The 144179-nt window shown below is 45.0% G+C and overlaps 3 protein-coding genes and 1 gene segment (V, D, J or C); all 4 read left to right on the top strand.

Annotated features, from left to right (window-relative positions):
• The first annotated feature begins 4456 nt into the window (after nucleotides 1-4456).
• On the top strand, nucleotides 4457-7154 carry TP53RK (TP53 regulating kinase). Its single transcript, XM_044984635.1, has 2 exons — nucleotides 4457-4708; nucleotides 6528-7154. The coding sequence occupies exons 1-2, from the start codon at nucleotides 4471-4473 to the stop codon at nucleotides 7004-7006; spliced, it is 717 nt and encodes a 238-aa protein (XP_044840570.1). The 5' UTR covers nucleotides 4457-4470; the 3' UTR covers nucleotides 7007-7154.
• Nucleotides 7155-9312: 2158 nt separating this feature from the next.
• Nucleotides 9313-23519, top strand: LOC123347302. The segment is given in 8 exon segments: nucleotides 9313-9700; nucleotides 13803-14144; nucleotides 15106-15435; nucleotides 16734-16853; nucleotides 17722-18081; nucleotides 18196-18504; nucleotides 19818-20132; nucleotides 21071-23519. Coding segments are annotated over 8 exon segments (1821 nt in total).
• A 10124-nt stretch (nucleotides 23520-33643) lies between these two features.
• Nucleotides 33644-73433, top strand: SLC13A3 (solute carrier family 13 member 3). Its single transcript, XM_044985641.1, has 13 exons — nucleotides 33644-33798; nucleotides 45262-45527; nucleotides 45994-46157; nucleotides 51243-51309; nucleotides 52082-52267; nucleotides 55493-55618; nucleotides 59856-59951; nucleotides 62346-62450; nucleotides 63462-63559; nucleotides 64432-64544; nucleotides 64871-65032; nucleotides 67559-67696; nucleotides 72154-73433. Exons 1-13 carry the CDS (start codon nucleotides 33688-33690, stop codon nucleotides 72337-72339), a joined length of 1818 nt encoding a protein of 605 aa, XP_044841576.1. The 5' UTR covers nucleotides 33644-33687; the 3' UTR covers nucleotides 72340-73433.
• A 9942-nt stretch (nucleotides 73434-83375) lies between these two features.
• LOC123348297 (osteoclast stimulatory transmembrane protein) lies at nucleotides 83376-86700 on the top strand. Its single transcript, XM_044985812.1, has 2 exons — nucleotides 83376-84371; nucleotides 86341-86700. The coding sequence occupies exons 1-2, from the start codon at nucleotides 83376-83378 to the stop codon at nucleotides 86698-86700; spliced, it is 1356 nt and encodes a 451-aa protein (XP_044841747.1).
• The last annotated feature ends 57479 nt before the right edge of the window (nucleotides 86701-144179 follow it).

Raw genomic sequence — 144179 nt, forward strand, 5'->3', positions numbered from 1 at the left:
TTGAGACATTTCCAAATGTAACTATCTAAGAATTATTTATATGGACTGGACAAAATCACTTGTACAGCCTGTATCTCCTGAAGAACATTTGCAGTATGTGCAAATAGCCCAGGAGAGTAGTGGGTTGCATTGTGTGCCATTAAAATTCAGTTGTGATGTTGAGACCATGGGCTTTTACAAATTAAGCAGTTGGCTAGATGCCTTCAATGTATTTAAAACATCATCTGTGAAAGATTAATGAGTCTTGTTCATGCCTCTGTGACCCTCCGCCCCATATTCTTCATAGAGATATTGCTATGATATGAACATGGCATAACCAAGATGTGCTCTGTGCAAGATGGGTGATGTGAGGTATCATTGAAAAGGTTATGATTTACTGAATATGATTATCCTATTTGTATGCATGTATCATTTCTGTATCTGATGCTAGGAATATTGACTCTGTAACAATTACAGCAGTGTTTACACCTGGGGAACACCCACCAGACAGTAGGCAATCAGCCTGGATGGGCCATTAGGGAGAACAATAGGACTCTGAAGATGCTAATCTCCCACCTTCCTGAGAAGCTTCCTGGGATGCTGCTTTGACACTGCAGGGTCATGTGATCATGTCACCTGGTATTGGACCCATCTTGGCCTACTAGTATTTTTCCACTAATAGGGGGTGGGGACCAAACTGGGAAACAAAGGATTCCTGCCATACATAAATCCTATTTAAGGCAGGGAAGTTAGTTAATCAAGAGCATTCTTCACTGCTGAGAACATCTAAGAAACAAGGGGAGGGTGGGGGAGGAAAAGAGATGATCCTGGGCCGGAAAAGGTATCTGGCCTGTGAAAGAAATGCCTAAAACAACATTTGGGGTGAGAAATTACTACTTGTAACCAGTTTCTGTAACGTATTGAACTTAGTTTGTGTGTTTGTTTAATTTGCTCAGTAATCTGCTTTGGTCTGTTTGCTACCCCTTATAATCACTTAAAACCTACCTTTTTATAAACTTGTTTTGTTTATTCTAAAACCCAGTTTGTGGAATTCATAACGAGGGGGTGGAGGAGTTGGGGGCAAAAAGCTGTGCATATCTTCCTCCCCATTGAGGGAGGGAGCGAATTTCATGAGCTTATACTGCACAGTTTTCTGTGCAGCACAAACAATACAATTTTGGATTTGCACCCCAGAGGGGGTGTGCCCTTGAGTGCTGGGCAATCGCCAAGCTGATTCTTCCCATACAGAGCTGATTTCAATGTCTGTCTTTCTGCAGCTGGGCATGTCCCTACCTGGGTGTGCGCTGGAGGAGGCTTGAGGGCCTGGCTTAGCAGGACAGGGTGAGGGAGCCCAAGCTGGTGGAACGGGCAGGCTCAGTGGGACCCCTGAGTGTGTGTGGGGGTAACCTATCACAGCCTCCACACCAGTGGTTTTTGAACTGTGGGTTGGGACCCCAAAGTGGGTAACGACCCTGTTTTAAAGGGGTTGCCAAGGCTGGTGTTAGACTTGCTGGGGCCTGGGTCTGAAGCCGAGGACTTCAGCCCTGGGTGGTGGGGCTCAGGTTACAGCCCCTGGGCTTTGTTTTTGGCCTCCCTAATTAGGGTGGTGGGGCTCAGGCTTTGGCATTGCCCCCCCCTCCCTCCCAGCCTGGGGCAGTGGGCACTGGCAGGCTCAGCTCTCGGTCCCTCCTCCGGGGTCGTGTAGTAATATTTGTTGGAAGGGGTTCATGGTGCAATGAAGTTTGAGAACACGCGCTCTACACTCTCTCTCTCTCTCTCTTTCTTCTAACACAAATGGCCCTCCTCAGCCAGGAGCTATGTGGAGTGGCCAACTGAAGATGTCATGTGAGCACTGTTGAGCTGAATCAGCTCACAATGCCGGCAGGATTTTAGAAAATTGATGGCACTTCACTATTGATAATTAACTTTTCCATAAAGTAACCATTAACTATCAGCACCGTGAATGATTGACTCTCTTTCAGGCCAACTTTCTAAACCTTTACTTATTGGGGAGGGGGAGCAGGAACTAAGCTGATAGGGTGGAAAACAAGCACCTTACTTAACCTTAGCTGACATCTCTCCCCATCCACTTCCTCTGTCTCATACCTCCCAACACCAAGTTGTGGTCCTAGCTAACCGAGGCCCTGATCCAGCAAATGATAAGGCATGGGCAGACTGATGTGCCTGCTGAGAGCTCCATTGACTTCGGTGAAGCTCCATGTGTGCACAGCAGAATGCCCCTGCAATATGGATTGCAGGATCAGGACCTCAGACTGTAAGCTCTTTGTGACAGACACTGTGCCTTCATTCTCTGGGGATGCCTGTGGCACTATATGCAAATGTCACATTCAGGGGTGGTGAGTTATATGGGCCCCTTGGTGCCCAGGCTCCAGCAAATTCAGGACCCAGAGGGCCAGGCTCCACCAATGTTTGGGGCTGGGTCTCTCCTCTGGTGCCACCTGCCATCAGGGGCAGCTCCAGGCACCAGCACGCCAAGCCGCGAGGGGCGCTCTGCCTTTGGCGGCATGCCTGCGGAGGGTCTGCTGGTCCCGTGGCTTCGGTGGACCTCCCGCAGGCGCCTGGAGGGGAGTGGGGGCTTATCCTGGCTAGACGTCTTGAGCAGCAGCTGGGGGGGAGGGGCTTGGGTGAGTCTTGGGCCAGGGAGGGAGGGGCTCCCCTCCCCCAGAGCTCGCTGCTGCTGGTGGGGAAAGGGCTGGGAGGAGTCCTCCTCTCTGGCCCCGTGCCCCAGGGCAGCCTCCCTGCTGCACCCCAAACTCCTCATCCCTGGCCCAGCCCTACACCCTGCACCCCAACCCTCTGTCCCAGCCCAGAGCCTGCACCCAGCACCCAAACTCCTTCCCCAGAGCCAACACCCCTCCCCATCCAAACCTCCTCCCAGAGCCTGCACCCCAAACCCCCTCCTGCACTCAAACTCCCTCCCAGAGCCATAGGCAGGTGCGTGCGTGTGTGTGTGTGGGGGGGGGACTTGGACCCATTCTGGGTACCACCAAAAATTATACAAACCTGCCACCCCTGCTCACATTCCTTTAATTTAAGGCTAGATAGAGCATGGCCTTCATGCTGGCGAGCAGTTGGAAGGCTCAAGGTGAGCAGGAGCCTTCCTTCCCCCTTGTGTGGCCCATAGAAGAGCCTGGCACAGCTGTTTTCCCTGTGCTCTGGGGAGTGCAGGGACCACCGTGCTCCCCTGGGGGCACATAACAGCTCCAAGGGGGTGGGACGGAGCCAGGGCAATAACACCTCAGAAAGCAGTATAGCAGCAGGGCTACTTCCCCTACTACAGGTTGGAGAGCTCTGGGTGGCATTCTGCCTCCTGGAGCTCCCTGCTGGGGTAGTGCAGCAGGACTGCGCCTTGAAGGACTGTAAGCTCCAGGGGCAGGCACTGGATCCTTGTCTGTGCCTTGTGCAGCATGGAGCATGCTGCCAGCACTTGGAATGGCTAATCCTAGCCCTGCCCGTTTACCCTCTATTGCGGGTCCTAATCAGCAGCGTGTAGCAAGGCTCTCTGTTCTGTACAGAATAATTCATTCCTTTACACATGCACACTTCCTGGTGTGCTCTTCTGCATATCACATCCAAGAGCTCTCCTGCTCATGGTGACTTCACTGAGGTGCGGGAGGGGTTCGGAGTGCAGGGTCCCAGTGGTGCTTACCACGGTTCCCAGAAGTGACCGCCAGGTCCCTGCAGCCCCGAGATGCATGGGCAGCTAGGGAGGCTCCGCGCACTGCCCCCACGCTCACAGCTCCCATTGGTCGTGGTTTCCAGCCAATGGCAACTGCAGAGCCGGCACTGAGCTGGGGGCAGCACATGGTGCCTCTGTGGCCGCCCATGTGTCAGGGGCCGCAAGGACCTGGCATCTGCTTCCGGGAGCTGCACAGAACCAGGGCAAGCCCTGGGCTCCCAATGCGCCGCCGACTGGAGCCGCCAGGGCCCGTTTTGGACTGGGCGTTCCCACTGAAAACCGTACGCCTGGCAACCCTAGACCTGAGAGGGCAGGACCTGAGAGGGCAGGACCGGAGGGACCCCATAGAGGGGAGAGGGGTGGGGTGATTCATAGCAGGAGGGTGGTATGGTGGGGGTGGGGGAGTGATGGGATTGGAAAGCGCTGCCTGGAGGGACTATGGAGGGGCGGGGCGATACACGGGAAGAGCGGTATAAAGGGGCGGGGCGATACGGGGGGCGGGGCGAAGCGCTGAGCGGGACGCAGCGGCCGGTATGGGTTAGCGGGGAGCTCCGGAGGCCGGGGTAACGGGCACGAGCCGCAGGCTGGCGGAGCAGGGCGGGGTGACAGGCTCCTCCCTTTACCGCTCTCCTGGGCGGTTCGGCTATTTCCGGTAGCCGAAGCCGAGGCCTCCCGAGGGCCCCGGTAAGTCACGTGACACGAAGGGGACGGTGTCGTGCCCCTTCCCCCTCACGCGGGTTACGCCGGCCACGGAGCTGACGTACGCAGGTAGCGTAGGGGCCGCCTGTATCATGGCCGGTGGGGGAGGCGAGGCGGGAGCGTGCGCGGTGTCTCCCCCGCCGCTGCGGGGGCTGCAGCTGGTGCAGCAGGGGGCCGAGGCGCGGCTGTACCGGGGACAGTTCCTCGGCCGGGCGGCCGTGGTCAAGCTCCGCTTCCCCAAGCGCTACCGGCACCCGGCGCTGGAGGAGCGGCTGAGCCGGCGGCGGACGGCGCAGGAGGCCCGCTCCTTGCTGCGCTGCCGCCGGGCAGGTGGGGCTGAGAGATGGGGACTCTGCGGGGTGGTTCTGGGGGGGCTCAGCCTAGGGGCGGCGGGGGGCTCTCGGGGTGTGTCGGGGGGCCTTAGCTCGGGCAGAGGGGGCTCTGTGGGGGTGGGTTTGCTGGGGGGTGAGTTTATGGTGAGATGGGGGTTGCTTGTGGGGTGGGGGAGCCGAGGAAGAGATGGGGGCTCTGTGGTGTGGGGCTGAGCTGAGGGGGGGGGTAACAAGAATGAGTCTAGGGCAGGGGTTCTCAAACTGGGGGTTGGGACCCTTCAGGGCATCGCAAGGTTATTATATGGGGGGTTGTGAGCTATCAACCTCCACCCCAAATCCCGCTTTGCCTCCAGCGTTTATAATGGTGTTAAATATATTAAAAAACGATTTTAATTTATAAGGGGGGGTTGCACTCAGAGGCTTGTTATGTGGAAGGGGTCACCAGTAAAAAAGCTTGAGAGCCACTGGTCTAGGGAGAGATAGGAGCTGCTTGTATGGAAGGGTCTTGGCACTGGTTGGGTTGGGGTTTGTATTATGAATGGTGCCATTAGCACCTCTTTACACTTTTTCATAACCCCAGGTAACAGGGCTTTTAGTGAAATTGAAAGGACACAAAAACCTACACAAAAGAATTTGTTTAATATGCAGCACACAATTGTCCTAGGTGACTCGCTGCCACAGGATATTGTTTTCCTGTTGTAGGTATGTCTGTGGTCCTCATTATAGTATCTGACATTTCACAATATTAATGTACTCATGGAGTATATTGATAGTATTTAGAAAAAGGCTTGGGCTTTTCTATGTTGGGGAAGTAATGGAAATAGGTGTTCTCCAATAGGTCCCTGCATGATTATTCTGAGATCTGGTCTGCAATTAAAATGTAGAGTGACATATCTATGGGCTTGGATACACTTGCAAGTTAGAGCACATTAAAGCAGCCCCGGGCGCCCTAACTCTGGAGGTGTCCACACTGGCAAGGCACGTAGAGCATCTGGACTCTGTTCCTGGTAATCCACCTCCACAAGAAGCATAAAGCTTACTGTGCCCTAGCTGAAACGCCTGGGTGTTGCATTACAGCACCTGTGATTGGCCTCCGGAAATGTCCCATAATCCCCTGAAGTCAAGTGGCCACTCTTCTAATTGTTTTGAAATTGGCTGCAGGCATGCAGATTTCCTCTTTCAAAGCTCTGTTTCTGACAGCTGGCATGCTTATCTGCTCCGGGACAAAGCAACCATTAGTGTGGAATGCTGCTGTTGTGAGGTGGGGAGGGGAGGTCTGCTGCTATCTGAACTTAAAAGACAGCATGCTGACACTCTCTGCCCCCCAAAACACACCGTCTCTCCCCCCACATACACACAACACACTCCCCCCCATTTGAAAAGCATGTTCCAGTCACTTGCACACTGGGATAGCTACCATCATGCACTGCTCTTTGTGGCATTGCAAGAGCTGCTAATGTGGCCATGCCAGTACGCTTGCAGCTGACAGTGTAAACACACAGCAGCGTTTCCCCTGTTCCGGTCTCCGAAGGCTGGTTTTACTCCCAGTGCTCTACATCTGCAAGTGTAGCCAAGCCCTATGTTGCTCAGAAGTTGGGAAAAGTTCACAACTCTGAGCGTAGTAGCTATTCCAACCTGACCTCATGTGTAAATGTGGATAGGTTGACAGAAGAATGCTTCTGTCCCAATTCCAAGATAGTGTTGTAAACTTCTAAGAGTGCATTTGATTTATGTAATTATAAATTTTGAATATCTTAAAGCAAGCTAAAAATTCTTATAAGTTAAAGGCTAGCATTTCTTCAACTCTTTTTTAATAGGGATTTCTGCACCAGTGGTTTACTTTGTGGATTATGTCTCCAACTGTATATATCTTGAAGATATCGTAGAGTCAACTACAGTTCGGGATTATATAACTTCTATACAGCAAAGTGGAAAGGATACCAGCAACCTCTTTCTCTTAGCAGAAAAGATAGGTGAGGTTTTGGCACGAATGCATGATGAGGATCTTATCCATGGAGACCTTACAACTTCCAACATGCTTTTGCGACCCCCAGGAGAAGAGCTGGACCTGGTGCTAATAGATTTTGGACTGAGTTTTATGTCTGGTCTTCCTGAGGATAAAGGAGTTGATTTGTATGTTTTGGAGAAAGCTTTTCTGAGTACTCATCCAAACACAGACACACTGTTTGAAGCCCTGCTGAAGAAGTACTCTACTACATCTAAAAAATCAAGTCTAGTGATCAAAAAGCTGGATGAAGTACGATTAAGGGGAAGAAAGAGATCCATGGTTGGATAGAAGAAAGCAGAATTTGTGGGAGGGTAGGGGAAATGTAACTTCCTAGGATGTGCAAATGTGCTTGTTTATTGTTTGGTTTTATTTCATAATTCACCATTTTGGTAGCTTTCGTTGTCTTTCAAATGTACAATAAACCAGTTTAATCCAACATGGTGGTGATCCTTGTACAGCATCTGACAAGTGGCTCAGAGTAACGAAGTTAATGATAGGTGATGGGAGTGCAGGTGGGAAAGTAACAGCTGAGGTGGGAACAGTTGCTTTTCTTGTCTCCTAACTATCATATATCCCTTTTTAAAAAGAAAAATCCAATATTTGTAGTGTGTTTTGCTATGCAAACGTAGAGCTTGTTTTGTTAGAGCATTACAAATGTTTATTGCAGTAAATTTGGGAAAGTGTAAATTTTGGCTCTGTTTTCAAATCAACTTTGTTTTAAGCCAATCCTCTGCTGAGGATCTTTCAGTTAAACAAAAATGTTGCAACTTTCCATGCAGAGTTTCTGTAAGAAGAAGTGCTTCCACTCTGTTTAGGCCCTCTAAAATAAATCATTTTTTTTATCATCACAGTATAACAACAGCAGAATGCCATACTGGATCAGAGATGAGGTCCATCTACTCTGGTATCCTGTTTCCAACACTGGTCGATATCAGATACTTCTGAGGAAAATGTATTCCTGGGGGAATTGTGCACCAAAAAATTAAAATTCTGCATATTTTATGTGTCAAAACACAATATAATCATGCCATTTTCAATTATTTGGTTATTTATTTCAAAATGCCTGTCATCAAGTACGTCTGTAATGATACAGATGACAAAAAGGATCCCTCCTGAAGTAGGAAGTTAAAGAAACCCCTAGGAAAATCCAGTTCCTGTTTCTCTGTTATGCTTTTGTTGGGTGCCTCACTCTTGGTGTGTCACATATGCCCACATCCCCAGAGTTCAGCTGCAGGTTCTGCTCTGAGGTTTCATTACTGCATGCCAGGCAGAGACAACTCATACCTGCTGATTGTGGGGGGGGGTGGGGCACAATTTTAAGGTTTGGCTGCCCCTGGACCAGCTTGAGTCATGCTCCCTCCCCCCTCCCAGCAGGCCTCACCCCCTCCTCACTTAAGTCTCCCCTCCCTGCAGCTCCCTGCTATTGCTTCTGCCTCTTCTGGCAGCTACTGTACGGGGGGGGCTGGTGGCATCATGTGACTGAGCGGGACCAGCAAACCCAGGAACTGCAGCCTGCTCAAGCCTCCTGAGGAGCTGGGCTCTGCCGGACCTTATCACTGGGCAGCAGCTCTGCAGTGCCAATTCTGCAGGGGAGGGAATGAAATTCTGTGCAGAACATTAATTCTGAGCAAACTGTGTTGTGCAATGGTGCAGAATTCCCCCAGGAGCCAAAATAAGAATTCTGCAGTTGGCAAATGTGGGCTAATCAGCCCCCCACATCGTGATCACTCATACATCTAAGCCCTGAAGCAAGTTTGAACATTAATTGGAAGTATGTTCTTAGCATTAGCTATTATAACTCTGGATATTCTTGTCATCTGTATAAATGTCCAATTCCTTCTTGAATGTTGTTAAGTTCTGAGCCTCTGACTTTTGGTGGCAATCAGTTATATAGTCTAATTATGTATTATTTCCTTTCATCAGTTTAGAACTTGTCACCTTTGTTCCCTTGGTATGAAATAGGGAGAGCAGAAACTCCTCATCTACCATCTCTATACCATACCTTATTTTATACTTTTATTCCCTGTTGTTTATGTCCTTTCCAAAATACAGAATTTGCATCTTTTCAATCTCTCTTCCTATGAGCTTTTTCCATGGACAAGTAGTGTAGACAAACCATTCTTGTCACCCTTCTCTGAACCTCTTTTTATTTTGTAATAACCACTGCTGTAAGCTAATAACTACTGTAGTTTTATTTTTTCTGTGACATTTTTGTAACCATGTCTCATCTGCACACTTTGGGCAAGATGGGTGGTTATATTTTTTTTAATATCTCAGGGAGCCCTGAGATTGGGGGCAGAGACCCCTTGATCTCTGGCAGCCACCAGGGCTTGTGGGAGGGAGCATGGTGAGTTTCTTTGTCCTGGGGGAAGAGGACGGGTGCACAAGGGGTCCCCCCATCGCTCGGTGGTGGAAGCGGTGGAGCTCTGCTCTGGCAGCCTAGAAGCCGCTGCCATGCCGGCAAGCGGAGCAAGGCGCTACCAAGCAGCTCGGTGGCTCAGCTTTAGCGCCGCAGCCTGGGAGCGGGGAGGAGCCGAGTTCGCGGCTGCTATTCCCCTCCCCGTGCAAGCGTCCTAGCGCTTCGGGCTGCCCGTGCCCGGCGCGTATTCACTCCCTTGCCAGAGAAGTTTGCCCAGGTCAAGTGCCCGGTTTCCCCCCCGCCGTGGGAGCCGGGTTCCACCGGCCCGGGGACAATTTTACCGGGCGGCCGCCTCTGGGCCGAGCAGAGCGACTCCCTGCTCTGGCCGCCCGGTGCCCGAGGTGCAGGGAGCCTGAGCCAAGCCCCTGCCCGCCCCCGCTGTCTTAACTTTCCCGGCACGTCTGGGGGGGCGGGGCCCTTCTCGGGGCGAGGCTACTCCGGGCTGCGCTAACTTCTACAGCCGTTCAAAGGGCACCTGCTGCGGCGGCTCCTTCCCGGCGCCCTGCCCTGCCCGCGCCGGACTATGGAAGCGCTGCTCATGCTGCTGCACCTCGTGGCTGCAGGTATGGACGCTCCCCTCTTCCTCTGCCCTGCGGCTTGGGCCGTGCCTGGGGGGAGGCGGCGAGTGACACAGGAGGCTCCCTGTATTTCCAATCCATGACCGGTCGCTGCCAGCCAGACTCTGCCGCCTCTATTCGCGTTTGTGCAGGACCTTGCTCCTTGCGTGGCTCTGCTCAGCTGGGGCTATTCCCGAAGGAAGATACCGTTCAACAGCAGCAGCAAAGGTGGCCGTGTTGGGCCTTTGGGGGTTGGGTTTGTGTTCAACCTCAACTCCAACTGATTTAAAAAAAAATCCCCCCAAAGTGTCACCGCAATGAGAGGGAGGAAGGTGCCGAAGTTGGTGGTGGTCTTGTGGTTTATTTAAGTGGCAGGCTAAGTAGGCTGGGAAGCATTAGATTTTTATCAGTAAATGTCAGTTTCACGGTACACACAGGAACTGGCAAAACATTTCCATCAGTAACCATCCAAAGTTACAACTGGGCAAAGTAAGAAAAATGCTGCCCGATAACTTCTGAAGAGTCTAAATCCAGTGATTTAGACTTTGAATTCGACTTGTTACAAATGGGCTAGAGAACAGGTTGGATTGGTTGATTTGAGGGCATTTACTTTGGACGTTTTGACGTGTGCTATTGACAGTTTGTGTCAGGGTATAAAGCTTTAACTGATTGAATTTCAATGCCTATTGTCATTCAATAATTGTTTGACCCCCATATATTCCCACAACTGTAAAAATTTAAATAGATAAAAATCTTTAAAAATTCTTTAAAATAAAACTGGTGTGCGTGTGTGTGTAAACCAGGGGTAGGTAACCTATGGCATGGTTGCCGAAGGCAGCACGCAAGCTGATTTTCAGTGGCACTCAAACTGCCTGGGTCCTGGCCATCGGTCTGGGAGGCTCTGCATTTTAATTTAATTTTAAATGAAGCATCTTAAACATTTGAAAAACCTTATTTACTTTACATACAACAATAGTTTGTTTATATATTATAGACTTATAGAAAGAGACCTTCTAAAAATGTTAAAATGTATTACTGGCACGTTAAACTTGAAATCAGATTGAATAAATGAAGACTTGGCACACCAATTTCTGTCAAGCCTAACTCAGAGTTTCTGGTAACTGCACGTGTATTCCCCCTCCATGGTTCCTCTAGGACACCCACTTAAAGGTTTCTGGTTCCCAGCTATCACCTCTCTTGAGCAGAGACCTGCATCTCTCTCTCCCTCCTCACGGGATTTTAAGGCTGCACAGCTCCTTGGATTACACTGTGATATCCTCAGCAAGCCAGACTGCCTAAACAGGCAAACATCTGCACCTTGCTTTTTCCCTGAAGGCTATAGCCCATGTATTGCCCACAGTTATAGGTTACCACATAGCTCCTTTTAAGCAAGTACATTTATTCTTAAGGTAAAAACAGGACAGAGAAAACTATAAAAGAATCTACACGCATGCTAGAACGATTACCACAGGTCACTCCCAACACCAACCTAGCACACTGGTAGCTTTCAGTCTTTTAAAACCCACCACTGGATTTTCCCTGTGGTTGAAAGTTCATATCCATCTTAGCTCCAGAACCAGAACAAAGGCTGGGCAGAGCATTAGTTTCTTTCTACATCTTAAGCCTTTGATCTTCTACAATGGGTAATCAACAAAGACCCTCTCCTCTGGACGTAGCTTCAAAAGGCTGGGTGTTTGCATAACCAGAGTTGGATAACGTGCGTTAACTGCACCCTAGGTATCCCCAGGAACTGCAGTTAATGCTTATTGTCCCAAAAGTGCATACTTGTCTGGCATTTTCAATAGAGTCTTTTGAACTCCCCATTCCTACATTGGTCATATCTTGCCCCTAGAGAGATTACATGAACTTAATACAATAAGGTCTTTCAGGGATATTGTGACATTGCCATATCTATCACACATGGTGCTATATGCTAGATAAACTTATGCCAGACAAATAATAGGTCCCTCCTCAAAAGAGTTTACATTCCAGAGATACGAGTGGCTATGTTGCAACACAATACAGAGCAAACAGAGAATATCAGGGTAACTAATATTTGGAATGCTTCACAGAACAGGGCTAGAAAAGTAGTAGTATTTTACACTAATTGTTTGGAATGTGTAACAACTTGCATCTAAAATGAAGGCAAATTTGGCCCAAAGTGTCTTCAGCTTCCAAGTTTGAGGGTTTCAGTTTTAAGGGCCAAATTCTGCTCTTGGATGCACCTACAGGGCTCCTGTTAATTTCACTGGAGATTCCCGTTTTCAAGTGCATCGAGAGCAGAATGTGGCCCGAAGAGCTGTGTTGTAACAATAAATAAAATAAATAAGAATTCAAAGGAGATAACATGAAAACTATTCTGAACATTTGCCATTTGGGGGAGTTGAAGGGTGTATGTGGAGAAAAGGAAACATTATGTCCATTAAGAACTGTCCAGATTCCACAACTGCAGTCCAAGTGGAAAATATCATCTCCTGACTTGTTCAGTAATAAATAAGGCTAGTTTTATTAAAAGTATGTTTGACTACAGTGGCGTAGTTACAAAAAAAAGAAGTCTGATTAATTTCTGAAATCTCTGATACCAAAGAGTGCAGTTGGCTCCCTAACATGGCTAGGTTTATTTCAGACGGGAATCTGGAACGAACACGTGGAACAATTTCTATAGCAGACCTTTTACAAATTGGAAAGAGATGTTCCACAGACAGAAATGTATGACAATGACTTAGAAAAGCAAACGGTACTGTCAGCTTGAAATCTAGTCAATTAAAAAAAAATGAATGAAAAGTTGTTTCAGGTCTTATCTTGATCTCTTGAGTCTTAATTGTGGTTTTTACGATTACATTTTCTGAACTCACACAATCCAAAGAGGAAACTGACTAAGATCACGATCCACCATTTGTTCCAGTTGATGTGAATCCTACACCTATGCAATACCCCATTGACTTCAGTGGGGCTGCACATGGGTGCAGACATCCTTGCTAGCAGATCTAATTGCAGGTTTGTGACCTGTGCTTCGCACAATGTGCTATCAAAGGCATGGAATAAACAAAAAATGAACCCAACTCCCCTCTCTAATCCTTTTCACGTGTTACTTGTAACAAGGGTAAGGAAATACATTTGAGACCGATGTGTAATTTTTATGTTGACAGTGTCCCGTTGAGTAAACAATGACATGTTTGGTGCTCCAGAGCATCAATATATTGGCCACCCCATCTCAAAAAAAGAGATATTAGAATTGGAAAAGGTACAGAGAAGGGCAACAATACAACAAGAATGAATAGAGGTATGGAGCAGCTTCCATACTGGAAGAGATTAAAAAGACTGGGACAGTTCGGGTGGGGGTGGGGGTGGGGGTGAGGATGGGGGTGGGGGGGAGATAATAGCAGTCTGTAAAATCATGAATGGTGCAGAGAAAGTGAACAGGGAAGTGTTATTTACCCCTTCACATAACACAAGAACTGGGGGTCACCCAATAAAATTAATAGGCAGCAGGTTTAAAACAAAAAAAGGAAGTATTTCTTCACACAATGCACAGAAAACTTATGGAACTCGTTGCAGGGGATGTTGTGAAGGCCAAAATAATAACTGAAAGAAGAATTAGATAAATTCATGTTTATGAACTATGGTGATTAGCCAAGATGCTCTGGGATGCAACCCCATGCTCCGGGTGTACCTAAACCTCCAACTGCCAGATGCAGGAACTGGATGACAAGGGAGGGATCACTTGAAATTGCCCTGTTCTGTTCATTCCCTCTGAAGCATTTGGCTCTGGCCTCTGTCAAAAAAGAGTCTACTGGGCTAGATGAACCTTTGGTCTGACTCAGTCTGGCTGATCTTATGTTCTATGTTCTTACAGGGCTCAGTTCCTAAAAATATTAATCCCCTCGGATATGTGTCTGATGGCTTTGATTTATCCACAGGACAGGTACAACCATAGAGGCACAAATGTCCCCACCCCAGCACAGTGATGCGATTCCATCCTGATCCTGGGCAGGCCCCTAATTAGGGCTGAGAGGGAGAATTCAGTCTCTATAACCCTTTCGCTCCTTTTCCTGATGCTGAGACTGATAGTGAGTGCCAATTGCATGTTCATTTGTTTTATTTTTAGCTACATTGGAAATCAAGACCAGCCCTTCCCCGGTATTCTGTCTGGTGGACAAACGTATTGAGTTGCCTTGTAATTTTACAATCTGGAAGAGTGTTAAATTGGAGGATGTGGCAGTGAAATGGACCATAAACAATGAATTTGGAGAGAGGACAGTATACCAGTTTGATGGCAAGCATACATTATACCACCGGAATGGGGCCTTGGTGAATCCTGAATTACTAACCCAGGGCAGCGCATCACTGAACCTGCATAATGTGACATTAGATGACGAAGGGATCTACACATGCACTGTTTTAATAACCCCGCAATATGGAAGTGGGACAATCCAGCTCCAAGTCAGAGGTACTCAGTACTATTAGCTATAAAACAGAAACAACCAACCAGTGTGTAACTTTGAGGCCAGTCAAAGGGTGGAGTTAAGACAGGATGCTGTGATGTAATGAAACAGTAGCCTTATTTTAGCCTTGGAGATTTTCATCTTCACGAATTCCTAATTGCTTCATAAACTACCGAATTGGGGAATTGGGACAATAGGGTGCCAGATAAATGGGAGTATCCTGTATTAATAAACTCATTTTACAGATGGGGGAAATTGAGGTATAGAGAATAATTGACCTGACCAGAGTCACACAGTGAATTCATGATAGAACTGGGTCTAGAGCCAAGAGGCCTGATTCCCTATCCCCGGCCTGCAGTAAACACTAAACCGGATATGGGATAGGAAGTGACTTTTTTGGAACAGGAGCACTGAATATTAAGCAAACCCCTATAATTTCTCTTGCCACTGCCTACAGCCAGCTGTTCATTCTCCAGTGACTGTTCTGAATTATTTTTGGCACTTGTTTGAGGATAACTGCAGCAGATGTTTCTTAGGGGATCATCAGGTGCTTGCCAGGTCCTTGTGGTCAGTTTAAAGTTAGCTTCAGCCTCCTTTACTGTCTCTTTGATGCAATGATTTAGCCACGGTCTGGCTTGTTTACATGTTAACGTTATAAGAGTAAAACTTTTGTAGAAAAGAAACTTCAGAGGAATTCTTACTGTGCTTCACTGGTGTGTATCTATCACTCCTTTGTGCATTTACATTCTCCTTTTTATTTTGAACTAAAGTTTTGCTAGTGTCCATTAGCACTCAGTCAGTATTTTGGATCTAGTCCTATTCACTTAATGCCATGTAACTCTGTAGTCCCAATTTTAACTATCTACCCAGAAGCAAAATTAGTGTCTGGTGCTAATTAGGAATCTGTTATGGGGAATCATGAGCAACAGGATCTTGTTTGTGCATGACTGTGATCTGTCTTCCCAGCTCAGCCTACAGTGTTGCTGTCACCCCAAAACCCTGAAATTACAGCAGGGGGAGAGAAAACCTTTTCCTGTGATGTTCATCAATTTTACCCTCAAGAGATTGACATCTCCTGGCTGGTTAGGAAGTATGGCAGTAAACACGAGAGGCCTTTAACGCAGGACATCTGCACGGGAGTCCCATTGGCTCATGATAAAAAGGGCACGTTCACCATGTTGAGCCGGGTGACCCGAGAGGTGTCTGAAGAGGATGATGGATCCTTGTACATCTGTGAAGTCCGACATGAATCCCTGGAAAAGCCGCTGAGAGGAAATACAACCATATTTGTCACGAGTAAGTGGCCCAAGAACAGACTCTGAATAGATCTGGTTGAAAATTTTTTAATGGCACAATTTTCTGTCAGAAAATGTAATTTTGCTGAAATCAAACTGTTTCATGGAAACGTGTTGGTTTGATGACATTTTCAACAGGAAAAAGTTTAAATGAATCATTTTTTACTTTCTTTTTAATTTTGATAAGGTAAAAATGATTAATTTTGACTATATCATTTTGATTAATTTTTGTTTAAACTTTTATATTATACTAAAATATTAGTTTTAATATATTGTATGTAGAGATTTAACATGATAGAATATATGCTGTAGTTAATATTTTATATAACAATGTTTTGATGTTACTGAAATTAAATGTTTCAATTGTTCCACATCAAACTTTTTCCGAATTTTCATTTTGTAGAAAATTTCAAACTTTCAGCTTTTCAGTTTGATTTGGAACAAAAACAAATTAAAAAATGTTGGGATTTCCCAGCAAATGGAAATTCTACTCTCTAGGCATTGGGGAAATCCTAAGAAATGATTGATGGGAGAAATAATTTTAATAGGGGCAAAATCCTTCCTTAACTCCAGAAAGTCCTGAGTGCAGTAAAACCAGTGCCCAGGGGCTCAGGACTCTAGGCACCTGCACAGGGGTTCTGCACTCTCTTCAGGCTGTGCTCTGTGTTGGCTCAGTGCAACAGCACGCAGAAGAGATTGAGAGTAGGGCGGGGCTGTTGCAGATCCACCATCCACAGAAAAGGAATGCAGCATTCCCAGGGACTTTTGCAGCCTTGAGGCTTCAATAGCTGCTCCTGAGCACTGCAGCCTGTATGGGAGATCTCTTTCTTCACCCTTGCAGTTCCCACAAATCTCTCCAGCTCACAGCCCCAGTTACTCAGGCTGTAGTTGAGGGCAGGAAAGCAAAAAAAAACACTCAAATATCCTGTATATCAGCCTTCTCTAGCAAACTCATATTACCCCTATCCCTGCTTCATACCTTCATAGACATAGTCCTGTACCCAAAATAGCAAAGTTACTCCATGGCTCAGTCCGCTCCTGTTTCAAGTGTGTTCTTCATGCACATGCCATCCAAAAGGCCTATAATCCCTTGTCTTGCCTACAGAGAACTGATTATAGCTTGACCTCTTTCTGACTCAGTTTACCATCATGTAAAAGAGGGATAATAACAATAATACAGAAGTGCTGCACTTTCCAGGGCTGATGGGAAGCTTCATTAATTGTTTGTAAAATGCTTTGAGATCCTTGGGTGGAATCTGATTATTTTAAATAGTTTCTAATGAATACATTTGTTTTCAGCCCCAAAGCAGTATCATCGGGATATTGGGTTCATTGTTGGAGTGGCTGCTGCTTGTATTGTGATAACTGGAGCGTGTAGTATATTTTTGACCATATTCTATCGGGAACAACTTATGAAAGGTAATTTTTTTTTTTTTAAAACATTCCTACCCTTCAGCATCCTTCTAGCTATGGTAGGCCTCCCATTTACGTACTAATGATAATAATAATTAATAACTAATTATAACTTAGCTAAGGGTACGCTCTGCAAACAGTGTGCTTCTTAGCTCATGTTAAAGGAAAGTTGGCCAAAAAATCAGAGCTACAGCTTTCTCTAACAAATATCCTATTTGATTCTGAGCCCCAAAGAAGGGAGTTGCTAGCTTCTGTACTTCTATCTGATTTCCTTATGGATATTTTGTATGTTAGGACAGCTCAATCACTTGTATGACCCATGCACAGACTCCTTGGGAGGCACCAATAGTAGGTAATCTAGTTTATTTACCTGCATCATGGCAGGATTGATTTCATTTCCCTAAACCATCTGTCATGGACTAATTTAGTCTCATCTAATCCAGTCATTAGAGGGATGCAAGAGGGTATTAGCAACTATGGGAGACCAACGGTAGAGATAGGGGCATTAGATTTTAGCAGTCATAGCACTTGTCAGTACTGGAGGGATCACAAGGGTTTAATCAGATAGAAAGGGTGGGTTTCAGCAACTGAAAGAGGAGTGGGCCCCCTCAACTCATCTTATTGCAAAGGGCCATTGAGTGGAGGAGGTCCTGGTTGTGTCTGAGCAAGAGTGATGACAAAGCAGAGCTCCCATACAAGGTCCGGGGCTCGCTGCAGCTACACTTTGGGTACAAGACCCAGTGTGTTGATTTCACTGGGGCCAGTATTTCACTCTTACTGTGAATATCACTACTTTATATATCCAGGAACCCCCAGTTCTGCTATGCCAGCATCTCACAGAGACTTCTACCTCCTAAATTTATCTTCTTTTCAGTGCCGCCTCAGGTTTCCTTGATTAACAAACCAGATGTGATCCCGATTAATGAGAAGCTGAAGCTGATGTGCAACATAAGTGGGTTTAGACCAAAAGCGATTAGTGTGACATGGTACCGGAGAACCCCCCAAATGGCATCAAGTGAAGCTCCTGGAGAAGCCTCTTTTCTTCTGGGTCCGAGAGACGATATTACAGACAAGGCCAGGCAGCCTTTGGAAACCAATGGCAAGTTCTTCAGTGTTCCATCCTGTCTGACCTACACACCCACCATCCGGGATGATGGGGCAGTGTTTGAATGCAGCGTTGAGCACAGTGCACTGAAAAGTGCCATATGGATGAGCACCACACTGAGTGTCACCGGTAAGAGCTTCCCCCCACACTCCAGCAGATCTTCTTTTCTTACTGACTCGTTGCCAAAATCTGAACAGTAACTTTTTACAAGATTTCCCTAAACACTCTCTCTCCCCCTTTCAGCTCGGCCGACAAGTCTCTACATCACTAGCTGGCCTCAGGCTCCCACGGTAGGAGAGAAGCTCATTCTGAGCTGCGTAGTAGAGAAGTTTTACCCGAAGGATATCACTTTGACTTGGTTTCGAAATGGACAACTGGTTAGCGATGTGACACAGTTTGGACCTTTCCCTTGTGAAATAGACTATTTCAGTGTCTGGAGCCAGACTGAGTTTATACTGACCAGTGAGGAGGAAGGGGCAGTTTATATCTGTCAGATAAAACACAGCAGCTTTGGAAATATAGAAGAACTCTTCTATGAAGTTAACTTGCAAGGTAAGCTGCATGCTGAGTGAGTCAACTGCTGCAAATGATGCTAGTAGTGGAGCTGCCTTTGAGAGGTTCAGCAGAGTTACACCATGAGGTGCAAAAGATTTGGAGGGTTGAGTTTCAGAGCTTGAGAGGCAGGGTGGTCTATTGGCCCGTGCACAGGGCATAACGCTAGGAAGTCCTGAGAGCTAATCCTGGCTCTGCCACTGACTTGGAATGTGGCTTGGGGCAAGTCATCCCCTGTTTTTCTTCTATAAAACGTAGAGGATAGGGGTATTGTGAGCATCAGCTAGCTAATATAAAGTGCTATGGAAGTATTCAATATTTCTAGGTGAGACTGGTTTGATCACCTGGAATCTGAATGGGGCCTTTGGGTTAAAGACTGTGGAGGAAGCTAAGGAGCAGCTGAGTTCCTCCTAACCCAGCCTATTAGAGTGATTGCTGAATGGGCCTTCTGTTTTCTTGTCATAGCCCCATTTCACACACTGATCTTCAGCAGTGGCGCAAAGGGGAACCGGCTCAGGTAATGCCCAAAGTCTGGGATGCGGACAGGGCCGGCTCTACTGTTTCTGCCGCCCCAAGCAGCGTGCCGAATTGCCGCTGCAGAAGGCGGGGGAAGTCCCTGTGCCATTCGGGTGGCACCCACATTTCCGTGGCAGCGGAAGATGGAAGCTGCACCACCGCGGACAGCTGAACATAGACGCTACCTCGGAATCGCCGCCGCTGCAGAAATGCGCGTGCCCCCCAACGGCACATAGACTGCTCCCATTGTCCGCGGCGGCAATTCGGCGCGCTGCTTGGGGGCAAAAACACAGGGACTGCCGCCCCTTGCAGATTGCCGCCCCAAGCACCTGCTTGGGATGCTGGCGCCTGGAGCCGGCCCTGGATGCGGAAGAAGAGGTGTGGTGCCTGTGGCTGAGTAGAGAGAGACCTTATTCAGCACAGTGCACTGTGTGTCTGTATGGGAGAGCCTGGGGATGTGATGGGGGGCCTGGAGTACTGAGAGAGCCCCATGAGCTATAGATACAGGGGAAAGCGTGACATACACAATGTTGGGCCAAGGTCAAAGCTACAGTCACACCCAAAAATTTCCATTGCCAGACCCACAACATGCCATAAACAATCAAGCCAGGCACAATCTACAGCAGCTCTCTCACTGTGTGAGCTGTAGGCTCCCACGTTCTCATTATGACTGTCACGAATAATTTTCACCACTCCCATTGGTACAGTTATGCATCTTGGCCATTTGCCCTCTTCTTGACATTGGGGGTGACTCCTCTAACCATCTGTCCTGCTGTGTGTTCTTTCCATTTGAACAGGGACCCCCCCTGAAGTTCTCTGGATCACCACAGACCCCTCCGTTCCTGTGGTGGGAGAGGAGCTGAGGCTGAACTGCAGGATCAATAACTTCTCCCCTAACGTGATCACTGTGAACTGGTTCCGAGATGGGCAGCTCCTGCAAGCGGGAGTCTGCCATTCCGTCTCCATAATGGGAGCCAATGGTTTGCACTCCATCTGGAGCGTTTTGAGAGTCACGCCTGGAAGGGAAGAGGAAGGAGCAGTGTTTACGTGTCGGGTGACACATGCTGCTCTAAGGGACTCTGTAGAAAGATCATACACTCTGCAGCTGCCTGGTATGTCCTGTACAGTGTGTTTGATTGGATAGTTCAGACAGTGCCTGAAGAACGGAGATTAGCTTAAAGCAAAGTGTGGTCAAGGGGCCAGATGAGGCCTGTAGCGTGCCAGAGGGAGGCCTAAAGTACTGGTGTGAGCCGATGGCTGTGAGCTAGGAGCTTAATGAGACCTGATCTCAGCTCTTACACAGACTCCCAGCATGCTTCATCTCTCTGCCTAAGAGCCCCCATCTGTACAAACACTCACTTACGTAAGGGTGGAGCGAGGAGTGCTGTGTTTGCAAAGCGCCTCGTTTCTAATTCTTGTTATGTTGTTAGAATGCAGCCTGTGGCTGCTCTCTGCATGTAATCTTAGGACAGGAACAAAGCTGATCAACTGCAGGTTTTTAGGGCTGGTGAAATGTTATGAAACACAGGCTCGCCTCTAAGGTCATCCTAGGCCCTCCTGCATCCCACAGCTAGAGGTGAGCACTGCACCAGGGGATGCTTGGACTTTGCTGGTGCGTTCCCCTCCCCCACCCCTCCTCCTCTTTTGTATTGGTCTCTGGCTACCAGATTTAGTCCTTTGGCTAGTTGGTGTCTGTTACATTTTCCAAGCCTTGCCCAAAGTACTGTACTCCTATATGGGATCCTCACTGTGGTCAGCAAATGCAACTTCCTGCATCACAAATGGCAACGTATCACCCAGGACAAATAAGGCAAATTTTTGTTTATGAATTTGCCCCATATGGAAATGTAATTTTTATGGAGACATTTAAAAAAAAAAAAAGCTCTGCAGACTATTGGTAGTGAGAACCCAAAATGTTTTACTCCATTGCAAACTGATTAACTTCCCCCCATCATTTGGCATGTGATTTTTTTTTTTCATATCGGTGTAACAAAGCACACATCAGCAGTTACTGCCGGACAAGCTGACAATTCTGACTTTTTCTTTATAGATTGACGTGGTGAAGGCTCAGCAGACTGTCCAGGGTGGGAAAGAAAGCAGAAGGTACAGTTCCAGCACAGGGAAAGTTCTCTGGAAATGAAACTTACTGAAAAGTTGATTCTACATCCCTCCCACTTCATCTCCTGGCTTTCACGTTCTCCTTGTAAAGGGATTCCCATCCTCCAATGTAAGGACTGTGTCTGGTTATATGTCACACTCGTGGCAGCTGCTCGCTGCCTTTCTGGATGAGAAGCACCAGTTCATCAGCTGGCTTGTAGAGCAGAGAGAATTTTTTATTCTTTAGCTTCACTTTTGGTGAAAGGGTGGCTTAGCTTCCTGCATTTGGTGGGTTGTACAGAATTGCTAAATGTGCATGTGAGCAGCACTATAGAGTCAGTATTATTAACATAAAACTTTTTCTTAGTATTATTAACACCTAGGATTAATCTCCAAAGGGCATTAATTAAGTACTAGGGCTAGGGTAGCTAGGGCATAGTTATTAACCTGTTTAACAGAAGGAGAAACGGAGACACAAAGTAGTGAAAATGATTTACCCAAGGTTACGTGGACAGCTGTGGAATTATTTTCACAGATACTAAGGGGTTCGTTGGCTTTCATGTACATTGAAATGATCCTACCTGACTCCTAGACAGAAATGGGGAAGGCCGCGAAGAAGACAAGAGAAGACCTATCATATATTTTACCACTGGGTGTCTCTCTTTACCTCATCACTGGAGATAGAACTGAAAAATGTAAAGACGGCTCTGCAGTCTGGCCTGTGGTGACCAGAGTGCGTTACCTAGCCCAGTGTGAATGGAGAAAGAGCTTTGCCTTTTGTTTTCTTGATTCTTTTCACAATCAAGTATTTGCAAAATCATTTATTGAACAGAAAATTGACACTCCTCCTATACTTCTTACACAGTGGATTGTCTCCAGCTGCTTTGAGGAATGAATTCCCTTTCTCAGTGGGCCAGCTCTAGGTCTGCTGTAAATGGTCGCCATTCCAATGATTTCAGTGGAGATGCACCTTCTTACACCAGGTCTGAATTAAGTTCAGTGTGCAACGACATCAAACCATGGGAAGGGGGGATATAAGGAAGCGGGGAACGATAAAACAAGGGCAGAGGGAGAGGTTCTTTTGGGATAGCTTGCGGGGTTTTTTTGGAGAGGGATGTTGGTTATCAACTGAATTGTCTTAATTTGTTGCATTCTTTTTTTATTGTTGTAAGTCAGTGGCTCTCAAGCTTTCCAGACTTCCCTTTCAGGAGTCTTATTTGTCTTGCATACCCCCAAGTTTCACCTCGCTTAAAAACTACTTGCTTACAAATAAGACATAAAAATACAAAAGGGTCACAGCACACGATTGCTGAAAAATTGCTGACTTCCTCCTTTTTACCATATCATTATAAAATAAATCAATTGGAATATTGATATTGTACTTACATTTCAGTATATAGAGCATAAGTCATTGTCTGTACGAAATTTTAATTTGCACTGACTTTGCTAGTGGTTTTTATGTAGCCTGTTATAAAACTAGGTAAGTATCTAGATGAGTTGATGTAACTCCTGGAAGATCTCTGCGTACCCCCATGAACCACTGTGGTAAGTGACTTCTATCATAAGCAGGGGGCAAAGAGCAGCAAGTGCCTAGGCGTAGATTATTAGAAGTAATAATGTTAAGGACCACTTTGGCCACTGAGTTCATTGGGAGTAGAATCCAGAACTCTATAAGGGGAAATGAAGGAGGAAAGTGTGGTTGCTTGGCCAACAGGAACGCAAAGATAAAAATAAATGTGAAATATAATATATATGTGTAAAACCAATAAGCATGGCTGCTGGTACAAGTGTGTGAGCAAGAATACACATGTATAATCTGTGTGTGTTCAGTTACCATGACTACATGGGAAAAGGATCAGTGTCTCACTGTCCCTTTGCATGTTCAGTTACTGTGATTCTGCATGAAAACTGAATGTACAAATTATGCACATACATTGTGGAATGTGAATTTTTAAAACTCTAGGCCTGCAGGAATTTGGAATCCGCCTGCTTTGCAAAATGCAGAGCACTACCAACCTCTTGCAAACGCTGTATGGGTGCTGATAGGAAAATAAGTCAAACAGTACAATAAAAGCTCATTGGTAAAACAAAGGTCAGTATGTGAGGGTCACTAATGATAAATACAGCCTCTCCCCAGTCAGAACACAAGCCCAGAGTCTCAGGCAGTCCCTTAGTGCCATACCTACCAGCTCTCTCGTTTGCATGAACAGTGAGTGGACTTAAATGTAGTGGAATTAGTGATTACAGCAAGTGTTGGGTTGGCATCAACCATCCTTCCTTCCATGCCCATTAACAGAGAGATACAAATCTAGTTACAGCAGGAAATAATTACCGTATATACTCGTTCATTAGCCCATTTGTTTATAAGCCAACCCCCCAAAATGGATAGGTAAAAATAGCAAAAACTGTATGACCCTTTCATAAGCCAACCCTATATTTCTGGGGTTGGAAAACTTTGGCTCCCGACCCGTTAAGCTGCTGGCAGGTTGGGATGTTGTTTACCTGGAGCATCTGCAGGCATGGAGCCCCTCAGCTCCCTGAGTCCGCAGTTTGCCTTTCCCAGCCAATGGGAGCTGCGGGAAGTGGCGCTCCACTTCTCACAGCTCCCATTGGCTGGGAATGGCGAACTGCAGCCACAGGGAGCTGAGGGGCTCCATGCCTGCAGACGCTCCAGGTAAACAAAACGACAATGTATTAGATATTCAATGATTCCATAGAGTTTTAAAATCATCAAATGTTGGTGTAGACCCATTTATAAGCTGACCCCTGCTCTTTGATGAGTCACTTTTTTACCAAAAATATTCGGCTTATGAACAAGTATATATGGTAATATGGGAAAAAATGAAGGAAAGAAGGATCTGGCCCTTGGCTAATGCTGGCACAAAGTGTTGATTATAGGTGTTTATGGGGGTGCTGGAACAATTTGTATAGTGGGGGTGCTGAGAGCCACTGAACCAAACTATAAACCCTGTATATGATGGAAACGACTTCAAGCCAGCACCCCGAGCACCTCTAGTTCCAGCGCCTGTGGGTATTTACATAATGAAGAAGATGCAAAGAGGTTGGGGTTTAAATCGTAATCACATTCAAAATTCTGGAACTCTAAGCAAATCAGTATGTCACCACTAGCACCGTAAACCTCAGTAAGAGACAGGTTCCTGTCCTATGAATACTGAGCGGCATGTTTATGATATTGAGCTGATAGGAGCTGCATTAAGGGAGTTGAATAGAATTAAACAGGCACAAATATGAATCAAGTAAGGAAATGCCTTCCCTTTGTTTCTCACTGTTAGAAACCTTTATCACTATAAGAGAAATGGCAGATTTCTGCACCAGCCACCAAATAAACTCTCTTTCTTTTCTAAGATCTCACGGTGTTCTTGTATTTGACACAGTTGATTTTTGAGAGAGGGGTTTGTGGGGCTCCTGTGGCTACAGCACAGAGGCAGAGTATATTATTTGGTGACTTGGTCTCCTTTTAAGTTGTAGTGGTTTATGATTTGAGAATTTTACCGTTGGGTCTTCAGCTTCTTTATCCGCTCATCCTTTGTCGCCACGCATGGAATGTTACCTTAGTGATTGGGTTGTGTGTGTTTAAAAACCTCCATCATTAGAGTCATGTTCACAGCTGATGAGCAGGCTCCCTTTTCGTTCTCTTTCCTTCTTGTTGTTAATTATGGGCCTGATACTGCAGTCCTTACCCTCTTGGCTAACTCACATAGGTGTGTAGCCGTTGACTTCAATGGGAGCCGGAGCAGACCCATGACAGTTATGCTGGGACTAGTCACAGGAGTAAGGGCAGCAGATTCGGGTCTTGTGTTCGTGGTCTGAAAATGTGAAATCTACCCCATTGGCTCCTGATTTCTACCTTTGTCAAAATGATCCCTGATAACCCTGGAGCCTAGATAGAAAATCAGTTCAAATCAAGGCTACCCTATCAAAGGATGGGAAATTGAAACAGCATCAGGCTAACAAAAGCAGCCCAACTAAAATGCAACCTGCTTTAGCCATGTGCATCTCTGCTGCTGTAGAGAACTCTGGTATTGGGAAATCATTGCCCAATGAACGGCACTGGGTTTGGTGAGGCTCACCCAACTATATTATGGTCTTGGTTGTGTTTCAGTTCTTTGCTTCCAGGATGTTTCATCTTTTCACTGGGGTTTGTTTTTGTTTTGTCTAGAGCTGCATTCCCGAATTCCCACAGATCATTTGTTTTTTGTTTTATTTGGTCATTTTTGGTGTGGGCATGAAGAGCTCATTTTCCTTTAGTGCTGCAGTTGCTCTGTAATTAACATCTTTGAGGCTGTTTACTCTCTTTGAAAACAGATTCTTTTCAGCGAATCAGGCTGGCATAAGAAGGCTTTGGAGGGCTGTACTGTTGCCTGTGGTTGGTTTTGAAGTTTGACTTTGGCCTTCTGGGTTTGGATCTGCAGGTTGTGTGTGGAGAGAGAAATGCAATTAGTCTGATTGAATAAGGTCTCATCAGCTGCTTTGTTTGTAAAGGATTAAAGCTTATGCAATGCTGGAGAGTTATTCTGCATCTTTGTTCATGCGGTAACTTTTTATTCATGTCTCTCAATGGCAAAATATGAAACTTGCAGAAAGGGCTGAAACATACACATACCTTTCTCTCTTCCAACCAGTTATTTAATTTAAATGGAGAACCACACAGTATCATTAAGAAAATAAGCAGGAAAGGAGGTATGTATGCCAGCATGGACTGAGCAGGGGGCTGGGAGCTAGGAACATCCTGAATTCTAGCTCTGCCACTGGCTCTCTGGGTGGCCTTGAGCAAGTCATTTAACTTCTTGTGTCAGTTTCCCCATTTGAAAAGTTGGCATGATAATAATAATATCCACTCACCCACCCCAAAGGGCTGATAGGGGTATTAATTGATTTGTTATTATTTGCATAGTATTCTGAAGCTATAAAGTGCTATTGGAGAGGAGGGAGAAACTATCTCACATGGACCAGGATCTGCTCAGACAAGTTGCAAATCAGTCTCTAAAACGTATTGTACCAACAAGCTCTGTGGCGATATACTCCACCTCTTTTCCACCGGGCCAGTGATTTATGGTTCTTATTATCCAGGGGATGGTTTTCTTCTTTGGAATCTGTTTTGTACTTTCTTGCTACTCATTTGACTCTGTTAGAAACTATGACTTTCCTGACACATTAGGAATGACCTATCTTGTATCGCTAATGCCCCTGATGGCTAATTGGCTCTGAAGGGGAAAGGGCTTGTCTGCCTAATAATAATTTCGTATCTCCTAGTACGTTGTGGGGCTGAATTCATCACCGTCTGTAATGCACTTTGAGCTAGTCAGTGAGAGGATGCTGTAGGAAGTGCAAAGTGAGATCAGGTTATTATGTTGCTTGTCTTTTCTGCTCACTCTCTGGTTTTATTCAGACTGATTTAGCCTCCATTCGCTGTGCTCCAGACACAGCAACAAAACAGAGAGAAAGTCCAGCCCGCACTTGACTTTATCCTCCCATCTTTTCCCCCTTTGATCTGTTCCTCAATTTGATTATAAAGTTTGAATTGTCATCTGTATCTTTGGCCCTTTGCATAGAGAGACTGAGATTCTCTGAGGCTGTGGTCGATTTTACTTTTTTCTTCTTATGTGGCATTTCCATTCCTGGAGGTTTGCACTTATGGTCGCTCATTCTGTACGATCCTCTGCTTATCTCTTTGTGGATAACAGTCCTTTTGGTCCACTAGGATACTACATTGCATTGACTGAGTTTAAGGGCATCGGAACCTTTGTAGAAGGTTGTGGGGAGGGCAAGGCCAGAGTGGCGGGGGAATTAAAGTGCTACTTAAATATCCCACAGAGTACAACTGTAACATAAATACCCAGAATACAAAATGTAGCCAGATTATAATATTTAAGGCATAATTATAGTATGAACAAACAAAAGAAAAGAAGACAACTTTAGTTCTAAACATCGGGACTGCATTTTAATTTTGTACTTCACTTGCATTTATCATGTTATTGCATATACGCCACTATTAATACGGCATTATTTTTTTTTTACTATTGAACTGTAACTTGCAATTCTGTAACATTACAATCAAATTGTCCTTGTTTATATATAATGTATATTTTAATAATTGTAACCCTAAATTGTACATCTCCTTAGAAAAAGGCATCAACAAAATTAATAATCATAACAAACAACTCTGAAAGAAGGTAAACGTGTCCCCATAGAAGAGCTCCCACATGAAATGATTTTTCTATGTTTTATAAAAAATAAAATAAAATCAAAAATATATTTTATATTTTTAGAAATCCTAACAAACATCATGAACAGGCTGTAGCAGACAGAAGCAATACAATATCTATTAAGCAAAAAATGTAAACTTAATGCAGTTTTGATCATGCAATTATCTAGGATTGCAGTGGATATCTAGGAATGCATCTGATCTCATAGTGCATCTTTGTCCCTAGGAGTACAATCATGTTTTTTCCACATGTATTTCTTTTGTTAAAAAGTATGTGTGTTGGGGGGTGGGGGGAAAGGGGCTCCTTGGCCCTCTCCCCAGGTCCGGTGACTGAGTTCCAATCATCTTTAATACTTTTTTGGTTAGTTATGTGGTCTATCTAGGATATTTTCAGAATTCTTCTGTAACATCATAATTTGAAGGATTGTAGTTTATTATCAATTGTTTGAATGTCCATGTTGGATTTTACTTTTAGTTAGTTAAATAAAAGAATCCTCTCCTTGCCCTTTATGCTGTCTTTTTTTTTTTTTTTTTTTTTTTGGTGTTTGATAAAGAGGAAAAGAGCTATCCTGCCTGTGCTGATCGGGAATTTATTTTGCAGGGGTATTTGAGGTCCGGTGTGAAAAGCCAGTCATTTGGAGTTATAATTCTGGTGTGGGCAGTTTCTGTACTTCCTCTGTGACCTGTTTATAAAGCATCCTTTTCTAACAAGCTTAGCCTTTGCTTGGATTAATGTATTTGGGCCACATTCACTTGCTAGTTTTTGCTTATTCAGCATCAGTGTGCAAAGTGGGGAAATAGCTTTAGTTTTTGCTAAGATTAGAATGACACAAGGCAGAATATTACATGGGTGGCAAGTTTGTAAAAATTTTGGTGGGGCCCAGAACCCGCCCCCAACTCCGCCCCCCCCCAACTCCGCTCCCACCTGCCTAAGGCTCTGGGAGGGGGCTCGGCAGGGGAGGTCTGGGGTGCAGATCCTGGGCTGGGGATTAGGGTGCAGGAAGGGTGCTGGGTGCAGGCTCTGGGCTGGGGCAGGGGGTGGGTGTGCAGGAGGAGGTGAAGGGTGCAGGCTTTGGGATGGAGTTTGGGGTTGGGAAGGGGTGTGTGGGAAGGGGGAGGGAGTTTGGGGATAGGAGGGAGTGCAGGGTGAGGACTGTGGGGCTGAGGATGAGGGGTACATGATGCAGGAGGGGGCTCAGGGCTAGGGAAGAGGGTTGGGCTGTGGGGTGAGGGCTGTGGATGAGGGGTTCATGATGCGAGGGGGCTCAGGGCTAGGGAAGAGGGTTGGGCTGTGGGGTGAGGGCTGTGGATGAGGGGTTCATGATGCAGGAGGGGGCTCAGGGCTAGGGCAGAGGTTTGGAGTGTGGGGTGAGGGCTGTGGATGAGGGGTTCATGATGTGGGGGCGCTCAGGGCTGGGGCAGAGGATTAGGGTGCGGTGGGATGAGGGGTTCATGATGTGGGGGCGCTCAGGGCTGGGGCAGAGGATTAGGGTGCGGGGGATGAGGGCTCTGGCTGGGGCTGAGGATTAGGGTGCAGGGGGATGAGGGGTTCATGATGTGGGGGTGCTCAGGGCTGGGGCTGAGGATTAGGGTGCGGGGGGAATGAGGGCTCTGGCTGGGGCTGAGGGTTTGGGGTTGGAGAGGCTCAGGGTAAGGGCAGCCTGCCTTGCCAGTACTGGCGGAGGGCAGGCACTAGGACCCTGCGGCAGCAGACAGCAAATCTGCTGGGAGCCCTCCGGGCAGCAGGCAGGGGAGAGGCGCGTTGCGTTCTGTCAGGCAGGGACGCAACACAACGCGGCGGAGGGGGGGGAACACGCGGAGGGGGGGGTGGCAGGCGGGGGCTGGGACCTGCTCCAGGCAGGGTCGCGGCGGCGGGGGGAGACCTGCGGTGGCCGGGGCCAATCCAGGCAGGACCGGGGGTGGGGGGGCGGGAAGAGACCCAGCTCCAACTATTGCTGGAGCAGGGCGCCCAGCCCTGAATATTGCTGGGGCCCGGGCCCCACACAAATATATAACCTGCCGCCCATGGGCCTGGACCAAAACTCTTGAGCTGAGCACCTGCAAACTTTGAGAAAGTTTGGAACTGACTGTTGTCCTTTGGCTTGGGTCTGCTGTGATTAGCTCTTACCTTTACAGTGTAGAGAACTTGTCAACATTCTTTGAAAAAGCCCTGTGTTATTGAGTGGAGTTGGAAAAGCAACTGCACCTCCCTGCATTGTCATTTTTGGCTTCTTCGTAATGTGCAGTTGTGTTTGATTTCTGTGTACGGGGAAGAAATATGATACTGGATTCCAGATTGAGCATTTGAACAAATATTTAAGCACACTGATTTTCATTATTTTTTAGCATGTCAGATGTAAGCACCTTTTTCTGAGGGAGGAGTGACTAGGGCTGCATGGAGATGGCAGGAAGATGGGCTTGTGTTGCTGGGGAAGGGAGGTCAGTGATTGTTGTATGTTGACAGCCAGTCAGTTTTTACTTTGTGTGTATTTCTGAACTGCCTTCTACAAGCAGCTGGAGTGATAGGCACATTTTATACATTAAATAAATAGACAAAAGTAAATAAATATTAATTAACCAAGTAATCTTAATGAAACAGTGACACTACTCATTTGAACAATGTCTGGCCAAGCCCAGAGGCTGGGTTGATTTGTTTGCAGGTCACTCTGTATCCCTTTAATCAGCTGATTAAGGGTAACTCGCTAACAAAGTCGTCAATTGGTTTCTTTAATCCTTCGTTACTGTGAAAGGAGATCAATCAACATGATGTGTGTGGCTCTCTTCCATCTTCTGTCCTTTGTCTGTGCTCTTCCTAAGGCCTTCTAGTGGAGAAGGGAACATGTACAGGGGAAAGCATTACCTCCCCCAACCCTGCCCATTCCATTTGTTTTATCTGAGTCAGGTTTGACCTGTATTCCACCGTGAGAAGGGTTCTGTCTTCTAGTTATTGATAGGAGCCTTTGAGTTACCTTGTTACTGGAGAAGTCATCTTTGGAAACATGCCCTTTCCACTGCCAGCTATTTCACAGCAGTGCTGGCTAGTGTCTGAGTTCTGGGGCCAATGCTAAAGATTTGGAGCTGTTGCTTGTCATTATGCTGAGTTGTTTTCTGTGCATTCTGCAACCCAGAACGTAGAACTTTTCACCGTTGGCCTATGTCTGTGTCTGAACAATATCTAAATAGAATATGCTCTAAATTATGGAGGAAGATGTAACAGGTGGGAGGGGGGAGAGGGCGAAATGGGAGAGCACAAAGAAAGCAAGAATCTAAGCTAAGCAGATCTGCAGTATTACCTTCTGCTACTGGACCATATGCTGACATCCTTTCTCAGGCAACACTCCACTGATCTCAGTGAGAACTTTGCCTAGATATTCACTTCTGGATTGTAATCCTATAGATCAGTGGTTCTCAACCCTTTTCATACTGGGACCTCTATTCCATCTAGCTGGGGATCTCCTCCTGTTTGGCAGCATGGGAAAGACAGGGTAGTCATGACCCTAGGAATGGCTAGCCAACTACAAAAGCAGTTTCTCCTCCCTTGGTGTTCACACCTCAGCTGCTAGCAGAGGACCTTACCCTCCCTGATTGAACTAACTTCGTTATCCCCAGACTGATTCTTGCCTGCATATTTATACCTGCCTCTGGAAATTTTCATTACATGCGTCTGATGAAGTGGGTATTCACCCACAAAAGCTTATGCTCCAATACATCCGTTAGTATTAAAGGAGCCACAAGACTCTCTAAAAGCAGCAAAGAGTCCTGTGGCACCTTATATACTAACAAGACTCTGTTGTTTTTTACCGATCCAGACTAACACGGCTACCCCTCTGATACTTGACCCTAGATCTGCAATTTTATTCCATAGATATCTGGATTGAAATGTGAATTTAATTCATGGGGCCAAATTTTCAAAGCATAGTGCAATGGCTACACCTATAGCAATACCACCCATACCTATCACACCTGCCACCAATGAGAGTTTTTGCAGATGTGCTGTGAAATGCAGCCCTTTTCCTCTCCCTCCCCCATTTTGTAAACATTGCAAACTGAGGAGCCCTGGATTTTTTATTCCCTCTACCCACCCCCTTCCTCTCCTACTTTTTTTTCTTTAAAAAACTTTCGCCATTAGCTGCAAAAACCTAATTCTATGCTCTTCACAGCAGAGAATGCATTTACGTGTGCAATTAGGCCTTGATCCCGGCTGAAGCCTGTCTGGGTGTTACTGTAATATAAATGTTAAATAATAATGAAGGTTACATAGTTAATGTTTCTGATGGAATCTTAACTTTACATTTTCTGCCTTTTGTAGCTATAACAGTGCAAAATTTAAAGGTACATGACATTTTTGGAATTGATTTCTATACTGGACCTTTGCTTTAGATTTCTTAGCCTGGCAAAAGCTATTTTTTAAAAATAAGGGTCTTATTTCCCAATGCCTTCTCCCTTGCACCTATGTAAGCAGGTGAGATCTCCCAAATCAGAATATTCCATTCACACCTATGGGAATCCTCATCATTTTTGCAAAAGTGTAAATGATGATATAAGGTGCAAGGCGATGGAGAATCAAGACTAGACTAAACGATCACAAAATGAAAATGTGTGCCTTGAAGTCTAGGGCAAGATGTGTATTCACTACTTCACGGACTCATTCTCAGACTGGGCCTTGCTGTTCACTGTAAAAGGCACGTTTAGGGGAGAAGCTGCCATTACTGGCCTTCTAAAGGCGACCAACTGCAGTATCACAAACACTGTCAGTGTTTCTTCGTGTTAGATACCCAAGGATAACAAAACATACACTGCTTGTGCTCATTGAACACTAGGGCCAGCCCAGAATCATCCCTGGTGTAACTACTGACTTCAGTAGTGTTGAACAAGGGGTAAATTTGCCCCAAGGACAACATGCTTCTAAAGTGACTGAAAGGAAACACTAGCTCAGGGGCTGCCAGCTTCTCTGCAGTGTTTAAATGACTCGGCCTTGAGCTCATATTACTATTATTATTAAACTCTGAACTTTTTAACTTGGTTGTTGCATATAACTCCCCCCCCCCCAAATACAGCAACTGGCTCTATTTCTCTTCACTTATTCCAATGCAGAATAACTGGACTACCAGCTCCACATTATGAAATAAGCTAAGCGGCTGCAGAAAGGCAGGGCCAGGCCACACACAATCATGGCTAGTGTAATACATGTGAAGCAACTGGAGATAGTTTACAGCTGGATTCACTTTGAGTAGCTGTGTCATAGATGCAATCAGGCGCTCTTCTGTGATGATGATTTGAAGAGAAGGCTCTGGTGTTTGATAACTGAGAAAACGCTTCAGGACAGCTACCAGTTCGCTGTAGAAAAGGAGATGGTGTCACCAGTGATTAATACTGAGCTCTCTTCACCCCCATGGCACTCAGGGAGCCTAATTCATATCCAGAACACATGCAGCCAATGGTACCTCTGTGCTTCTGACTCCATACAGCACATTCTCATCTGAGTTACCATCTGCTGGGTGGTGACACATGAATGGTGGAAAGCCGGGATGATGGCAGTAAGCAGAGTCATTCTAGCAGGCTCAAGAGAGGGGGATTACACTTCCCTGACATTCAAGCCAAAGGGAGTGAGTGATGAGCAGCAGCGAGTCCCATGAGGTGTGAGCAGCAGAAAGGACAGCACTTCCCACAGCAGGGTCAAGGACAGGGAGAGCTGGGGTGCCCAGAATCTCTGCGAGCAGGACAGCTGTTCTTCGGCCAACTTAGGGAGCACTCCTAGGGTGTGCCAGCAATCAGTGGGAGCTGGCTGTGGGACCCACAAGGGAGGGGTAGTGCTCCAAGGATGCTGAGCGATGGCTTCTGAGAAAACTGGCTGCAAACCACTCTTCCTTGCCCGCAGCCATGGGCCGGTTAGGGATTTCTAAGGTGCCCATCCTGGTGGTATCTAGCCAGACTGGATAAGATCGCTCAGCCTAGTTGGCCAGAGGTCACTGCTCACCAGCTCCGTGGCTAGGGGGTGGAGGTTGCTTTGCACATCATGCGCCCCTCACCTCGGGGAGGGGAAGCTGTTCGCTGTACCGAACACGCAGGTGTCGGCCGGGGCCCCCCCGCCAGCCTCTGGATTCCGGCTCCCGGGTGGGTGGCGCTGGATGCGGGACAGGGGGTGTGGTGAGGAATGAGGAGCGGGGTTGTCATGCGGGGTGGAGGGAGGGGGGGGAGGAGGCCAGCAGCAGTGGCCCCGTGCTCAGTGCCGCCCCCAGGTACGAGCCCTCCCTCCCCCTCCCCGAGTAACTCTCCTCCCCCGGGATAAAGCGGCGGCCCCTGCGCCCGGGCGCAGTCCGGTCCAGCCGGGTGTCTGGCGGGCTATGGCAGCGATCGGAGCCCTAGTGAAGAAAGTGTGGAGTATCCGCCGGTTCCTGGTGTTACTCTGCACCCCGCTGGTGCTGCTGCCCATCATCATCAGCCTGCCCCCCAAGGTAACCCCTTCCCTTGCACCCCCCACGCTGACCCCACAGGGGACCCCTCCCGCCTGCCCCCAGGGAATCCCGATTCCCCTGCTTCTCCAAGAGACACCTCCAGCCCTGGCCCCTAGCGATCCCCTCCCTTCATCCCAGGGAACCCCCCCCCCGCCGCCCCCAGGGGAGCCCCTGTCCTGCCCGCCACGCTCCCTCCCCAGGTCCCTTCTGGCCCCTTTCCCAGGGCGAGCCACCATCCTGCCTACCTGCCCCCAGCCACTCCCCTCTGCCCTGCCCGCGCTGGGCCAGGTGCATCCTCCCTGGAGCGCCCCAGCTGGAACCGATCCGCCACCGGCCCAGCGCCTCGTCTGTCCCGGGGCCTCCCCCGGGTCAGGGCTGTGTCTCGGTCCCGGCGGAGCAGGCTGCCTCGGCGCCTTCGGATGCAGCAGGGACCGCAGCCAGCGAGTTGGTGTCCAACTCTCAGAACTTTCCGCCGCGTCTCTCGGCGCCAAGCGCTGGCTGCAGAGCCGCGTTTCGCTGGCACAGGGCGCCCGGCCGCTGGGACACACGTGCGATGTGCGCTCCTGCGCTCCTTCCCCCGCTCTGCGCCCATGCCCGGCTCCAAGTGCCCCGCTGCAGCCCGTCAGCACTCGCCGCACGCTGGCACCCGGCCCTGGTCCATAAACGTGTTTTCCAGACCGTTTCCTGTCAAGCCACCGGGGACTTTGGGGCTGGCTTCTATGCTGGTCTGAATCCCCTCCCCGGACAGCCTGTGCTGGCTGCCTGGGGAGAGCTTTCCCCCACCCAGCCAGAAGAAGACAAGGGAACCTGCAGCACTATGCCCTGAAAGAGCATCTCAAGTCAGGAGACCCCATGAACCTTCCCACCTTGGCTTTTCCCACCCGATCCTCATGTTTGCTTGGCAGGGCCATAAATACCTGATGCAAACGGTGCCTCCAGCTCCATAGAGGGCAAAATGGCATTGGATTCCTGAGCTTGGGAAAACTGCCCTGCACAGGACCCCCTGCACAGATGGGGCCCCGCATCCCACAAAGGGAAAGAGAGAAGGCAGAGGGAATTAGATCAATGGCCCATACCCCCAGAGCACACTCTGGGTCAGATTCCACAGCATGGGGTTATGCCCCTGGTACCGGGAGCAGAGTCTGGGCTGAGGGTGAAAATAAGGTATTCTACCTGCACTCACAGCATGGATAAGGCTTAGCCTGTGGCTGTGAGCTGCACGGGCTGCTTAGCCATTTCCCTGTGCGGTTTTATCCCTACCTGGTTTGGGACCTGGCTACTCTGGCTCTCTTCCCCTGCTGTGCTACCACGGTTGTGGATGGCGTAGTTTCTTGAGCTAGATTCTTCCTGGGTTTAACTGCTAGGAGTTGCCAGGAGGGCATTTTCTGAGGAGCAGTCCCTGTGGGTACACTGTAAGTCCATCGTTTTTAACTCTTGGGCAGTTGGGGTGGAAGTGAGTTCAGGGGAAGGGTCTGTGCTTAGTTTAACTCTATTGGAGTGGTGGAGAAATGTTGCTTTGTTGTAGGGTGCAGATACAGTGATTTTAATTGTGATGTGTATTTATATATTTGTGAAAGTGCCTAGAGCTTTATGTGTGTGTGCGTATGTGCGTGCACACGCAGGGGAAGCAATAGCTCCAAACAAACCAATCCATCCCAGGGTGGTGGGAATATTGACTAATGCAGAACTAAGCAAGAAGGGTCTCAGAACTGGTTACAATTAAGTGGAATATGCTAAGATCTGGCACTAACAAGTATGTGATTCTACTCTTTCAACCTTCCTAGGACAGCTAGCGCTTATAGAGTGCTTTGCATCAGTAGATCTCAAAGGGAAACTTATGTACAGAGAGACGAAGTGACATGCCCAAGGTTACCCAGCAGGCCAGTGGCAGAGCTATTAACCCAGGGTTCCAGAGTCCCAGCATAGTGTTCTGTCTACTAGGCACACTGCCTCCCCAACTGTAAGGAAATCCCACTATAAGGAAATCCCAAGATCTACACCCAAGAACAGTTTTCTCAGGACAGCCAAAAGTTGCAGGTTTGGTGTCAGCATTGTGGTTGGAGTCTCAATAAAATGACGCATGGACCACAATATGCCCAATGAGTATTACATGGTGTAAATGGCTTGTCATCATTCCCTCTTACGGGCAATGTTGTAAAATATGGCATTTTGCAGGTGTGGGACATGCTTGTAAACAGGCAACCTTTGTTATCATGACTGAAGAAGCTTCTTGAGTGAAATATTTGGATTTTTCTGTACAAGCTGTTTCCAGTTTAGGATATGGGCTTGGGGACTGTGTGTTAGAGAGCAGAGCAGGTGACGTGTCTTTACAGCGAAAGCAGAAAACCTTCTTGGGGAAATACAGGATTTTTACAGCTTTCTCTCCAACAAAGTTTGGCTAGATGTCTAGAATGACTAGTATTTCCTCTCAGGAGACTTGGGGTATTTGATTGGGAGGTTTTTTGCCATTGACTTAAACGGGGCCAGGATTTCACCCTTGAATTCACATTGCGACTCAGAGCCACTTGAAAATGAATTTGTTCCTATCAGCAAAAATTGGGCACAGTTCAGCATGTTTGGCAGTCTCTGCTCAAGAGAAGCTCTGGACTGGAACAGCCATGGCTATAGCAGGTCATGATTCATGTGCATTCGCAGAGCTGTGTTGGGGAAACCTGTGTAGTCCACTGACTTTGTGCACGGCTCTAGTCAGATAAAACCTTCACTTCCAAAGTCACAACGTGAATCCCTGAAATAAAAAAGAAAGAAAGAAAGAAGAAGAATTAACATTGTTTTAGTTGATGCCACCACACAGTAGTAGAGAGAATTCCTTTATGGAATTAAAATCCATAGTTTCCATTTTGCATAACTGCTTTTTGGATGATGTTTTACTAAGTGCATATGAAATCTTTTGATCATTTCAAAGGGCAGAAATAGGATTACATAACAGGTATCTAATTCCTTCCTTCTGCAGACTTGTAAATAGCTCATTATGTTAGTTTGTGCATTCATTTTCTGTAGCCGAACAAGTGGCTTTAATGCTTTTAATGGCTTCCCTTTTGAAGCTAACAGTGATGTAGGTCCAGACATATAGTCTGTGGTAGAAGACGCATGAAGTGTACTAAATGCAGACTCTTGTCTTGGGGTATGGCTACACTACAAACCTAGGCCTACTTACAGCCACCACAATAATTACTGCACTACTGTCTACACTATGTATGTCTACACTACTCTCCTTAGCTCGGCAGTGTGCGTCCTCACCAGGAACACTTCCACCGACCTAAGACGGACAGTGTGGGGAGCTGAGTGCCCGGTCTCTCAGCTGTACGCCAGGAGCCTGGCTGCCCCACAGGCTCCTGGGGTCCTGGCGGGCTGCCTCCCATTCTGCTCCCCGCTCCCCACAGGGAGCAGGGGAAGTTGCCCAGGGCTTCTTGCCTGCCCCTTCCCTGCCAGAAGCAGGGAGGAAGTCACCTCGGCTTCTCGCTCTGGCTCCCAGCTGGGATCGGAGCTTGAAGTCCCCTGGGCTTCTCACCCTGGCTCCCAGCTGGGAGCAGAGTCCAGCTGCCCAGCTCTCCAATGGAGCGGGGCTTTCCTGTCAATTTTGCGGCTCCTGCAAGACAGGACAGCCAATGTAAAGGACACAGTGTCTACACAGACATTGCATCACCCTAACTACACCGACATAAGCCATATGCCTCTCCTGGAGGTGGAGTTATTATGTCAGTGTAATAGGGCACTGACATCGATGGGAGAAAAGCTGTAGTGTAGGCACTGACTGACATATTAGGTCAACATAAGCTGCCTTATGTCGACCTAACTTTGTAGTGTAGACCAGCCCTTGGAAGCCCAGACTCGGGGTTTCTAATATACTGGTAGCACAATCCTCATGTGCAAGTCCACACAGGTCAGCATGATTAGCACTTTTTTGCTCCAGAAAGACCCAGTGATGGAAAAGTGGAGGGGATTGCAACTCAGAACTGGGCATTATGTGCGGGGGGGTGCTGCAGATCAGCGATTCGGTGCATTGTGGGGCATTGTGTGGAGAGCTGAGGCCTGGAATAGCAGGAGCTGCTGCAGGTCAGGTTAGAGAGGTGTTGGCAGAGTTGGAAGTGGGAAACTTTCACCGTCTCTGACTGAGCTATGTTAGCAATTAGTCTGTAATTTTCATGAGCTTTAAGTTCATTCGCAATTTTAAAAAATTGCTGCTTCACTGCCATTACTATCTGTATTACTTCAAAGTCAAATTCCCAGTGTCAGTGTGGTGACTATAAATCAGGGCAGAATTTGGCCCTGCGTGTTTAAAACAAATTCGAGCAGCAGTTTCACTATCTGAACTGTCCTCCTTAAGTTTAGAGTATGGATGAGCCTACAGCTGGGAGTGACTCTTGCAGAGTGTCATTTGTTCACGTTCCAGGTAAAACTTCCGGTTTCAAAAAATAAATTGACTCCTTTTTTTTAAGCAAGCAAAGAACTGTACTTGAGGTATCCATGTGGGATTAAATTCTAATGTCTGGAACTGTGTTTAACCTGTCCTGCACAGCCTGAGCGGCAGGTGGCTGCTGGGAAATGAAGGGCACAGGTTACGTATATAACTATGTTCACCAAGAGGGTTGAACAGGCAGTCTCAGCAGGTGAGGGGAGCCCATGCGGTGGGATACCAGATGGCATAGTGGCTTGTAAAAGGAACATGTGCTAGCTGTGGAACATATGCCATTAACTGCCTGGCTGAAGTTAAATGACTGACTTAGAACAGACAGCTGCTAGAAACCTCATTGATTTGAGGGTTTCTCAAACCAGTTTCTTATGAGCCAGGCCCTCAGGGAAGATAATAAATGTAGATCTGGTGCAAGTCCATGCATTGGTTTAATATATAATCTATCTGTTGGCATAGTAGCTAAACCCTGATAAATATATATGATGAACACTCTGGGCCAGTACCGTTCTGGAAGCTTTGAGCAGCATAAAGCAGTTGGAAAGGTGCCCCAAGGCATGCCCTGATTGTAGAGAATCCCTTGGTAATGAGAAGCCACAGTAGCTAGCTCTATGCTACCCATTCCCCACATCCCTGGGCAGGAGGGAACATGAGGGGGTGGGGGGCAGCGAGCACTGTGCTCTGGTGAGCTATGCCAGTGTAATTGCCTCGAGGGGGGTATTAAAAGCAAGTGGAAGTTAGAGCTGGTGGGTGTTGGTTCAGCCGTGCATTGTAGTGTTCAGTGGTCACTCGGTGCTTCATGTGCTTAGAAGAGTTCTGCTTTATTCTGTGTCCTGTTCCAGCCGGCTAAGCAGCACCCCTCACAGACTCTCTGCCTTGGAAGCTCAGCCCTTAAAGGCCCAGCTCCTAATGTCACAGGTGGCCCCCACATCCAGCCCTACCTTATGGATTGGAACCACACCAGTTCTGCTGCCAAAGGGCCCTCCACAGCCATGAAGGAGGGGCTGGATTTTGGCCATAACACAATGCACTTCTTAATGTCTTTCAAAGGGGACTGGAGATGTGGGGCCTAACGTACAGCACTTAAACAGAACCATTATCTTAGCTCTCAGTTTGGCCTAAGCACTGAGCACTATGAGTAGGGGTGGGGCGTGGGAGCTGGGGTGAGGTTATTCAAGGTCTTCAGGGTTTTTTAATTTTTGACTCAGCTCCACTGGAATCGTGAAGGCCAATTAACGTAAATGACTGAGCCAGCTCGTTTGGCTTCCCAGGGGATCCATTTCCATTCACAAGGGGTTGTGGGTCAAAGGGCGATGATTCACCTGGACTTGCATTAGAACTGCAAGAAACTACAAACTTAACATGAGGAAAATCCTAAGTGGGCCCAGGCTCCCTGAAAAGATTTGAACCCCTCAGTGAACCTTCCAATGGACATGATCCGAGTGTGCACTCAGGTGACATTCACCTGGCTAGGAGTTTCCTTGTGAACACTGCCGCAGAGCGTTCCCCGATTTTTGATTGTTTCGGGTGTCGGAGGATTGAAAGTTCACCTGTCAAGTTGGGGCCCTTCCATTGCTGTTTATCCCCCACCCCTCCATTCATACCAAGGGGACGCTGTTAAAAAATTTCACCATTAGCCCCCGGCAGGGCAGCAATAGCTCCGGTTGTAAGCAGAGATACCACGTAAAGACGGCTGTGTGAGTACATACATTGACAGACGGACTGCAGGATCCTGGCGTGCTGACATTTGAACGACACCGCCTGCATTTGTCAGTGCTGTCTGAGGGAGTCACATCGTTGGAAGAGGAGACCCTGGGGTAACTGGCATCATCCCTACTTCTACAGATGGGAAAGAGAAAGTCTTACCTCAGAGGCAGGTTTGGTTGGATGCCAGCATGTGCTCCCTCAGTGGGGGCTGAAACAATGAAAGGGTAATGTGTCGACTGTGCATTAAGCGCCACGATGCAAGGTTTCCTGAGGAAGTGCATCTCCCTTACCACACTTTGCACCAGGGCACCTCGGGTCCTCCCCGCCTCTCTGGCTGCTGCTGAAATTCTTGAATATCTAACCCAAGAAGATGAGGGGGAGTTGTGAATGATTGCAAAGAGCTCAGGCAGGGCAGCAGGTGGTCGGAGGAACTGTGTTGCAAGTCTGAGCACAGGGGGCACTTTTAATGAGCTGTGCAAAGTGCTTGTAACAACTGCTTCTAATGAACACGGTGTCTACAGTCCCCTGGCTTGGCAGCATCTGCTGTAGCCAGGCCTGCTTCCGGGGGCTCCAAGCAAGTGTTTAATGCCCAGTGCTGTCTAAAAACACAGGTTCAATCCCTTAATGAACACAGATCAACTTAAAACTAACTCAGTAGCAAGATATAGGCTTGGAAGCAATGGATATCTCCTGACTGGAGTAAGGAAACTTAACAGCTCCCAGGAAAAGGTTACAGCTCTCACGTTTAAAAGCAATGAACAGGAACCACTTTCAAACTATGTAGCAATAGAGGGTGTCTGAGGCTAACAGGAGATGGTGGGTGATGTCCATAGAGTTCAATGGGCTAGCAGCATGGAGGCTGCGAGTGGAAGTGATTGCAAGAATGGGGTATGGTGCACTGGTGAGAAGGCATGTGCAGAATGAAAAGCAGTGATATCTAGTGGTTAGGGCAGGGTCCTGGAAGTTAGGGCTCCCGGGTTCTATCACTGCTTCTGGGAAGGGAGTGTAGTCTAGCGGGTGAGAACAGAGAGCTGGGATCCAGGCTATGCCATTGATTTGCAGTGTGACCTTGGGTTAAGTCATTTAACCTCTGTTTGCTAGCCAGAATGTTTGCAAACAAGGCATGTGTTGCATGATGATTTACAGGATAATTGCAAGAAGCCAGTATTCTGAGTGGAAATCTGATTCCAATGCTAGTGGTCACCTACTCAGTGAATAGACCATGTGACAGTATGAATGTCAAATTGTGAACAGTTTGCAAGCAGCCCGGAGGCTGATAGGTATTTGTATGCCAGATAATGGTGATCAAAGGTGAGATCCTCACCTCTGCTCTGACCCCCTTACCCTGGGCAAAAGGGCCAGAGTGGTGAACGGCGATCCAAAGATTCTGGCCCGGGGAGGAATCCCCTGTCACAGGAACTGAGGAAGGTCCTCTCCTACCTTGGCTGTCCTGGCATAGGTGTGTGTGGCTGAGGGCCTAAGGGGTGTATTGATTGTGGGGCTGTAGTACACAGCATGGCAGCCCCAGGAGGCTGTTGTAATTTGGAGAGGTCCATTGATGCTATCCAAATTCTGCCAGGGGACTGTGACTATCACCAGGCCGCAGCATGGATCTGTACTGTGGAGGCAGAGAAAGGGAGTTATGAGTACCAGTAGCAGGTAACAAGAGCTTAAGGTATCAATATGTATGTACAAAATGGTATGTACAAAAGGTACAAAATGGTGTGTACAAAAGGTAGGTACAAAAGGTACATACAAAAGGTACATACAAAAGGTATGTACAAAAGTGGTTGCAAACCATTAGCCTTACTGATTCTTCTCCCGAGCCTGTGACAAACGGCAGGGAGGGGTTAAGCAGTCAATGGGCTGATGAATGTGTATTGCCCAGCAAATTTTGCCTGACTACGAAAGTCTTCCAATAGCTCCCATCAGGGCTGGCTCTAGGCACCAGCGTTCCAAGGATGTGCTTGGGGTGGCCCTTTTCAAGGGGTGGCATTCTGGCCCTTTGCGAGCAGCACTTTTCAAGGGGCGGCATTCCGGCCCTTTGCGAGCAGCACTTTTCAAGGGGCGGCACTCCGGCCTTTTTTTTTTTTTTTGCTTGGGGCAGCAAAAAACCTGGAACTAGCCCTGGCTCCCTTAACACTGTCCCCACTGAAGTCCCTCCAAGATGTCAGCGCACTTCTTCTGATGGGTTGTTCCTGTCTCCTCCTTCAAGCTGCCAGGCAGTGGAAGTTTGTCTTCTGTAGTAACCATTGCTAGGTAAGGCTTGGCTTCCTCTGCCATTGCAGAGTGCACAGTAGGTATCCTAGCATGAAAAATCCCGGATTCGTCAGTGGGACAAAGGTATCTCTTGGGCACAGCGGAGCAGAGGCCATTCTCTAAAGAGCCAATTTTGTCTGTGGTATAACTGGAAGCAGCTCCGGGGCAGTGCAGAGTTACCCAAGACTTCCCTAGCAATCATTAAATGGTTAAAAATTAACCCAATCACAAGACCCACTTGAAAGTTTGCATTTGCTACCAAAAATTATCTGAACTTTAATTGAGCTAGAGACTTATTTATTCCCCAAATCCCTATGCTGCATGGGGGCGGGGGAAGCAGAGTGGTATATAATATGATGGGGAGGAGGAACACATTGCTACATATTCCTTGGGAGGTGCATGCTGCACAGACAGTATATGCATTGGTTGTGGGGGGCCTGACCACCTCACCAACTGGCAAAGCTGTTGCCCTGGCCAAAGAACACTGGCTAGGATAGCAGGTGAAATCAGTTGAATGTCGGCACCTAACTCCCTTAATGCTTACTAACCAACCTCCCAGGGGCTGGGAGCACTAGTTCATTAATATTTGGAGAGTGCTTTGATAATTCAAAATGTTCAGTTTCATTAAGGACTTAGAGGCTGTGGGGGTTGTTCTTGGGGCTCCTTACTCCTAATCAAAATTTGGGGGGGTGGACGGGTGCTGTTAAAGATACACTCCTTGTTTTCATTTAAAACTTTTCTTGGGTGGGGTCCATCCACTTTTTGTTCTGAACGAAGTTACACCAAGAAAACTGCAGTTCTGTCAAAAGTACAACATTGGCTATTTTTGTTATCGATTAATAGCTGACACCACAAAATTGCAACGAGACACTTCAGAATCATGGTACAATTCTTCACGCCTGGTTGTGTCTGTAAACCTTGGCTTTTGATCCTGCACTGCAAGTGAATTATTAGACTACAAGGTGTAGCCTGTTGAGTTGGATTGCTTAATTAATATGTACAAATTGTCAGTGTTCTTTTCGGAAAATAAAAACTCTTGTCTTTACAACTAGGCCTCTGAATTGTGCTTTTATCTAACCAGATCAGTTGAGAGCTTCATTGATGGCGCTCTTGCATTGGGACATTGACAAACGGTTTAAATCACAGATACAATAAGAGACAGAACATGACACCCGAGTTGAAATTCATTTTGGTGAAACTTTCCTTTCTGGAAGCTGAAGAGGATTGGGCAATAGGGAAAAAAGGTCATTTGACCTTGCGAAGTTTCTGGAACTTGGACTGAGGGCAAAAAAATATTTGCATTACAGTCTGTAAACTCTGTTGGAAAACCCAGGGTGTTAGCAACTCTCATCTCATTTGAGCAGCATTGTAGACAGAAGATTAACAACATAATTAGTCAAGTGGATTATTTCTCTGTTTCCTTTATTGCTAGCTCTCCCCCGTAATCACCCTCAAGGGTATAGAGGGGTCTCAGTGCAAAAGTTAATGCAGTCGCTGGAGGATTTATTGTTGCTGGTGTCCGGAAGGATCAATGCACATTTCCCTTCCCAGTCCAGCCAGGTTTTGCTCCTCCTGCTCCCATCCCTGTGCAGATCCGTAGGCATAGGGGATGGGAGAGAAGAATTAGTGCATGAAGGCAGTTGACTCTCCTCTCCATAACAAGGGAGATGTACCCACCCCTCATGTGGAGGCACAGAGCCTCCATACACATAACCCAATGCCTATGGCAAAGCCCCTGAGATGTACATGGATATTAAGGTTTCTTTAGGTTCTAGGTCCCGAACCCTCTCTTCATTCCACAGAAGGGAAACTAGGGGAATGTGATCTAGATGAAATTACTATAAGGTGTGTGCACAAATCGTTGAAAGACCATACTCAAAAAGCAGGTGTCAAGGATTCACTATCACACTTGGAGGATGTATCTAGTGGAGTCACGCACGGGTCAGTGCTGGATCAAGTATTGTTCAATATTTTCATTAATGACTTGGATAATGAAGTGGAGAGCATGCTTATAAAATTTGCAGATGACACCAAACTGGGAGGGGTTGCACACTTTTGGAGGACAGAATTAGAATTCAAAATTACCTTGATAAATTGGAGAATTGGTCTGAAATCTACAAGATGAAATTCAGTAAAGATGAGCAAAGTATACTTGGGAAGAAAAATCAAAGCACGACTACAAAATGGGAAATAGCTGGCTAGGTAGTAGTACTTTAGAAAAGGATTTGGGGGTTACAGTGGATCACAAATTGAACATGAGCCAACTATGTGATGCAGTTGTGAAAAGGGCGAATATTCTGGCATGTATGTTTAGAAATGTTGTATGTCAGGCAAAGGAGGTAATTGTTTCGCTCTGCTTGGCATTGGTGAGGCCTCAGCTGGAGTACTGTGTCCATTTTTGGGTGCTGCATTTTAAGAAAGATCTAGACAATTTGGACAGTGTCCAGAGAAGAGCAACAAAAATGATAAAAGGTTTAGAAAACCTGATCTATGAGGAAAGATTAAAAAAAAACTGGGCTTGCTTAGTCTTGAGAACAGAAGACTGAGGTGGACCTGATAAGTCTTCAAATATGTTAATGGCTGTTATCATGAGGATGGTGATCAATTGTTCTCTACTGGAAGGTAGGACAGGAAGTAATGGGCTTAATCTGCAGCAAGGGAGATTTAGGTTAGATATTAGGAAAAACTTTCTAACTATAAGGATAGTGACCTACTGGACTAGACTTCCAAGGGTGGTTGTGGAATCCCTGTTACTGAAGGTTTTCAGAACAGGTTGAAGAAGCACGTGTCAGGGATGTTTTAGGTATACTCAGTCCTGGACTAGATGACATTTTGAGGTCCCTTCCAGCCCTGCATTTCTATGATTTTAATCCTGCCCCAATGGAATGATCTGGGGAAAATTCTACATAGATGAGGGGTGAGCCCCTCCGATGATCTCTCTACCCCTGCACACTGGTGGTAAGTGGGTGTATTTTACTTGTCCGTGGTAAGTGTACCAATGTGTAAAGGCTTGTTTGTAACTCCAGAGCCATCAGATTCTCTCTCTCCATTTCCTTTTGCCTCCTCAGGAGGGAAAATGCCTCTATGTGATCCTCGTGATGGCCGTGTACTGGTGCACAGAAGCCCTGCCTCTGGCTGTGACTGCTCTGCTGCCAATCACCTTGTTTCCATTTCTGGGGATTCTCCCTTCGAACAAAGTTTGCCCACAGTATTTTTTAGACACCAACTTCCTCTTTCTCAGTGGTTTAATCATGGCATCGGCCATCGAAGAGTGGAACCTGCACCGCCGGATTGCCCTGAAGGTCCTCATGCTTGTGGGAGTCCAGCCTGCAAGGTAACCTACAGACCAATGGTGTTTGCTTCGTGCCTTAATTCCCCAGGCTCAAACTCTGGTGATTTCAACATGTGAGCTGAGCTGCAGATTGGCCAAGAAAACAGTGCTACAAATGGTCAATTGTGCACACTAGTAAGAGCATTGCACACACCTCTACTCTCTCTCCACACACATCCACACACTCACTCACTCACTCTCCTTTTTCAGTGCTTGCTGATTTCATTAAGCTCAGGTTGTTTTCATTCCTTTGTTGGCTTATAATGTAGCAGAGGAGAAATGCAACTACTTCAGCCTTGTCATATTAGCACTTATCCCAGTTATACATGCTCTGGCATATTATAGGATAACCACAGCCAGCTTTGTTCCTGTTCATTTTATGAGACTGTGGCATGGGATTTTCTCTGCTGGAATCTAAAATTGACCTTGCAAAACACAGGTTGTTAAACTTAATTTTTCTGCCTTTCAGGCTGATCTTAGGAATGATGTTGACAACTTCTTTCCTGTCCATGTGGTTAAGCAATACAGCCTCCACTGCTATGATGCTTCCAATTGCAAATGCGATTCTGAAGAGCCTCTTTGGAGAGAAAGAAGCGTCTAAAGATCTCAACAGAGAAAATGAAGAAAATCAAGGTAGCTCACATAGCGCAATAGATTGCACAAGCTGGGGACAGTCCTGTTCCCAGTGAGCTCCGTGACTAAATTTCCATTGACTTCAATGGGGACAAAAGCAGGCCTGTTAGCTGAAGTTTAATATGTATTGGAATGCCCTTTTTAATAGAATGTTTCATTATGGAGGTGAAAGGGCATTGGACTGTTACCCTCTCTCATCACTTCCCTTCGTCCTGGCTCCTCCTCATAGACTCATAGATTTTAAGGTCAGAAGGGACCATTATGATCATCTAGTCTGACCTCCTGCACAATGCAGGCCACAGAATCTCACCCACCCACTCCTGTAACAAACCCTAACCTATGTCTGAATTATTGAAGGCCTCAAATCATGGTTCTCCTCCTGTCATGCAAATCAGAATAGATTCCTATGAGCCTCAATACCCGTTGGGAGCCATGAGCTATTGAATAAGACATTTCACCAGACAAACCTAGTGAGGTGGAGCATTTGATTTGCAAATGGGTCCTGGGGCAAAAAGGGAAAGGGTGGGTGATACATACCCACAGAGCTCTGATTAACAAAGTAACGGTGCAAATAAAACACCAAGCCCATGAAGGCACCCAGATGCAATGGTGATGAGACTCATATCGACAGGCAGAGAGACAGCCAATACCTCTTTTAAACAATAACTTTTTGCACAGATAGTGGCCCTATCTGCGGGCTCTGGGTAACACATTCACTGGCTTTTAAGGCCCTGATCCTGCACCATTAAAGTCAACGAGAGCTATGCCATTGTCTACCATGGGTTTAGGATCAAGCCTTTACAGCACACACCCTTTTCCAGTGTGGGAGTGATTAGAGCAAGGGATTGGAGTCAGGATTTCCTGTCACTGATTTGCTGTGTGATCTTGGAAAAGTCATTTCTCCTTTCTGTCCCTCTCTTTTCCCAACTGTAAAATGGAGATAACAACGAGGGGTTAGAGAGTTAAATGAGGCTTATAAACCTTTGAGATATCCTCAGGACTAGTGCTACAGAAATGCTAAGGATTATTAATAAACAGCTATTGCACAAGGTTCAATCAGGGAGCTTAGTAATTGGGGAAAAAATCTTCCCCAGTAGCTTGATTGTTCACAAAATAATTTCCAGGGAGGTTTTTCCTTTTGGGAGACTGATGAAAAACAGCAAAATAGAAATGAAGTCCCCGCTGAAGCTATTAATGATGGTTAGGGTAGTAGTAGCTTCTCTCTCTTCTCCTAATTGCCTTTGTGAACTGCGGAAACAGAAGTAGCCCTTACTGAGTAATGGCTTTTTGGTGGCTGCTGATTCCTGAGATGTAGAACACTGAATTCAAGCATATGCATGTTCTTACAGAGTTGTAATTCACAATCTGTGTATGGCAATCATGAGATATTTTTGATCCAAGCCATTTTGTTGCTTTTACTCTATGAATTTTTAACCATGCACATTTTTAGTCTATTACAAATGGCCACTCTTTTTTGTGCTCTTTCAGGGCGAGGGATAGCTCAGTGGTCTGAGCATTGGCTTGCTAAACCCAGGGTTGCAAGTATAATCCATAAGGGGGCTATTTAGGGAACTGGGGTAAAAATCTGTCTGGGGATTAGTCCTGCTTTGAGCAGGGGGTTGGACTAGATGATCTCCTGAGGTCCCTTCCAACCCTGATAGTCTGTCTGTAATTAGAGCATGTAGTGAGTTTGATCTTTAACCATGTCCTTTGAGCTGATTTGATTATTTATTTGTAATGTTTATTATGGCCGTGCCTAAGGAACAGTTAATACTGGGGACCTATGGTAGCCCATTGTGCTGGTACTGTACATACTGTCCCTGTCTCAAGGAACTTACAATGTAAACAAGTAAGACAGACAAGGGCTATAACATACACAGAATCAACAGAGTGATGGTTTGCAGATACGTTAGCTGCATCATTGTTGTTGTTGTTATTTATTTGGAAGTTGAGACTTGCCAGTATAGTAAGCAGAAGTGAAAGAAAAATTCACAACTGAAATATAGGGTGTCAAAATGCAGATATCCTAGTATCTCTTTGTCTGGGAGAAAGGTAGAAATCAGTAACAGTGGAGCCTAATTTGGCTCTAATACGAATGCCAAGACAGATTTGGCCTTTCCTCTCATCCTCATTGTATTTAGAAAATAGAATGGGAGCCTCATCTGTGATCTGGACAATGCAAGCTGAATTTCTTGAATGAACACCAAATCTTGAAGCAATTTCTCAGTCAAAAACAATGAATTTGGTTTGTGTCTAGAAAGATGATGAGAACTGTGAACCAGGTTTTTCCTTAAGGGTTTATCTGTTATTGAAACTTGGCTTGACCCCAGGACTAGGCTTAGGTTTTGTTGCCCAACTTTTGCACAGCTTGCATGAAACGAACAATTTACACGCTACCTTCGCAAAGAGCTACACTCATTTTAGACTTCCAAGGTATAATCAGATACATTTCAAAAAATTAGATGAGCAAGAATATTGCAAAATGGGTTCCATTTTGAGTTGCTTTTAAGAATGACATCTGATGATGTGCAAAATTTTCCCTTTTGAGGCTGGCTGTAAATTCCTTAGGCACAACGTTAATTAATTTGATTATATTTTAACACTTCCAAATATATACCCTGTGACATGCACATGATCAGCTGCAGAGCCATGTGATAACAAATGTATCCTGCATCTTTGACCGCCTCACCTCTCTGCCCGCTAATCCATCTCTGCCAACATTTCGTTCCTCTGAGCAGCTTTAAACAGCTATTTAAAAATGTTTCCTCTAGAATGTAGATTTTCTTCTCCAGAATCACATGTGGCCTGTCCTGCAGCCCAACAAGGCTAGGAACGGAAGCATCATATCATTAGAAAGTTACAAATTCATAGCTCCGCCTTTCCTTTTGTTATCCCCCTGGCAGACTGCGAGATACCAGCCCTCAGAATGTTACATTTTTAGGGTTGGAAAAATTACTTTTTCAATATATTTTAGAAACCTCTAAAAGTTCATAGTGATGATCTTCTTACACCATGCCTGGGTTCCTGTTATTAAGTCACCTTGTCTTTACTGGCCAAGGGAGTCTAATAAGAGCACAATAGTGTTAAAGCTAAATTTTATCTAGAGCAGTCTTTCTGTAAAGTGTGTAGCCTGTACAGATTGTGTGATAGTACAGCCCTGGATGAGGGGTTTATTGGCACATGTTTGGGATAACCTGCATAACTCAGGACTTCATCAATCACTGGGAATGTGGCCATTATGCAGTCTGTCTGTCTGTCTGTCTGTCTGTCTCTCTCTCTCACACACACACACACACACACACACACACACACACACACACACACACACACACACACACACACACACTCTCTCTCTCTCTCTCTCTCTCTCTCTCTCTCTCTCTATTTAAAAAAACAAACAAAAGGTGTTCTCAGCCTTGGGAGTGCAATGCCCCAGGAGGCCTGTGAACAGCTGTCAAGGGGTGGATCCTTCCCTTATTGCTATATGGGAGGGGGTTTGGGGCCCAGTATGAAAGACATTGAGAGCATCTAAAATAGACAAAATGAAACTTACACGCTAATTCAAAAGGCCAGCACAAGGCTTAAGTGGGATTTAAATGGTGCATAGGCTTTGGTTTGGCCCTCTATTCAAGAGTTGACATTTACCCATAGAGAGAAAGTCCACAGTCACCAATGGGTTAATTTTCTTCCTTCCAATTACATCCCTTTATTATAGCTTCCTTGGAATCAAAGCTCAGCTCTCCAAGAGAATTAACTCTGATTCCATAAATTAGCAATGTGTAAAACCTGACACTGCAAAGTTCCCTGCTTCACTGAGCTTGATCTCTTCAGTGTATGAGTAAACAGGTCCAAAGACTTTGACCATTGTGTCCTCTCCCCATAGTTCACCACATTTTCTTGAAGGTAAGAGCAGGCAATGTTTGTGGATGAAGTATGTGCAGGGAAAGCTGGGGGGAAAAACAGCACTGAGTCCATGCCCATGATGATCAGCAGGGCATTTTGATTGTTAGTAACCCTAATCGTAGGCCTCTGGAATCCTAAAATCTTCAACAACATGGCAAGGGTAGCAATGTTCAGCAACAATAGCAAACATCAAATATAATAAAGGACTGTGCTTCTGGCTTAAATCTAATAAAATTCACTATCTCCCTGAGACCAAGGTAAAAATCTGGGGAATGGAGTTTTATAAAAATGTATTGCTCAAATGTGCCATCTCACTGAGAACTGCATGCAGAAGTGGCTAGTCAGATCCAAAGTTCCCCCATGCTCTCCTAGGCCTTATGCCCCGGGGTTGGCCTTTGAGAGTGTTCAGCCTTGGGAATGTGTGGCTTTCAGAGGGCTGATGGGCTCTAAAAATTGCCTGTGCTCTCTGGGTGAAATTGACCCATGTGAAGATGGCCTGGGATAGGGCCTAATCACCACTATGTCCTACTCTAGCCTTCAAAATGGGATTGGAGGTGGGAGCGAAGTGGTGCATGGGGCTGAAATTTCACCCTCTCAGAGCTCATCCTTTGGGGGCAAGTGATTTTGGGACAGGGACAATCTTGATGTAATTCAAGGCCAAACAATTTTTTAAAATTCTGATAAAATTATTTTGAGTCCTAAAAATGAACCATAGTTTATCAAAAAATAAACACCAAATACCCGAGAGGTTAAATTACAAACTGGAAATACAGTCTGCATTAGAATATCCATGTCACTAGAGACATAACCTCCCCCCTTCCCCCGCCTCCCTCCCCGGGTCAGATGTAGCCTGTCCTGGTCGCACAGGAGGAGCTGAGTTTGTCAAGGTGAGGGAGCGCAGGCTGCCAGAGATCTTTGGAACGATGTTATACATGGCGTCCGACAGAGCATAGTGGTGGCTGTGGGGAGTGGGCTGTATTGCCGCCTGTGCCCTGGCCTCAGATCAACAGGAATGGATTTTACTTCTTCTGCCTCCTTGAGCTTTATCAGCATAGAACTCTCTGTGTGTGGAGTGAATTTTCCTCTTTGAAAACGGCAGCCCTTTCCATTCCATTGTTTGGGTCAGGGAGAGTTTTTCTAGATGCTTTAAACTGTTTTAAAGTCCTAATCTTTCTTTTTCAGCCTCTTTACAGCAGAATAAACTTTACACTGTATCAACTGAGCTGCAGTTTCTGGCAAGTACTGAGGAGTAAGTTAACTATAAAGTTTGTATTGGAGAGTTGAGTGAGGAAATTATCCCCTCAGATAGAAACAGCCTTAGGAGTGAGAAATTCAATCAATGAAACTCTTTTGATTCCACCTGTTACTCTATTTCCCGACTACCAACAGCCTGACCAGAGAAACCCCTCTCCAATATGTTCAACAAGACAGCACAGGGCCAAATTTTCAGGCCACTTTGAAAATGTGATTGGAGGTGTCTGCTGCTGGGGAAGTGTCTGCATTGCTTTTTTGAGAACATTAAATGTGTCAGGCAGCAGGTTTAAATCACCAAGATTTACATCTCTCTGATGGTCCAGGTTTGATATGCAAATGATGTAGAATAAATATCTTCCCCAGGAATAGACTCTTCTTGCTACTCCATAGCTTGAGAGCATCAAAGCCTTTTTCATATTTTAACATGAAGAGTATTGACTTTTTGTTAATTTTTTTGACAGCCTTATCTTACAAGGTGGTGAGTGGCTCCTGGGAGGTGTGAGCACCTTCAACTCCTATTGAGGGCAGTCAAAGGGCTCAACATTTCACAGGACCAGTCCAGTACAGAGTGGTTCTCAATCATCAGCTGAATGATGAGGATTTCAAGCAGGCCCCATGTGTTGCAATATTCTGCATAGACGTCCCTTGGGATATTGCTAATCTCGTTGCTAAAAGCTGAGAGTTTTCCTTTTGTCAAGGTTCTGAATTGGTTACACCTGTATTTAAACCAGGGCTTTCAATGGAGTCTCTTTTGGAATGTTTTAAAGCAAAGATCTGATGGAGGAGAAGGAAGTTGTCATTGAAGTTCCCATGGATTTAAAGAAAGAGGACGAATACAGGGCAAACATATGGAAAGGTTTCCTCATTTCAATCCCTTATGCAGCCAGCATTGGAGGTACAGCAACGCTGACCGGAACGGCACCAAATCTCATCCTTCTAGGACAGCTAAAGAGGTATGGGAGGAAATTCTTAGGAAGCCAGATCCCTAGGAGTACAATCAGTTTATGAAATCTCTGCTAATCTGCCCGTTCTATTAGAGGGACTTCTAGAAAATTAAGACATCACATGTTTCCTATAGGAAATTCACCTTTAGGCTGAGGCCAGGTATGTGAAGTTCCTGCCCTCAAAAGCAAGTTTTGGGAAAAGGAAGTGACAGTAAGAATTCAAAAGGAAATGGCTCCTTCAGCCTTAGCTATAATACGTGGGTTGTCACCCTAATGCTGTAGGTCCTGATTCTGAAAAACACTCTCATATGTTTCTGGGACTTAACCATATGCTTAAAATCAAGCACTTAGAATCACAGAAGTGTAGGACTGGAAGGCACCTCAATAGGTCATCTAATCCAGTCTCCTGCATTCAAGGCAGGACTATATAATAACTAGATCATTCCTGTCTGGTATTTGTTGAACCTGTTCTTAAAAGCTTCCAATGGCACAACCTCCCTAGGCAATTTGTTCCAGTGCTTACCCACCCTGACAGTTAGGAAGTTTTTCCTAATGTCCAACCTAAACCTCCCTTCCAACTATTTAAGCCCATTGCTTCTTGTCCTATCCTTAGAGGTTAAGGAGAAGAATTTTTCTTCTCCTTTTAACAACCTTTTATGTACTTGAAAACTGTTATCATGTCCCCTCTCAGTCTTCTCTTTTCCAGACTAAACAAACCCAGTTTTTTCAATCTTTCCTCATAGGTCATGTTTTCTAGACCTTTAATCATTTTTGTTGCTCTCCTCTGTACTTTCTCCAATTTGTTCACATCTTTCCAGAAATGTGGCAACCAGAACTAGACACAATACTCCAATTGAGGCTTTATCAGTGCAGACTACAGAGGAAGAGTTGCTTCTTGTGTCCTGCTTACAACACTCCTGTTGATACATCTCAGAATGATGTTTGCTTTTTTGGCAACAGTGTTACATTGTTGACTCATATTTAGCTTGTGATCCATTATGATCCCTAAGTCTCTTTCTGCATGACTCCTTCCTAGGCAGTCATTTCCCATTATGCATGTGTGCAACTGATTGTTCCTTCCTAAGTGGAGTACTTTGCATTTGTCATTATTGAATTTCATCCTATTTATTTCAGAACATTTCTCCAGTTTGTCCAGATCATTTTGGATTTCAGTCCTATCCTCCAAAGCACTTGCAACCTCTTCCAACTTGGTATCGTCTGCGAACTTTATAAGTGTACTCTCTATGCCATTATCTGAATAATTTATGAAGCTATTGAACAGAACTGGATCCAGAACCAATCCCTGCAGGACCCTATTTGATGTGCCCTTCCAGCTTGACTGTGAACCATTGATAACTACTCTCTGGGAAAAGTTTTCCAGGCAGTTATGCACCCACCTTATAATAGCTCCATCTAGGCTATATTTCCCTAGTTTGTTTATGAGCAGGTCATACGAGACAGTATCAAAAGCCTTGCTGCTAAATTCTAGATATACTAGGTCTACCCCTTCCCCCCATCCCCAAGGCTTGTTATGCTGTCAAAGAAAGCTATTAGATTGGTATGACATGATTTGTTCTTGACAAATCCACGTTGACTGTTACTTATGACATCATCTTCTAGGTGTTTGCAAATTGGTTGCTTGGCTATTTGCTCCATTATCTTTCCGTGTACTGAACCATATGACAAGCTGGCAGACTGGTCTGTAATTTCCCAGATTCTCCTTATCCCCCTTTTTATAGACTGGCACTATATTTGCCCTCTTCCAGTCCTCTGGAATCTCTCCTGTCTTCTATGAGTTTTTGAAGATAATCGCTAGTGGCTCAGATATCTCCCCAGTCAGCTCCTTGAATATTCTAGGATGTATTTCACCAGGCCTTAATGACTTGAAGACATCTAGCTTGTCTTAGTAATTTTTAACTTGTTCTTTCCCTATTTTAGCCCCAGATCCTATGTCATTTTCACTGACGTTCACTATGTTAGACATCTGATCACTAATAACCTTTTGGGTGAAAACAGACAAAAAGGGCATTTAGCACTTCTGCTATTTCCACATTTTCTGTGATTGTCTTCCCCCCGTCAATGAGTAATGAGCACACCCTCTCCTTGGTCTTCCTCTTGCTTCTAATGTATTTGTAGAATCTTTTCTTGTTACCCATTATGTCTCTAGCTAGTTAATTTATGCCTTGGCCTTTCTAATTTTGTCCCTACATGCATGTGTTGGGGTTTTTTTTATATTCATGGTGTCATAATTTGACCAAGTTTCTACTTTTGGTAGGACTCTTTTTTTTTTTTTGAGTTTTGAATCATTGAAGATTTCCTGGGTAAGCCAGGGTGGTCTCGTGCCATACTTCCTATCTTTCCTATGCAGTGGGATAGTTTGCTTGTGTGCCCTTAATAATGTCTCTTTGAAAAACTGCCTGCTTTTTTGAACTGTTTTTCTCCTTAGACCTGCTTCCAATGGTTAAGTGTTTTGGTGAACCAGGGCAACATTATAAGTTGTCCATTATGTGGTGAAAAAGGAAAACAAGGCACACACTATTTCTGTCCTGGATGGCAGTGTTGCCTAGCGGCTAGATCATTAAACTGGGACTCAGTTGACTCTGGTGCTGGGTGAATGTGGACAAGTCCTTTGTGCCTCGGTTTCTCCATCTGTCAGATACAGATGATACTGATGTCCTTTGTAAAGTGCTTTGATTATTATTAAACACTAAGAGGCTCTCATCTGAAAAAGTAGATATAGTGTTGTCACTGTAAACTTGCAGTTATTTCTCAACCATGCAGTGATCTACATAGAAGGTTCTTAGACATGGATGAAAGTGGGTAGACGTCTTCTGTAAGGTTCATGTTCAGACACTCTTAAAGTGGTTCCACCTTGAATTAGGATTAATTAGTTAATTTCTATAAAGTGCTAAATATTGAGTGTTATTATTTGGGAATTCCAGCAAATCTAGAGAGGTCTGTTCCAAAATGTCATTTCAAATTGTCTATTTAAATTCTTTGAAGCAGGGACTGTTTCTTATGACATGCTCGTACAACTCCTAGCACAATAGGGTCCCAATCTCAGTTGGTGCTGGTTGGCACTATTGATATACAAATAATCACCTTTTTTAAAAACTGTGCAGCTGGAAAGTTTGCATGACATTTTGATCTTGATTTCAGATGTCTGTTCCCCTTCATTTCATGTGAAAGGGGTGTTTCACTCCTCAGATTAATTGGCTTTCCCTATTTTCTAAGTTTTTTTCCAGGGTGTGATGTGGTGAACTTTGGATCCTGGTTTGTGTTTGCATTTCCTTTAATGCTGCTTTTCCTTTTACTGGGATGGCTATGGATCAGTTTCCTGTACGGGGGAATTAACCTAAGGTACTCTTCTATCTAATCTATTTGTATACTTTAATCTAGTTGTGACTTCATTGTAGGCAAGCAGTTTATCTGGTCCTGATCCAAAGCCCAGTGAAATCAATGGGATTCTTGGATCAGGCCCTTAGACATTTCATCTGTACATGTTGTAATAACTCAGTCAATACTTGTTCTATACAAAGCTAGACGTAGGTCATGTATGTTCAGAGAAAAGGTCCTATTTGAGTAGATTCAGTGTGATGAATAACGAGATAAATTGCCCTATAAGTGATGAATGCAGAGCTCAGAATTATAATATTATTTGATATTCTGTTCAGAAAGTTCATGGGAGAGATTGTGAAGGGTTAAAAATATGGCACATGAGTAGACCTGGTCAGAAAAGATTGATAAAGCACATTTTTGGATAAAAACTGAAAGCAAAATTTTTGTGAATGTTTTTCTTTCCATTACCCAACCAGCTCTAATAAAAAAACCCTTTCATGAATTCTACTTTTTCAAAGGCTCGAAGGCCCACATCGTCAGGTGATATAAATTAGAAGAGCTTAATTGAGATCAGTGGAGCTATGACATTTTACCCTAATACAGGATCTGACCCCAAAAATGGGACTTTCAAAAACGCTAACATTGACTTAACTCTGTTCCCATTGAAATCCAGGAGAGTTTTACCATTGACTTTAATGGGAGCATTTAGGCCAATGTCGAGCACTTTTGAAAATCTCACCCAAGGGTCTCAGTTTACAGCTAGCTTTAACTAGCCTGCAATCGGAGCCTGCAGATGTTGGGCACATAGTAATTTGGAGGTGCACGTGGGTGTTTGTGTGCACAAATCTGACACTTAGGTAGTTGGCCATCCAACTGACACGCACAACAAAGTGATTTGCATGTGCAGTCAGTTGAACATAGAGTTTTGCAGGCTTAGATTTACTGCCTGATTCTGTTCCCATGGAAGTTAGTGGCAAAGCTCCCATTTATTTCAGTGCAGAAGCAAGTCTTTAGAGACTCTGGGTGAAATCCTGGCCCGACTGAAGTCCATGGCAAAATTTCCATTGAATTCAGTGGAGTCAGGATTTCATTTTATGGTTGAAAATTTGGCCCCTGGAGAGGTTACTTTGTGACAGAGATTAAACATCAGTGATTTCATAACACTGGGATTTTTTTTTCAGTGTGTTAATCTACAATTAATCTGTAATATGGTTTTATTGTAAATCTTTCCCCTAACCTAGGTACTTGCAATGTCCTCTCCAACTTCCACTACATGCTGCACTTGATCTGCTTTAATCAGGTGCATTGTTGAGAAGTTGGCAGCATTTTGAAGCCTCTCTTTTTTTCTTTCCATTTTCACAAATGTTATTAATGAACACACATTTCTGTTTCCTGCGTAGAGCATATACAATTTCTAAGAGATGCTTTTGAAATTTTTTTTAAAATGTTTTATTGGTTTTTAATGTCAGGAGAAAAAAAGAAAAGGAAAAAAAAATAGTTGCACATTAGGATTACCCAAATATATAATTATATCAGTGACACAGAAAACAAGAATTACTAGGGAACTTTTTTAATGCAATAGGAAATAACCAGTGTAAATCCCTGATCCCTCAAACATGAAAGCATGTACGTAACTTTGTTCGTCTGATTCAGCAATGCACTTCAGCATGTGCTTAATTTTGATTTCGTGTTTAAATCCAATTGATTTCAATAAGAGTTAAGAATTGCCTTGATGAACCGGGGCTTTAAGTAATCCCACTGAAGTCATGTATTTAAGGATTCTCTGTACTAAAAAAGTTATACTAATGTAACTATGTTGGTTAGGGGTGTGTGATTTTTTTTTTTAACCAATATAGTTATACTGATCTAAACCCTAGTGCGGATGTAGTTATATCAGAATAAAGATGCCTTACACCCCACCCTGAACTGGAGTAAATTATACCAGTATAAACATTTTTATGTAGTTACAACTGTGTCAACGCTAGGATTATTTTGCAGCGCTAACTATATCAGTACAATTAAACTTTCTAGTGTAGACAAATCTTAAGTGTTGACAGGGTCAGGGCCTAGAAAAATCAAGCTAAAGAAACACAAACAGAAATTAAAGCCTATTAAAGAATCCAGATTTTGGCCTGGTCTACACTTCAAATTTAGGCATGCAAGGGTGTGAAAAATCCAACCCCTGAATGCTGCTGCTATGCGAACCTAAATCTCCAGCGTAGATGCAGTTTTTATAGGTCGCCAGAAGAATGTTTCTGTTGACCTAGTACCATCACTCAGGGAGGTGCAGCAAAAGCATTTACTCAAAAGCATTTTGGATAACAAGGGGTTGTCTTGATGTCCTTGGGTAAAGCTGCAGCTACTAAAAGAATCAGAGTACTGTGTAAGGGGCTGTCCATAAATTACATAATGCATTAGGGGGTAGGTGGGTTCTTAATCTTGTGTGTTTGTTTCAGTGTTAGTGTTACAAAGGGTGGGTGGGTCTTTAACATCACCAATAAATGTGTTATGTAATTTATGGATATCCCCAATATATTGAAGACTTAGGAATTTTTGGATGGTCAAACATGCATCTTTATAAAGAATCTAACCATTGGACAGCCATTGAAAACAACAAATGAATTAATCAGTCGTAGTATCACAGAATCAGATCTCTAACGGTGTAAGTCTGGCTTTTCAAATGTAATCGAGGTCCCTGGAAGTATTAGAAATGTATTTTAACCACATGACACTGATGGGACACAAAGCAGCTGGTGATGAATATATCATTCATATGCACATGTACTGTTTAAGAGTCAGACCGTGTACGAGTCTAGGGTTCCCTGTTTAGAAGGCTTAGCCTGGCTAATGAAGAGAAGCATATTAAAATGCCAGCGCCTGTTGTTAAAAATTCCTCACATATTTGTTTATCATCAGCGAGTGCTTTGCATAAATTAGAGATTGCCCAGAAAGTTGCTGATGATTTGAGAAGGTGGGGGAGGGCAAGGGAGATCCTTATTTCCCACCTTGCTCTCTTCTCAATCAAGTGGCTGATGCAGTCATCTGCTGAAAGTGATGAAATCTGCAAATCTGACAACTTCACTCTGATTTACATTCTGAACAGTTTCTGTGAACACAAGCTGTGATTACCACCAATAAGCTTCTTTAGTGCAGTGGCCAAAGTCTCCTTTGCATAATCCTGGGGAGAAAGGCAACACAAAGTAGGATAAGTATTGGCCTTGTTTACACTAGGGAATATTACCACCAGTGAGAGCCCTAGTGTAGATAAGGCTCCTGTGGCTTCCTCTGTTTTTACCACTCAATTAAACCTGCCCTGAGCAGGAACTGTCTATTCTACCTCAAGGAACACAGGTTACTCCCCATTCTGAGCACTAATGAAATTTACACACTCAACCCAGGAGAATTCAGCCCCAGGGTTTCTAGGCAGCACCAGAGCTTTTCTGTTGGTAACTAGAGCCACGTTTCTGGCAGGCATCAAAAAGCGCCTGCTCAGAACTTGAGTGCTTATCTCTTTGCCTGTGCCGCACTACATCTGGGCATGCCATATGGACAATTGGGTGCATTGATGTCTGTTTGTGCACATAAATGAATGTGCTCACAGATTCTGCAAGCACATTTGTGTCTTGTCATGAGAGGGTGGGAATATTGAGCTACAATATCCACTGTCCAATGCATTAATGGCTAAATTTTGCCACCTTTACTCACATTGAGTGCCATATTACTACATGAGTAGTCCCACCGATGTTTACAGGTCTATATGCCGGGTAAGGTATGACTCAGTTTGAGTAAGGGTGTCATTAATATTATTTGTGGCATTATATATAACTTGTCTGAGAGATGGGAAGTCTATCTAAGAGACTGAAAGTATGTACTATATTATGAAATGGATCCATATGATACTGGTTTTCTGAAATCACTAGCCCATGCTGTACCATTTATCCTCCTAAGCCTTCACAGAATATCAGGGTTGGAAGGGATCTCAGGAGGTTGTCTAGTCCAACCTCCTGCTCAAAGCAGGACCCATCCCCAACTATTTTTTTTTTTGCCCCAGATCCCTAAATGGACCTCTCAGGATTGAACTCACAACTTTGGGTTTAGCAGGCCAATGCTCAAACCACTGAGCTATCCCTCCCCCGTGCAGCCACTCTGTGCATGCCCTGTATAGGTGTGTGCAGGAATAGTAAACATGAACATCAGTGTTTGAGTTCCCATATGAACCTGTCAAAATGAGGGGTGTTTGTGATTTCTGTGTTGGTAGGCACTGCAGAAAGAAAAAGTCAGAAATAAGAATGGATGCAGAAGTCCGAGCCCGAGCAGTCATAAAGGAGGATTATCAGAAACTGGGGCCAATGAAGTGAGTCGCAAAAAGGGAACAAAAATGACAGAGAAATCAACTGGGCTGGAAACAACATTTCTGGGGAGGGAAACTGAGGATATTTATTAGAATTTGTCAGTGAATTTCCATTTGTTAGTATTTGTGACCATTTTGAGTTTGTTTTCCTCAAACATTCAGTTGCTCCGTCTCTGCTAATGCAGATAATTGCAGATAACAAACATGTAGCTCAAATATTCCACAAATGCCAATTTTCAATTGTAGATGACAATTCATGCTGTCTGAATTACACACTGTAAGTCTTTTAATCAGGAAACAGAAACAATATCATGTGACTTATGTAACTAGCCAATACAGTGTGAATTTTTAATCTTCATAGAAAGCTGTTTATGAATGGTCTGCAGAGCAGGTATTATTTGCTGAGGAGATTCATGATGAATATAAATAATATAATTCAATTATTTTCTGATCTGTTTGTGGGCAATTTGTGAACAGAAAATTAGATGAATTCTTTTGGAATACATTATTCATTGTGAATTATTGTCTGAGATCTATTAATCAGTCATGTGAAGAGAAAACAAGATGCGTTTGACTTCCCAGGATGGCGTTTCAGGCATAACTCTGCTATTTCTGGCTTTGGTTAGGTTAAGCCAGATCTGTATTGATATTTCAATACAGTTTGTTGAACAAATCCTGAGGAACTTTTACATATTGGAGAGTGGGTGGAAGCAGGGGCGGCTCTAGTGATTTCGCTGCCCCAAGCACGGCGGCACACCGCGGGGGGCGCTCTGCCGGTCGCCGGTCCCGCGGCTCCGGTGGACCTCCCGCAGGCGTGCCTGCGGAGGGTGCGCTGGTCCCGCAGCTCCGATGGATGCCTGCGGATGCATTTCGGCTCCGGTGGATGCCGGTGACCGGCAGAGCGCCCCCCGCGGCATGCCGCCCCAAGCACGCGCTTGGCGTGCTGGGGTCTGGAGCCGGCCCTGGGTGGAAGGGCATCAGAGATGCTTAAACTTACAGAATAAGATGCCAGAAAAAGATGTACAGCAGGAAAATCGAATATCAGGCCCTGTCTGTTTCAAATTAGACACTAAAAATCTAGGCAACCAAAGTTAGTGGATATTTCTGAAAATGCAGGTCTTACTTTTGCTGCGTCTCAGTTTCCCCATTTGTAAAATAGTGTTTCCATACTCACAGAGAGAGCTGAGCGAACAACGGACATTTCAGTTTGGCCGATATAACAAAAAAAGATCTGTTTGTTTCAAATTGAAGCTGAATTTCTTTGAGTTTTTTTGTTGTTGTTGCTGGAACCAACCCCCATCCCCAAATTCAAATCCAGCTGGAGTATAGATGCACTGTCTGTGTCGACCCTGCTGCAGTGCACTAAAGGTTCTCTAGTGCTGTTTTACCTACACTGCCTTGATGCGGGAGTAGATGCAAGCACACTACAGCACTTTTAGTGAGCGGCAGCAGAGTCCACGTGGATAGTTCCTGTGTGGCAGGCTACTGTGCTGTAGTTTTCCACACCAGCTTGCTGCACGTTAACTCTTGGTCTAGACAAGTCCTCAATGTTTTGTTTCAAAATAAACCATTTTGTCTCTTTTGGGTGGGGAAATAATCCATTTTTTCTGCCAAAAGTATTGGCTGAATTTGACCTCATTTCTCTGATAGTTTCAGTATCCCCCAAAATGCATTTTTAAAAGTGAATTTACTGTTTGCCAAAAAAATAATAATCGCCCAGCTTTACTCAGAGATATTGCGAGGGTTCATTGATGTAGGTAGCACAGCACAAACAAATGTTCTAATTATTATTCTTGTGTTCTCTAAATGAAAGAAATTGGTTTTTTTTTTCCCTTCAGTACATTATGGACCAGCCTGCAAAATGTCATTGTAAGAATCAAAGTCCCACTTTGAGTTTTAGGAGCAGAGAAAGCCCATTAAGCCATGTGCTACAAATTTGATTAGCTTAAATTCAACCCAAGTGATTTCTTCTCAGTGGTTTAAGTATCTCTCCTTCCTTGTGTCTTTGAGAGGTTTTAAGGCAATATTTTGGACGTGTCTTGGTCAAATCCTAGCTCCACTGAAGTCAATGGGAGTTATGTCACCGACTTCATTCAGGTCAGGATTTTACCCCCTGGTCCTTACTAGGAATATTAACAATAGCAGATGTTACGGCAATTGGAAGATCCCCTCCCTCATCAGCTCTCAGTTATTCACACCATCAGTAGGGGATACAGTCTACATTCTGCTCTCAGAGAGGGAAAGTCCCCATGTGTCATGCGTGAAGTTTCACCTGCCTGAGCTAGGGCTTGAAATGTAGTGAAATCATCATTAGCAGTTAAAGGTGACCCAGGAAAGGTAACTCATGTTCACTTCATTAGCATGACTAGATTTTAATTGCATCTCCTTACACCTTAGGTTTGCAGAACAGGCAGTTCTCTTCCTCTTCTGCTTGTTTGCAATCCTGCTGTTCTCCCGGGACCCAAAATTCATCCCAGGCTGGGCAAGTTTATTCACTCCTGGGTAAGATTCTATTTTCAATCCATTGTAACATTTTTTCAATAGTATTTCCAGGCTTTCGAGATCCCTGGGCTTTCCATTGTCCTTGTTTATGCTGTTGTCCAGGTTTCATGGAGTAAATGGAGCTGAGCCTTATGTATCTCTCTAGAACCATTTTAATTGTTTGTTTCCAAGAGGAGGTAGTGGAAGCCTAGTGGGATGTTAGTATTAAAAATGCTCACGGCCTGAGCTCTGGGATGAATAAAGGCTGCAAGAGTTCACCCCTTAGTGCTTTTCTCTCTGCATTGCAACCTTTTCTCTGCTGTGACGTCCATGTGAAGACAAAGATGAAGAATCATAAAGGCAATAATAGTAATACTCACAGAGCGAGAGTGAGTTGTTTCTGCACAGAAAAGAGCCCAGCTCTATTTCTCTAGGGACACAGTTCAACAGACTATTCATATTCAGAAAAAGAGTTCACCACATGCTTGGCTCTAATGGGAATCAAGTACATACTTCACGGATTAATTTTGTTCTCAATATTTAATAGTTACTTAAAGTTAAAGCTTAAATGCTTTGCTGAATTGGGGCCTAGAGTTTTTATATCACGCTCTTCATTTTAGAAGCTGAGCATTTTACAAAGAGATCATAACCAAAAAAGGCCAATGATCTGATTTTTCTACTTCCCTGCAACCAGCTTAGGCAATCTCCCCAGACCTCCATAATCAGTATTCTTCTCACAAACTCTAACAAACGGAAAGTGATTCAGTCATTCGAGCAGCCAGCACTGCCACCCCCTCCCTATTTTCTTTAAAACCAGGTTTTTGTGTTTTCAGTGTCTCTGATCAGTTTTCTAAAGGAGTCACAGCCAATCTTAGACATGTAGCTCAGAAGGGAATTTAAAAAAAAAGAATCATGAACAATGAGTGTTGTTGATGCAAAATCCTAAACCTCTTTGGTAAATCCCAATTTTTGTAAACTTTACAAATCTCAAGACTTTTGCTGCTTACAAGTGTTTCTGCTCCTCCTGGACAGGTTTGTCTCAGATGCGGTTACTGGAGTCGCCATAGTGACCATACTGTTCTTCTTCCCTTCACAAAGACCATCCTGTAAATGGTGGTTTGACTTAAAAGGTAGGTTGTAAGCCCCTCTGTCCCCTTCTTCCATGTTCACACTGCAGGAGCTCAGCACATAACAGTAAGGCAGGGTACTCAGTCAGCAGGTAGGGGGTAACATTTTGAAAAGCACCTATGTCCCGTTGACTTTCAATGAAACTTAGGCACCTAAGTACCTGAGTCACTTATGAAAATGTGACCCATATGGCTATGGCCACCTTCATCTTTAATTGGAGATGCGGCCTGTGCAGCCCATGGGGCTCATCTCACAGCAAAGCAGCACTTGCTCTTGCCTTTTGTCACAAAACGAAAGCAACTGCCATTACGTCATTTCATGCAAATTAGGTGTTGCTTTCAGACTGCGGCAGGTTGCTCCTCAGACTCCCATTGGGTGAAATGTGGTTGACCTTAGTTCACAGAACATGACAGTCCTACCAGTTTGCCTTTCCATATGACACAACAATTGAGTTCTTATTCAGAAGTGACCGTCTGGGGGAGACACAGCAGTTTCCTTCCTAGAAAGCTCCTCCCACTTTGAGCTGCAAGTAGAAAATTAATACGGTAATGAACTTGTCCACAAAATTACAACTGTCAGAAAACTTCCTCCTGCCATAATCTGCCAGATATCAGAGAAGAGAATATTTATGTTTATTACACCAAACAAATTGTCCTTTATGTTAATAAAAAAAACAGCTGAGAAAAAAGCCAAGAAAACCTTGACTGCTAGAACTTTTTTGCTGCCTGTTGAATTGAAATTCAAATATCCATGTGTTTGTTATTACATGATCATCAGCTAACTTTGACACCAGTGAGTAACGTGGCTATTTTATCAGATTACAAGTTATTTGTTAATCTGTGTGTGTGTGTTTGGTGGGGATCTCTTTCTCTAGCATCAAACACTGAGAATGTGCCCTTGCTGTCCTGGAGAAGGGCCCAAGAGACTGTACCTTGGAACATTATTTTGCTGCTCGGTGGAGGATTCGCCATGGCAAAAGGATGTGAGGTAGTTTTTGGAGCGATGCCCATCATCAGTGTTACCTTAGTGTCATTCTACTTTATGCCCATGGTTTTTAAAAGGGTATCAGTTCGGCTTCTGACGTTGCTCCTGCAATTTTGCACCTGCAGTGTATGGCAGTTGAGTGACTGGATTTGACATCTAAGGGCTATAACATGCACCCCCCCTCCCTCAGGGTGGCTGCGTTTCAGAGGCGGGTGGGCAAAGTGATCTCTATTTATATGTAGTTTGCAATTCTGTGAAATGATCTGAGTCTTGCATGGAAATCCAGGAGCTCAAATATAAAACCTGCTGCATTTTCTCTCCTGCTGCAGGAGTCAGGCTTGTCTGTCTGGATCGGAGGCCACCTGCATCCCTTGGAGAGCGTGCCACCGGCGGTGGCTGTCGTGCTTGTCACAATAGTGATTGCCTTATTCACAGAGTTCGCCAGCAACACGGCCACAATTATAATCTTCCTGCCTATCCTGGCAGAACTGGTAAGATATGTCACCATGATGGGGCCAGCTCTGACCCCTCTGTGGTCTCTCTCAGCGCACACCCTTAGGTGTTAGGCCTTGTGTCTTTACCTTGTCTGGGATGGAAGCCCCGAATTCTCCCATTACCAGACCAGGCCCTGCGCTACAGATCCCTGTGTACCAGCGTGATGACTCAGCAGGCCTGACTGGGTTCAGCCTTGGGGGCTTGTGCCCTGTGGTGGCCACAGTGAAAGACAGACTTGTCTGAACAGCAGGAACAAAGCAGAACATAAGAGAACAAGGATTTGAACGTGACAAAAGGTCTCCCGCATGTCTATCTTCCCCGAAGCCCTACCACCCTGTGGGTGTGGGCCAGGCAGGTTTTGCTACATCTGACCCCCTTGGCAAAACAAGTCTGGTGACTTTGTCTGGAGCCTGGATGTAGCATCTTCACAGTTCAATAGCTCCAGGCATTGTCCCTTAATGATCCCACTGTGTTATGTATCAAGAGTCATAGTGTTGCCATCCTATTGGTTTCCTAACAACCCTGCTATTAACCAATACCCCAGTATAGCCACGCTGTAACTATCCCGATAACCAGGTCACATACAGAATTCACAAATTACTACAGTCAGCCTCACGTGCTTCACAGTCTAGGTACCCTGTGAAAACATTTCCCTCTATTGCCGCAGCCCGGTCTTCATCAGCTGCAGAAGATGCGCTAGTCCTCTGAGCCGCCACGGGGTCACCTCACTCCTCTGCATACTAGGCCCAGTAGTCTGCAGGATCTCAGCTGGCCCATCCAGCTGTGTGGAGTTGTGACCAGGGTCACTGGAGGGGCTATACTGAGATTGCAGTCAGGGCAAATGGTAAAGAATAGGTCAGGTGATCCCCCAAACTGGTGGTTTATTCTGTCATTAGATTTCACCAAGCTAGTAACCAAACAGTTCCTGTAAGACCTGACTGATTACCAAGAAGCCAAAATACAGTTCTCTTTAAGCAATCCAGCCTTGGCTTCCACCCAGACAGCCAACTCTAACATAGTGAGAGTTACTAAAACCCTTATTCACCGTAAATAAAGTTCTACTAAGAGACTGGACACATTACCCACCAGGTCAATTAATATTTTAGATCTCACCCAAATACATGCTTATAGCCAATTCTTATTCATTAAGATTTATTAACAAAAAGAAAAGACAGACAGTTGCTGTGGTTAAAAGATCATTCGACGTACAGATATGAATAAAGTTCTTAGGTCAGTTGCATAGCAGAGATGGTGAGGTTGCTGCTTTGTAAAAAGCCTCCTGTAATCAGTTTAAAAGGCTATAGTCCAATAGGCAGTTCTTGTGCAGAGTTTGTTCAAATTCTTCCATGAAAAGTACAAGGTTAATCCACAGTAGACCTGGAGACCTCAGTCTTACAGGCTTAGATTTTCCCTGTCAAAGTTTAAGCAGATCTGAGATAGCAAGCATCAGATGCGAAACTTCCTTTATAGCTTGAAGCAAGTTGTGTTCACAGCAGGGCTTCCTTGGTTGAAGAATAGGTAATGTATATTGTTGCTTTGAAACTAATCCCTCATTCCTAGGCATACACGGGTAGCTAGTTGCCTTCATTAGCATAGGGCAATTAACCATCAAACAGCTTACAGGTCGTTTATTACAAATTTCAAAGATAAATGAAAGAATAATATTATTGCGCCACAAGTCTCATCTAAATTATAATATCCCCTTTTGACCTCTGAATCAATAGAATACCATCGTAATGAATCATTAAAGCCAGGAACAGAATTTTAGCATCTACAAGCTAATTAGATCACGTTAAACCTCTAACAAGGTAAACATACACAAATACAACTAGAATCTATTCTTGATTCTCTAACAATATAGCCTCCATTTCAAGGACTGTAGTCTATTTATCACGCCTGTGCTAACAATCTATAAGGAATGGACCTTTATACAATTTCACTACTCTTCTAATATGGCCTTAAGAGTTGGTTTTGGGTCACTCAGCCTGCTGGTCGCTTAACCCTCGCTGGCTCAGCCCCACAGGGGTCTACGTGCTCCCTGAGGCCATTTAAAGAGACCTCAGGTTTTAGTCAACCAATAGTTTTGCGATGTTGTGTATTCAAGTGGTTAGAAAAGGCAGCCGGGAGCCAGAATTCTTGGTGTCCATTTCAAGCTCTGCCACTGACCTGCTGTCTGACCCTGGGCAAGTCACTTCCCCGCTCTGTGCCTCAGTTTCCCTATCTGTGAAATGGGGTTAACAACACCTGCACACTTCACAGGGAGCTTACAAGGCCTGCTTAGTGTATTGGACTGTTTGGAAACAAGATGCTAAAGGAGTGTAAGTACGTGCTGCACAACAGATTAATAATAATCTTTAAAAATGGTCTTAGCAATAGAACAGCAGGATATGCTATTATAAAGCACAGATCACTGAGTTCTGCTAGGCCCAGTGCTGTAATTATTTGCATTCTTAGGTGTAGCTCCATTGTAGCTCAGAACCCCTAATGTACAGTATTATATTTTTACATTTTGTTCTTTTAAGGCAATTCGTCTGAAAGTAAATCCCCTGTATTTAATGATACCAGGAACTATAGGATGCTCATACGCTTTCATGCTGCCAGTCTCCACGCCCCCAAACTCTATTGCATTTTCTTCTGGACACTTATTGGTCAAAGATATGGTAAGTTTTTTTTATGTACAGAAATCACTGGAGACACAATCATTTAGATGAAGAGTTTTTAGGACAATAATTTCGAGATATGCTACCAAATCAGAGTGTTGTAAAATAAAATCACAAAGGTCAGTTTGAACATCCCAGGCTAAATTTCCCAGTAGACCTTGGTCAAAGTCACCATCTCTATGTGAAGTGCATGTTATTACATTCCTTTTAATTGGTTAAGTGGATCTACTGCCAGTGGTATCTGATGTAAATGCTGGCTGAATCAACTGCACTAGAATATTTTAGTCTTTTCTGATCTGGAAGGAATTATTTGACATAATATGCTTGGCGCAATCACCCAGACAATTCCCATTCAGGAAGATGATAGAGGGAAACAGAGAGAGAGGAAAGACAGAAGAGTCAAGGAGAGCCAGAAAGCTATAATATGAAGCTCTCCAAGTGAGCAGCAAAATTAATGTCTCTCAAAACTCAACAGGAAACATGTATATGAATTCTCAGATGTGCTGTCAAGTTCTCTATAGAGACTAAATGTACAGCCTGTATAACAATGACTCTCGCTAATGAAGAGACATGCTATTTCCTAAACAAAGAGTCATTAAGAAACGAGCTACTTCTCCTTTTGATTTTACTATTAAGTTTGTTTTGCTTTGTTTTCCTGTCTGGTATTTTCTTGTTGGCATTTAAAAAAACAAACAAACTTCTTATTAAGGCAAAGTTACAATAAAGTGTTTACATCCTACACTGTACATTACTATTAGTTTTTTAATGTAGATCCTTACATTAAAGAGCACCAAGGGAATGTTTTCAATTCACTGGGCAGAAGAGCTTGATCACAAACTCCTATGAATGTCTATCGGGGTCAACTTAGTACATCTCTATACTCTAGACTGAGCATATGTCCCCTTATATAACTCCTCACCTGTGGTCTGTGGACCCTTAATGGTGCACTAAGCCCGACTTGCAGAATAAAACATTTTTGTAAGCAATGGCTGAGGAGAGGAGATAGTCACATAGGGGAAAGGATCTCCCTCTTATAGGTGCAACCATTCAGAGCTGGTTAGAATTCACATGAAGATAAAGGTAGCTTTTATGTGGTGATGGTCACACTAAGTGACTCTCATACCATTTTCATTCTCATACCATTCTCACACTCTTATCCTCAAGGCATGAGCAGAAATCACTAGATCTGTTCGGTAGGAACCTAGTTTTATGTGATTCCGTAGTGTAGTAGGTTGGTTTGGAGATCGCTGGTACTAGCTGCTAAGTTGGTTTGGTTACCAAGGGCCTCAGCCCACACCCCAGTGCTTCTCAGCATTTGCACAAGCACTCAGTAAATGAGGAAGTGAGAACTGGGGAGAAAAGAGCAGGCCTGTTTTCAGTTTCCTCAGAAGAGAAGGGTGACTGGAAATGCACCAGGAAGGGGATTGAATGTTACAGAACATCTTGGTGTGCAGAAGGGCAAGGAGAACACTCAGTGAAAAGCAAGGAGGTGATGAGGAATTGGGTAGGCTTCTCTCAAGATTCCTCCCCATTTTCCTCTCCTTACATCTTCTTACCCCAGAGTTGCAGTTACTCCCCTCCAGGAGTAAGGCTAGACACAGCTACTTCCAAAGCCCATCTGCACTGTTTTGTACCTCAGCCAGAGGGGATTGCTGGAGAGTGACCTGAGGCAATCACCCTCCCACAGGCTGAGCTCCACATCACTTACAGCCTCTGCCAGCCTGAGAAGTGAGAATCTGTGACCAGAACCTAGTTTGCCCAGTTGGAAGCCCATAGCATTGCCAGGAATCCTGCCCTGAGTGAGTGAAATCCAGACAATAATGGGATTTACTACTTTGCTTAAGGTCTCATTGTTCTGCAGCAGGAGGTGAGTGTTCTCATGATCCCATCCATGCTCACAGCACTGGATTCAGCAACTGCCATGACTGAGCTTATGCTTGGGAAACCCAGTTGCTTTTATAATCCACACTAAATGTGAAGGCCTCTGTCCAGCTCATTAGTGACTGGTCCACATGTGATGTTAATGAGTCTGCAGAAGCTACCCACTAGAAGACTTAGTCCTTTAAGATCAGGTGGTAGAGGCTTGTGCTTTATACAGTCCACCAGGAGTATAGGAAGAGCAGTCGGGGGAGGATGGGCAGATTCTCTAGTTTATGGCATTTCAAGACAAAGGAGTGGGTGTTTTGAGGAAACCACATTCTTGCTGAAAGGTCAGGTTGGCTGGATGTCAACTTGATTCCTAATCTGTGTCCCCTCCTTGCACAAGATCATTGTGCTCCAGTGGAAGCATGAGCAGAGGAATCCACGTGGGGGCAAGTCAGGTTACACACTAGGGTAGTCCTACTCCTTTAGTGGCAGAACCGCTCAATGACTTTGCACACCTGCTCTCTGGTTCTCAAAACCAGTGTAACAAAAGGGTGGGGTGTGGGCAGAGAATAAATATGGCCTTAAGCATGACCCTCGTTGTGCTAATGAGGCACTTTAAGCAACTCACTCTCCTCTCTGGCCTTGGTGCTCAGACAGTAGCACTCATTAATACAGGGTTGGGGTCCTCTGTGCCCCCCACATCTTGTTCAGCAAATTTTACCTTGTGGTAATATGTGCCACGCTCTGTCTTGTATAGGATCAATCCTTAAGGCTCTGCAACAGTGGCTACTGCATGCAATGAGATGAGGTTCATTTTTCCTATTGGAAGCCATGGGAATCTAGCTGCCTGGGAGCCAGAGGGTGAAGGGCTAGTGCCAAAGTGGTTAAAGAACAGGAACTTTAGAGATTAAAAGATTCATGTTGCTGAGCAGGGCTCTGATCTTACACTCTTATGTTTAAATATGCTGCTCACTCACCAACCAGCGGGGCAGGTGGAATAAGAGGAAGCCAAGTTTATGTGCATGCACCCGGGTCTATGGCTCAGCTGAGAAGTTGGGATTTTATCTATGGGAGGGGTTGATAGTTATTTTTAGGGTTGGCTCAGTTTAGAGACTGTCACCCTTAATCACATCCCCTTTAACTTAATGTGAAATGATAGAAACCCAGTTTGCCCCTATTCTTGTTGACAGGTCAGCTTGCCTGGATGTCGACTTGTTTCCCAAGCTTGTGTCCTGCCCTTGGCTGGCCCCAGGAAGGAGCAAGTTTTATGACTTTGCTGTGAGGTTCTGTGACTATGGAATGAAAGTGCAATTTGTGAATGTCCCTTTCAGTGGCACAGGCTTACCCAATATCCTCAACGTACTTAGCCCAACGGAGTTCAGCATTCCTTCACATCCTCTAACTTTCTTTCACCCCACTCTACCCCAGCCTCCTTACGGTTAAAAGTGTGATGACATGCCTTCTTGTGGAGCTGCTACAATAGCATCCGGCCATTCAAGCCTGTTCTCTCTCTCCCTTTGTACACCACCCGTCGCCCTGGTTTAGACTGAGGTTTAACAGTTGCCATGGTTGTATGAGTTTGTGCCTTTGCATTGAGTGAAGTGAGAGTCAGTTGCTTTGGAAACAGTGAGTCAAGTCCTGAGGCTCCTTCTCAGTTTTACTTAGGCTGAAGCCAATGGGAGTTTTGCCTGAGTGAAAACTGAACAAAGGCTTTGGGAGAAAGCCTAACTCCTTTTGAAATTCAGCTGTTTATCAACTCAAGCTCCTGGTGTCTTTACATATTGGTAAGGGGCTCTGGTGGTTTTCTTTTCTAAGAACTGCACACCTAACCTTTGATTATTAATTTTATTCAGCTTTCACTCTTTGCCTCCATATCGCTGTAGCTTTACAGAACTGCTTGTTCGTATTAATGGGCTAAAAATGTCTGTGGTTTCACTCATTCCCTGAACATGGACACTGATTGTATTACAGACAGGGGCTTAAAGACAGAAAGTGCTTTTTAATCCACAGACTCTTTAAGTTGGATTCTCAGTTCCCTGATGCTTGGCTGGCTTGTAAGAGAATCCTTTCCTTCTGCAGAAATGAAACTTAAAACAAGCACATACACACTCCATTTACTGGGATGTTAGAGATGCTTTTCCAAAGCCTGATCCTGAAAAGTTTTGAACACCGACTGCTCTCAGTGAAGACAGCAATGGCAGCTGCATGTACTCTGTGGCTCTCCGGCCCTGATCCTGCACCAACAATGGCTAAACTTTCATTTATACCACTGGCACAGGATCAGGCCCCAATTCACCAATGTGTTTGAGCGTGTGTTACGTATGAGAACAGTTTTGTGGACTACTCATGTGCTTAAAGTTAACCATGTGCTAATGCTCATGTGCTTTGATGGATGAAGACCTAAGTCAGCATTTGAGAGTGGAGTCCCTGGCTTGAGAAAATCCAGTTGAAATGTTAATTAAACTCCTCTTTGTTGTAATGGTCGTTCATATGCAGTCAGTCCTCAGGGCTGGCCAGCGTGGTTCCTTGCTTCACATGCTCAGGATTTCCAGGCTAAACCCAAGTATAATGTATCTGCATTTCTTTCACAGGCGAGAACTGGGCTGCTCATGAATCTTATGGGTGTTCTGCTGCTTAGCTTGGCTATAAACACATGGGCCAAGAGCATCTTCCAGCTGGGCACCTTTCCTGCGTGGGCCAACATCCATGGAGAGAACATCACGTCCCTCTTGCCGGATGTCAAGAATGTTACTTTAAGCTCGCTTAATAAAATATGAACAAAGCCAAGCCATAGGTGGGACTCACTCACTTAGGACTGGAATGGCCAGAGTGTACGCACAGGACAAAGGCCACGTTGCTGCTCACATTGCACAGGACTTTCCATTCATTTTATTTTATTTTTATAAATATTACTCATTGTCACAACATAATTTTTGGGGTGGGGATCTTGGAAGATTTGGCTCCTCCCCCACAGATATCTATCAAACAGTTTTAGAAAACATTGTTCTTCATTAGTAGAGGTGTATTAAATGGATCACCAAGTAAGTCTCTAACATTTCCAGGGTAAATGCCACTCCTGGTGAAATCTATGGGAGTTTTGCTGTTAACTTCAATGGGCTAGTTTCTGATACCTTAACTCATGCTGGATGGTATCCTTACTCCCATGAGTGAAGTCAATGGGACCATTTCAGGTGCTACGCAACTTGGATCAGGGTATCAGAACCAGGCTCAGTGGGGGGGGGGCATGCTTGATCCCTGTGATTCTAGAACACTTGTTAGGGTTCAAATTTTCACAAGGATTTCACAAGTCATTGCATCATATAGTATGAAGACTATTTCTTCAGCTTCTTATGAAAGGATAATTCAGGAGACTATGACAGTCTAGCCAGAATTTGGTGTATTGCTCCACAGTGGGCAGTTGGTAACAGTAGGTTTCCAAACACATTCATTAGCTTGGGATTTATTTTAAAACCCATGACAATAATTTTCACCAACACTTTTGTACTGACTGGAAAGGCAGAGATTTGTGGCCATATTCACTCCTGATGTAACTCTGTGTCTATCAGGGGCATCACTCCAGTGGTTTATGTGGCTATTCCTAAATTGGTGAACTTCCTTTAACTGAGGTTTGAGGTTGACCTACTCATGACAATGCAGCTGAGTCACAAGTCAGTAGACTGTTCGCAGAGGAATGTTGACATTTTTGCGAAAGAGAGTTTGATTCTTTTATCTGATTGCTTGGGTACTTTCAATGAAAGGATTTGCAAATTGAGCATGATTTTCATCACTATTTTATCCAAACACTTGTATTTTGTTTGTGTAAAACTCTGACTTTAATTAAAGATCAATATTTGAAACAGATGGGTTGAAAGATGAGGAGTCTGATATGGTGCTTTGGGGATAATTAGCGAGGGAATCCTTGCACTGATTCAGATGTTGGATTCAACTGGACCAGATTCCCAGCTGGTGTAAACTGGCATAGCGCCAATGGCATTGATAGAAGTAAGCTGATTTACACCAGCTGAGGTCTGGCTCAGTTTTCCCTTGAGTTACTCAAAAGATTCAGTGTCAGCTCTGAGACCCAATTCTCTCTTTAATCGCTGTTGCTGTGAAAACAATATTGATTACATCACAGTATCAGGGCCGCCCAGAGGATTCAGGGGGCGTGGGGCAAAGCAATTTCAGGGGTCCCTTCTATTAAAAAAAGTTGCAATACTATAGAATAGTATATTCTCGTGGGGCCAGGGGCAAATTGCCCCACTTCTCCTCCCCCCTCACCCCCCCCCCCCCGGGCAGCCCTGGGAAAAATAAACATTTAAAAACCTTCCGCATCTTGGCACAAACCCAGTTTTGAGAAAACTTCTTTTCAAGTCACCTTTACAAGGTATCACTGGTTCTCAGCATCAGCTAGTAATAAAAGGCACTAAAGCTCATTAAAAGGGTTGGGTTGGACAAATATTTTCCATCAAAACTGTTTTGGATCGAAAACTAGGGATTTTTAAAAAGCAGAAAAAAATTATGGACAGTGTCTGCTTTCCGTCAAAATTTGTTGCGGTTTTTTTTATTTGAAAAGCTGAAATTAGTCTGTCAAAACCTGAACATGGTTTGGGGTTTCAGAAGCATGTGGCCAAATATTTGCTGCTTGCCGTGTTTGATTGTTTAAAGAAACAATAAAAAAATTCTGCTTAAAAAAAACCCAAAACTTTTGAACCACCTCAGCTTGTGACCAAATGCCTGAGCCCATCCAGTCAGAGATTTTTTCCAGGTTTCTGATACTCTGCTTGCTTTCTTGACTCATATCTGTCTTCACAACTTTGGGTTCATTTAGGTTAGAACATAAGAACAGCCATACTGGGTCAAATCAAAGGTCCATCCAGCCCAGTATCCTGTCTACTCGTCCGCAGCTCGCAGCCTCGCCCCCTTACCACGAGGCTCTGAGCCGGAGGAGCTCAGACCCTGCTGGAGCCACGCTGCTTTAGCTCTGTCTAGGGCTGCTCTTGGACGTGGCGCGCTGAGGCACTGGGGTATGGGGAAAGGCGGAGGCAGGGGGGAGCCTCCGATATTTTCATGGGGGCCCCTGTGGGGCCCGGGGGCCTGGGGCAAATTGCCCCACTTACACCCGCACCCCCCCCGGGTGGCCCTGCACAGTATGAATGTTTCCAGAGGCGTAAGCTGAAACTGAACTGACCGAACATGGAACTCAGCTGATGTTGGGACAAAATCCTCATGATCAGGGAACTTGTACAATAAAATGCATTCATAGTGAGTATGGACTAACTGCAGGTCGTTAACACCACATTGGCTACAAAGACCTTGGTTCCGGCTGATTTGACGTGCAAACACTTTTTCTTCTGCCATCAGGTGGATGTGGGGCCAGGGACAAATTAGCCTGAAAGGCCCCCCAGGTACAGCGTGGCTCCCCATCCCACTCTGCCCCTCATGCCACCCCCATTTCCCCTGTGTGCCAGAGACAGGGTCCCAGTTGCCGCCTGCAAGCCCGGGGTCTCAGCTGCCGACCCTGCACTCCATGGGGCTCAGGCTGCTCACCCCACTGGCTGCGGGGCTCTGGCTGCAGCCTTGCACTCCTGGGTTCCAGCTTCTGCCCCCGCACGCCCGGGGTCCCTAGGGACGGCTCTGTCCACCATTACAGAATTTTTTCTGAGAACCCCCGATACATTTTGTGAACCCCCAAGGGTTCACAAACCCAGTTTGGGAACCACTGGTCTACCAGCTCTTAGTAACACTACATGGCGCTTAAAACAGAAATTGAAGAAGAATCCTGTAAACAACAGGGAAAATTTTGGGGAGTCAGTGTACAGATTCCTGAGTTGGAATTTGTCAGGACAGCAGGGTTAAGATGTTCCAATGCTGTGCCATGACCTCTTTAATTATGTAAAGTGGTAAAAGCCTCAGCCAAAAGACAGCACCTTTGGCACTGGCAGCACGGCGCTCCTTAATGTCACCATGGAGCATTGGTTCAGCAATGACTCAGAGAGCCGAGCGCCATTTACTGACTCACCACGCTTGATTCCTCCTTAGCTTTTCCTCACAGGTCTTCCATTCAGACACAGACCTAATTAGCTTGTGAGATCAAATACATTTGAACCCCGAAGTGACATGGCAGCATCTGACCACAAGAGGTCACAATTGCTTCAGATAGGTAAGAAAGACCCCACAACTAACAATAAAATTCATTGCCAAGAAGGAAGCTTTGGAAAAGGTTAGGAAAAGTCAGACAGTCATGTTTCCGGCTCATTTTTCAGAGAATATAGAGCAGGCATATAGAAAAGGAAGGAAATCTCAGGTTTAAAATCTGCCCCTGAACCATCCTACAGTTATCCCCGCTGGCACTTAGATGCATATCTAGATTTATCCATGAATTTTTGCATGTGCATTAAGCGATCAATTATACAACAGTAGGAGGAGAAAAACCCATCTACCAGCTTTAGTTCAGACACACTCTGGGAGCACAATGAATCAGTTAAGTGGAAGAAGAGTTATATTTACAGAAGGGAGTTATCACAGTTTAGTATCACAGACTATTAACTTATTTTGCGTATGGTCCCTGTTTGACAGTATCTCTTGGGTCCAGTAATGTAACTCCTTGTTTATTTTGGGCCTGAGCCTGCCTCTATTACTCAGTTACTCTGTACAGCTAATGAGTCAAATTTGTCATTAGTGCTTTAATTTTCCAGGAGGCAAATACAGAAAGTGGCACAGAAACTATTTACCTATCTTGGGACTGCTCATGTGAGTGCAGGCTGCAGGACTAGTTCATTTGTTACCACTGGGACCAGGTTATAGTATTTCTACCACCTTCCACAATCCAGCAAGTATTCACCTTCACCGGTCCACAGGCACCTGCCACAAACAAAGTTGCTGAATAATTTGCTGCCCCAGAAGACTGCCTGTCTAGCTTGTCAGACTGCCTGTCTAGCTTGTCAGTACAGTGGCCTAATGCTAATATTAGTTAGCATTCAAATGAAGTAGAAACTAGTTTAATTTTAAAATAGTTCATAATGAGACCTTAATTGATTCTACAGGCGACAACGGTTGGATCTTTGTTCAATCCTTTGATGTTCTGGAAATTGAATTCATATCCTCATGCAAGCAATTCCGAAGGAAGTGCAAAATAAATAACAGCTTCTTTTGTGCTGCCCTAACGGCCTTCCCTTCACAGACAGAACAGCTGGATTAGTTCTGTATGCGGCGTTTGCTGGCTGGTTTATGCTGTTCACATAATGTCTGAAGCATCGCTAGGAAACCTTTGTGTTACCAGTCGACTGGGGAGCATAATTACTATAACTACAGAGCAGAACAGCTGGGGTGTAGCTGCTAAACCTGAAAATGCTCAATTTGCTCTCCCCAGCAAGGGCTCATCAGATGCATGATGCTTTGTAACATTTGCTTGTGCTCTGTAGAGTTGGTGGGTGTGCCTGCCTTGAGTGAGGTCTGATGTGCAGCCACTTAAAGACACGAGTGTTACTTTAGTTCTTTCTGCAAGGTGACAGTAAAGACGATTTTGTCTCAAGTTCTGCACAAATCTATAGTCACAGCTGCACAGGAGCGACTTAGGACTAGTCTGCTGGCTCAAGAGGCTGCAGACCTGGAAGATGAGGGCTACGGACAAGTTCCCCTGCATGGGCGAATCCTCTGAATGGCATAAAGCCTCCATAACTCCACTCCATCTTCTACACCCCAGGGTCCTAGCATAGGGGGCATGCCCAGGGAGAAGGAGGCTTGGTCTGGAGGCCGTTACAGCTGCCAGACAATTGATGGCATCCGTTATAAAATACAATAGCTTTAGGTTGCTCTAAATTATATGGGGGACTGGGTTGGTTCCCTTCTGACCATGGAAGCATGAAGAGTGATTTCAGCCACCGTTGCACTCCTCCTTGTAGTTCGGCACTAAGCACAATGCAGATAGATTGGAGTCTCTGAGCTGGAGCTGTTAATTGCTCCTGGCAGTCACTGTGAATTTATTCCAGATCTCTCTTTCCTTGCTATCTCTATGGCATCAGTCGTTGTGGGCTCTAAGAGTCTGAATTCTGTTTACACCAGTGCCCTCTGAAAACAGCCTGGGAGCAGGTGGTGTAAGAGAGCGCACATCAAATGGAAAGAGTTTAACTTAGCATGGCACAGCAGGGCAGACAGCATGTGCAAATTAAACAGCAATTCACTATTAAAAACATTTTTAATGAGCTTTAACAGTTCGGTGAGCGACCTGTAATTAGCCCAAATTACTTCACGCAGAAGCAGCATTTTAATGTGAAACTATCTGGCTGTGATGTACGTTTGCCAGGAAACAGAAATGGCTCCCAACAAACATACAAGCTCTGTATCAAGCCTGGTAATCATCAATTCAGGTGCATCAAGAACCACAGAGAAATTTCACAGTTTGTGCTTTGGCCTGTATCTACTCTACCAATTGACTAAGGTTTTCTATAGAAGCGTCACCGTAGCATCTGTGGGAATTCTCTGTCCCTTGAAATCTTTCAGTCAAGCCTGGATGTCTTTCTAAAAGATCCTCTTTAGCTCAACCACAAATTATTGGGCTTGATGCAGAAATCACTGGGTGAAATTCTATAGCCTGTGTTATGTGGGAGTCAGACTAGAGATCATGCTGGGCCCTCCTGGCCTTAAAATCTATTAACCTAAACACTTTACAGGTAAATTACATCTGCATTGTAAGATCCCTAGGGCACTTCAAGGGATCACTGCTCTTCACCCTCCCCTGGTTTTAGGAGGCCGTCCTTGGGCTGGGTGTACAGTGTGGGTGTCCAGCAAGGCCGAGGGCAGAGAGAGATGGATGATGTCACTCTGTGGCAGAAATCCCTGTAGATGTTAATGCTGCTCCTTCCACTGTGCAAATTCTACCCCCCCACTTGAAGGAGTAAGAACATGCTGTTGTAGCAGGGAGAACTATGAGCTACTAATACGGCTGTGCTGCCGGGGCAATGACTTTGTGCCTAAGCTTGAGTTCAGTGGAGATGGGTCCCTCTTGCAGATGTCTTCTACCCAAACATGGTTGTGGGGCTGTGCCTCCCATCATTCCACGTTTCCTCCAGTCCTGATAGGAGGACGGGGATGCATCAGGCCTGTTGTTGTTTGGAGTCATCGGATGTTTTTTGGGTTTTTTTTTTTTTGGCATGGAAGGCATGATTGCAGCTCTGAAGAAGCAGAGGACAGTGGAATCTTGCTATAACCATTTCCTTAGAAATTGTTGATACCTTAAACTTCTGCAGGAGCACAGATACAGAAGATTGTGTGGGAGCTATTTATTTAGGGCCATTTTTTTTTCAGTGACAGCCATCGCTGCAGTATCTCAGCACTCAAGAGCTGCCCAAGGAAAGTTCGAATCAGGTTTTATGAGTGTCTTCTTTTCTAATTAGATGTAGTCAGCTAATCAGACTGCAACTAAGGGATTGGTCAGCCTGTAAAGGACCTGTAATGTGTTGGATCGTATCCCTTTAAATAGCTTATGAGCCCCCTCGTGGAGCACTGTCTTTCAGAAGCCCCCAGAAACCTGCCAGAGCTGCAGCATATATATGTACCTAGGTCTTCCCTGCTGTATATCATTAGTGAACACAGGTATTTGGACTCCACTGTGTCCACGTGCTGTCTTCACAATACAATGGTGTAAAGAGCAAGAGACTCAACAGGGCCATTTCCAAGGGAGGAGCCGTGTGCTCCAGGGAGTGACTAGGTGCGGAAGTGCACTGGTAACAGGAGAATCCACCTAGTGCTTCATCTTCTCCCCACAGCTGGAGCATTACTCTCATACTATGATGAGAGCGAAAAAAGAAAGATAAGAAACGAGGTGAGAAGTCATAAAGAAACAGGAAAGTTTCCTTCTGAAGCACTGTCATTGGACACTGTCGGAAGACAGGATACTGGGCTAGATAGACCATTGGTCTGACCCAGTATGGCCGTTCTTATGCTGTTAAAGTCTCATCCTTTCCCGGGGTGATAAAGTAAACATTCAGCTTCACCTCTCTGGGACCTGCTACCAATGTTCCCTAGAGTGTGAGTGGGGCTAGGAGGGAATCAGCTGGGCTAGGAGGGGAGCTAATGATTTCCTAACATGCTTTGATTATGGTTGGAAAAATGACCATGTGACTAATTTTCCATCTGACTCAGTGTTGTATTGACTTGCCATATGTCTTTGTCACTTATCTGCGAAAATGCCTGACAAAAACAAGCTTTTATGCTACAGAGTTAATGCAACTACAGCAAGAGATGACTACATACATAGTGCTCGTGTAGTGTGTGATATCTACAAACATCAGCGGAGCCTCACAAGGGCCCTCTGAAGTTGGGAGGGTAGCACTGGTATCCCCACTTCACAGAGCAGGATGCTGACACACAGAGCAATGAGCTGACCAAGGCCACAGGGCGTTTCACTGGCATGATTGGAACTAACAATCAGGACTTGTTGACGCCCAGCCTCATGCTCTAACCACTAGCCCTCCTGTCCTCCTGAGATATTTCCTGTAGCAGGTGCTAAGTGACAAATTCTGGGCTTTTATGAGAACATAGTGAGTATGTTTATGAGTAACATGTGATTTAATTTTTCTCATCAATGGAGCTTCTTGGAAGAGAAAGAAAAAAGAACTTGTGGGTGGGGGAAAATCAAGCATTCAAAACCGGACAGTTTTTCATTTTTGTTTCACTTTGGATTTTTCCATTGAAAAAAATGTAAAAACATTTCCATGAAAAAATTCAAGTGAAAAACACTTTTTTGACATTTTCCACAGAAATAAAAGTAGCTTTTTATTTACCAGCTCGATTCGATTCTGTCCTGATTCTTCTACCACCCTCATCACTGCGCTCTGTGAGCACCTTCAACAGCGCACTGAGCAACGTGGCTCGCATCGGCCGGGCGTGGGCTCTCAGCCTCTCCCCAGGGCGGGAACGGTGTGTGCAACGGAGTGGTTTGGTTTGGTTTTCAATGGTCGCCCTGCGCCATGTTTATCATACATGGAGAAGGGACGTCAAAGACGAGCACCTTGTACTTGAGAAGATTTGTGATGCTCCCCAGTTCCTGCCACAGACTCAGATCAGCCCCAGAGGAAGCTCTGTTCACCTGCACTGATTTCTTAGAGCCTCCCACACCCCTTACTGGCATTAGCAACTATGCTATGAGGCACATTTGGAAACGGGCCGCACCATTTGCTGCTGTAGTGGCACAGATCCAGCCTTCCCTGTGCTCCCCCGGAGTGTGCTTTACATTCAGTCATGCTGAACAAACGCAGAGTAACTTTTAAAAAACACAGCCAAGCTAACAAATACCCGAGACAGGGCAACATATGCAGGGAGAAGGCCGTACAGGGAAATAAAAGGACATACTGTGGCCATGGAGGTCAGCTGTGGCCATAATAAACCCACCTTTGTAAAGTGTTAGGGGCTGATGGAAGGTGAGGGATAGGCAGCATTCTGTGTGGCAGGGGGTGAGTTCTGCATGCTAGTGCCTACCCCAGCTAAGGCAAAACCACCTGACATCCTAAGATGAGACGGGGGGATCCCTCCAAAGCAGGTGTTGTCAGGAACAGAGCGTTATTAGCAAGAGGAAAAGGAGCCAAAGAGAGCAATTAAATTGGCATGGGATAGAATGGTACTTTCAGGCTTCTAAGGGGGGGTATCTCAGAGTTGCAGTATAGTAATATACTGACTGGGGAATATTTTCAGGAATCAAAGCACTGAGGCTCAGTTTCCTACATATGATTCACGGGCCATTATTTGGTTGGGTCACTAGGGCTTTATAAAAATGTTCACCGATCCTGAAAACATTGTGAATTTTAGCACCAATTATTATTTGGCTGAAAATGCCCACGATAAGTAAATCATGTTATTCAGTGTCCTCCTTTTTAAAAAGCTTAATTTATCCAATCAAGCAACAGAAACAATGCAAATAGCAGATGGTCAATGCAAGCAATCCCCGAGGCTGAAAATGATCTGCCCAACCTCTCTTGCAAACCTTTCTGAATATCAAGTATATTGGAAGGAAATGACGATCAGCTGATGAGCAATTCACTAACCAGAATCAAAGGGCTTACATTCAGCAACAAACATGATTCAGCATGAACAGCTCTACCACAGACTCGAGATCGATGACACCTGCTTGGTTCTTTTCAGAGAACTGACACTTCTGCTTTCTGTGGGCAAATTTGTGCAATGCCCTGTATGCCTTTTAGACAAGCAGTCTAGAATCCAGCAGAGGTTCCTCAAGAGAGACAGACTAAACTTGTTCTGCGTCTGATAGTGTGATTGCTATTTGGGGCTCTTAAAATGTCCATTCATTGAAATCTACCCCTCTAGTCCCAGCTGGTCACTTCTCCTAGTTCATCTGTCTGTGCCTTTTGGGAGCTGTACTTGAGGTTTCTTTCTGAGTGGATTAAGTGGCAAGAAACTTTCCTGAAGCATGGAGCACTTACAAGCGAGCACGAGGTCTCTTCTCGAAGCTGGGTATGTAGAATTCACTTTCCTCTGCATCTCACTCTCTGTGCCTATGAAACTGACATTTTATCTGTGGAAAATCCAAGGAACAATTGTTCCAGAATTGCTTTTTTCAATGTTCTCCCCCAAAGAATAACGGTGGATGCTCTGATTTGATTTGAGTCATAGGAAAACAGACATTGCCAGACTGGATCAGACCCAAGGTCCACCTAGCCCAATATCCTATCTCCAGTAGTGGTCAGCACCAGATGCTTCAGGGGAAAGTGTAAGAATCCCACAGCAGGCAGATGTGGGACAATAGGGATGTGGGACATCCTGATTTCTAATGGTTAGCGATTGACTTAAAACCTGAAGCATGAAGGTTTAATATCCCTTCTCAAATGTTTATCATAATTAACTATTATAACTCAAAATAGTCCTAATATCCATAGAAATGTCCAATCATCCTTTTTAGGAATCTTTTAAAATTCTTAATCTTAATAGCTTCCTGTGACAAGGAATTTATGTTGTGTGAAACCGTATTTCCTTTAACCCGTTTGCAATTTCCCCCCTTTTAATGTCATTGAATGTCCCCTTGTTCTTGTGTTATGAGACAGAGAGAACAGAAGCTCCCAGTCTGCCTTCTCTATACCAGGGTCAAATATCTATTACTGGTGGAGTGTAAGCTATTTCTATTAATCATAATAACCGTAGGGTTGATATTATTATAGCTATTATTATTTGTATTATTGTACTGCCTAGGTCCCACAGGGCAAGATGCTGCACATACTCAGAACAAAAAGATTATCCATGCCACAAGAGCTTAATGTTATTCAATATGACATTTGAGCAACTGACCTTCAATTATTAATTTAGAACTTTCAAGAAATACCTAGAAATTGCCTGTTCCACATGATTTTAAGGAAATTCTACCCAGTCCCACACACGTAGTTCAGCAAAGCCAGTACAGAGGAACAGAAGTGAGAGACAAGATGTGTTCAGGGAAGGAAGCACACAAAAAAGATCTGTTAATGCATCACCCCCCAAAGATGCCATCTGCTAGTAGCCACCCCAACAGAGATCATCCTTATTATTATAATGCCCAGGAAAAATAAGGAAAAGACATTACACCAGTTGGACAGTGCTTTCTTCTTGTCCCATTTCTATTAGTAACTTTATAGTGCATAAGGAGCAGCTTTCACAGCTTGGTGGAGGTCACTCTGCTTCATCTGACAGTCACTGTTTTGACATAAACTTTTGGCTCGTATCAATGCATTTCTATATTGACTCTGCTAAATACAGAGTTGCTTTTTCTTGGTATAGGTCAAGAGTCTGGAGCTATTGCCAGGGCAATCTGTTTCCAAAGATACAAGAAGTCATGTTAGATGCATGGTCTGCCTACTCAAAGCCGGTGCCTTCAAGCTGCAGTGAGCTCCTGACTTTATTTCTTCAGTGCTGGTGCATTGCTGTGCTGACAGGTGGCCTCCTCTATAACTGGATGTTCTCCTCGCTAGAGTATCCATTTCACCTCTCCTCTGCAATTGCTGTTTCCTTCAGTCTGCTACTTCTACTGATCCTCTTCTTGGTGCATCCCGTCCGCTGCATGTTCACCATAATCATACCTACGTTGGGCACTAAACAAGGCCGGAGGCTGCTCTTGTCCACCTGCTTCATGATCGTGGCAGTTAATACCATACCAAACATCATGGACAACATTAAAACCATACTGCAGGTTATTAAATGCATTTGCAAGAATTACTCAGAAAGCCTTTTGACCTCAACAATCCTATTGGGAAAAGCTTCCATGCAGTTTGGTCACCAAGTCAAAGAAGTCACTGACAAAATGGCAGATAACTTTCTGATGCCCAGGAATGGACATTTTCAGTATGCTGTGGATCACCGTAGTTCCTGGGTGAGGGAGCAAATGCTCATTGCTAGTCAGAAGATCAAGGATGATTTCTCTGCTGTCGAATTGCTGGTCAAACAGGCATTGCTGGTAGCCAACAGGGTGGCTGCTGGCTTCTTCCTGTTCTATCTCCTTTTTGAGTCCGCTTGGTATTTGAAAAGCTATCTCACTAACCTCCGATTTGACAACATTTACATCACCAAAAAGCTGAAGGGCGTGGCTATGGACAAGAAAGCAGCCCATCTGCTGACCAGCTCACCGAAAAAACTGATCAGATCCACAGGCCTGAAGCTGTCCCGGGAGGAAATGATGCTGTGCCTGGTGCGCATGATGCTCCCCTCTTTGGTCCTGATGGTGACAGCGGTGATCATAGCAACGGACTACGTCGCCTTCCACTTGGCAGATACAGCAATGAATGAGGTGGCTCAGTTTCCCACAGTGCCCATAACGCTCAACATTAAATATGATGTAAGTAGCAGAATCCCTAGCTTGGGCCTTTAACTAAAGGACTGCCCAGCTTTTCTCACCAGCCAAAGCGACATTTGCCTGAGCTGTTCTATTGCCAACTGCACAGACAGAATGGAGGCAGGACAGGTACATGTGTACTCTCACAGCCTGCCTCCAGCACATATAGTTCTGTAAGGCAACATTGGGATCTCTCCTGTGCCCTCAACTCCCACTAGCATCAATGGCAGCTGAAGCCAGCCAACAACCTGAAAGAGCAGGGTCTGTACAACCACTCCCGTTGTAGGGATCACTGCTGAATCCCATGTGCTGCATTAACAAATAAAGGACAAAACTAGCCCAGAGTTTGTGTTTAACCCCATAGGGCAAGTGAGGAAGTCACTGGTCAAGCAACTGATGTGGGGATGAAAACTTTCACTTTTAAAGCATATGTTCTTGTAGGGGTTGCCCTTAAGGGTCTTTTCGGGGATTCTGGGGTAGGATGGGGAGGAGGGGTGAAGCAAAATCCAAGAGACTCAATCACGTGCTGTCAGTCATTCAGGGCAGGAGCATCTCTTGCCCTCATGCCAGTAGGGGAGAGTCAGGCAAGCCCTTTGCACCGCTTTACTCTCCTCTGGGCAAGTAGGATGACCAGATAGCAAGACAGAGCCTGATAATATTGGGACGTCTGGTCCCCCTATGTGCAAGGCTACCTGCATTGTGAGTCACAGAGCAGGGAAGGAGGGAAAACAGTCTCTCTGGGGTCGGCAACCCCACTCCTGTGCAGGTGGGCAAGGAATGGGTGAGCTGGGGGCATGGAATGAGCAGAGCCTTGGTTCCTCTCCCACCAAATGCTCTGGGGGGCCAATGTGTATAAAACAGTAGCAAGGAGGGGACCAGGGAGCAAACTGTGATTCCGACTGTAAAGATACAATCTAGGCCTTAGACAGCATCACCTGCAGTGAAATGAGGTGCTGGAATGCCACCCTGTGCCCTCTGCATCCTGCCTCTCGTCTGGGACAAGTGGGCTCTTGGTGACAGGAAGAAAGGGCAGTTTATTGAAAGACGAATGGGACCCTTCCCACCTCTTCCCGGAGTTGTGATCGCACTGACTGAATCATAGCGCCACAGACCCACACGTATGACAGCGGGGAGAGTTTTACCAGGAGACATTTACACAGTGATAATTGTGGGGATCTACCATTTAGGAATATGGGAGTCACCAAAGCAGAGCAGACCCATGATTCATGGAGTCCAGTGTTCTGTCTCAGAGAGTGGTTAGTGCTGGGTTCATAGGAACTATGATTTATTATTTATACAATGCCCAGAGTGTGTTAGACACTTGTACAATCACACAGGCCAAGAGCATGACCCTTGGCTCTCAGCAGAATTCTCACTGGAACTGCTCCCCACTCCCCAAACCCTCTCCAGTTTCAATATATTTTTTATCCCTCAACCTATTTTCATTTTTTCTTGTTTTTTAGCTTTCCTGTTTTAATTATTCCCCCATCTCGTTCCTTTTTTGGGATGCTCCAGAGGCAGGTGTAATCCTCCCATCACACACTTAACTGGGCAAATCTACATTTCTTCCTAGCCAACACTGGCAAGCAATTTATAGCCAGAAACCTGTGGATTGAGAAACTATTTAACCTTCATGCTGAAGAGTGTGACTGCAGATGCCATTCTTTGCTAGAAAAGTTTAATTTTTTTTATGAATCTTATCACCTCAAACAGTTTACTGCTATTATGGCAGCAGCTAAGACCTCAGTCAGGATCCTACTACATTGTGCTAAGCAGCATATACCCATGTAAGCGTATTATCACTCTCAGTCATAGCCTGAAACCTACTCACATTTTTATCTCCCAATCTTACCAAATGTGTACAAAATTTAATTGTGATTCTTACATTGCCAAGTTGCTATTTTTGTATTTGTCAGATTGTGGGGTTTTTTTTTCATCTTTCCCTTGAATCTTTTATTTTTTTTTGTTTCAGGCCAAAATAAACGCTCTGCCCTTTATCGGGAAAATTTTCAATGGAGTCATCTCTGGAGAACAACTCATTGTGAACTTTGAAAGAACTTACCAGCAGAATCTGACCTTCATCTCTGCTGATTGCACAATGAAACGGCCAAGCCCCCCAAACAACTTTGTGGCCCTTGCTGTCGGAATGCTCTATTGCATCATCTATGCCATGATATTGCTGGAAACCTACGCACAACGTTTGCGTCGAAAAATCTCTGCCTCCTTCTTCGAGACACAAGAAGAGCAGAGAGTCCAGTACCTCTGCAGGGTGCTATTAAAGAAACAAGAAGAAGGAGCAGCAACCGCTGCAGAAGCTGAGAGGGATTTGTAAATATCCTGCTTGATGGCATTCCTGGGATGTTATGACAGAAGATGACAGGGATGCTTTAGGCGCTATGCCATGACAATCTTCTTTTGGATAGTTCAGCCTGGGTTTTGTTTTCAAAGTCAGGGGTAGAGAATATATGAAATATGGGCACAAAACCACAAAAATCTCAAAATTGGAGGGCGGAGGGTTTTGTTGCTATAGTGTTGCAAAAGTGGCCAAGTTTTATGGGGTTTTTTTTTGCTCTATTATAAGCAAAAAACCTCATGTTTTATTTTATTCTGATGCAGAGCAAATTTGGCCCCAAAACATGCAAAAAGGAAAACAATTTTGCATATTTTATGCAAAAACAAAGTCACAAAAATGTCAAGAAAAGCACAATTTGACTCTGTCCTGGAATTTAATTTTGCAAAAAGATCATGCTGTTTTTGCCCAGCCCCAGAATGTATTTGTGCAGAGTTATAGTCTGTTTCACTTGTGCAATGTTAAATATTTATACATTTTGAGAGAGAGAAATTGCTTAAAACTTTATTGATCTATGGGGAGAAATATGTAACTTCCTGTCCGATGATTGGCATTGGCCTGGAATGTCCTGGATATTGTCTATTCTTCACTGCGGGTGATGTAACCCACAGCTGCTCAGTGCCTCCTCCTAGTGGTGGCTGGGCCACATATACAAGTTGATGAGCCTATTACAGCCTCAGTTAACACATTTAGCTCAGGCCATGGAAGCTCACGCTTTTAGATCCGGAGATCCCAGATGCAGACCTACCCAGACACTGGCGTAACACTGACACTAAATGAAAATGGGGTTTCAACGACTGACCTGCCATTATCAAGCACCATAGGGTATGGACTACACTGCATTTTGGAGCGAGCCTCTCAGTGCAGGTTGACAGACTCTGGTTAGCGGGGCTTATGCTAGCAATAAAAATAGCGGTGTAGACAGCTCTTTGAAGTTGCAGCTTGGACTGGAGCTCAGGCTGTGAAGTCCCCCCCGCCCCCTGGCTTCAGAGCCTGAGCTCCGGCCTGAGTCACAACTTCACAGTGTTGGCTACACCACTATTTTTAGAGTGCTCGTGCAAGCTCCTCTACCCTGAGTCAGTTGACCCAGGCTGGGAGGGAATACACCCCTGTATTCACACCCTCCGCACTATTGTAATAATCTTTGTACAAAGTATCACTATAATGATATTAACACACATTTCAAATCTCAAGGTGTGTCTTAGACAAAGCAATATCTGCTCTGCTTAATTTGCATTTGAGCAGTAAACGGAATCATCAAGCAAGAAGGGAAACAAACCAACCTCAAACAGGTAAGAAAAAGCCGGCAAGGAACCTCCTTCCACACAGACTCTTTATTTCATAGTCCCCATCCGGAAATGTTTTTTTTAAGAGGGAGACTGAAACTATAAAAAGGAGGGACAAACACCCCCAGGCACCCTCTCTCTCCACCCATCGCTTTCACTGCACCTGAAGTGACAAAGGAAGCATTCGTTGGACTCTGGGGGAGCGGTCCCGGCCTACAGAGTTTGATCAGTCAGAATGCTGAAAGCCTGTGGTGAGACATTTTGCTTGAATCTGATATAGTTTGTCAAGTTAGGTGTTAGCAAACACTCAATCTTTATTAACTACAAACAGATAGATTTTTAAGTGAGTACAAGGAATGAAGCAATAAAATCAAAATGGGTACAAGAAAATAACCTTGTTTTACTGTTTTATCTAATGCAGTGTGTTTAAATTGGAGTGTCTGAATAATTAGTTGTGATAATAAAATGGCATATTATTCCCTTTAAATATTTTGTCCAGGAGAGGGCTGAGTAGTACAATCTGGGACTGGAAGTGTGTTGGGGTCACCCTGCAGTATAACCCAGGCTGGCGAGTGCCAGAACGTAACCCAAGTGTGGCTGGCAGGCTGCAGCTACACACAGACCCTCAGGATGTGGCTTGAATGCTGGAGGGCTGTTTGTGAGTGGCCCAGGTGGCAACTATGTCAGCAGGGCATTGTAAGGCACCCGTAGTTGCAGGGCAGGGGCAAGACAGTTACTCATTAGTCTGGATTGTACCCTGGTATGTCACAGAGGCTCACGCCAAAATGCTGTGTAGACCTAGAGTACTCCAAGGGTTTGTCTACACCAGTGGTTCTCAAACTAGGGCCACCACTTGTTCAGGGAAAGCCCCTGGCGGGCTGGGCTGGTTTGTTTACCTGCCGCGTCCGCAGGGTCGACCGATCGCAGCTCCCAGTGGCCGCAGTTCGCCGTTCCAGGCCAATGGGGCTGCGGAAGTGGTGACTAGTATGTCCCTCGGCCCACGCTGCTTCCTACCGCTCCCATTGGCCTGGAGCGGCAAACCGTGGCCACTGGGAACTGCGATCGGCTGAACCTGCGGATGTGGCAGGTAAACAAACTGGCCCGGCAGGACTTTCCCTGAATAAGTGGAGGCCCTAGTTTGAGAACCACTGGTCTACACTAAAGTTCATTTGAATTAAATTAAATTAAATTCCTGGTAAAAGTGGATTAAGCTAATTTGGAATAAGACTCTTAATCTGGAATAAAAGCATCCACACAGGGAGATAATCAGAAATAGGTCAACTAGAATAACTCCCCATGTAGACATGCCCTAATATGGCCTGAAGCCACAAACTGAGGCTGGCTGCCATTTCAGGACTTCTAAAATCAGGTTGTGTCTACTGAATTTAGGAGACAAAACCAAAAGAACGGGAAGTAGATTCAAAGTAGCTAATAATGAGCTACCCAAGGTCGTCATGGCACAGGTGTGAGAATGCCTGAACATTTTCCATGTGAGGTGGGAACTCTTGCTGTTCACACCAGATCTCTCAGTGGAAAAGCACCAAAAGGATTTTAATAATATCACTGGCAGGAGAAGTGAAATCCATAACTTAATGGCCCCCATCTATGCATTGTGATAGGGGAAAGAGAGGAGCACAGAATGGGTCAGTCAGTCCATGACATATTCCCTGATCTGAATGATTAGGTCTGACATCACTGCCCTTCCCCTTCTGAGCTCTGCATTCTCTGTCATTCAGAAAGTAAGGGAAAGGGTGGGAGTGGAGGAAGATATCACACACTGGTGGATATTCAAAACTCCCATTCCCCTGGCTACCCATTTGGGAACCTCTGCTGCATGTACTATAAATGACCTAGTAGCGTGCACAATGAGAAATTAATCTGATCCTCCAGCAGTTCTTGCCTGAGTATTTTTCCGGGAATGAATTACCTGATGGCATTTTTTTGCTAGCAAGTTCAGTATTTCTCTAATGTGTAGAATTGTATCCATATAGTGGTGAGCATTAGGCATCCTCAGACCATGCTAGATCTTGGCTACATATTCAGCAACTATCAGCTGGATAAATGTTGTCATGGGAATATTGTGTGATAAATGGAATGAGTTATTGCTTTGCTGAAGGCATACACTTATTCCATATAAAAAGCCTGGTTTTATGCCCTCTGCACCATAAAAATATCCTAAAAATGTGACTGAGTGAGCTCTCTCCCTCAAAAAATTTCCAAAGCCATAATATACAGTTAATTTCTTACATTGCAAGGATACATCAGCACTGGAATACATCTCGCTCCCAAAAGGGCTAGGCTATCTATTAGGCTGTGTCTATTTTGACAATCACAGTAATTATGTTATAACTAGATTTTAAGGAGTTTCTCAGTAATGACAGCTGACTACACCATCTTACTCTGGAAAATTATCTTAGCCCCTTCTCACTTAGCCAGATGAGTCTCTTCCACTCGTCCCCTAATGAGAGACTTGGAAAAAAAGAAAACATGGAGCAGAAGGGCAATCCAATATTCTAAAATAAACAGGGATTTAGCACTATCTGGGAAAAGGGCACTTGAGGGTTTGTTATGTACGTATTTTAAAGGGACCTAAGGGCGTCTAATCTTCTGTTTCAGTTCAAGCTAAGGCTACTGTATGCCTTAGATTTCACTGACTCTTTTCATCGTGCAGCTGGGGAGGTGAGACGATTCAGTGTGAGGGATTGAAAATGCAGAGTGGGAGGCCAATATTAGAGGCAGATGACAATGGGGAGCAATTAAGTGTCAGGGCTGACTGATGCCAAGTGGGCAGAGTCTGTTGTTGTAGAGCGTCAGAAAATGACTGAGCAGGCGCTCCGAGCGTCAGTTGGGAAAATGTACCAAGGCGTGACATTTCAAGGGGAGGTTTTAAAAATACCTATCTCCTACTGAACCATCGTGGAGAGAGGCCGCTTCAAAGCTGATCCTGTCAGCAAGATGATCAGGGTATCACTAGCAATCTGAAACATGTACGTGGGCTGCTTCCCATCTCCCATGGGTAATATTATATATATAGACACACACTCGTGGGGGGGGGTTGGGTACAGGAATGGGGTTGTCTCTTTAAGTAGTCTGTGACCCCTCCTAGCGGTGCTCACGGTGTTCTATGTTTTAGAACAGGGGGGCGGGACCTGTGGCTCCGGAACCACATGCGGCTCTTCAGAAGTTAATATGCAGCCCCTTGTATAGGCACTGACTCTGGGGCTGGAGCTACAGGTGCCAACTTTCCAATGTGCCAGGGGGGTGTTCACTGTTCAACCCCTGGCTCTGCCACAGGCCCTGCCCCCACTCCACACTTTCCTGCCCCCTCCCCTGAGCCAGCAGTGCCCTTGCTCTTCCCCCCCAAAACAGCTGATTGGGAGATGTGGGAGGGAGGGCGAGGTGCTGATTGGCGGGGCTGCCGGTGGGCGGGAGGTGCTGGGAGCGGGAGCTGGTTGTGGGGGCTGCTGACATATGACTGTGGCTCTTTGGCAATGTACATCGGTAAATTCTGGCTCCTTCTCAGGCTCAGGTTGGTCACCCCTGTTTTAGAAGCTGCTGGAAACCAGCCAGAGCAGTACAGAGCTCGGTGTGACATTTTTGTGTGTATTTAGTAAATATGGTTATTTGGACCCCACTGTGCCCATGTGATTTTTTCCTATTATAGACGAGCAAAAGACACAACAGGGGACATTTCCAAGGCACAAATAGCAGTTAGGCGGCTAATGCTCAATGGCTTTCAATGGAGATTATGCACCTAACTCATTTGTGCCTTTGAAAATCTCACCTATAATCCCCACCGGGTATTTATGCCCATAACAGAGTCAGTAGCACAGTTGGGGCTGCTAGAGAGATGAATCTGGGTGTTAAAAAGAAACAAACAAGTTTTCAAGCATGACAAATAATTTTGGCATCTAAAACTGAGCCCACAATTTTGTGGCCACAAGTTTAGTGGGTATCTAGTTTTCACCATTAGTTTTTGTGAAGGTGGAAAGATGGATTTGCACATGCAAATTGGGTAGGATTGTATGCATAAATGCTGTTTCCATGCACTAATCCTTGATTACACATACAAAAATTAACTGCAGGCCAGACGAAAAATTTCAGGTGCTGTTTTTCAAAATTTGGCTCACATAGTCCAGTTTATTTCCCATTGGGCTCCTGTAGGAGTCCCATTAGTGTGGTTTATAATTAAGAAGAGATTTCAGGCTAGCAGGTGATTTGGGAGAGTGATCAATTCTTATTATAATGTTTCCCACTCTGAAACACCACTGACTCTTGAAACTGGAATAATATGGCAACCATTAGTGCTCTGGTTTTAGAGTATGCTAGCGTCACTTCTATTTGTGTTGCTAAATCCACTGGTTTTCAGACTTTTAGGCTGCATACCCCTTTCCAAATAATGGAGTCTACCATGTACCCTCATCTGAGACAGGGTCATAATATACCTGTGATTAGATTGCCAAGTCTTACAAAATAAAATGCGTTGTCCACCATTACAGGATTTTTCTCATGTACCCCCTGACGAGCGCTTGCATACCCATAAGGGTACGCATATCCCTGTTTGAAAAGAACTAATCTATCCATCTAGGTTTTTATATGATACCCATGGCCATTGTATTTGTGTGCTTCTCAAAATTACGTACATATATGCATTTCTCTCTCTCTAACTCCCTCAGTCAGAAGTGGCTGGATTTTTTGGGGTCGGTTTATTGTTTAATTTTCAGGAAGGTTTCCTGTCTCTCTGTAGGGGTATAATTGGGGATAGGCTATTAAAAGTGGGTTTTGCATTTGGCTGTCAAGGTTCTGAGGTCCACAAACAACTTGAGTTCTCCCAGCACTTAGTTCCAGATTCATGAGCCAGTCACTAATAAAGTTCTTGTGTTGAGGTGGGTGTTCCCTGGTTCCTGCAGAACACAGCTGCAGTGGGAGGTCATTATCAGGGAGAGGGGGTCCCCTAGGTCATTTAGATCAAATCCCTAAAGGGCTTTTGAAGCTGAGGACCAAGCTTTTGAATATGATTCAGTACTACGTGGGAGCTGGTGCAGCGAGCAGAGCAGTGGTGTGACCGTGTCTCAGTGGCCTGCGTTGCTGAACCGATGAACTGAAGTGCTCTGAACCAATTGCTGCTTTTTCAAGCTTGATTGTTTCAAACCTGAGTTCAGAGAATTGCAATATTCTAGCTCAGCGGTCCACAGGCATAGATCACTGCTGCTAAATCTGAATCTAAGAGGCGGCACATCAGCCCCGCTTTGTTCTGAGCAGATTGCGCCACAGGACGAAGCAGGGGGAGAATCAATTAAATTACCGAGCTCGGTTATAATGACGAAACTGTGCAGCCTCCCTTTCTTCAGTGTGTCTTGACTCTTTCCTTCACTTCTCCCATCCGAGTCTTCATTAAGGTACTGCAATTATTTGCCATAATGGATCTTATGAGATTAAATTGCAGAAGTGAAAAGGCAGCTGGAGCCAGATGCATCAAATAGACTCTTTCAGCTTCTGGGGTATTTGGAACAAAAGAGTGTGGAGTTTTTTGTTTAGTAGCTACCTAAGGAAACAGTGGCTATAACTGTCTCACTGGATTTCCTGGCGCCACATCTTTACCTTGTTTAATACAAGTGCCTTTCTGCCTCTGGAATAATCAAGGGCTTTGAGCCTGGTGTTTCTTTAGAAAATGCTTTAAACTCTCCTGCATTTGTGAACCAAAGAGTCTTCCATGCTCCCTTTGAGTAGCTGAACCTATCTGGAACCAATGACTGGAGCAGTGGGGAAGAGAAGAGAACAGAAGATTTCTTTCTAACTCGAAACCATCCTCATTAGCATATGGAGTTCTGATAAGCTCTTTTCATTGTAGTCATTGAAGCAAATGGCTCAGTTTTTCAGAATGGTCCCTACTCTTTTTAGTTAATGCCTCACAATCGTACATTTCATACAATCCAAGTTCTTTTTGTACCATATCCTAGATCGGAAACAAACTTCCAGTTCCTGTCTCAAGCCCCCAACACAAAGAGGGGTGGTTACAATATGCCCTGCAGGGAAGATTTCTGTAGAAGGAGTGGAGTGGAAGATGAAGATGGCTGCAATGGTCAGTTCAGAGGGTGAATGGCAAGGGGAAAGTGGAGGCACAGGGTTGGGGATTTATCACATTTAGAGATGGGCACAAGTCTCAAAACTCAGATGTGGATTTTGACACCTGACACAAAGCCAGGGGGATATTTGGGTCTGGGTTTTTGAGATGGCCTTATCTGTGAGGCGAGAGGACAGGGCCCATTGGAGTTGGAAAAGTCAGAAAGTCAGTTGGCAAAGCAGCTCTTCCCAAGGACAGTGGGAGCAGATATTAAAGTGCTGCATTGCAGCAGAAGAATCTCAACAGAAGAGAACAGAACATCACTGCAAATAAAGAATTACATATCCCTTTTGTAGCAAGGGGTTGGAGTTTCTCTTCAGAAACACAATGAATTACAAAGGGTGGGACCCAGCTAACTAAAGGCATAAAATACAATTATATTTGTGTGAATCAACTTCATTTGTCTTTGCTGAACTTACATTAAGTTGTTGGGAAGCAACAAAATCAGAAAATAAATAACAGCTTTAAAAGGTCTTGCAAAATTTCACCCAGCATGTTTAACAGGCTGGCTTCTAAAGATTCAGGCCCATATTCTCTGCTGCTATAATCTGAAGCAGCTCCATTGATTGACCTCAAGGAAGCTGCACTAGTTTCTACCAGCAGAAAGTCTAACTCCCAACATCTGCATAAGGCTGACCTTCCTTCCTGTTATGTAAACAGCAGCTACTCTCACTCTGCCAATCAGTGACAGTTGAAGCAGCAAGTTCTGATTTTTTCTGCCATTAAATTAGGGATGGGAGAGACCTCAAACCCAACCCACAATGTTTTTGTTTGTTTCAAACTTCTGTGGTTCATTTTCCCCCCTTGGATTTTATTGATCTTCCTTTGTGTTAAATGCCACCTACCAAACAGCAACATTAATTTTCATTTTTGTCTTGACTAAAATCCAATATAACCTCTCTGAGCCAAAAACCATGCCAGTAATTATATGGATGAAGAGAAGTATGCATGCACACACTCTATAATCTATCTGGACACAGATTCTAAGGAGGAAATCAGTGAGAGTTTTAGCTGAGTAAGGACTGCAAGATCCAGCTCACATTCTTGCAGGGAAATGCCATCAGCTGAATGTATCCATTTTGCTCTATCGTTACACAGCTGTTTATTTTTCACGGATGAGCCTCAATTTCACTGAACTTGCACTGTGCATCAGCCAGAAATATTCAGAAATACCTGGACTTCTTGGGTGTTTGCCAAGATCCTGTCTTCTTCACTTTTATAACAGAAATCCCCACCTCCTTTGGCTGTAATTCCTTAGGCCCTGCGAGAGGAGACTCAGCGATCACCTTGTTCATTCAATCAGGTTAGGAGGGCTTTCCCCTGACACCTAACAATGACACCTATCCATCATGACCATCCCTAATGCAATTAATGTCTTAACATCTTTAAAGGTTCTTTTAGTTCACAATAATCTTTCTCCACTAAGGACTAACCCTAAGAACCCTATAGGAATTCAACAGAGCATAAAGATTGATTTGGCTAACCAAATCTTTTAACTGTTATCTGAAAGGATATAACAACATATCTTAGGCACCTCTATTAGCATAGTTTCTGAGCCTCTCACAGTCTTAAATGCATTTATCTTCACAACACCCCTGCATTGTAGGGGAGTGCTATTATCCCAGTTTACAGATGGGACACTGAGGCACAGAGAGACTAAATGATTTGTGCAACATACACAAGAAGTCTGCTGCAGATCAGGGACTTGAATCCAGGTCACCCACATTGCAGGCTGCTGCTGCTAGCATGGACCCATAAAATCATCCCGTATGAGATGTTTCTATATCACAGGAAATCTCCATCTTGCAAGAGATCAACTACAGATAATAGCCAGTGGCAGAGCAGTCACATTATTATTGGCTTTAACTAGCACAGCCACAGACTGTGATCTTCTTTACTTGTAGTTGAGTGACATTTGCAAAAGGGAGAGATTCCTTCCTGTTTTTTTGAAACCATCAAGGAGTATCAAATAAATCTCTTCCTGTCTGATCTTTACAACCTAAATTCCTCACTGACCAGTCAGGGTCGGTGGTTATACACACCAGTTGCAAATGGCTTTTGGAAAGTGACTTGATCCTTACAGCTGAAAGATGGTGCTAAGTGAAGATCAAAACTAAAATTCCTCTGTGTGCAAAGCCCTGCTTTCCTTCCAGAGAAGCAAAGAGAGGAATCTGTGGAGGAAACCAGTTCACTCCCCACTCATCTTGTGCTGCTTAATTGCACAACATTTATGTGACGTTTGATTAACAAGCAGATTCTCCTAAGGTTTGGCCAATATTTCCAAACTCCCACAATGGCAGTGACTCAGTGTCAGGGTGGGATAAGGGTTATCACAGCACAATCAGGACGTTCTGAGTCAAGGGAAAATGGCCTGACTAAGCCAGTGGAACACATAGACTGCAAAGACCTAGCAATAGCTGGATAACTTCTTGTAGCTGGGCAGTTGTTCCCTCTCAGAGCCAGTTGACACAAGATCCCTTTCCTATTGATCAGAAATAAGAATTCCACAAGGGGCCTGAAAGCTGAGATTTCTCCCTCACAATCACTGGGATTTATTTATTTATTAACTTTGGGGCAGATGCTCAGTTGGGTGTAACTCAGCAAAGCTCCACTGAAATCAACGGAGCTGCACAAATTTACACCAGCGAAGGATCTGCCCTTTCTTGAAAATAACTATCACATCCATAGTGCTTTTCAAGCACTGTACAGACAGTGACACCCCCTCCCCCCCCGCAAGCTTGGCAGGTGTAATTCCCATTTCACAGACAGGGAGACCCAAAAGGGTGTGGTGGCTTGCAGGGGCGGGCTCTAGGCATTTTGCCACCCCAAGCACGGCAGGCAGGCTGCCTGCGGGAGGTCTGCCGAAGCCGCGGGACCAGCGGACCCTTTGGAGGCAAGCCACCGAAGGCAGCCGGCCTGCTGCCCTCCCGGCAACCGGCAGAGCGCCCCCTGCGGCTTGCCGCCCCAAGCACGCACTTGGCGTGCTGGGGCCTGGAGCCGCCCCTGGTGGCTTGCCAAGGTCACACTGCAGAGCTGGACCTAGAACAGACTGAAAGCATAAGGATCACACGATTGCTGCACAGAGAGGGTGAAATCCCCCTGTTCGGAGAGCTTACACCACTTAATTACCCCCACTGGTTTACAGGGTGTGTAAGCTCTGTGTGGTAGTCTCCGCACAGGAGGTAGTGTCACCGCAAGAGAACAGTGAGGGGGAATTTGACCAGCAGCAGATGTCTTCCTCTTTATTAGAACGTTAACAAATCAGCGGTATCCCTGCTCATTCCAGCTCAGGAGGCAATAGCAACATTTCTAAGCTGATATGCATGAGGTGCTATTTCTCTGTCAGTGCAGTTTGTGTGTCCTCTACTTGTAGAGTGACCAGACAGCAAGTGTGAAAAATCGGGACAGGGGGTGGGGGGTAATAGGATCCCATATAAAAAAAAGCCCCAAATATCAGGACTGTCCCTATAAAATCGGGACATCTGGTCACCCTACCTACTTGTTGGATTCACGAAAACACTCTCTGCCTTGAAAGCGCCTGGCCCGGTGCCTCCTGTGACATGTTAATCGGTTCTTCCCTATTTCCCCTCCAACACACACTCGCGTTCTGAGGTCAGAAGCAAATGGTCTATTCTCTTGCAATGTGTGTACCAGTCAGCTGACGCAGTACTGCTGGAGCATTTTGGCTCCTTTGTGGGTAGTTTAAAGGCCTCCAAATGCGAAGAATCAGTTCGGGCAGAAGCAGGAGCCAGGGATTTCTGTTTCTGAACCTTTCCTTTCTGAAGGCCTGAGGACAACAGCCCCATGTGGAGTGAGTGAGAGCACTGCCTGGCCCTGGGGAGTGCATTCCAATCACAGTGACGGAAGAGCTCCAGATGGGCTTTGCCTGAGGCACAGCTGTAATGGTTTACTAGCCTGCAGGAAATATGCCATTGGAAAGGATTTTCTAGTTCGGCTGATAATGTACCTCCAGCCCACATGAGATGCCGTTTCATTTTATTGCAATTAATTTGTTGTTCAGCTGCTACTAAAATATTTTAAAAACCTCACAAAATTCAGTCTATTGGGTCTGCAAACCTTCATCTTAAGCAGCATGTCTATTTATTGCTACAGTAAGTCTCATTTTCCTTAAAGTTGTGTTTTTTGTCTCAGGTGGCACATTGCAGCAGCAGAACTAAAAGTGAGCTAGCAACTGGAAATCTCTTAAAATGTTTGCTTTGCCCTTAGCCCCTTCTACCTGAGGATCGCAAAGCACTTTGCAATTAATTAATCCTCATGACACTCTGCGAGGTAGGGCAATTGTTATCCCTTTTTTGCAGAAGGGGAAAATGAGGCACAAAGCAGTGGAAAATGACTTAACCAAGGCCTCATAGCAAGTCACTGGTAGAGTTGTGAATAGAACCCAGGAGTCCTGCCATTTTAAAGCAGTTAGTGATCTTCACCCCCTCAGCGCTGTAGCCGTATATTTTTGGCATGACAAACCAACATGTGAATGGTGAAAGTGCTGTGTTGTAGAGTCATGCACTGTATCTGTTGTTGTATCTACTCCAGTTTACCACGCTTTGTAAGAGGAGGCTGGCTGCTACTATTGCACCCATTTGGTATTTAGAACAATATGGGTTGTAGATCACTGATGATGCATTGGAGAGGTTTTAGCTGAGGACTGTAGGTGATGGCCAGTGGCTGAGATACAACCGCCTTTGCTCCAACCCCTCAGACACCGCCAGACCAACACCTACAAGATCTTCACCAAGCATTCCTGGACAATGATCCCTCACTTTCACAGGCCTTGGGAGGCCAGTCCTCGCCCACAGACAACCCGCCAAGCTTAAGCATATTTTCACCACCAACCACACACCACACCATAGAAACTCTAACTCAGGAACCAATCCATGCAACAAACCTTGATGCCAACTCTGCTCACATATCTACACCAGCGACACCATCACAGGACCTAACCAGATAAGCCACAACATCACCAGTTCATTCACCTGCACATCCACCAATGTAATATATGCCATCATATGCCAGCAATGCCCCTCTGCTATGTACATGGGCTAAACTGGACAGTCCCTGAGTAAAAGGATAAATGGACACAAGTCAGATATTAGGAATGGCAATATAAAAAAACCTGTAGGAGAACACTTCAACCTTCCTGGTCACACAATAGCAGATGTAAAGGTGGCCATCCTGCAGCAAAAAAACGTCAGGACCAGACTTCAAGAGAAACTGCTGAGCTTCAGTTCATCTGCAAATTTGACACCCTCAGCTCAGGATTAAACAAAGACTGTGAATGGCCAGCCAACTACAAAAGCAGTTTCTCTTCCCTAGGTGTTCACACCTCAACTGCTAGAAGAGGGCCTTATCCTCCCTGACTGAACTAGCCTTGTTATCTCCAGACTGATTCTTGCCTGCATATTTATACCTGCCTCTGGAAATTTCCACTACATGCATCTGACAAAGTGCATCTGACAAAGTTCACCCACGAAAGCTCATGCGCCAATATGTCTGTTAGTCTACAAGGACTCTCTGTCGCTTTTTACAGATCTAGACTAACACGGCTACCCCTCTGATACTGTTCGTAAAAATCTCCAATGACAGAAATTCCACAACCTCCCTAGTAATTTGTTCCAGTGCTTAACCACCCTCACAGTTAGGAAGTTTTTCCTAATGTCCAACCTAAATCACCCTTGCTGTAGTTTAAGCCCATTGCTTCTTGTCCTGTTCCCAGTGGATAAGGAGAACAATTTATCACCCTCCTCTTTATAACAACCTTTGACATACTTGAAGCCTATTATCACGTCTTCTCTTCTCCAGACTAAACAAAACCAGTTTTTTCAATCTTTCCTCCTATGCCAGGTTTTCTAGACCTTTAATCATTATCGTTGCTCTCCTCTGGACTTTCTCCAATTCGTCCATATCTTTCCTGAAGTGTGGGTGCCCAACACTAGACACAGTGCTCCAGTGGAGGCCTTTACAGTGCTGAGCAGAGGGAAAAAATTACTTTGTGTGTTTTGCTTACAACACTCCTGCTAATACATTCCAGAATGACTGACATCTGTCAAGAGCTATGAACATTTGCAAAGTGACATCTAATGAGGAAAACGGTGTGCTGAGACGGAGTGCCCCGTACACTCCTAGCCCCTCCCCCCCCCACAGAGCAAGACACACATACACTGTGTGGTGTGTTTTGTTAATTACACATCATCACATAAACTGTCATAATAGAAATATATTTGCGGCAAAGAGTATATTTTAGAACAAACACATTATAATTAAAAACACAAAGATTAGCACAATGTGATTTCTTTATTATTAGCATCACTGTCAATCTGTTTTAGGGACTAACGCTAGCTTAATAAAGCAAAGCACTTATTCAAATGTAAATTGCATTCAGGAACAACACAGTATTTTTAGGTTTATGAATCATCAGCTGTTGATTAGACGATTGTTTCTCCAGCCACATTATTCTGCACCAGAGTGCTGTGATGCAAATCACTTCACACAGTCGACTGTGTCCAAAGTCCACTTATTGATTTTTAAATGACCATATTTTTCTCATGCAAATTTTCCAGTGCTGACAATAAAAGGCCCAGTCCTATTCGAACAGAGCCAGTGGGCTAACATATGTTAAGCTGACCACATTATAGTAACCAATAATATTTCTCTTCCACTATAAGCCAGAGATTTAAAGGTACTTAGGTGCCTAAAGATGCAGACAGGTGCTTAGCAGGATTTTCATAATTACCAAGATGCCTAACTCCCACTAAAATCGATAGGAGACGGATGCCTAGGAACTTCTAGAAATTCCACTAGGCACCCATCTGCACCATTAGACACCTAAATACCTTTAAAAATCTGACCCTTTGCATTTAGGGAGCTGAAAATATACAGCTTAACCCCTGTAGATATGCTGCACCAGAGGGAAATGGGCTTGTTCCAGGCCAACCCCCATAAAGGTTTACAAGCCCACATAGACGGAAAGGCCAGGTCTGGAGATGGGTTTGTCATGGGAAGGCCAGGGGTCCAGATGATGGATTGGTAAGAGGATTTAACAAAACCCTTCAATCTCTCCTCTTCAAGGACTCTAACCCAGTGACTCTAGTTACCATCGGATGGCTGCTTGGTGCCCCAGCACTCCATGGACAAGCCACAAAAACACTCATCCCTGGAAAGGGAACCACAGCTGACAGTGTCAGGAGAGAGGCCAAGGCCTGGCTGGGTCATGGAGACTGAGTGCAGATTATACTGAAATCACGTCTGTGGGGAAGCCTGAACTGTCACTGCCCATTGCTATACCTCGTCTATAGGTAAAAGAAAGGACTTCATCCTCTGGCCCTCTCAGTCTTGAGACTCAGAGGAGCCCTGTGAATTACTATTATTTGTACAGCACCAGCAGTGAGGTAGGTACTTCACAGCCTGATGTGAAGACATGCTCCTTACTGCTCTCCCCCACCCCCATTTGACTGCCCAGCACTGCGGGCTAATTAAATGATGGCACTGGGCTTAATTAAGTGACCCTACCCTCCACCTGCCTTTGGGGTGCTTTGCTCTCCCTGGAGCAGTCCCAGCTCTCCCGCAAGTGTGGGGGCTGTGATAGTCTCTGACACTTGTGCAAAGTTTGCAGTGTAAGGTGCATTCCTTGCAATGTCCCACACAGTGTCATGAGAGCCAGGGAGAATCTAGAGCAAAACCAAGAAGGAAAGAGACACCCAATCCTTTCAAATTAGCGGGAATGTTCTGATCATTGTAAGGGTTGGAGCGGTGAGGGGAGAGAAAACTCACTAGGGACATAAAAGGCAACAAAAAACATTTTACAAATACATTGGAAGCAAGAAGGCGGCCAAGGACACAGTAGGCCCATTACTCAGTGAGGAGAAAAAGACAATAACAGAAAATGCAGCAATGTCCGAATTGTTAAATGCCTTTTTTCAGTTTTCACCAAAAAAGTTAGCAGTGATTGGATGACCAGCACAGTGAATATCAGTGTACATAGGGTGGCTCTGAGGCTAATAGGGAAAGTACAAGTTAAGACTTACTTAGGGCAGATCTATACTTAAAACATTGTATTGGCGCAGCTGCATTGGTAGGGCACGTCTTCACTGGCGACGTTAACGCGCTGCTGCAGCAGTGCTATGACGTGGTTTGTGCGGTCGCAGCATAGTGCTGGGAGAAGCTCTAAAACAGCTTATAGCTCTCTAAAAAAACCCACCTCCACGAGGGGCGTAACTCCCAGCACTGGTGCACTGTCTATACTGGGGCTTTACAGCGCTGAAACTTGCAGCTTTCTCCCTGAGTGAGAAAGTTGCAGCTCTGTAAAGTGCCAGGGTAGACAAGTCCTAAGTGAAGACACTCCTAAGCCCCTGAGTGATGTAGTTATACAGATATAGGTCTGAAGTGTAGACCTGGCCTTAGATGTCTTCAAGTCATCAGGTCCTGATAAAATATATCCTAGAATACTTAAGGAACTGGCTAAAGAGATCTCTGAACCATTAGCAATTATATTTGAGAACTAGTGAAGGACAGGAGAGATCTCAGAGGACTGGAAAAGGGCAAGTACAGTACCTATTTATAAAAAGGGGAATAAGGACAACCCAGGGAATTATAGACCAGGCTGCTTAACTTTGGTACCTGGAAAGATAATGGAGCAAATAATCAAACAATCAGTTTGTAAGCAATTAGAAGATAATAAGGTGATAAGTAACAGTCAACAAGGATTTGTCAAGAACAAATAATTAAATCAACTGAATATCCTTTTTGATAGAATTGACTTGTCATTAGGGAAGTAGTAGTAGATGTGATATACTTTGGGTATATCTACAGTACAAAATTAGGTTGATTTTATTTGTCGACAGTGAGACTCCGATTTAAGCAAGTCGATTCTGCATGTCCCCACTATGACATTGTGTTGGCAGAGCGCATCCTCAGTAGCAGGGCTTGCATCGACTCACGGAGCGCTGCACTGTGGGTAGCTATCCCACAGTGCATGGAGCTGAGTGGAATGTTGGGTTGGGCTTGCAATGCCTCATGGGACCAAAACATTTGTGTGGGTGGTTAGGAGAACATGGCATTAGCCTCCCATGATGCACTTACCTCCCTCCCTCCCTGAAATCCATGGCAAACCAACCAAGCCTTTTTCACGCCTTTTTTCCTAAGCCTGGCTTATCTGCGCAGACGTCATAGCCTGGAAAGCATGGACCCCACTCAGCTGTACACTGTTATTGTGAGCATTACAAACACCTCGTGCCTTATCCTGCAGTATTTGCTCAGCCGAAGCAGGAGCTGCTGCGTGGAACAATGTGATGCCACGCAAGCAGCCCTGCTGGAAGCCATGGAGTGGAGCAATTCGCATGCTGGCAACAGTCACGCATCACCTTGACACAATGGAGCGCTGGGATCTGGGCCCGGGAAACAAGCACTGACTGGTGGGACTGCATCGTTATGTAGCTATGGGATGACGAGCAGTGGCTGTAGAACTTTTGAATCCTCAAGGCCACTTTCGTGGAACAGTGCGAAGAGCTTTCCCCAGCCCTGAAGCGCAGCAATACTAAAACGAGAGCTGCTGTGACAGTTGAGAAGCGAGTGGTGATAGCTCTGTAGAAGCTTGCAACGCCAGACTGCTAGCGGTCAGTGGGGAATCAATTCGGAGTGGGTAAATCTACCGTGGGATCTGCTGTGATCCAAGTTGCCAGCGCAATCTGCTAATAAGGAGAGTGACTCTGCGAAATGTGCAGGACTTAGTGGATGGTTTTGCCACGATGAAAAAATTGGGTTTGTTAAGTTTGGAGAAGAGAAAAGACTGAGAGGGGCTATGCTAACAGTCTTCAAGTATGTAAAAGATTGTTATCAAGAGACGTGTGATAAATTGTTCCCCTTATCCACTGAGGACAGGATAAGGAGTAATATGCTCAAACGGCAGCAAGGGTGGTTTAGGTTGGACATTAGGAGAAACTTTCTGTCAGCGTATTTAAGTGCTGGAACAAATGACTAAGGAGGTTGTGGAATCTCCATCCCTGGAGGTTATTAAGAAGGCCTGTTAAGGATAATACTTAATTCTGCCTCAGTGCAGGAGGCTGGACTAGGTGACCTCTCGAGGTCCCTGCCTGTCTTACATTTCTATGATTCTATAATGGAGGTGAAGATGAAAAAGGGAGTGCAAAAGGTCAACCAAGCTAATAACCAGACAGCAGCTCCAATTACTCTCACTGCTGTTTGAAACATCCCCTGGGCCAGCCATCCTGGCTGAATGGTGTATCAATGATATGAGGGGTTAATATCCACTAACCAATGGTTGGGGGAACTAGACCGGTCCTTCTGGGCAGGCTAGCACATAAATCAGGAGCAGTGGACTATAGCACATTAAAGCAGCAGAGGTAATTACAGCACTTCCAAATGCAGCACGCTGGGACCTGATTATTCAGGAGTTTGTTTCTTGCTCCTTGCTATTGTGGACAGGATTTTTAATTTCAAGAGAGCAGGTGCAGATAGTCTGTAGCAGAGGAAATCTTTGGGAAAGACAGCTGGCCACACCTGTAAGGTTTGACAGAGAAGTTATGGCTGCATAATTGATGCAAGCATCTACTGTGCATATAAAAGATGCAGCATAATCTAGTGGATCGGGCACTGGACTAGGACTCAGAAGACCTGGGGTTCTGCTCCTGGTTGCCAATAATCTGGTGTTTGACCCAGGGCATGTCACTTTCCCCCTGTATGTCCTGACTCTTTCCCATAATTCTGAAGGAGATGGCAAGGCTGACGATGTTCCATAGGCATGACTGCCTCACCTGCATTCTGCCCACTAATCTCTCTCCTCTAGGACTGTTTCTAGTATTCCAAATACCCAAGTAGCTGCAGAGAGCCATTTATATTATTTTGTATATATACACATGCACACACATAACAGCTGAACCACTAATTTGGATAGCAGTCTGGAACATGCCAATAGTTTTAAAGATGTCCAGGAACCTGGTTCATTCTAAGGCCTGGTCTACACTAGGACTTTAATTCGAATTTAGCAGCGTTAATTCGAATTAACCGTGCACCCGTCCACACCAGGAAGCCATTTAATTTGACATAGAGGGCTCTTTAGTTCAAATTCTGTACTCCTCCCCGACGAGGGGAGTAGCGCTAAATTCGACATGGCTATGTCGAATTAGGCTAGGTGTGGATGCAAATTGAACTTAGTAGCTCCGGGAGCTATCCCACAGTGCACCACAGTGTTGACGCTCTGGACAGCAGTCCGAGCTTGGATGTTCTGACCAGCCACACAGGAAAAGCCCCGGGAAAATTTGAATTCCTTTTCCTGTCCGGACAGTTTGAATCTCATTTCGTGGTTGGACATCGTGGCGAGCTCAGCAGCACCGGCAGCAATGCAGAGCTCTCCAGCAGAGGAGTTCATGTAATCTCTGAATAGAAAGAGGGACCCAGCATAGACTGACTGGGAAGTCTTGGATCTGATCGGTGTGTGGGGCGAGGAGTCTGTGCTTTCGGAGCTGCGCTCCAAAAAACGGAATGCAAAGACCTACGAGAAGCTCTCCAAAGCCATGAGAGACAGAGGATACAGCCGGGATGCAATGCAGCGCCGCGTGAAAATCAAGGACCCCAGACAAGGCTACCAAAAAATCAAAGCGGCAAACGGACGCTACGGAGCCTGCCACCACTGCCCCACCAGTGACCGTGGACTCTGACGATGGGACAGTGTCGACGGCCAGTTCCTCGGCGATGTTCGTGGACGGGGAAGATGAGGAAGGGTTTGTGGAGGATGAGGCAGGCGACAGCGCTTACAACGCTGGTTTCCCCGACAGCCAGGATCTCTTCATCACCGTTACGGAGATCCCCTACCAACCGTCCCCGGCATTAACCCGGATCCTGAATCAAGGGAAGGAGCAGTCGGTAAGTGCTTTAAACATGTAAACTTTTATTCTTAATATTACAGGAATCTGAAGTATGTGAAAAGGAGGTCTCTATATATATGGGAATAGAACAGAAATCCTCCTGGGAGATCTCCACGAAGCTCTCCAGGAGGGAATCGAAAAGCCTCCACAGGAGGTTCCTGGGTAGAGCTGCCATATTGGGTGCTCCGTGGTAGCACACTTTTCCGCGCCAGGCTTTCATGAGGTACTCAGGGAGCATTGCCTCGCCGAGCACGGCTGCATAGGCCCCTGGTTTGTGCTGGCTTTCACGCAGCATGCGCTCTCTATCTCCTTCAGTGACCGTCCTCAGGGTGATCTCGCTCGGAGACTCCTGCATCTAATTAGGGGAATTACTGTAATGTTACGCCTGGTCCAAAGTATTTTTAAAAAATCTCCAGACAGACGGCATAGCAGAGACTCAGCACGCTGCTGCGTGACGAGCGTAATGGAAAGCCAAAGAATCAAATGGCCGCTCATGGAGGGATGGGGGACTGAGGACGCAAGGTATCCCACAGTTCCTGCTGTCTCCGAAAAGCATTTGCATTCTTGGCTGAGCTCCAAATGCTTCTAGGGTCAAACACAGTGTCCGCGGTGGGTCAGGGCATAGCTCGGCAATTTACGCACCCCCCCACCCACCCCCAGAAGTGAAAGGGAAAACAATCCTCTGTTGACTCTTTTACATGTCACCCTATCTTTACTGAATGCTGCAGATAGATGCGATGCTGCAGCACTCAACACCAACATCCTTGCTCCCCCCCTGCCATGGGTGGCTGACAGTACAATATGACTGATACTCATCGTCATCATCAGCCTATTGGCACATGGGGCAGTGCAAAAGGACTGGTAACCATGCCGACTAGCATCAGTGAGGTCGATCAAGGGCGCCTGCTCCTAATTTTTCCTGGTAGATGGTGCAGTATAGCTGGTAACCGTTCTCATCATAGCAACAGGGGGCTGAGTTCCATCAGCCCCCACCCTTCATGTGTAAAGAAAAGATTCAATTGCCCCTAGACTAGCAGAGGGATGCTGGGCTCCTCTCCTCCACACTCCTTAATGTCCTGTCTGGACTATCATAGCAGCTGGAGGCTGCCTTCCACTCATTTCTCACTAACAAGTCACTGTGTCTTATTCCTGCATTCTTTATTACTTCATCACACAAGTGGGGGGGACAATGCTATGGTAGCCCAGGAAGGCTGGGGGAAGAACGGAATGAACAGGTGGGGTTGTTGCAGGAGCACCCCCTGTGAATAGCATACAGCTCATAATTTATGCAGGATCTGACACAGAGCAGCTGTGCTCTCTGGTTCTCTGATACAGTGGTTCTCTAGTACATTTGCCCATATTCTAGGCAGGACTGATTCTATTTTTAGATACCAAAAAGGAGAGATTGACTCAGGGAGTCATTCCCAATTTTGGCTTTTGCACCCCTGGCTGATCTCAGCCAGGGGCACTTATGACAGCAGCAAATGGTGCAGTGCAAAAGGACTGGTAACCATGATCATCTTATTACCAATTTATGGTATGGTAGATGGTACAGTATGGCTGGTAACCATCTCTGCTGTCATGCAAAAGCAAAAGCATGCTGCTGTGTAGCGCTGCTGGACCGCCTCTGTGAGCGGCATCTAGTACACATACGGTGACAGGCACAAAAGGCAAAACAGGCTCCATGGTTGCCACGCTGTGGCGTCTGCCAGGGCAATCCAGGGAAAACGGGCTCGAAATGATTGTCTGCCGTTGCTTTCCCTGAGGAAGGGATGACTGACGACATTTACCCAGAACCACCCGCGAAAATGGTTTTTGCCCCATCAGGCACTGGGATCTCAACCCAGAATTCACAGAGACAGACTAGACTGTGTTCATTGTTTGCAAAAATGTATCTTTGCAAGGAATTCACTCCCTTTTTCCCATCACACAGCTTCGACTGTCTCCAGACCTGCCACAGCATCCCCCTCACAGAGGCTGGCAAAGATTAGACAGCGAAAGAAAAAGACACGGGACGAGATGTTCGCTGAACTTATGGGGTGCTCCCGAGACGAGGCGGACCAGCAGAGCCAGTGGAGGGAGACCCTCTCTCTGTACCAGCGCTCACACAGCGAACGGGAGGAGAGGTGGCGTGAGGAAGACAAGCAGGCGACTCAAACAATGTTTGGACTAGTGAGGGAGCAAACGGACACGCTCAGGCGCCTTGTGGATGTTCTGCAGGACCGCAGGCAGGAGGACAGAGCCCCCCCTGCAGTGTATCTGCAACCGCCCTCCCCCGCCACAAAGTCCCATACCCCCCTCACCCAAAATAACCAGAAGGAGGGGCGCCAGGGGCCGTGAAAACTGTCACTGCACCCCAGCAGAGTGCTCAAGTACCCAAAAGCTCTCATACCCTAAATTTTGAGAAGTCCTTTCCTGCCTGCCTCACCCAAGCCCCCGTCCCAGTTTCATCCCCTAACTGTCTAGTTGATAATAAAAAATACTTTTCTGTTAATTACTGTTTCCGTCATGTTCTTTTAGAGGAGACTGTGTTTGAAGGCGGGGAAGGGGGTTGGTAATTGGACAGGACAATCACCTTTACCAGGGTACAGACATGGGGGCAGGATCAGCAGCAGGTCACACACACAGTGCAGTCAGTAGGCACCCTGGTCGGTATGGGAGGTAGTTTGCAGGTTCTGTGTGGGCGGGGGGGATGTGACTTTGTAGCGGGGGAGGGCGGTTACAGATCTTATACAGCGGTCCTTGTCCTGGACCGCTGAGTCACGCAGCAAAGGAATCTGTATCCGTACTCCTCCACCACAAGGTCACATATCCCCCCGCACACAGAATTCGAAAAAGAGGGATGGCAGGCTCTGTTGAAAGAAGCATTCCGGCACTGCGGACCGCTCTAGGAGCAGGAGCCTGTCATTCGTTGAGTTTAGAGGCGGTCTTTACATCACCGCACACCCTACCCAGCACAGTCTGCCTCCCAGTTTCAACCCTTTAACGCAAAGTCATGAATAAAAAAACCTTTCTTCAGTAACAATGGGACATGTATTTTATGTTTACACGTGTGTTGGAAGTGGGGGAAATGGGGTGAACGGGGTATGTAACCGAAGAGGAGAGTCAACAGTCAGTGTGTAAAGAAACAGGGGCAGGTTCAGCTTCTCTGTAAAGAAACTGAACAGTCACAGGTCACGCTGCTCGCTGGTATTTGAAGAGTTCCTTGTCGCTGTCCCAGGCGCCTGTATAGGGCTTCATGAGCAAGTGCATTAGCGGGCAGGCTGGGTCCCCGAGGATGACTTTAGGAATCTGCTCATCCACAACAGTTATGTCATGGTCCGGGAAGAAACTACCTTCCTGCAGGCGTCTGAGCAGCCCACAGTTCCTGAAAACACATGCATCATGAACCTTGCCCAGCCACCCGACGTTGATGTTTGCAAAACGTCCCCTATGGTCCCCCAGTGCTTGCAGCAGCATTGAAAAGTAGCCCGATTTCTCATCAGCTGACTGTGGAAGAGGTGGACGATAAAGTGCGAGGAGGAGAAAACGGCGATGATCGCAGCGGGCTCCATGCTTGCAGTGCTGTGGCGTCCGTGCTGTCACTGACCAGAAAAGTGCACGAACAGATTGCCCGCAGGCGCTTTCAAGGAGGGAGGGAGGTTGTGATTGACGGTTCAATGACGACACTTACCCAAAACCACCCTCGACACATTTCTCCCCCCAGCAGGCATTGGGGGCTCTACCCAGCATTCCAATGGGCAGCGGGGACTGCGGGAACTGTGGGATAGCTTCCCACAGTGCACCGCTTCCAAAGTCGACGCTGGCCCCGTGAATGTGGACTCAGAAATTCGAATTAGTGTATTTAGTATGGATACACAAATTCGACTTCATAAGGTCGAATCCACAAATTCGAACTAAGTTGATTCGAAATAGTCTTGTAGTGTAGACAAGGCCTAAGGCTTATTCAACTGGTGCTAAAATCCCATGCAAGAGAACAGTGAGAATTATCAAAGAAAAATGTATACCGCACTGAATACAAGAACTGCGGAGCTCAAACCAAGGAGATATGGTCTGGTGAGTAGAGCAAGTTATGAATAGATGGTGAACAATAGATTTTTGGTTTGCTGGCACTTCTGGCGGAAAAAAGTTTTAGGTCAAACCAAAATCAAAACTTTCTGAACTTTTCAGTGCATCAAAAATTATTTAAAAAAATACCGAGCCAAATGAAACATTTTGTTGTAACAATATTTCATTTTAGTTACATCATTTTAAACCATTTTGATTTTAAAAAAATTAAATTAAAGGAACTTTTGAAAAAAAATCATTCTGAACTGAAAAACCGTAACATTTTGGTTAGAAAATGGCAAAATGAAATGTTTCAGTCTTTAAATTTAATTTTTTTTTAACCAAAACAATTCGGTGACTTTGACACAAATCCACAAAATGTTTCATTGTTGCAAAATCTGTAGTTTTTGGCGAAAAAAGGTTTGGTTGAATAATTTTGTCCAGCTCTAGCCATGAGGTCTGCTCCTAACTCTGTCACCAATGCTCTGCGAGCTCTGTCACCAATGCTCTGCAAGCTCAGCTTTGCACGGACCTGAGAGCCATCAGCTCTGCACTGAGGCCAATAAGAGCACACCAGCTCTCTTGGGAGACATAACCCACGTCACCAAGTGCCCACTGCTGAACTTCTCTGTGGGCCAGATCCTTGACTTCTCAGCCAACTGCTTTGTGTTGCTCAGGCAGCCAGAAAGCTGCCTTAAATGGGGGAAGCTAGGAATTTGGCTGTCATAAGGGAATCCCTGAATGGCAAGGAGCAGGTGTGCCTACATCATCCAAATTCCAGCCCTCCTGAGACAGGAGATGTGTTGAGGCAGAAAAGCATGATGCCAGAGTGTGCTGCTCTTTGGCCTACTGGAACAGCCCCAAAGGGATAGGGCCAGACAATGTAAACTAGAGCAGCCCATAAGCTGCTCTATGTTATGTCAATAGCTAAAGTAGTCCGTTTCAACCTAGAATCAATGGAGTGGAAAGATGGCTTAGAGTAGGGGTGGGCAAACTTTTTGTGCTGAGGGCCACATCTGGGTGGGGAAATTGTATGCAGGGCTCGGACAGGGGGTTGGGATGTGTGAGGGAGTGTGGGGTGTGGGAGGGGGTGTGGTGTGCAGGAAGGGGCTCAGGGCAAGGGATTGGGACAGAAGAGGGGTGTGGGATATATGAGGGGGCTCAGGGCAGGGGGTTGGGGTGCAGGAGGGGTACGGGGTGCAGCAGGAAGCTCAGGGCAGGGAGTTGTGGTGCAGGAGGGGTGTGGGGTGCATAAGGGGGCTCAGGGCAGGGCGTTGGGGTTCAGAAGGGGTGTGAGGTGCAGGCAGGGAGTTGGGGGGCAGGGTGCAGGAGGGGTTCGGGCTCCAGCAGTAGGCGATTTAAACAAACAAGTCCCTGACTGCATCACCCAGGGTCCCTTGGCTGGGACTCAGAGGAGAAGGCAGGGCTTTACCACCCCTATATGGATGGGGATAAAGACTGCTGAGAACCCTGACCAGGGGTGGTAACAATCACAGGAATATTGGGCGTTGCCTTTGCATTCCTGCTTTAACTTTCTTTCTTTCTGCCCTGCTCAAAAAGAGAGAAGGGAAGAAATCTGTCAAGGGGGCAGCACCAGAACAGAGGCGAGGAGACACTTTGAGATGAAGGCCCAAACTCCTGGGACTATTGAGCAAAGGTCCACTAAAGGACACTGGTAACATTTTGGGTGGGGCCAGACTTCTTTCTGTCCCAAAAGGGGAGACACCCAAGTAACCCAGCTAGAGGACTGGTCTTACAGACAAAGATTGATGGACGCCAGTTCCATCCCTGATCCAACTAGGGGAAACGGAAGCAGGGACAACTGCAGTTCCACAGCAGACTGCCAGGCGATGCTACAGGGCTGAAATCCCTCAGTTACAGAAGGATTTGCTCACAGTGTCTGCAAAGGTGCTATGTCAGAGGGATTTGATAAATACAGAAATATAAAAAGAAGGGCATTTTAAGGCTTGGTATTCTGAGGAAAACAATCTAGATTACCTATTGAACTCTGGACCTTTCTGCAGTAAATGGAATAAAAGCCCTCTCTTTATACTGTCCCCACAAAGGCCACTTAGGATTACTTTAGAAAAGTAACTGTTGCTAGCAGAAAGGTCGTATGACTAAATAAAAGCAATCACACAGACATGGTGTGGACAGGTGAGGTCCCCAAGGCCTGGAGAAGGGCAAACACCGTACCTATCTTTAAAGATACTGGACAAGTGGTCTAGAAGAAATGACTGTGAGGTGGGTACATAACTGGATGAAAAATTGTACTCAAAGAGTAGTTATCGATGGTTTGCTGTCACACTGGGAGGACGTATCTAGCGGGGTCCACCTAGGAGTCAGTCCTGGGTCCAGTACTGGAGTGGAGAGTAAGCTTATAAAATTTGTTGATGACACCAAGCTGGGAGGGGTGGCAAGCACTTTGGAGGACAGGATTAGAATTCAACATGACCTTGAAAATTAAGAGAATTGGTCTGAAATTAACAGGATGAAATTCAATTCACACCAGGCAAAGTACTACCTTTAGGAAGAAAAAATTCAACTGCACCACTAGAAACTGGGGAATAGCTGGCTAGGCGGTAGTCCTGCAAAATAGGATCAGGGGGTTATAGTGGAACACAGTCTGAATATGAGACAACAAAGTGATGCAGCTGCAAAAAGGCTTATATCATTCTGGAGTGTGTTAGCAGGAGTGTCGTAGGTAAGACACGAGAGATAACTGTCCTGCTCTACTTGTCACTAATGAGGCTTCAGCTGGAGCATTGTGTCCAGTTCTGGGCATTACACTTAAAGAAAGATCTGGACAAATTGGAGAGAGTCCAGAGGAGAGCAACAAAAATGAGAAAAGGTTTAGAAAACCTGACCTATAAGGAAAGGTTAAAAAAAACCTGGATAAGTTTCATCCTCAGAAAAGAAGATGGGGGAACCTGATAATAATCATCAAATATGTTAAGGGCTGTTATAAAGAGGACAGTGATCAACTGTCTCCATGTCCACTGAAAGTCGGACAAGAAGTTATGTGCTGAATCTGCAGAAATTGAAATTTATGTTAGATATTAAGAAAAGTTTTCTAACTACAAGTGTTGTGGAGATCTGGAATAGGCTTCCAAGGGAGGTTGTGAAATCCTAGTAGTGGAGGATTTTAAGAACAGGTTAGACAAAGACCTGTCAGAGCTAGAGGCTGGACTAGATGACCTCTTGGGGTCCCTTCCAGCCCTACATTTCTGTGATTCCATGGTGTATCCATTAACTCATTATAATTCCTCCAATGCACATTTGCATCCAATTAATTCCTTCCTTAATGACAGCTCATTGATTTCTTTCACTCTGCACATCAGAAATCTCTAAGCTTCAGTACACAGGAATAAAGCACATATGCCATAGGAAAGACATTGCACACAGAATTTGAGAAATTAATTAAACATTAATCCCCCTAATTAATCAAACAGTTTGTTCAATAAATCCTGGAAACTCCTTAGACAGAGGCACTTTCTTGGGATAAAGTAGCTCTTTCAAATCTGAAAATCTTTTCTGGCCCTGTTTTTCCACCCTGGGATTTAAAGGAACACAATCAGGTGGTTTATCCTCAAATTTCATTCCAGATTTTCAAAACTGAGTGCAAAACTGTGAAAGAATTTTGATGTCTAACCTGCCAGGGCCAGATTTTCTTCTCACTTCCATCCATGTTACACAGGAGTTTCAAAAACTTCAGGGAAAAGAAATTTTCACAGTTTTTTTTTTAAATAAGGCTCAGTGTACTCACAAAGCCACACCAGTTTAGCTAGAAATATGGTTTTAAGCCAATATAGCAACACCAGTGCAACTTTGTGTGTGGATGCTCTTACATCAATTGAAACCTGGCTTCTATTAGTTTAGTTAGTGTCAAAATTACACAGGTACAAGCTAAACCAATCGAATCCGTTTTAAACCAATGTAACTGTGTCCACAGAAGGGTTTGCACTATATCGGGTTTTAAACTGATTGAAATTAAACTGTATGTAGCTATGCCCTAATTTAACCATACCCCACAGTGCTGAAACACCAGACACAATGGCATTGTGCTGGTAGGAAAGAACAACAAAGAGAAATAGGCTAAGAGCACAGAGCAGTCAGTCTAGTTTCATTATGCAAATTCAGTGAGGAATAAAAAGTTCTCTCCACCTCCTGCTCTTCAAGTGCATTTAGCACCCACGGGTGAGCACTTATTCACAAGATTGATTTCAATCTCGCATGACTTCAGAGCCACTTGTGTGCCAGGGAAGTAGAGAATCTACAATTAGGTCCCTGTGTCACATGATATCATATCCACACAAATATAGACATTCAACAGCTTTGCTTTTAATGTGTTGGTGGGAGCAGGAAAGATGTATCTGAGGAATTGACAGCTCATCTGCTTGGCACCCCATAATGTGTCCTGATGTTCCTGATGAAAAGAGCCTGAGTTGTTAGCATGGGGACATGTGTATGAATCTCTCTGTGAAGCAACTTCCTAAACTACTTAACTTTGCAGAAAGAAGGTGGAACTGTTGGGATAGAGGCTGCCTAGGTTTTGATGGGGGATCTTTTCCACAAGGTGTTGTGTCAGCCATATGTAATATCTTATCTTGCTCAGAAATCTATCCCATTACTTTCTCCTATTGCATGCCGGAGGGTAGCCTGGCTGTCCACTCTTTACTTAATGGTAGAGCAGTGAAATATTTCATAGGCTTACCCACTGGGCAAATCCAATATATCTGCCCTGGTTTATGAAGTGGGATCAATACAAAGACTTCATTAAGTACTAAGGAATGTCCATTGATTTCTTTCACTTTCGCATTCACCTTTCAATCTGTGCTCCTGCTGAACTCTTGCCCATCCCTCCTCTCGTCTTTGTCTTCATTCAACACTAATCTTTCTGTCTCATACCCAGAAAATAATTTGGAAAACAGGGTCAGACTATGATTAGACCTTTGATTGCTTTCGGCTCCTGCCACATGATATGCCAGCATACAAATAGATACCAGATTCGGGGGAGGGGTGAAGAGAGAAAAGGGTTTCTTAAGAGTTGTCAAACTAAATAATATTTACCCTATGATATTAAATTTAGATCTGGGCAAAAGGAACCATCCTGTCACAGATCTTGGTCTTTAAAACTTTTGTTGATCAGGGATACAGTCGTCAGCTCTTCTAATCTTTTCCTCATAACTTAGTTCCTCCAGAACTAATACATGGAAAAGTAATTCTTCTTCTTCTTCCCTGAACTCCCTCTATCCAGTTAATATCTTTCTGTTACACTACGTCCAGAACTGAAGTGCAGCTGGGAGCTACCCTAACGCTGCTCTCAGGGGAGAGGAAAACGTTGTCAAGCTTTTGTTAATGTACAATAAAAATTCAGTTAAATATACCACAAATGCTGGTACAAGTTGCTCATGCTGTCTGTAGTTGTCCATTGATAGGCATCTTTACGGCGCTCGTCAATATCACGACTGGTCAGAAACCAAATAGTGTTGTTCAAGTAGCATCACTTGCACTGATGTAGCATTTGTTATGTGGCATATGCCAGCAGTGTAACTGGAAGGAGAAGCTGTCAATCCCTTTTCTGTGTCCTGGCACCTTTTAAATGCAGAACAGTCTCCGTGCCTGTCTGCAATGGAAGCAGCTATGAGGCAACTGCCATGTTGTGTTACAATTCAAATGCAGAATGTTACAGCATGACACAGATCCACTCCCTCGCTGCATTCCTCTGCCCCTGCAATGCAAGGTCCTGAGTGGGAGGCAGTGGATCGCTGCGATTGCTCTCTGGCACAGGAGGATACATTTTCCAGTCCGCTGAGTCAGCTCAATGCCACAGGGAGCAAAATGGACTTAAAGCATCCAGAGATGGTCAGCAGAGAGTGTCCCCTGTGCAGGGGGGACTCTGGACTAGTGGATGGCTGGTGGAAGGAACTCCACTGCCTCTTACACCAGCCCCACCCCCAGCCTGAGGAGGGCAAAGGGGCCTGTCAGGACCTGGCATTGCAGGGGCAGAGGAATGCAGCGCGGGAGTGGATTTGTGTTATGCTATGCCTGATGCGCCATTGGTGTACGTCAGCGTTTCCTTGCAGCACTAGCTTTCAGCAGGGCAGGTAGAGCAGGATCAGGGAACCACAACGAGCTCCCTGATGGCCCCCATTTCACTGGATGGAGCCCTCACACATTTGAGCATCAGCCCTGAAGACTCTAGAGCTGATTTGTCTGGGCTTGCACGTCATGCCTGTGCAAAGGGAGTGAAAATGGGTATAAAATGCCACTCTTGGTACAGTATTCTCCTGCTATGGAAAGCTGGTGCCTGGTAACGAAGGACCCTGATGTACTGAGCTGCAAATTTGTACACAAACAGAGCCTCTTAGGCAAAGTGTAATTGACAGCCCTAATCCTCAATCTACCAGAGAAAACACATTTTCATATTTTCCCAGGAAATAGAGTCACTAGCAATTTTAAATCCAGAACACTTGGGGGGGGAGGGGCTTTTCATCCCATCTAAGTTATGTGTATTGTAAAAAAAAATGATTATTGGCATCATACATTAGTTTAAAAATAGTCTCAATATTTAATAGCATTTTGCACATTTTTTTCAAGACCTCCTCTATTCCCATTGATGTGTAATGTGCTCTGCTGCTAAAATACTTCTTCTAGAGAAGCATGTCCTCAGAAACCTGCCTTCTGTTCATAAAGAATTAATGTGGCCAGCACCTTTTTGTACAGATGACAGCTGAGCTGTTAATCAGCTACATGCTTTGTTGAGGGGACTTACCTGGGAGACCATAGATAGAACTACATGCCAGGAGGAGGAAGGAGCTCACTGACATGGTGAGGGAAGCTAAATGGGGATAATTATATCACTGACGATAAGAGAACATTTAACTTCTGCGCTCACAGATCTTCATTCTTCCACTCCCCGGGCTTTTGAAAACTGAATTAATTGAGCTGTCATCAACACTGAAGAGGGAAAATAATGTCATTGAGAATGAGACTTTCTATCTAAAGGCTGTTTCAGTGACTTATGTGTAATGAGTTGATGGGTCTCAGTCCAGTTCCTAGTGGGCAGTTCTCTATGTCACACACTCCCTCCCCACCAATCACAATACGTATACCAGTGTAGCCATTCTTAGGAGAATGCAAGATTTAATTCTCTCCTTTAGCACCAGAGATCATCCTTCCACGGCAGGAATGGGGCATTCATAATATTTGCATTGTGACTGCCAATGCTGTCGAATTCCAGTAATAGACAATACTGATCTCCTAGGTTTTCATCAGCACTATCATCACCTCTCAGGTAGGGAGATACCAGAGTCAAAGCCAACACACCTGAGACTCAACCCAGAAACCAGCTGATAGCCAGGGCAAATCACAGAGCATTGATGCAACATGCTCACAACAGAATGCCCCACTTTAACAAGTGGGCCATTGCATTTTGCACCGGCTTCAGCTTCGAAGTGCATTCAAGCTCTAGTCCCGTGTCAACTGCACCACACTTGTCAAAGCTAGCAATGACAAAGCTTGGATTGCTGGCGAGATGCTTGCATCTGTGAGGAACAGTCACATGCTTCTGTCTAGATGTAGATGGATAGAAGCCATCTTGGCCACTCCTGCTCCTTGATCTTCCAGCAGCTGCCTTGGATTTAACCAGGCCACCAGGGGACACACATCCTCTACCAGAAGGGCAGGTATAACTTTGCTATTTGCTTTCCATTAACTTGTGTTCATTTGAAACTGATCACCTGACATGGAAAGGGAACACGAAAGGGACCGAAGTGTGGCTGATGGGAATTCATTTTAAAGTGTCACTGAATATTCATGGAACAAAGCTTGCCATGATTCTACGTGCTCTACAGGGACAGCTCTTATTGGATAAAGAAATAGTGAGTGTCCTCCCAGTCCTGAAAAGGTACTCAAGCATCTGTGAGCTTGTTTGGCTTTTCATTGCTCTTTAACCACAAACATGTGCAGTGTTGCTAAAATTCAAAAGCCACAAGTCAAGCTCCCTCCTCTTCCTCCCCAAATCATGAGATTGTCTTAAAAAGATCAGGAGACTTTAAAAAAATAATTAAATTTGGATTCCTAGTTACCTTCTGGTTTTTGATCCTTTATGGTTCACATTTTCAAACTTTTCTGCACAATCACAGGGGCTAGAAATGTACTTTTTTTTTAATGAAAGCTGAGATGTTCACATAAGCACAGGATTCCAGCAGCTACGGCTTTAAGAAAAACACCATATATCATGAGATTCATCTTACCATTGTGAGAGTTGGCAGCACTTTGGGTGGCTTTAAGAGTCTTATTCTTGACACATTTTTTTAAAGACAGATCTTCTAACTATTTCCAATGGAAAACCAGAAGTTTTAATGTCAGAGTGAGTGCTCAGGCAGCTGCACTGAGAATAGGATCAATTTGCATTTCACCAACAGAACAGTCCCTGCCATTGCAGTTCTTTTGAATTAAGATTTCTATTTGAACTTTGATATTTGAGTGTTGTGTAACTGAAAGCTAGGTCAGGGCTCTGGCTGGTGGTGATGCATAATGAGTATATCCTTTTGACCTTTCGAGTCAATGAGAGGGAGATAAATAATAACACACAGGTCATTACACAATTTTTGGTAGTGAACCGGGTCAGTATTTTCAAAAAAAGGAGGTTAAAGTCAGATGCTAATCGCATATTTAGGTGCCTAAATAAGTAGCCTAATTGTCAAAAGTGCTTAGCACTCAGCAACTCCCATTGGCTAGAGTGGGAGGTCTTGGTGCTGAGACTATTTGAAAATCAGACCCCTTTCTAGGTGCCTAGATAAGGATTGAGGAGTCTAACTTTAGGCACCCAGTTTTCAAAATCATGGCCTTGATCAGCTTTCTCAGCACCAGAGTGCACCAGAGACCTAAAATTTGCTGATCTGAGATTATAAACTACTGTGCAGAGTGGCCATGGGCTATTTTACAAGACCCTTTGATGAATTATGAACAATTAATGAAATCTTGATTGAACTGAGTCAACTAGACATTGCTTTGCAGCACAGCAACAAACCAGTCAATCTTATTTGCAGAGAGAGAGTAAACAGATTGGAGTAAGATCAAGGTTGGCTTACTTCACTGGACCTGAACTGAAGAGCAAATATACATGCAAATATATAACGCTGCTTCCCCCAACACTTATTCAGATGCTGTTGCAGTCTAACCCTTTGGTATTAACTCTTCATTTTACATATAAATCACAGGCAGAATATGCCCTATCACTCAAGGGGAAACAATTTCTCAGAGAAGATAGAAAGCAGCTCTGTAGATTTGTTTTCCCACAGAGATTCTGAAAAGATAATTTAATTCAAGGGAAAATTACACTTGAAAATACAATGAAACTTCCCACTAGGGAGTCAGGGAAATGCAGGTAAATTCTAGAGGCGAATTGAAAACCAAGATACTGGAGGAGAATATCCACCACCACCTAGCTCCCTTCACTTGTGTTCCAGTCGCATCTTAGCCACAATAGTATGGCACAGTGAAAGGTTATATTTGACTGGAGGACAATCAGCATCTGTGATGTTAATTTATCCTTTGAAGTGATCCAGAAACTGAAATGACCAAGTTCAAAAGCTGAAAGTTTCTCTTGCATTAGCTTAAAATACATTGCAGCTATTAATTCAATAAAGCAGGGACATGGAAATTGCAGTAAGGACCAAATCCTTTGTCATGGCACAGCAGCCTGAGGACTGAAGAGAGCATGGCAAATGCGGGGTTCATTTGTGATTTTCCTTTAATAGGGAAGCGTCTCCTTGCTTGACCCATTGCACAGATAGTATATTCAGCATTGCAAAGCATGTAGCTGTAGGCTGAGTAGGTGAGCAGGCAGGAGCTGTAGCCCGAAATGACCATGCTCTAAAGAACAAATCATGCAGGAGTCTACTGGGCAGGGTTCAGAGACAGCAACAGTGCTTCGGAACATTACTGCAGAGTGAGCTCAAAGCACTCAGGGGATTTGTCCTCACCCAGCGTCGTGTCAGAATTTGTAGTACCCAGCTGCCCTGGTGGCAAAGGGGGAAAGTGTGGCTCTCATGCCTATCAGAACCCACAGTCCTCATGTTTATTAATGACTATTGCATGCGTTCAGTATTGTCTACTGTGGGTGACCCTAAGGAGCTCAGAAGAGCAATCAAGGTTTGGAAGTTCAGCATCTATCTAAGGAACTAATGGACCCCATGGTCATAGTGTCTGAGCAGCTAACAATTGTTAATATATTTATCCTCACAACATCCCTGAGGTAAGGAAGTACTATTGGTCCCATTTCACAGATGGGAACTGAGGCGCAGAGGGGCAAGGTCACTGACCCAAGCTCAGACAGGAAGTCTGTGGTGGAGCAGGGACTTGAATCCAGGCCTTCTCAGTCCTAAGCTAGTGTTGTAACCATTGTAAGAACAGTTTCTTTTGTAAGATTCTTGGTACTTCCTACTTCTGGATGGAGAAAAAATACCATAGGAAGACCCTTTTGCCTGATCCTGGCTGGATTTTGGATTCCCTTCCAAACCCAAGAGTGAGTCAAAACTTTTTCAAAACCTCTAAAAAGTTTGAGGTGAAGGCTCCAGGGTGGATTCTATTTTAGTTTAACTGCCTTTAACATCCCTAATTGTAAGGACTGTTCCTTTACATCCACTGTTCTTCCATCCGCTACTTGTCCTCAGTGAGCGGCAGTAACTATGTCAAAAGAGACAGAATGGGAGCGGAGGGAAAAGAGGTGACTAAGCCTTATAAATGGTCTGCAGTCCGGGGCCAGCTCTCCCCTGCTTTGCCCCTCTGCAAGGTGAGTGCAGAATGTTACCATCTAATCTGGTTGTATTGTACACCCCGTAGGCACAGTGTAAATGATGACACACGAGTTGCATGGCAATAGGGCAATGTTTCCCAAACTTGGGATGCCGCTTGTGTAGGGAAAGCCCCTGGCGGGCCGGGCCGGTTTGTTTACTTGCCTCGTCCACAGGTCTGGCTGCGGTTTGCCGCTGCAGGCCAATGGGAGCTGCTGTGCTAGGAATATTCTTGCTCTCTCTATTTTCAGTCTCTTCCCAGTGGCCTGTGAACCCATCACATTTGAGCTCAAGTGGGTTTAAAGGTAGAGAAAGCAGCAGGGTTGCTCCCTCAGTCAGCAGGGAAGATAGATTTCAACAAGCACTGTAGTACAGCCAGTGTGGATTGGAGAGTGAACTGAGCAGAATTAGCCCCATCTGCTGGTGATAAAGCTGCAAGTTTGCAGGAAGCTGTGAAAAGTGGTTGATTTTTAAGATCCAGGGCATGATTTGCCCCTGCTAGTGCATAGCATGCAAATGGCACTACTCACGCCAGCACAGGTGTGATTTGATTCACTGAAGGGGAGGCCATGCAGTGTTAGCACCCTCCTTCCCCAGGTATTCAATTGCAGATTAAAGCTTCCTCCGCAGTGGAAGTTTTATGGAAGCCTTATCACCAGTGCACTTTGTGAGTGCCCAGGCCATGCCCCCGTCCACAGCCACCATCACTCACCTTTGGGGCTGTGCTGCCTAACTTCAGGACCCCTCGCAGAGAAGGGATTGTGAGCACCTTGTACTATAACCCGTCTGACACTGCACCCCATATTCTTCATAGTGAGGGGTTATTGGAAAAGTTATGATTTGCTGAATATAATTATTCTATTGTTATGCATGTATCATTTTTGAATCTTAAGTTATGAATGTCACGTTACACTCCATATTCTTTATGGAACTATGCTTATGATATGGATATGACATAACTGAGATATACTTTATGCAAGATGGGTCTTGTAAGGTATAATTGGAAAGGTTATGATTTACTGAATGTGATTATCCAATCTGTATGCATGTATCATTTCTGTATCTAAAGTTAGGAATATGGACTATGTAACAATTACAACTGGGAAGACACCCACCGGATGACAGGCTATCAAATTTGATGGCCCATTAGGAAGGAACAAGAAGACCATGAAGATACTAATTCCTCTCCCTCCTGGGAGGCGTCCGGGGACATAACTGTGACACTCCTAGGTCAGGTGGTCTTGTCACTTGATGGTAAACATTATCTTGGACTTCTTGTAACTTTCCACTAAAGGCAAGGGAGGGGTCAAATTTGGGAAACAAAGGATTCCCACCTTATGTAAATATTATTTAAGGATGGGGAGGAAGGCAAACGGGACTCGTCTCCATGGCCTGTCTGCCCAAGAAGAAAGACTGCTAAAGACACCTGAAGGGAAGGCAAGGGGGGGTCCAGACTGAGACAGGGGTCCAGTCTGAAAAGAGATATAACTGGAACTCTAAGCTACAGAAACTTTGCAACCTGCCTAAAAAAACATTTAGGGTAAGACATTACATTTTGTAACCTGTTTCTTAAGTATATTGATCTTAGCTTGTGTATTTTGTTTTATTTGCTCAGTAATCTGCTTTGTTCTGTCTGTTATCTTTTATATTCACTTAAAATTCACCTTTTGTAGTTAATAAACTTATTTCTTGTTTATAATATGACCCCATTTGTACAATTCATAATTGGGGGGTGGGGATGGGGGGGTGGAAGAGGCTGTGCATACCTTCCTCCACATTGAGGGAGGAGGTGGATTTCATAATATACCTTTGGGTCTGCACTCCAAGAGAGGTGGACACCTGCGTGCTCGGGCAAGTCCCTTAAGCTGAGTCTTCCCAGAACTGATGTCTGTGTCATTCTGCATTTGGGTGTGGCCCTGCCTGTGTGTGTGCTGGAGGAGGCTTAATAGCCTGGCTCAGCAAGACAGGTAAAAAGGGGGCCCAGGCTGGCATAACAGGCAGGCTCAGTGGTATCTCAGCACATCAGGTGGCATCCTAAGGGGGGCTACCTGTCAGGATGAATATTGACTATGTATCTGTATTTCAAATGTAATTACACCTGTGTAATGCCCACTAGATAAGATGCTTTCAGTCTAGATAGCTGGTTGGGAAGGGCCTATTAAGGGCAATGAGCCACTAGGGAAAACAATAGGCCTTAGGAGAAGCTTATCTCCCACCCAGTGAGCCTTCCTGAGAACACTCCAAACAGCCTGTAAGTAATAGCTGCTATGACTCACACGGACATGTGACTAGGCCACATGATGCTGGACTCCATCTTGGGATGTCAGTATTTTTCCACAGACTCATCTGGGAACCAAGCTTTGGAAGAAAGGTTTTCCCGCCATATGCAAAAGGCTGGGGGTGACATCATCTGGGGTTCTTCACTTCCCACACAAGAAGACTCCTGGAAACACCTGAAGAACAAAGACTGAACTGGGGGACATGATGGACCCAGGCTAAAGGGATTTCTAGCCTGTGTGTAAAACACCTGGGATTCCAAGCTGTAAAGCAAGTGAAGCTTGCCCCTTAAGACTCTGCAACCTGCTTGTATCATCCGTTAGGGTGAGAATCTGCTATTCATATCCGAGCTACGTATTATATTAAGCTTAGTTTGCATTTTTTTTGTTTATTTGCTAGGAAATCTGCTTTGAACTGTTTGCTAGCCCTTATAATCACTTTAAATCTATCTTTTGTAATTAATAAACTTATTTTTGTGTTAATCTAAACCAGTGAGCTTTGACTGGAGTGCTTGGGGAAAATCTCTGCTTGGTTACCACCAGTGTGCATTGTTCTCATCACATTGAGGGAGAGGCGGACTGGGTATTAAACCCACATACTAGCCAGACTTGACCAGGGCTGGACGATATTGCACTAGGGTCCCAGGCTGGGAAGCTGGTGGTTAGAGAGCCTGTGTGAAACTGCAGCTGGGTGTGTCCCTACCTGTGTGAATGCTGGTGAAAGTGCAGGCTGGAGGGCTTTGTAAATTGTCACAGCAGTACAGTGTGAGAGGGACCCCACACTTGTGTGTCAGGTGGCTCAGTGGTAACTCAATTCCAGGTGGCATCCTGGGGGGAACCCATCACAACCCGTCTCCTACCAGATAACCAAACAATGGAGGCCCCATCCCGAGGTTACATTGAATGATGCCCCAGGTGTGTTCACAGGGCATCTTTTAAAATTGTGCCAAATATCCAGTCAGGCCTCTGCCTTGCCTCCACTTGTGCACATATAAAATTGCATGGGTCCCCATGCTTTGGAAGCACAAAGGCCTACAAGCACACATGTGCACACACACCACTGCAAAACCCATTTGGATAAATGTTCAAGTGTGTGCCTAAGTGTTTGCCCCACAACATGTGGGCCTGTGTATGCAAGTGTGTGTAGTGAGGCCAGGGGCTGAAAATCAGGCCCTTGAAATGTCAACCCAATCTAGACGTTCAGTAACTTTTAAATGCACACGATGGATGCATTTTCTTTTCCCAGCCAGTTAGCGGCATAAGTGGGTTTTGCTTAAGCGAAGATGCAAAGGATTAGGGTTTGGAATTATTGGGACCCTTAAAGTCAACTATGAATTTTTAGTGACAGATTTTTTTTATACAACTAAAGCACTTAGTCTGAAATCTCAATAGTATCTTAACTTTCTCCCTTATAAATGATTTGAGATGGGCAAAGGGGCTTGGCTGGGCACTGCAGAACACTGGGGTGGGTGGAGAGGGTGTGGCTTATGTTGCGTGGCCAGGAAATTTTTTTTTTGCCCTTGACACTATAGATAAAGACTGTTTGGAAATAGTACCGCTGTGAGCATCTCTTCTGGATGGGAAAGCATGGGGGTGCAGAGGGGCTTTGCCTGGTGCATGCAATTCTTAGTGAGTATTTTGATTCTGGCCCATCTCTGCTAATGGAATTTATGGTCCATAACATCTAACATGTAAAGTCCAATCTTGTGAGGTGTCAAGTGTTCTGACCTCCCACTGAAGACATGGACAGGTGAAAGTGCTCAGCACCTCATAAATTCAGCTGCTACCAGGGAGGATGCACTTTTAGCACTATGGATGGACAGTTACAAGCCAGACAGATAACCTTTGTATCCATCAGAAGCACTCATTTGTAATGGATGTTGACATTTTCACTCTGATGCCTCCTCTAGCCTGAATTGTGTGTGGCAGCCGAAGCTTTGTGTTCAATTCTAGATTCTAATATGAGCCAGAGCAAAAAAATAATAGCTCTGAGTTCACCTTCCTCAACAACGATATTAATCAGCAGTGTGTGTGGTATTATTGTACCTAAGTGCTTGTTGTAATAGTGTTAAAAGGTTGCCACATGTTACAGGAACTGAAATCACCCATAATTACAATCTTGTTATTCTGCCAGGGTTTTCTTCTCTTGTAATATTGTATTTAATCCTTGCATTAACCCTCCTATTATCCCTTCAGGACTCCAGTCTAATAACTCAAACAGGCTGGTTACTATTTTCAGGAACTGACTATTTCTGGCCCCAAACCACTATATTTTGACTTAGCCCATGCATTCTCCTCCAGGACAGGAGAGGGTTAGGTAATCCAATTCACACACAATACATCCAGCCTGAACCATTGTCCTAAAGATGAGTCCCATGAACATATTGTGATTAAAACTTGATTGAAGTTCATAAAAGCTTGGCTAACTATTTAAAAGTGTATTGTAGGCTCCATGAGCCTCTGTACCTCCTCCATTTGGCTATGACCAGAAGCAGAAATACACCAGGAAAAGGTGATTTCTATTATATTTCTTGTCCTGGGCAAAAAGAAGGGAGTGTTGAAAGTTTACAAGAGATGCTGTCCTCATACAAATTCCACTTAGATTCCCTGGTCAATGTGGTTGGGATAGATTTGGATGCACTTCAGAGAAGCCACTGGATGAATCTTTTGAGCTTTGCCCATCACCCATTTGTCAGCCTCGTCTCTGGAATGTACACATGGTCTCTGGAGTTGGCTACATTTCCACTATACTTCAGCCAATCCAATGTTTTGAGAATTTAACTATGTTACAAAGAGATCGAACACAATCCCTCACGCTCTTCCTTCCCAGCACCATCGACTCTGGACCTAAGCTGCTGGAAATCTCTCTTAACTGAGGTTCCACAAACAAGACATTGGCTGGACCTCTGCATATTATTTCATTGGCCATTCATAATTCATCTGGGATACCAGCTCTGATTGTCATTTGTAGGGACCATTTCTAGGGATTTGATGGAGCAAAATATAGCTGTTCACAGATAAATGAATTGGATGCATCAGCTCAGCCAACAGTTACTGATGAATCCCTGATGTTATATTACAACATGTTAATTGTTTAATAAGTGATCCAGGAAGCAGCAAAGAGATGGAGTGTGTCCCACACTCACATTACAGACCAGTTCTTTTCAGGGACTTGCATCACATTTTCTGCCAAGTACAAGTTCTCCTGCTTACTTAAGTGTGCCAAATCTAAGGTAGATTCTTCTTGGCTGATGAAGCACCACTGACAATGAAGAGAGCAGTCTGAGGAATTGGCTTTCTTTCCCTGGAGGGAGATTTTCAGTAATAGGCCTCGCTGTACAACACTGTCACATCAGAATGGAAATGTGCCTCTGTTTTATATACCATGGAGGCAGAGCACCAAAATTCCCTAGGTGAAGGAGAAGAGTGTGAAACTTTCACAATCAATATTAAAGCAGATAAAACTCACATGTTTTAGCTATAATTGTGAAACACAAGCTAGGCTTATTGACACTGCAGGAGAAAATATATCAAAGTATGATCTTAAATCTTGCTAAATATGATCACAGCTTAGGTTTGCTTAAAGGTCTGGGGCCTGGTTCTCATTTACACTGAGGCCTTGCACTCTGAATGTAACAGGAAAGGAAGAACTAGGCTCTGGAAACTTGTTTAAATCTCACGTTGAATGGAGCTAGGTAACAGCTTTGTATGAGCCTGAAGCAAACCAGATCCATGGTTTCACAAGACTTCAGGGTATCATTGCACTCACAGCATTAATGTCCTGATTGTGGGATGGGGACAAAAAAAAGTGCATGCTATTGTGCACCTGAAATGTGCTCCTAAATCCTAAATCCTGTTAGTGGTCAGTTATCTCTCTATCCCTGATGTTTCTGGAGTGCCCATCACTATAGCATGATGTTCACGTAAACGGCTGCTTGTAAGTGCCACTCTCCAATATGTGCATGCAGTCATGACAACTGAAAATTGTGCATACACAATTGCAGTCTCAAATTGGGACATCCAAATGTACTTGGTTTCCAAGAGGGACCCACAACAGCACAGATCCAGATGATACATCTGCTTAAACCCTGTATTTCTTTCAAAATAGCTACAATCTGTTATGTTTTCCCAAGCACAGAGAGAAACTGTTTGCTTTCAGCCTGACTAGTTTTTATTTTAGATTAAAAGAAAAAGCACAACATGAAAGAATAGGGGCAGAGGGAAAGCAAGCAAGCACAGTGTGCAGCTCCTCTGTAACATGGTGTACCAATTCTGTGTCACAAAAGTAAGGTGAAAATAAAGTGATAACAAGTAGCCTGTAGAGCACTAGCCTTCCTGCTTTTTGCAGGGAAGTAAGGTTGTGATAGGAGGTTATAAATTGGTGGCAATAAGAATATTTCCTTTAAAGATTTCTTCGCATTTGTGACACTATCTATTCAGTTTCTACTCACGAATCCTCACAAACTGAAGATTGGCCAGACAGATTGTGCAATATCTGTACAGCTATTTGTTCTCTTGCTGCAAAACAGGGTTTGCCAACAGCTACGGGGCATCTTCCTTGGAAACAGGGCCAGTTGGGTGGGTTTCTACTGTAACAATTACCCCAGGCAGCTGCTCGGGGGCAGGATAGCAGTGTGTAACTCATTCTCTCTGCCAACTGGTGACTAGGCATAAAAGTACATGGGACCCATGACCAATTAATAATTATAGGTGCTTTTTATCAGTGATCCTTTAGTCTGCTGTGAGCGTATCTGCATGTGACTGCAAACTGGGACCTTGCCATTTTTAAGTGACAATTCTACCAGACATTAGACGGTCCCAAAACACATCTCCACTCACTCTGTGAGGAAGTTCTGATCTGGAGACAAACTTTTCTCTAATCTTGACTGGAAATCCCATCTTTCTTTCTTTCTTTCTTTCTTTCTTGAAACTACATGTGGGAATTGTTCCCTTTCTCTTCACCAATAGTTGTGTCCACCTACCAGTAACCAGGCATTGTCTGAAACAGATGACACAAGCTAGCAGAGTCCTCGATATAGTGGGTATGTGATGCTGGCAGACCAGTGCCAGCTCATGCCAAGGCCCCTAGCTCTCAACGGAACACTGACCAATACCACAGGCACTGACTTTGTGATTGCTCCAGGGCTGGAGCACCCATGGGGAAAAAATTGTGGGTGCTCAGCACACACCAGCCACAGCCGTTTGGTAGCACCCCCAATCAGCTGTTTAGTGGCACCCCCGATTAGCTGATCAGGGTGCCACCAAACAGTTGATTGGAGGCACCACCAAATACCTGTTTGGTGGCTGGGGGAGGAGCTTGGGGGAGGGTGGAGAGCAGTGAGTAGGCGGGGGCCTCAGGGAGGGGGCAGAGTGGGGTGGGATGAGGCAGAGGAAGGCCATGGCCTTGGGGAGAGGGGCGGCGCGAGGATGAGGTCTTGGGGAAGAGGCAGAACAAAGCCAGGGCCTTGGGGGGAGGGGTGGAGCACCCCTAGGGAAACGAAAAACTCAGCACCTATGACCAGTACATATCTGGAACCAGTCTGGCTCACCTGTGCCGTGGTATCGTTAAAACAGATACTAGCGTTATAAAAATGTGCTTAGTGTTTAGACTTTAATTAATGCTTGTAAATTGCTGCAGGCATTACCCTCACTTATACAATCTGCATCCCATGGTATAAAGTAATATTTAAGTGTTTGCTCGGTAACTGTAAATCACCAGACAGGAGAGAAGCTTTGCCAAGTGTTAATAACAGGAGGTGTTACACCCTGCCCAACAAAGGAGGCTCATCAGCACCAGACAAACTACTGTGAGACATCAGAGGACAAAAGACTTTGTTGATTGCTCCCCCCACCCCATGAAGAGGAATTCCTCCCCTCAGCTGAACTGACAGCTCAGAGAATGGGAATGGGATAAAACCCCTAACAAGAAGAAACTGGATCTCTGTGCTGCTTGGACTCTTGAGGGCAAGGTTTTCTAGACACAAGCAAGAGGTCCCCAGTGTTTACCCTGGATTAGCCCTCAGGGGCATATAGAGCTTGCTTATTGTAGCAGTTTCTATCACTCAAAGAAACTTAAGATTGTAACCCATTTGTTTGTGTGTTTACCTGCTTTAACCTTGTAAATTTTTTGTCTTATTTCCTTTTCCTTATCAATAAATGTTTTAGATAGTTTAAAGGGGCAATTGACTTGGGGTAAGTGTCTGGTCCTTTGCGACTGGGAGTAACCTGGATATTGCAGTGATCTTTGGTGTAGAGGACCATCTATCACACAGGCAAGCTTGCCGAGGTTACAGGATAGATCAGTGTACCCAAGGGGATGGGTTTGTGACTCCGTGGTTAGGCTGTTACAGGGTTTGAGGAGTTTGTACTTGATAATTGGTTAGTGAAATCTAAGTATAGAGCTCACAGCCCATTTGGGGATTGTGCTCTGCTTCTTAGCAGTCTGCGCGGAGGTTGGTAATAACACTCTTGAGCCACTGCAGGCCAGCTTGACAGGGCAGACTCCCCACCGGACATCAGCCTGAGCCCAGAAGAATCACTGAAACGTCATGAGCAAAGGACAATATTTCCAAACTTACTGAAGCCAGGAAGAATCAGTAATCTCCCAGAAAAGCCTGTGCCAATAAGACTGTCCTATCGGACATGATGATTAGTGACTGTGCACAGACTCTGGGGCTTGGCACAACCATAGACAGAGCCACAGCCCCTGTCCCAGGCGTGGGGTAGCAGGTGCCCTCTCCTGAGCTGGCTGCCCAGGCTGAACTCTCTGAGGCACTTCCTGTCCCTAGTTAGAAAATGCTTCTGGCTATTTTCACCGGCAATTTTTGTTTGTTTGTTTGTTTGTTTTAAATAATTTTAAAAATTTGCATAAGATATTTGTAAGACTCAAGCTGAGAACTGGTAGCTTGGTAGCTGCCAATCAAATTTCCAAAAACAACGGCTTTTTCTCTCCTCGGGTTCCATTGGAAAGGTGGAAATAATGTGAGTGTTGGGCCTTTCTCCGACATGGCTCAGGCACGTCAAATTGGTCCCAGCTAGTCTATAGCCAAAATGACTGGGAAATACAGAAGAAAGGAGGGGAGCTCTCTGTACAGAAGATGCCAATGCTAATACTCACAAACGTCTGATTTAACTAGGTTGTAAAGATACACTGTACACAGTCTGCTTAGCTCTTAAACTATAAGGAGATGGAAATTATAGGTATTGGAAAGAGGAAATTGGTATCCATAGCACTACATAATGCATCCTCGTTCCTGAAGGTTGTTCTGTTCAGAGCTGCATCAAGCCCAGTGTTTCAATTCATTGTGCTTATAAAACTAGTCTATAATATATCACACTAACAAGTGCTTTTCTGCTCTTCATGGTGTAGTCATAGGATCTCAGTCATTCCAGAAGCTGGTCAGGATGGATTCCAAAATGTGCACTGATTATAACTGTAACATGCGAGACCGATATATTCAAAGGCAGAGAAAAATAGTTTAATTTCTGGATGCTCCTGGATATAGGAGGCTGCCTCAGTGATGAATTACAGTGATTTACATGTCTGCAGTGGATAGAGAATATGAGAAAGTAGTGGGGAGAGGGACATCTGTCTGAAAGTTCTATTTAAAGCACAAAAACGAGAAAGAAAAACAAGATAGTTTCTTTTTTTTCCATTAAAAATTACTTATCAATAACCCTGGAGCTAGCCTTCTCCTGTGGTTTTGTGTCAGATTAACACTTGCAATCTTCTTCTATTAGAGCAACATTTCTATTAAAAATGGATTCAGAGCAAAATCTGACTAATGTCTGGAATGAGCACAATGTGGTCAAATGATATGAAAGGTTCATTTGGTGCATTGCTGCTGTGGCCTACAGGGAGGAACGAATCTGCTGTGGTGTTGCAGTTTTAAGGAAAAAATATCAGCAACAAAATTTATTTTCTGTTTGGCTGCTAATTTATGCTTGAATCCTGCTGTCCTTACGTGGGCAAAATTCTCACTCAACTAAGTCAGTGATGGTTTCCATTATTTATTATTATGGTAGCACCCAAAGGCTCCTACTAAAATAGGGGTTAATGCCAGGCACGGTGCACATACATAGTAAGAGACAGTTGGGGCAAAAAACCTAACTGGCTTCAAGACCAAGCTTGATAAGTTTATGGAGAGAATGGCATGATGGGATTGCCTACAATGGCATGTGGCCAATCTTGACTGCTAGCAGCAAATATCTCCAAAGGCCAGTGATGGGGAGGGCTCTGAGTTACTACAGAGAATTCATCCCCAGGTGTCTGGCTGGTGGGTCTTGCCCAAATGCTCCGGGTCTAACTGATTGCCATATTTGGGGTCAGGAAGGAATTATCCCCCAGGTCAGATTGGCAGAGATTCTGGGGTGCTTTTTTTTGCCTTCCTCTGCAGCATGGGGCATGGGTCACTTGCAGGTTTAAGCTATTGTAAATGTTGGATTCTCTGTAACTTGAAATCTTTAAATAATGATTTGAGGACTTCAGTAACACAGCCAGAGGTTTTATGGGTCTATTACAGGAGGAGTTGGGCGAGGTTCTGTGGCCTGCGATGTGCACAAAGTTAGACTAGATGATCATGATGGTCTCTTCTGAACTTAAGGTCTTTGAATCGGATCCGGCCCCTAAGAGCTTACAGTCTAAAGAGACAAGTGTAGGAGAAAGGAAGTACTGTTATCCCCATTGTACAGATGAGGAACTGAGACACAAAAGGTGAAATCCTGGCCACATTGTCAAGTCAAAACTTCTATTGACGCCATGATTTTCCCTAGAGAGATTAAGTGACTTGCTTAAAGTCACACAGGGAATCTCCAACAAAGCTAGGAAATGAATCCACGTCTCTGAGTCCCCATCTGCTGCCTTAACCACAAGACCATCACTCCCCGGTTCTTGTGGCCCTGTAATCAGGAGTGCAAGGTCTGCCACCTAGTTTGTGATGACAACACTGCTTTCAGTTAGGCACACAGTATACTACCCTTTCTATTCTTCTGCTACTTGGCTGAAAGTGCATGAAGTGACCTATTCGTGCTGGGCATTCCTTTAGTAAAATCAGACGCACTGCGCTTTCAAAATCCAGAATGGCTGGTTCAGCAATTGTGCTCCAAGTGAGACTTCCACCACCTTTATGTTAAACAAACAAAAATGTAATCACTGTCCTTCAAAAGCAATGACTTTTCCTGTGGAAAATGACACCCCGACTTCAGAAGCATGCATTCTTGATGGGGAAATAAATCACAATCTTGGAAAGTTTTCTGTAACCCTCATGTGCTCTTTTGTTCCTGATCCCCTCCAAACCAGCAGGGCTGGCTCTACAGTTTTCGTCGCCTCAAGCAGCGCGCCGAATTGCCGCTGCGGACGGGCGGGCGAGGGGGGCAGTCCCTGTGCCCTTAGGGTGGCAGGCACATTTCCGTGGCCGCGGCAATTCGGCGGCAGCTTCTATGTTTAGCTGAAGCCGCCCGGGACAGCTAAATATAAAAGCTGCAGCCGAATTGCTGCCGCCGTGGAAACGCGCCTGCTGCCCTAAGGACACACAGACTGCCCCCCCCCCCGGCCCATGGCGGCAATTCGGCGTGCTGCTTGGGGGCAAAACAACAGGGACTGCCGCCCCTTGCAGAATGCCGCCCCAAGCACCAGCTTGGAATGCTGGTGCCTGGAGCCGGCCCTGCAAACCAGTCACCTTTAACACCAGAAAGGGCTGCAGAAGGCAAAGTGACTGAAAGCAAGCACATGCTCGTTCATTTGTGTTTAACATTTGACTGGTAAGTGGAACCGACTTAAAAACACAACCAGGTACTCTCACTTTAACTTCCCAGGCATCTCTTGTGAGACATACTGGATCAATTGTGCCTGTAGCGTGTTGCCAGTCACTCTGCAGAGAGACACTGCCCTGCTCCAGAAAGCATGAGTCTCATCATCAGCACCCTCCATTTGCTTGTCAAGATCCTTCCATAGTTGTTTTCAACGTTCATGTTCTAGAAATGGCAGCCAACAGCCTAGCTTTGGAAATAGACCTGCTTTAACACACCCCCCCCCACCACAGCCTTATTTTCACATCCTCTCCTTTATATTCCCCCTGGGTTGTAAGGCAAAAGTCAACACATCCATTCAACCTGGAGATTGTCTCTGCTAGAGCCTTCCAAAAGTAGTACTTGTGAAGTTGGTCACATCGGTACTTGGTTGTCTGGGATGCATGATTCCTGGATACAGAACACTCATAAAGGACAAAGAGTGGGTCATGGGTACATGTCTGTGTAGCCTGGCATATGTGATGCATTGTTGAGACACATTGGGCAGCACATCATCAATACAACCTTGATAAATAGGCTTACTTCCGAGAATTAATAGGAGGAAGAAACCAACTGGATCAGGAAGTGTTGGTCTCATGCATCATTTCCCTCTTCACATTTAATTGGTGATGAGTGAGTGATGGAATACATGGCCCCACACACCTAATATCCAGGTGTACCAGACCAATCCTCTAACCGAGGTTCATACTAATGAATGCTGGCTGAGCCCAAAGTTGGGCTCTAAGCACTTAATCTGGGCCCATTCTGGCTGCAGAACCAATGGAGGCCTTATGCAAAATAACAGCCTTGCAGGTTATTGCTTCTTAAAGGATTCTCTAATCCACTTTCTGAATGTCCTGCTCCACCAGATAGCTCAGCTTGTGTCAATGGTCCTACTACCACTTAGAATATGCCCAAGGCCACTTAGGGAGATATCAGCAGAACAAGGACTAGAATCCATGACCCCTGACTCTCGCTTTGTGTCCTATCCACTGGCTCCTGCTGCCTGATTACCTTGCCCTATTCTGGTGCAATAAATAAGTCAGCTTCTTCTGTTTGCTGCTCAATAGTCTTTCAGAAGGTAAAGCCCTGTGCTTTTGGAATGGAAAGCCTTCCCGTGTACTATGCCCTGTTACCTCGGTCTGCAGTAGGCTGGTATGTAAAGGGAGCATATGGTTAGGTATTAATGATTTAGTCAGTGATTTATACAACGTATCTATCGCACATCCTCCAAGTGCAAGTATAAAAGCTTAAAACAATAATGATTTATTGGCAAATGGCACCTTTGAAGGCTCTTGCCACAAATAATACTTGATGCATTCCCCACCCCCCTTCTCCCCACTCCAGCAAAAGCCTGCTTCAACATATGGGCCATGATGTCAATACCCACAAGAGGAAATGGGAACAAGCCCGCATTGGCCCCAGGACACTGACTGGATGCTATAACAGGTTTTTTTCTTTCTCTACCTTCACCAGGAAAGTGAAAATTACTCTTCATCTAACTAGGAAATTCAGGCTCTTTCACATCAGTGGGAGGAAGTGAATTCCAAAATCGAACATCCTGACCTGAGACTTTGCTTTCTCCCAGTATGCAAACACAGGGAGTATAAGAGAGATTTCCTCTCCCCCAGCTGACCCCTGCTCTTGTGACTCTCAGGGAGACAGCGCAGAACTAGGTAATCTAAGTAAACCCCTAGAAAAACAGAGAAACAGGAGCATCGTGTCAGACAAATTCAGAGGGAGGGTAGAGTTATGTCAGCAAATAGAACATTATAAGTGATTATGTTATATCCTGCAAAGTCAGGGGTTGGGGGGAACAAGAAATGGAGCATATAGATATATGAAAAGTTGTGGCGGGACCAAGATCTGGCAACTGCCCCCTTATCCCATAGCAAATGACACCTCTGCAGAGAAACAAAAAGTTTCAAGGTAAAGCCGTAACTTTCTTTTGTATAATTGTTAGACCAATATTGAAGCAGGAGGGGAAAAATGAATCACAGTTTCTGACACTGGGCTGCTCGCATACTGATGGAGCCATAAACCCCTCAGGTCCTTAGCACCAGCAAGAGGCTCAGAATTGCCTATTCTAATTAAATATTTCATTTTGGAAAGACATTTCCCATTTTATTCCGGGTGAAAAGTTTTTCATTTGAGAGCTTGAGGGGTGTGAAACATAGCAGGAAGGGAAAATGGAAATCAATTGTTTTAATTTAATGACGTAGCAGTCGCCTTATATGGGTTTCTTAGGCAGATCAGCTGAAAGTTCTTAAAGAAAAATCACTAACATCCACATGCAGTCAGTTCCTCTTTTGTTTTTTACGAAGTTGTGAAACTCCTATGGTGAGGGGGAGGGGAAATCCCACACGGCATAGAAGCAGCTGTGAGGTCACTGGAATAGATTATGCCACATAATATATATAGACGTGATAACAGAAATCAGACAATGACCTAAAGGAGAGGGAGGACCTATGTACTGGTGGGGAAGTTAGTGAAGAGAGGGCTTGGAAGGGGAATTGCCTTGCTATGCCCCACAAATAAATCACAGGCTTGATCCTTTACCCATTGAAGTCAATGGGAGTTTTGCCAGAGTTTCACCCTCTGGCTTTGTTCTGCACCCTTGAAGTCAAGGTTAAAGCTCCCATGAGTGTCAGTAGTTCAGGATCAGGCACTTAGGACCTGGATCAAAGCTCACCAAAGTCAATGGGAGGCTTTCCATTGATTTAAATGGGCATAGGATCAGGGGCTAGGTCTCCCTGGTGCAAGTGAGGAGTATCCCAAATCCTAGGTGGGACTGCACACCAGTCCCCTTCTGTAGAGGCAAGGGCCCAGTCCTATTCAGTATATTTACAAATGATCTGGAAAAAGGGGTAAACAGTGAGGTGGCAAAATTTGAAGATGATACAGTTAAGTCCCAGGCAGACTGCGAAGAGCTACAAAAGGATCTCTCAAAACTGGGTGACTGGGAAACAAAATGGCAGATGAAATTCGATGTTGATAAATGCAAAGTAATGCACATTGGAAAACATAATCCCAACTATACATTTAAAATGATGGGGTCTAAATTCGCTGTGAGAACTCAAGAAAGAGATCTTGGAGTCATTGTGGATAGTTCTCTGAAAACATCCACTCAATATGCAGCAGCAGTCAAAAAGGTGACAGAATGTTGGGAATTATTAAGAAAGGGATAGATAATAAGACAGAAAATATCATATTGCCTCTATATAAATCCATGGTATGCCCACATCCTGAATACTGCGTGCAGATGTGGTCGCCCCATCTCAAAAAAGATATATTGGACTTGCTCCAAAACGTCTGTTAGTCTATAAGGTGCCACAAGACTCTTTGCTGCTTTTACAGATCCAGAGTAACACGGCTACCCCTCTGATATTGGACTTGGAAAAGATTCAGAAAAGGTCAACAAAATTATTAGGGGTATGGAATGGCTGCCGTATGAGGAGAGATTAATAAGACTGGTACTTTTCAGCTTGGAAAAGAGACGACTAAGGGGGGATATGATAGAGGTCTATAAAATCATGACTGGTGTGGAAAAAGTAAATAAGGGAGTGTTATTTACTCCTTCTCATAACACAAGAACTAGGGGCCACCAAATGAAATTAATACGAAATAAGGACAACCCGGCAGCAGGTTTAAAACAAACAAAAGGAAGTATTTTTTCACACAACGCACGATCAACCTGTGTAACTCCTTACCAGAGGATGTTGTGAAAGCCAAGACTATAACAGGTTCAAAAAAGAACTAGATACATTATGGAAGATAGGTCCATCAATGCTATTAGCCTCTGTTTGCCAGAAGCTGGGAATTGGTGACAGGGGAGGGATCACTTGATCATTACGTGTTCTGTTCATTCCTCTGGGGCACTGGGCATTGGCCACTGTCGGAAGACAGGATACTGAACTAGATGGACCTTTGGTCTGACCCAGTATGACCATTCTTAAGAAACTAAGTCAAATTACAAAGGATGAATATAAACAAATAACACAAGTATGTACAAAATTAGAAAGGCCAAGGCACAAAACGATATCAAACTAGCTAAAGACAGAAAGGGTAACAAGAAAACATCCTACAAATCCATTAGAACCAAGAGGAAGACCAAGGACAGGGTAGGCTTATTACTCAATGGGGAGGGGGAAATAATAACAGAAAATGTGGAAATGGCAGAGGCGCTTAAAGACTTCTTTGATTCTGTTTTCCGCAAGAAGGTTGGTGGTGATTGGACATCTAACATAGTGAATGCCAGTGAAAATGAGGTAGGATCAGAGGCTAAAACAGGAAAAGAACAAGTTAAAAATTACTTAGACAAGTTAGATGTCTTCAAGTCACCAGGGCCAGATGAAATGCATCCTAGAATACTCAAGGAGCTGACTGAGGAGATATCTGAACCATTAGTGATTATCTTTGAAAAATCATGGAAGACAGGAGACATTGCAGAAGACTGAATAAGTCAAATATAGTGCCCAACTATAAAAAGGGAAATAAGGACAACCTGGGAAATTACAGACCAGTCAGCTCAACTTCTGTACCCGGAACGATAATGGAGCAAATAATTAAGCAATAAGTTTGCAAACATCTAGGAGATAATAGGGTGATGAGTAATAGTCAGCATGGATTTGTCAAGAACAAATTGTGTCAAACCAACCTGATAGCTTTCTTTGACAGGGTAACAAGCTTTGTGGATGGGGGAAGCGGTAGATGTGGTATATCTTGACTTTAGTAAAGCTTTTGATACTGTTTCACATGACCTCATAAATAAACTAGGGAAATGCAACCTAGATGGAGCTACTATAAGGTGGGTGCAAAACTGGTTGGAAAACCGTTCTCAGAGAGTAGTTATCAATGGTTCATAGTCATGCTGGAAGGGCATAATCAATTATTTAGATAATAGTATATAGAGTACACTTATAAAGTCTATGGATGATACCAAGTGGGGAGGGATTGCTAATGCTTTGGAGAAGAGGATTAAAATTTAAAATGATCTGGACAAACTGGAGAAATGGTCTGAAATAAACAGGATGAAATTCAACAAGGACAAATGTAAAGTACTCCATTTAGGAAGGAACAATCAGTTTCACACATACAAAATGGGAAATGACTACTGCGGAAAGGGATCTGGGGGTCATAGTAGACCATAAGCTAAATATGAATCAACAGCATAACACTGTTGCAAAAAAAGTGAACAACATTCTGGGATGTATTAGCAGGAGTGTTGTAAGCAAGACAGGAGAAGTAATTCTTCCGCTCTACTCTGCGCTGATTAGGCCTCAACTGGAGTATTAGGTTCAATTCTGGGTGCCACATTTCAGGAAAGATGTGGACAAAATGGAGAAAGTCCAGAGAAGAGCAACAAAAATGATGAAAGGTCTAGAAAACATGACCTAGGAAGGAAGATTGAAAAAATTGGGTTTGTTTAATTTGGAGAAGAGAAGACTGAGAAGGGACATGATAACAGCTTTCAAGTACATAAAAGATTGTTACAAGGAGGAGGGAGAAAAAAAATTCTTCTTAACCTCTGAGGATAGGACAATAAGCAATGGGCTTAAATTGCAGCCAGGGAGGTTTAGCTTGGACATTAGGAAAAACTTCCTAACTGTCAGGGTGGTTAAGCACTGGAATAAATAGCCTAGGGAGGTTGTGGAATCTCCGTCATTGGAGATTTTTAAGAGCAGGTTAGGCAAACACCTGTCAGGGATGGTCTAGATAATACTTGGTCCTGCCTTGGGTGCAGGGGACTGGACTAGATGATCTCTCGAAGTCCCTTCCAGTCCTATGATTCTATGATTTTACATTTGACCATATTCAAACACACATTATTTGCTTGCACCCACTTTACCAAGTGATCCAGATTGCTCTGTATCAATAACCTGCCCTCTTTCTTGTTTACCACTCCCAGTCTTTGTGTCATTGCAAACTTTAGCAATGATGATTTTATGTTGTCTCCCAGGTCATTGATAAAAATGTTAAATAGCATAAGGCCAAGAGTCGATCCCTGTGGGACCCCACTAGAAACAATAATGATTCCCCACTTATGCTTACATTTTAGACCTATCAGCTAGCCAATTTTTAATCCATTTAACGTGTGTATCTTTTTGGGCATCTAGTAAAATGTTCTTAAATAGTTCCCAATTATTGTTCATCTTTTTCTGTTTAATTTTTTTCTCCTAACTGATTTGGCTCAAAATTGTTTTCATCTTTGTGAAATTGGCACTTTTAATGTACCAAATATCTATATTACTGGTCTGGGATTTATTCTGTTCACACATAGCAGATGTACTCAAGTCAGGATCATCTGTGTCTCAACTACCACTAATTTTTAGTTCTGTGATCAATTCCTCTTTATCTGTCAAGGGGAATTCCTCCTTGTCACATGCAACACCTTTTAAGTTAGGAAATTGTCATCTATAATTTTTAGGAATTCCAAGGATGTTTTCATATTGGCTGCCTGAGGCCTCTAGCATATGTCACTCAGATTGAAATCGCTCACGATAATGCAGCTTTTTCCCCTACGCATTATAGTTACGTGCTTAAGGAACTGGTCATTCTATTCCCTAATGTGATTTTGGTGGCCTGTAATAGAGACCAATTAATACCCCATCTTGTGTTTTATCTGTTCAATATGTGGATGTTCAAGGTCATTTGTCAGTTGTCAGTGACTCAGAAGCAGGTAATGCCAGTTTTGACACTGCTACTCCCCCTTCCCTTCCTTTTGCCCACTCAATCCTTCCTAAATAGGTTATACCAGTTGAGTGTAACATTCCAATCATGCAAATCTTTCCACCAGGTTTCAGTAATACCAAGTAGGCTGAATTTATGCTCATGAGTGAGCAATTCCAATTCCTCTTATTACCCAGGCTCCTAGCATCAGTATATAGATAATTAAAGAATTCCAATATCCCTGAAAAGCTTTACTCTGCAATGCCCTTGTCAAGAGGTTTAATATCTGACTGAATAGACAGACCAAGACAAATAAATAGGGATCTACCAAATTCATGGCTGTGAAAAACATGCCATGGACCATGAAATCTGGTCTCTCCCATGAAATCTGGCCTTTTCTGTACTTTTACCCCATACTATATATATATTTCACAGGGGAAACCAGCAGTTCTCACACTGGGAGTCCCAACCCAAAAGAGACTTCCTGGGGGGTCACAAGGTTATTGTAGGAGGGTTATGGTAATGACACCCTTACTTCTGTGCTGTCTTCAGAGTTGGGTGGCCAGAGAGTGGTGGCTGCTGGCTAGACACCCAGCTCTGAAGGCAGCACCCCACCAGCAGCAGTGCAGAAGTAAGGGTGGCAATACCATACCATGCCACCCTTACTTCTGCGCTGCTGCCTTCAGAGCTGGGAGGCTGAAGAGTGGCGGCTGCTGGCCGAGGGCCCAGCTCTGAAGGCAATAGCACAGAAGTAAGGGTGGCAATACCATATCACTTCCTTTTGCGCCGCTGCCGGCGAAGGTGTTGCCTTCAGAGCTGGGCTCCTGGCCAGCAGCCGCTGTTCTCTGATCACCCAACTCTGAAGGCAGCACCACCGCCACCACCAGCACCAGCGCAGAAGTAAGGGGGTCAATACCACGAACCCCTCCCCCCATCTCCTTTTGGGTCAGGACCCCTACAATTACAACACCATGACATTTCAGATATCTGAAATCATGACATTTACAATTTTAAAAATTCGATGACTGTGAAATTGACCAAAATGGACCGCGAATTTGGTTGGGCACCACATATAAACATAACAAGCTAAGTTCATTCCTGGTATAGATAGGGTAGAGTACAATTCAGCGAGCTAGCTAACTTTCCATACTATACCCCCCTCCCTTCAATCCGAGTGCCCCTACCATGCAAATATCTGCTAGGACAGTAAAATGGACACAGAAACACTGTCTTGTTTGGTCAAATTTGCTTCCTCACGAAAGTCCCTCATTGAGACACCCCATGGCCTCTGTGAACCCCACCACTGTCGTTCATAGTTTGCTTTAGACACAGCATAAATCCACCAGCTTTCAGTCTAATTTCACAAGATTAACGGTTTTAATATTTTTAGTGTACCCGGCACCCCAGAGAAGAGAAAGATGCTCATCCAAAGTTTGGCCACGTGGATAAACTCTCCTCCCACGTTGTTTATTAAATATGTTAAAACATCACAGGTCTTTCTGTCCATGGAGCTAATCAAATTGCTCACTGAGGCCATATTAGAGGAATGAGTTTTCTAGCGGTTATTAAAAAAATAGGAGAGTAAAGATGTTTATTGTCCATGTGAGATGTAACCTTATTAGCTCCTCACCTAGGGATACAGAGCTGTTGCAATGGGAAATAACATACATGGGGAAGGATTGAGCACTGTGGGAATGTAGGCCTCTAGGTGGCCTGAATAGGTTTTCTTAATTATTTTTATTACAATAGTGGCTTGAGGCCTCTATGGAGATCGGGGCCCCATTGTTCTATACACTGTACAAACAGCCAAAACAGGCATTGGGAGGGGAGGGCAAACGGTGTCCTACTGTCCCCCAATGTGTATGTGGCAGGGTCTCCACTGCACAGTTCAGGCCCCATTTTACCCCTTCCCTTCAGTGCTGTAGTCTTCGCTTTGGCTGCTTCTGCAGCTGCTCCTACCAGCTATCTCCTGAGGCTACCAAACAGGAGGCTAACCACTGCCGCTTGCAATGGCAGCTTTTACATTGTGGGCATTTGTCCTTTACAAACTGGACTGAGAGCCTCCCCCCCGAAACTCATGTCACAGCGGCCATTGAACAGCTGTCAGATGATCACATTTGGTTTTTAAGGTCTTGAGCTAAACTTTAGCATGTGCCCGACTGCAAAGGAGAAAGGCTCTACAGCCCATTGCCTGAGCTATTCAACCTCCTCCTCAGCTCCGCTCCATTTGCAAACCTCTATTCTGACCTCCCTGGTGTCCAAGCAGATAGCATGCTCACACATCACATTTTGATTATATGACAGTGGGCTCTATCTACACATCCCTCACTTACTCTTCCCTGATTGATTTTTATAGACTGTCAGAGCTCTCTCTCTTCCTGACGCCAGCATTTTTTGCTTGGCTTTTGCATCCTCTGCCACCAATGGACATGCTGGACAGCCTGGTGTGAGAAAATTAACACTGACTGTATTCATGTGGGGTCAGTGATAGCAGAATAAATTCCTGTGCCTGCTGTGCTCTCTTCATTAATGTCATTCACTGGCCTCCACAAGACAAAGCCAATGACAGACCATCGAGAGTAAAGAGGCAGAGATAACTCACCAGAGAATGCAACTGCAAATTAATTTTAGTTTCATTACTTGTCCTGCTGAATTACATTAATTAAAGAGGAAAGGAGAAACATTTTTGGTCAGCTATTTTCACTGTCCGGTTACAGGAAACCAATACTCTGTGCCCAACTTGTTCAAAGAAATTAGCGAACGAGAGGGAAAAGTGGCAGGGGGTGGAGTAGGAGGGGGTGACACCCTCATAATCCAAAGCCCAGCTGAACAGTATGCAAATCCATTAGCAGAGGGAGACATGCTCTTCCTAGCAATAGCAGTTGCTTGTAAATAGTGCCAGAAGTCATTGAAACCATTCAGGGCTGGATTTTTAACTATGTCTAAGTAGAGTTCAGGTGCAGTGGGGAGAAGTAATCATGATACCAGTTTGAATCCCCGATGCTGCATCACTGGCCCTGGTGTAAGATCCCTCCAGGAGCGAGCCTGAGCAGTGCAAAGTGGATGAAGCAGACCAGAGACTCTGATCCTCTAGTTTAGATGTTTCTGTCACAGTTCAGTGCAATGGCACCTGAATTTCCCCCTCCGTGGTCCAGAAAGGACGCTCACTCTCACACTTTCAGCTTCTCAGCTGCCTCTCCACATTAGGGTGGAGACCCATGTCTCTTTCTCCCTCCTGGCCAGGGTATTTCCCCGCTTACACTGTGAATTCCTTAGCAAAGTCAGAATGCCTCAGCAGGCCTGCTCTGCTTTTCTCCTCAGAGGCTATAAACAGCGTATTACCCACCATTAAGTTACCACACAGCTCTTTCTAAGCCAGCACATTTATTCTTAAGGTAAAAGTATTACCGAGAAAACATATTCCAAACAATAAAAGAACCTTGTCCCATGCTAATAAGTTTACCAGAGATCACCCCACCCCTCCATCTCCACCCAGGGCTCTCATTGGTGTCAGTCCTTCCTACGGATTAGGGCCACTCCCCTTGGACAGAAGGTTCTGTCCATTTGCTGGACCAGAATGAAGGCCCTGAGTCAGTTTAAACTCAGGTTGTTTGTCCAAAAGTCCTTTTCTTTGCCTGCTGGTCTCTGGAGAATCCCATTTGAACCAGGATATGCAAGTATCTCCAGGTGGTGGTGCCTCTTTGGAGGTGTTACAACCTGAGTATACTTTTGTAGTCACCTCTCATACATACATAAACTTAATACCATTATTTTCTCCCAAAGATTTTGCAGGAAATTGCCATGACTGTCACAGCTTCTGTGAATTTACCTGATCAGATTTGGTTTGGACAATGGGACTAAACATCTCAGCAGATCAGACATTCTTTCAAGAGTTCAATTTCTCCTTCCTGATTTTAGTCAGGCTCAGAAAAATCCACAGAGATTTTCTGTCGTGATGTAGACACTTTTGCTTCTGGGTGAAACTAGCAATTGCAGAAGTACAGGTATGTGGAAATGTCAGTTACAAATAAAAATTAGTCAGGCTTCAAGACACACACACCTTTTGGATTTCATTCAAATTTGGAGTAAATATTTAGGTACATTCTTCTTTAACACTCATTGGCTGGCCAGATCTTATTTATAAACACCTCATTATACTGTTATTTTTTTAATGCCTGAAAGATTAAAGTTTTTTCTGAATTATAAGCAACTGAAAACAGAGAGTTACAAAGGAAGTTGTTAGGTAATCTTAATAATAAGTGTTGCTACTGCACTGCTTATAACCTTACGTGTCTGCATTATGCTTGTGTGTGTGTGTGTATATACACATTTTATGTGCACTTCCTCCAGCATATGGGCAAAAGGGGAGTTGATACTTTGGGATCTATTGGTGTGAGCTGGTGCCATTATTATTATGGTTATCGTTATCATCATGATTACTAGGGGGTCATTTATTGTTCAATGGGTAGTTCTGGAAGTAAACTGAAATGCGGTTTGTTGTATGAGGGGAAAACGGTCAAAAATGATGATCCCACAGACGGTTTGCTATTTGATGTGAAATAGCAACAAGATGTATT

This window comes from Mauremys mutica, chromosome 13 (assembly GCF_020497125.1).
Source record: "Mauremys mutica isolate MM-2020 ecotype Southern chromosome 13, ASM2049712v1, whole genome shotgun sequence".
Classification (NCBI taxonomy): Eukaryota; Metazoa; Chordata; order Testudines; family Geoemydidae; genus Mauremys; species Mauremys mutica.

Coding starts and splice junctions, on each gene's coding strand:
- TP53RK (XM_044984635.1), top strand. CDS start 4,471: ATGGCCGGTGGGGGAGGCGAGGCGGGAGCGTGCGCGGTGTCTCCCCCG. Junction 4,709..6,527: donor GCTGCGCTGCCGCCGGGCAG/GTGGGGCTGAGA, acceptor CTTTTTTAATAG/GGATTTCTGCACCAGTGGTT.
- SLC13A3 (XM_044985641.1), top strand. CDS start 33,688: ATGGCAGCGATCGGAGCCCTAGTGAAGAAAGTGTGGAGTATCCGCCGG. Junction 45,528..45,993: donor GTGGGAGTCCAGCCTGCAAG/GTAACCTACAGA, acceptor TCTGCCTTTCAG/GCTGATCTTAGGAATGATGT. Junction 55,619..59,855: donor TACGGGGGAATTAACCTAAG/GTACTCTTCTAT, acceptor CTGTGTTGGTAG/GCACTGCAGAAAGAAAAAGT.
- LOC123348297 (XM_044985812.1), top strand. CDS start 83,376: ATGTTAGATGCATGGTCTGCCTACTCAAAGCCGGTGCCTTCAAGCTGC. Junction 84,372..86,340: donor CGCTCAACATTAAATATGAT/GTAAGTAGCAGA, acceptor TTTTTGTTTCAG/GCCAAAATAAACGCTCTGCC.